At 49.3% G+C, this 141662-nt stretch overlaps 4 protein-coding genes and 1 pseudogene across 8 annotated transcripts in view; 2 read left to right on the top strand and 3 right to left on the bottom strand.

The window, feature by feature from the left end:
* Positions 1–23672: 23672 nt before the first annotated feature.
* PCDH1 (protocadherin 1) lies at positions 23673–51781 on the bottom strand. 5 transcript variants are annotated; one of them, XM_054488484.2, is made up of 6 exons: positions 51244–51438; positions 41625–42487; positions 36276–38471; positions 30285–30504; positions 29268–29306; positions 27366–27491 (listed from the first exon to the last, which is right to left on the bottom strand). In XM_054488484.2, exons 1-5 carry the CDS (start codon positions 51281–51283, stop codon positions 29281–29283), a joined length of 3345 nt encoding a protein of 1114 aa, XP_054344459.1. In that variant the 5' UTR covers positions 51284–51438; the 3' UTR covers positions 27366–27491; positions 29268–29280. The 5 variants fall into 5 exon arrangements, with proteins under 5 accessions (XP_054344458.1, XP_054344456.1, XP_054344457.1 ...); XM_054488483.2 differs by lacking the exons at positions 29268–29306; positions 51244–51438 and adding an exon at positions 51765–51781 and having other exon boundaries at positions 23673–27491; XM_054488481.2 differs by lacking the exon at positions 29268–29306 and having other exon boundaries at positions 23673–27491.
* A 17268-nt stretch (positions 51782–69049) lies between these two features.
* On the bottom strand, positions 69050–69654 carry LOC129037408 (glycine cleavage system H protein, mitochondrial-like; annotated as a pseudogene).
* Positions 69655–97645: 27991 nt separating this feature from the next.
* On the top strand, positions 97646–113973 carry DELE1 (DAP3 binding cell death enhancer 1). The gene is made up of 13 exons (XM_054488357.2): positions 97646–97825; positions 98428–98542; positions 99266–99383; positions 101996–102143; positions 103428–103586; positions 103831–103916; positions 104020–104116; positions 107100–107242; positions 108072–108230; positions 108326–108418; positions 111014–111173; positions 112337–112576; positions 113325–113973. The coding sequence occupies exons 1-12, from the start codon at positions 97795–97797 to the stop codon at positions 112573–112575; spliced, it is 1548 nt and encodes a 515-aa protein (XP_054344332.1). The 5' UTR covers positions 97646–97794; the 3' UTR covers position 112576; positions 113325–113973.
* Positions 113974–116299: 2326 nt separating this feature from the next.
* On the bottom strand, positions 116300–132074 carry PCDH12 (protocadherin 12). Its single transcript, XM_054488358.2, has 4 exons — positions 128844–132074; positions 125369–125466; positions 123295–123446; positions 116300–119670 (listed from the first exon to the last, which is right to left on the bottom strand). Exons 1-4 carry the CDS (start codon positions 131721–131723, stop codon positions 119249–119251), a joined length of 3552 nt encoding a protein of 1183 aa, XP_054344333.1. The 5' UTR covers positions 131724–132074; the 3' UTR covers positions 116300–119248.
* An 8600-nt stretch (positions 132075–140674) lies between these two features.
* The window catches only part of RNF14 (ring finger protein 14), a 24183-nt gene continuing 23195 nt past the window's right edge, over positions 140675–141662 (top strand). Inside the window, exon 1 of the mRNA XM_054488037.2 lies at positions 140675–140769. The gene's annotated coding sequence lies outside the window, so the exon portion shown is untranslated. The remainder of the gene's footprint in view (positions 140770–141662) is intronic.

The raw sequence follows: 141662 nt of genomic DNA on the forward strand, positions 1-141662 counted from the left end.
TGGGGAAGCAAGAAATCATTCTGAGGATAACACGGCCAGTTCTACTCAGTCATCTCCTCCTACCTGGGCTGCTTTTAGCAAAGTACCTCCACCTGAATTCACTCTTGCCTCGTGGCATGTTAAAGGCACCTGCTGGTTGGAGACATTGAGGAAGACAGGACAGGTGGTATTAGCATCTTCATTTTACTGATGAAGAAACCGAGGTCAGAAAGGGAAAGCTACTGTCCCCAGGCCACACAGCATGTAATATATGGAGGTGGAACTGAAGGCAAGCATTTAGACCCCGGATAAAGGCGCCACAGCCTACCCTACTGAGTGTCACTCATCATGGCTACATGTACTGGAGGCCTTGTCACCACTGCTACCACCATGCTGCTCAGCTCCCCCTTTCTTTTGCCAATATCACCACCTCGGGCCCCATCACAGCGGCTGCCGGGCTCACACACACATCCTCTTCCAGGAAGGGCAGCCCAGTCTGGGATTCTCATGTCCCGTGTGGTTTCCAGAAGAAAGAAACTATAGCCCTGAAGGTGAGGCAGTGGCCTAGAGACAGTGGAGCACAGTGACCTGCAGCTAAGAGGCTCTTGGCATTGCTGAGGTCCGGCTGGGACTATGGATGCAATCTGGCCACTACCTCCAAAGGATTTCCAGACCTCTCCCCCTGAACCAAGACAGGGAGATGGATAGGCCATCCTGGGTGGGGACCTCCAGTGGGGCACCCTGCTGCTTCCCTCACACTCATGCTGTGTGTCCAAGACAGAAATGCCACCCTGCTGTCCGACCTCAGTCTGTCTGATGTCTGTTTTCTAGTTCTATTCTCTGCGAAGAGACCAGTCTAGCCACTCCCTGTGTAAAAGCCAGCCACCCTCCTCTTATTGAGGAGGATTCTCTTTCTCCTCTTCTGCAGAGACTGAGGCATGGAGGGCAGTGTCTGGGGTGAAGGGATCATTTAGGAAGAGGTCCTCCAGTGAGGTCTGATCTCTGTCGGCACCCTAGGCTGTGTTCTCAAAAGCAGATCCTTACAACTTTACTTGAAATGGTCCTTACCTCTAAGAGTTGCCTTTAGAGGTGACCTTTGGAAGGAGCCACTGTGGAGTCCTGACTTCTGTGTGACATTCATTAATAAATCACCTTCCCCAGCCACTCCCCAGAGCTTGTCTTCCATGATGGATGCAGAAAAGGGTTCAGTTAGGGAAAGGAAACTAACATGGGCCAAGAGCCTACTGCGTACCAGGCCCATGCTAGAGGCTTGACCTACAAGATGCCATTTGATCCTTGCAACAGCTTTGTGAAGCAGCTCTTACAATCTCCACTGGGCAGTTAAGGAAACAGAAAATCAGAGAGGTTAAGTGACTTAACCAAGGTCACACAGGGAAAAGTTGGCAGAACTGGGATTTGAACCCAAATATAACTGAATGGAAAGTCCATGCTCTTTCTACCCGGGGTGCCTTTCATCACTGGTTCAGCCCTAGGGATGGAGGGCTCCTTCACAGAAAAAAGTTTTCCACTCCAACTTGGCAGTATTTTTCAAAATGAAAAATTCATACATATTTTGAGCCAGCAATCTCTCTTCTAGGAATAAATCCTCAAGAAACACTCATACATGTGCACAGAGTATTAGATGTCCTTGTTTGCAAAGGAAAATATCAGAAACAAACTAAATGTCCATCAGTAAGGGATTGGATAAATAAACTGAATGACTATGTAGCTGTAAGAAAGGAGGAGCGCCGGGTGTGGTGGCTCATGCCTGTAATCCCCACAGTTTGGGAGGCTGAGGCGGGTGGATCACCTGAGGTCAGGAGTTTGGGACCATCCTGGCCAACATGGAGAAACCCCGTCTCTACTAAAAACACAAAATTAGCAGGGCATGGTAGCACATGCCTGTAATCCCAGCTACTCGGGAGGCTGAGCCAGAAGGATCGCTTGAGCCCAGGAGTTCAAGAACAGCCTGGGCAACACAGGGAGACCTCATCTCTACAATTAAAAAAGAAATTGGCCGGGCGTGGTGCCTCATACCTATAATCCCAGCACTCTGGGAGGCCAAGATGGGTGGATCACTTGAGGCCAGTAGTCAAGACGAGCCTGGCCAACACGGCAAAACCCTGTCTCAACTAAAAGTACAAAAATTAGCCAGAGGTGGCCAGGTGTGGTGACTCACGCCTGTAATCCCAGCACTTTGGGAGGCCGAGGCAGGCAGATCACTTGAGGTCAGGAGTTCCAGACCAGCCTGGCCAACATGGTGAAACCCCATCTGTACTAAAAATACAAAAATTAGTAGGGTGTGGTGGCATGCACCTGTAATCCCAGCTACTTGGGAGGTTGAGGCAGAATAATTGCTTGAACCCGGGAGGCGGAGGTTACAGTGAGCCGAGATGGCGCCACTGCATCCAGCCTGGGCGACAGAGCCAGACTCCATCAAAAAAAAAAAAAAAGAAAGAAAGGAAGGAAGGAAGGAAGAAATTAGCAAGCCATGGTGGCAGGCAACTGCAGTCCTAGCTACTCTGGAGGCTGAACTGGGAGAATTGCTTGAGTCCAGAAGTTCGAGGCTTCAGTGAACCATGATCGCACTACTGCACTCCAGCCTGGGTGACAGAGCGAGACCCTGTCTATAGATAGATAGATAGATAGATAGATAGATAGATAGATAGATAAAGATTGGTCTTGGAGCAAGGATTACATGATGAGTTGTTAGTAGGGACATTGGTTGCAACTGGTTGCTGACTGTTCAGATAAACTCCAATGACCTTGTCTTCCTCCCACCCCAAGTAGACCCACACCCTGTGCAGACTGGAAGCTCAGATGGACTACTGTCATTACACAGACAGACAGCCTATGTAGCAGCAAAAAAGCTTTCATGAAACCTCAGATTGGCCCATCTGGAAAATCATCTTTGGCTGTGGGCTCTTTCAGATAAGTTCTGTTATCCCTGCTTCACTATTGAATGTCAGTTCAGTGATCCTAAAGGACAATCCCACCCCCATGCACACCTGCTTTCCCATCAGACTCAGTCCTTATCCCTGTAGTTGTGTCTCTCTCTAGGTTGTCTTTCTCTCCCTCTGTTTCTCCTCTTTTTTTTTTTTTTTTTTTTGAGACGGATTCTCACTCTGTTGCCCAGGCTGGAGTGCTGTGGCGCAATTATTGGCTCACTGCAACCTCCGCCTCCTGGGTTCAAGCAATTCTCCTGCCTTGGCCTCCTGAGTAGCTGGTACTACAGGCATGTGCCACAACACCCGGCTAATTTTTTTTGTATTTTTAAAGTAGAGACGGGGTTTCACCATGTTGGCCAGCCTGGTCTTGAACTCTGACCTCACGTGATCCACCCACCTCGGTCTCCCAAAGTGCTGGGATTACAGGCGTGAGCCATCGCACCCAGCCTCTCTCCCTCTGTTTCTCTAAGTGGACTTAGAGTCTCTTAGATGCAAATGACAGAAATACAACTCAAACTGGCTTAAGCTTTTTTGCTCACGTAACTGAAAAGCACAGGAATAGACTTCAGGTACAGCTGAATCCAGGCGCTCAGACATTGTCACCTGGCATCTGCCTCACTCCAACTTTTGGGTCTCTCTCCATTGTGTTAGCTTTACTCTCTGATAGCCACTTTCCAAGCAGTTTAAGAAGCTCCAGTCTTACACTGACCAGTGTGGCAAACCCAACAGAAAGAACCCACTCATCTTTCAATAGTTCAGCAAAAGAGCCACTGCTAATATTATTGGATTAACTTTTTTTTTCTTTTCTTTTTTGAGAAGGAGTCTTGCTCTGTCGCCCAGGCTGGAGTGCAGTGGCACGATCTCAGCTCACCACAACTTCCGCCTCCTGGGTTCAAGCAATTCTCTTGCCTCAGCCTCCCGAGTAGCTGGGATTACAGGCACCCGCCACCATGCCCAGCTAATTTTTCTATTTTTAGTAGAGATGGGGTTTCACTATATTGGTTAGGCTGGTCTTGAACTCCTGACCTCGTGATCCACCTGCCTCGGCCTCCCAAAGTGCTGGAATTACAGGCGTGAGCCACCGCACCCAGCCAGATTAACTTTTAATGAGTCACCGTGTCCTGAAGATGGAAGACACAGATTGACCAGGTCCAGTTACGTGTCCACCCTGGGATCCTGGGGTAAGATCAGGTTAGGTCACAGAGACAAGGAAGGAAGATGGGAGACTTGACTGTTTGACCATGACACTGACATCGGGGAGTTCTTCACCTTCTAGATCTCAGTTAGGTCTTGTGAAAAACTGGGTGTGGTATCCACATCTGATTCTCTGCTGTTGGGACACTTGCAGCCTAGTTTCTTTTCATAGCCTTAGGCAGATGATCTGAATTAAAGCAGCTTCCAGATCTTTCTGTCACCACCACTCTCACTACTCCCCTATTTCAACTCCCAGTGGAGACTCTGTGGTATAGAGGGGTGAGGGAGGAAGAAAACAGAAAGTAAGAGATGGGATGGGAAAGAAAGAGAAGGGAAAAACAACAGAGACAAAAGCTCTGAAGCAAACCTCCAAGGCTGCACTGGTCCTGGGCCACCTCAGCCCCCACCTCCATCCCACCCACTGGCCCACATCCTCCATCTGTGAGTGGTGCATTGAGGCTTAGCTGTTCCAGACCCCTAGCTGGGCTGGGCTCCAAGCTCTGCTGCTTTGTCAGGGTATCATTATCCCCATTCTGCAGCTCTTGTCACCTGGAGGCTCTTTCTTCTTCTCTGGCCCACATACCAACACACAGGTGCCTCCTGCCTGGCTTTCAGCTCCTCCTACCTGCCACCTTCTTTCAGGGCCCTTTCCATTGCCACATAGTCAGTGGCTCTGCCCCTAAGGGTGCCATCCCAGCCTGGGACCATTTTCCCTCCTCTTCTCTTCCTCACTGAGTTCTCCACCCTTTGTCTAGAGAGAGCCAAAGCCTCTGCTCTAAGGGGTTTCTTTTTTCTCCCTGGGAGGAAAAAAGTGAAAAAGGTATCCAGGGTGCTGGGCAGATCCAGATAACTGATCACTCCATGAGAACCAAGCACTCACCCGTGTCTGGTCTGCAATGCATCCACATTCTTCTCCACAGCTCAGAGTGGAAGCTCCTTTTCTAGTTATCCCACACTGAGGGCTTCTGAAACTCACCACTCTCCCTGAGTCCCTTGTCGATATCTAGTTTTGCAAATTCCACCTGGGTTTCAGGAGATTGCAAAAGCTTTGAGATCTGCCTGCAACTCGCTGTGAAAACCTTGGACAAGTCCCTTCCCTGCGGACTCCTAGGTTGTACTACAGTGAATAGGTTGAATTAGATCAAGGAGGTAAATCCTAGCACACATGCCACCATTTCTCATCCAATGCCCATGGCAGACATTGCTAATCAACTACGGCACTCTCTTTTCAGGATGCATTCCAGGAAGCTGCTACTCATCATTCAACATTAGCTCATGACATGAAACATCTTTGCCACTCCTGGACTAGCTGATCTCTGAAGGCCCTTCTCTCATTGACAGCAAGGATTCTGTGGCCTGGTTGAATCAATATTACTTCTCCCTAGTTCCCACTTTTCCCTCCAGCTCATTCTTTTGATTATCCCCATCCCTCCCTCTCTCTCGTCTTGCCTTGTTTCCAAGTCTCTGCCGCTGAGTCCATGTAAACCCTAGATGATGTCTGGGTCTCCAAGGTTCTGTTTACTGTCACTCAACTTCAGGCTCTTTGAAGGTTACATTTTCCAGGCAGTCACACTTACACATGTTGGGCGGTTCCTTGGCATTGGCTCAGGGGAGGGAGGCAGTGATCGAGACACCAGAGACAGTCAGGGGAGGAGCAGGAGGAATAAGACCAAAGAAATGTTAAAGAAATGTTAAAGAAATGTTAAGAAAGAGATAACAGACAGTGGGGCTAGAGTTAAATTTACGTATCAAGGCCATCCTGGTAAGAACAGGGAGCAGGAGTTTTAATGGAATTTATCCTGGACCCCCAAGGTCACAGTGGGAGGGAGGATCAGGGAGGACCTAAAAGCAAAGGACAAAGGGAGCATATAAATTAGTAGCTCAACTGACAAACATGAAAGAGGTGAAGGGATTCTTTGGTGGGGGAAATTATCAGGAGTTGCCATAATAAGATGGACTTAACCATGCTTCACGAGTATAAAAGCATCCACTAGTTATTGATCAGAAGAGTTTGGTAGAGTCAGGCGGGTGCTGGCTAGCAGCCAATTAGAGGCTTAAAGCAAAGCCCAACCCAGGTTTCAGGACATGTCTTATCTCCTCAGAACTGCCTGGAGCAGTTTTAGAGTTTCAGGAAATGCTACCAACTTTATCAGATGGGCATGTGCACTAGTGGGGCATGCAAAAGGGCCAACCAGCCAAGAGCGGAATGACCACAAGAAAGCCCATGTGGCCGTGCATGGTGGCTCATGCCTGTAATCCTAGCACTTTGGGAGGCTGAGGCAGGAGGATTGCTTGAGTCCAGGAGCTCAGGACCAGCCTGGGCAACATAGCAAGATTCTGTCTTGCTACAAAAATTTTAAAAATTAACTGGGTGTGGTGGCGCATGCCTGTGGTCCCAGCTATTTGGGAGCCTGAGGCAGGAAGATCTCTTGAGCCTGGGGGGGGGTGCGTCAAGGCTACAGTGAATCATGGTGGTGTCACTGCACTCCAGCCTGAGCAACAGAGCAAGACCCTGTCTCAAAAAAACAGGAAGAAAGAAAGGAAGGAAGGAAAGAAAGAAAGAAAAAAGAAAGGAAAGAAAGAAAAATAAGAAGGAGTGAGGGAGGGAGGAAGGGAGGGAGGGAGAAAGGAAGGAAGGAAGGAAGGGAGGGAGGGAGGGAGGGAAAAGAGAAAGCCCTACATGCTATAGGTCTGGGTTCAAATCCTGGCTCATCTACTTACTGAGACTTTGGTCTCAGTTTTCTCCTCTGTAAAGTGAAGACAAGCAGCACCTAACTCATAAGGTTGTTGAGTATTAAATAAGAATGCATGAGGCCGGGCGCAGTGGCTCACGCCTGTAATCCCAGGACTTTGGGAGGCCGAGGCGGGTGGATCACCTGAGGTCGGGAGTTCGAGACCAGCCTGACCAACATGGAGAAACCCCATCTCTACTAAAAATACAAAATTAGCCGGGCGTGGTGGCACACACCTGTAATCCCAGCTACTCGGGAGGCTGAGGCAGGAGAATCACTTGAAAGTGGAGGTTGCAGTGAGCCGAGATTGTGCCATTACACTCCAGCCTGGGTGACAGAGTGAGACTCATCTCAAAAAAAAAAAAAAAAAAAAAAAAAAGAATGCATGTAAAGGGCTTGGCACAGTGTCAGGCTTATGGCTGATAATAAATGGTAGCCGGTAATGTTAGCATTATTATTATCATGGGCAACATGTCTAAGGGGTCCCTTGAGTGACCCCTACTACACTCAACATATATACATATACTTTAATGGTGCGATCCTCCAGGCACACCACCTAATTTGCATATGATAAATTTTGTCTGAACCAAAAAAGGCTGTAATTCAAAATATATGCTCTTGAGTGGGATTGCTCATGTATAAGAAGAGCTGGACAGCTCCTGTGGGCCTAAGAGGAGGAGCTGATTCTTCCCTAGGATGCAAAAGCCAGATGTGGGGGAACAGCAGAAGTGCTGGGCTGACAAAGGCTCAGAAGAGACCCAAAGATGCTGACAAGAGGGGCAGGTTCTGGTCAGTTCTTTGTCTCCTTGACAATGCTGTGGGTGGGGCCCTGTCCAGGCTGCCTGCCCTGCCCAGCACCCCTTCCCTCCTCCCTGAGAAGGAAATGGAAGAAAACGGGACTTCTGCTGTCTGGAAGGCTGCATGGCTGGGGTTGGCAAGGGCCAATCAGGCCTGTAGGCTGGCAGTCAGGATGCCAGTCAGCTGGGGATGAGGAGCTAGGGATGAGGCTGACGGGGCAACTTCCCAGAGGCCCTACAGCTGGCCGCTGCTGCCTTCCTGAGGCTGTGCAGTGGGGTGTGGAAGGAGCCAGGGATCGTCTGACCCCATGTGTCCTGCCCACTGACTCTTCCATGTGGCACAGAAAGAAACCTCAGCTTCCCAGTAGACTTCTATCCCCAGGACATGAGTGGTGCCCACCTGAGCCTGAGACCACAGTTGCTCTTCAGATGTCTCTCAGCAGGGTTCCACATCGTCATGCCCTGGCACAGGCACAGAGGTTAAGGGGAAAAGGCTGTGGAGTCAAGCAGACCTGAGTTCAAGTCTCAGCTTTGTCATTTACTGGTGTGACCTAGGGCCAGCTCTGTGAGCGATCCAGGCCTCAGTTTCCTTACCCAAAAGTTAGGGATGATAAAAGGAAGTTCCTGACAGGACCAAGTGGGAATGATGCATGTGAAGCATTTGGCCCAGGTCTGGCACACAGTAAGTGCTTGAAAAATGTTAGCCATAATTCTTCTAATTAATTATTACTATAGTTCGTGAGGTCCCCAAATGTACTATGATTGAGCAGTTACACAAATTCCAGCCAGGAAGTCCATATGGCCCAGTATGGGAATGACTGTCTCCAAAGTCCAGGGTGATTTGATCCTAGTCTTTCTGTCATCCTGAGGACGTGGCCCAGGTCAGGGCTGGAGTCCCTTCAGACCACTGGAGAGCCTCCCTTTCCATGGAAACCCATGGGGAATCTTAGATTATACAGCTCCTGGATTCCCTTTGCCCTCAGGCCTGGCCAGGGTGTGGAAGGAGGCAACGGGGATGGGGAATACATGCCTCTGAACAGCTGTGCCCGAAGTGGCCCGCTTCCACATCCCTGGGAACAGGACGCCCTCCAAGGGATAGGACCCAAAGCTGCCTGGATTTCCAAAGATTTTGGTCTAGACTCTAGATGGTCAGGGCTGGTGGCTGGGGGAATCAGCCCCCACTTCTCTGAGCCATTGCTGAGAAAGTGGGAGGGAACAATGGCTTATGGTGACAGACAGGAGGCCACGAGGAGACCCCAGACTCTTTTGCTAGGGACCTTAGTTCAAGAGCTCCACCTGGCAGTATTCTCCTCCCCCTGCCTTATTTCTCCTTAGGAACAGACTGTGTTCCTGTGTTTACCTGCGGGGGTGAGCTGGGTCTGGGTATTTCTCTGTATGTGGGCCCTTCCTTGTCCCCCACCCAACGGATGCCTGGGCTGGATTGTATATTTCCGGAGTTGCCTACTTGAATCACAGGCTTTTATTTTTAGAACATTACAAATGCGGGGGCTGGAAGAGAGAACTGAGGGCCCGGAGCTGGGGTGGGGGAAGAAGTTCAGGGTCTGAATATGGTGCATATGGGACAGGAGTGGGGTAGGCACTAATAAGGAATAAGTGAGATGGTGGGAAAAAACGAGGTGAGGAAGTTGGGAGGGGTCCCACTCTCTCAGTGCCCCAGCGCCTGTGCGGGATCAGATTTTCCTCGGGCTGGGGAGGGCCTTTGGAGGGGGACGGGTCAAGGGCCACCTCTCCGGCATGTAGCTGGGTCCCCAGAGAGGCTGAGGAGCCTGGGAAAGAGATGAGAAAATCGCTCCCCTTCCCCCTCCCCCAGGCCTTTGGGACTGGGAGAGAAGCTTCCTGTGCAGACAACTTCTCCATCCCCTGGGCTAGGACATCTTAACCCTTCTAGTGCTGGTATCAGAGAAACAGAGAGCAACACAGATGTGCACATACATTCTTGCAGAATGGCCCAAATGCTACGTCCCACACAGGTGTAGGCCTTGCTCTTGTTCTGCCGTGTTCAACGTGCACCTCCCAGCTCCTGACCCCAAAGCCCCAGATTACCCAAAGCAGCAAGAATTCAGTGGATTCTCCTACCAGAGCACAGACTGAGGAAAATGGAGACCCTTCACCTGGGCATGGGTGGCACAGCATCTCTTCCTTCACTATTGGGTAGTGAGAAGACATCAGACAGAACTTAGAGCTTGTAGAGTTAGGAAGTCCCCATCCTGCCATTAATAGGGAGCTCCAGGCTGACAGGAAAGGAGCCTTAAAGCCAGGAGAGCTGGTTTGCATTTCTGTCTCTGTGTGTGACCTTGAGAAGTTACTTAACTTTCTTGACTTTAGGTGCAGCTTCTGAAAAACACGAGGAAATCAAACCAGAGATGGTCTGGTGCCATAAGAGGCAAAGAAAGGATATCTTTCTTTGGCTTTTCATTCCCTGGAATCCCCTGACCAAGGCAGCCCCAAGTCCCCAAACACCGAATTTCAGGGCTTTCCTCTCCATCTGCTCTATAAAGGCAAGAAGCCATTTGCTTTCTCCACCCCTGAATGACCATGCCAGCATGGTATCTTGCACACAGTTGGCTTCCAATAAGCTTGTGATAAGCAACTAAATAGATACATGACCCACCTTGACTTTGGGATGGGATTCTTTTTTTTCTTTTTCCATTGTCTTCTCAAGAGTACTAGATTAGAAGTTAGAAAGACCCGGCCCAAGGCTGGGTGCTGTGGCTCATGCCTGTAATCCCAGCACTTTGGGAGGCCGAGGCAGGTGGATCATGAGGTCAAGAGATCGAGACGAGCCTGGCCAACATGGTGAAACCCTGTCTCTACCAACAATATAAAAATTAGCTGGGCATGGTGGCGCACACCTGTAGTCCCAGCTACTTAGGAGGCTGAGGCAGGAGAATCGCTTGAACCCGGGAGGCGGAGGTTGCAGTGAGCTGAGATCGCAGCACTGCACTCCAGCCTGGGCGACAGAATGAAACTCCATCTCAAAAAAAAGAAAGAAAGAAAGACCCAGCCTTGGATTCATGCTCTGACTGTTACTTACCACTTGTGAGGCTTGGGACAAGTCACATTGCCTCTCCAAGCCTCAATTTCATTTATCTGTCAAATGGACGTTAGAAAGAAAGCATCTACCTTATGGGCCTGTCATCAGCATAAATCCAAAAAGCCTTTGAAAACTCTAAGGTGATATGCAAAAGCAAGTAGAATTGTTATCGGTAATACTGGTGGTAGTCCTAGACCTAATTTCAGGGGTGGTCTGAAGTGTGGCACTTTTGAGCCTGAGGCAGCAGCTTGACAGATGTATGATCTTGAGCAAGTTTCTAAACCACTCTAAGCCTCAGTTACCTCATCTACAAAATGGGGATTCTAATAGTACCTGATAGTACATATAAATGGTTTGCACCATGCCTGGCGCGGCAAACTCCATAAATAGTGGCTATTGTTATCCTCACCTCCCCCATTAACTCCTCCAGCAGCTTTGCCCCCACCTTCCCGCCTCGAGGTGGTTGTTGCACCTATACCTTTCTTGCACAATGACAGATATTCCCAGCTTTCTACTTTGGCCTAATTTGGATGAAAATGTATCTCCCAGAAGCTGCCTGCCTCCCAACCCTGGAAGGAGACAGACTAGGAGTGAGGGTTGCTCAGGGGAGGCCAGAGGCTGAGGGGCTGTGAATTGACTGTGTGTGTGGTGGGGTACGAGGATCAGAGGCTGACCCAGCACCCCCACCAGCCACCCCAGATCGAGGCTGCTCAGCCTGCCAGGCGGGGCACATTGATGCTGGGAGCTGCTTATCAGGTTAGAGCGGAGCCACTGTCTCTGGCTGTCTCTGCACATTACCCGACCCATCCGTCCTGCTCTCCTGCGCGCCCTGCCTGCCCCCAGCTCTGCCTGCGCTAACTAGTTAATTGGATCTTGGCTAACCTGGTTATGGGCCAAGTCAGCCAACTCTTCTGCCTCCAGAAGCAGGGTGGGGGAGAGGCAGAGCCGCTGTGCATGTTGCATGAGCACGGGTGTCTGTGTGCTGGAGCCTGTCTTTGGGCTGGATCTTGGTCCCTAAGGTGAGCCCAGAGCACCCTGCCCCACTGTGACAGGTGGAAGGCAATGAGTCACACGACCTGATTCCAAAGCCCAGCCTACCACTAACACAGTCTATATGACTGGGGTGGGAAGCTGAGCGTCAGCTTCCTCCTCTGTAAAATGGGGCTTATAAAATGTTACCACCCAGGGTGGTACATTTTATCAAGAGAAATAGAACATTCACTTCAGTGCCTGGCACTTAGTAGGAGCTCTGGGAATTACAACCAATCATCATCATCTTTAGTCACATTGGGTTCCTGCCATCCTCCCCAATCCTGGGGGGTTTGTAGGAAACATCTCAGGGTAGGGGGTAGGAGAAGCTTTCATTCACTGTTCTTTGCAGGTGTTTCCTCTGAGGCTCAACTCCAATCTCCTCAATTGTTCCTTATGCAAATGTTATGCTAATGATCACATCAGCACTCCCCCGAGCCCAGCGCCGGGAAGGTGACGCAGGGCTGACTCCCCGGCTTTCACTTTGGCCAAGTCCCTCGCCTTCCTCCCCAAAAGAGGAGCAAATGCTGGTCCTCTGACAACACCAGTCCTCAGGGCAGAGAGAGAGAGACCTCAATGGAGAGAGAAACAAAGAAAGGCCCCAGTCTTGGTAGGAGACGTGCAGCCTCGTCATCACCATAATCATCAACATCAAAAAGGCCTTTGGAAACTTCAGATTCTTCCCCGCCTTGTGCGGACTACTCTACAATTATAGAGGCCCAGCCCCCAACCCTGAGGAGCTGGAGCTGGAGCTGGGGCTGGAGGTGGGGAGGAGCTGGAGAGGGAGAGGGAGAAAGAGAGCTAGAATTTCTTTTTTCCTTTTCTTTTTTTTTTTTTTTTTCTGAGATGGGGTCTCTCTCTGTCACCCAGGCTGGAGTGCAGTGGTGCGATCTTGGCTCACTGCAACCTGTGCCTCCCGGGTTCAAGTGATTCTCCTGCCTCAGCCTCCCGAGTAGCTGGGACTATAGGTTCCCGCCACCACGCCCAGCTAATTTTTGTATTTTTAGTAGAGATGGGGTTTCGCCATGTTGGCCAGGCTGGTCTCGAACACCTGACCTCAGGTGATCCACCTGCCTCGGCCTTCCAAAGTGCTCGGATTACAGGCATGAGCCACCACACCTGGCCAAGAGCTAGAGTTTCTAACTGGCAAGTAATTTTCCTTAAGGGCAGGGGCCATGCCCAGCATCGCCCCTCCCCAGCGCTCAAGCTCCAGGAGGACGGAGGTCCCCCAATAAAGTGTAGAGATCAAAACTGAGGAAGTGATCCCAGCAGTTCTTGTCCCGCCATGCTTTCACTTTCGTACCAGCTATGTGACTTCATCTCTTTGTCTTGTTTCCCCAACTGTAAGATGGGTATAATAATTCCCACTTTTTAAGGTTTACTATGAGAATTAAATAAGTAAAATCTTGTAGGCCTCCAGGAAAGTCGATCATAACTGGGGATCAGAGTGACAGCAAAGGAAAAGCAAATGCCCATTCCTGTTCTGTGGCCCACGTTAGCTGGGCGGTCAGATATAACCTGTCCCACTTTGCACCTGGCAACTTGATGTGGGATCAGTTTTCTGAACCAAGGCAAACAATAAAATCAAATGGTGTGTGCCCTCCCAACTAGGTGGGTTTGAGATTGGGGTCTCCCCTGAACATTTAACTTGCCCTCTGCGTTAATGTTGGACAAGATTTATAGCTGGACTTTAGTCTTTTGACGCCATCCTCTAAATGGTATAAAAATAGAGATGGAGTTGGGGGAGGTGCCCAAAGACGACACTGTAGGCACAAGTACAGCAGCAGGGCAGGGGTGCTGATGAGGCCAATGTGGAACCAGACTCTTCCCTACAGGGAACCTCCTGCTGACACTGCCAGGTTTGTGTGTGTGTGTGTGTGTGTGTGTGTGTGTTGTGGGGTTTTTTTGTTTTTTTTTTTCTGAAATGCCCAGGCCTGTAGGCAGCTCTCTCCTGATCCCTCCAGTCTCTACAGAGAGGAGCTCCAGCACTGGAAGCCTACTCCAGGGCAGACCCAGCCCTCCAGGCATAGTAGGTGCTCAATAAATACAAATTGGATGGACTAGGGAGATAGCCCCGAGGACACTGCCAAATAAATAACAAATTGTGCAAGCAGCAGGCCGCTGTAATTAGACCAAGGAGGACAGTCAGTTATTAATATCAGACACGTGGCAGGGTTAACAGCCATTGAGGGTGGGTATAATGAAGACAGTCACTTTCTGCACCCTCAGGGACTTCCCTTGTGATGGCCTTCTAAAGAGGGCTGAACAGCACCAAGTGCCCTCGCTGCCTCTGGATCCTGCTGCCCTCCGCGTGCCTTGGTGCCCCACAACTAGGGCCCTAGTCCCTCCCATGTCGCCCTCCCTCCTACAACCCCTCAGCCCCTTATCTGCCCAGCCATTATGATGCCTATCAGTATGAAGCCCAGATGAGAGTTCTTTATACTCAAGCCTTATCTCCCCTGTGGGATTCTAAACTCCCCAAGGGCAGGATTTATACTGTGCCCATTACTGTATCCCCAGTTGTGGGAGCAGGGCTCCTGTCCTGTAAGGTCTGCTTAATAAATGCTTGTTAAAATGGAGAATTCCAGTGGGGAGGGGAGGACAGGGAGCATGAGGGAGAGAGTGGGAAAAAGAAAAGGAGGTTAGCTCAAAGAAGGGAGAGAGAGAGGAGGGAAGGGAGAAGGAGGGAAGAGAAGGAACAAAGAAAGGAAAGAAGGGAGGGAGGAAAGTGGTAAGGGAGAAAGAGAGGAAGGGAAAATAGCAAGGCTATATTATGTGTATTCATGGGATCGGGAACAGAAGCCTCGCTGTCCTCGGTGCTTAGAGTCTATTTGGAAAGATAAGGTGGCAGGTAAAGAGCCCTGCCCCTGCCCTGCTGCCCTGCATCTGCTGGAGCTGGCTGGTGTGTCCCTGGCCCATACCTGCTCTCTGCCCTTCAGCCCAGGCTCCCCTTGGCAACTCGCCTCTGAGGAGGTACTCTTGGGAGCCTTCCAGGGGGTGGGGGCCGGGCAGGAACCCAAGCCAAGCCAGGGAGCATGGCCAGGAAGGAGTCAGCAAAGCAGATGCCGCCCCTCTCCTGCTGTCTTGATTAGAGAAATTGAGATGTTAATAATATTCTGAGATGCAAGGTGCTAATTAAAGTTAATTACTGTTTCCTTGTGAAGTAACCTCTCCTCGTGTTTACCAGGAACAAGGCTGCCAGCCGCTCCCCTGGCTCGTGCCAATCACGATGCCCACTGCTTAGTGTACCCCCGCACTCTCACAGGTGCCCTCAGCTGCCCCAGACCAGCCTGGCCCAGTCCAGGCAGGCACCAGGATCTGAAGTTCCCAAGCTCTGCCTCTTGGCATGGCACCAGACCGGTCCTGCCAGGAAGCATGGGGACACATGGGCATGAGTGACCCCTGGGGCCTGGGAACAGGACTAGTGGCCTCAGCAGCTGGCACCCCTGTCCTGTGCCTCCTCCCCTCCTACAGAGTCTTGGCTTGTCTCTTTCCAGCTCCTTGACCTGAAACAAGTTACTTAACCTCTTAGAACCTCAGTTTTCTCATCTGTAAATGGGGCTAATAGTTCCTACCTTGTACTATTGCTGTGAGAATCAAATGAGACACTGCCTGTAAAATGTTTACCACAACCACATAGCTGGAATTTAATAAACTCTCAATTAAAGATAACTGTGATTATTGTTGTCTTTGTTAATAATCATCCCTCCCAAATCCCTCTCCTGTGTGGTCTGACTGCAGGACCGGGGCTGGGTCACCTGGGTACATACATGTCCTCTGTGGATACGGGGACACCACCCAGCTATGCTGCACACATAATCCCACACCAACCCACACATTTGCGAAGCACACCCCCTACCCACCTTGTGGAGGGCCTCCCCCTTGCTGGCACCCTGACACATCCTCTTCCTACAGCCCCCTCCCTCATGTCAGCCTCACCCAGAGAAGTAGAGAGAAGAGGGGCAGCTGAGGAGTAGAGAGAACCCAGAAGTAGATTTCTGCAAAACCGTGTATATGTGTGTGTGTGTGTGTCTCTACTCTTGTGTTCCAAGCTTTACAGGGCTTTGGGGGAGAGGCCACCCCCTTGGGCCAGGTTACCACGACAACCACTGCAGGTGCACACCTCCAATCTCCTCTGCTCCCTCACCCCCACCCCCACACACATAGCCACTCTACCCAATTCCAGGGAGACACTGCTTCTCAGGGGAATCTCCCCACTCCCCAGCCTCCAGGCTATCTCCCCTGTCCCTTGCCTGCCTTCCCAGGAAGCCCCTGGGCTGAGGAGGAGGCCAAGGAACAAGGTGAGGCCCTGTGAAAAGATTACCCCTCAAATCCAGTTTCCTCTAGGGGCTTAGTGCTAATGAGTTAATATTGCCATCACCTTTGATTTGGGAAGACGGAGGCTTCCCAAGGGGCCTCCCTGGGTAGAGCATGGGTAATCAAAGGGTCAGGAGCCCCTGTGGCTTTGCCTCCTCCTTCCCAGCCAGAGGAGGATCCCTGGCTCTTTCTATAAGGGCGGCCTGGCCAGCCCAGCCTGGGGCATTTCCTGTTTATGGGCTTAGAAGGGCAAGGGGAGGAGAGCTGGGGATGAGAGTGAGTTGTAGGGACATTGGTGGTACCAGCAGGCCCAGGGAAATCCTTATGACTCAGCTGCTCTTGGTGGTCCCCGCACTCTACTCACTGTGGCCCCAGACCTGAATTTCAGGTTTCCCCTTGCCCTTGCCAAGGACACACCCTGTCCTTGACTCCCTATTCCAGGTTTGCCCTCCTCCTACCCAAAGCCCCTGCCTCTGGCACCTCTGGGGACCTGAATCCCTTCCCCTAAAGTCCATGCCTCCTGGTTTTAGCTCCATCTACTTCCATCCCAGGTCTCTCCTCTTCCCCATTGTCCCTCCCAACCCATCCCACCCACTCTCTTCACCATCTAACCCTCTTTCCCTCTTTTCACCACAGTTCTCACCTACAGCCCTACTCATCTGGAGCCTGCCCTCCTTCTCCCTCCCTTATCTTGCTCTGGCTACAGAATCTCCAAGCAGAATTCCTTCCATTCACTCATTCATGCAACAAATATTTTTGGTGGTGGTAAATAAGTTAAACAAGGTTCTGCCCTCCTGCAAACTTTTATTCTAGTGGGAAGAGGCAGAAATTGAAGGCTCAAAAAGATTAAATAATCATAGATTGGAATTCAGTCAAGGAAAGGGACAAGGGGGGCCTGTGACCAAGATTGAAAGGGACACCTTCTATTCCCTTACTTAGATATGTTGTCAGGAAAGGGTCATAGACAGCAGCCCTACAGGAACTACCCTGAGACAGAGGTTTGGCAGAGACAGTCCCCCAGCTCATCTGCAAGCAGGGGGCATGAAAGCCACTAGACTTGGATGCTGTCCCCTTCATTCCCACCTGTTCTGCTGGACACCTTCCTCCTTAGTCAACCATGACAGAGACATAAACTCAGGCGACCTTGACCTCCTCCCTACCACCCCAACCTCTGCCTCTGCTCCCAACCCACCAGCTTGTTTCAGCTATGGGGGTCTCCTGATAAGGCAGAGGGAATGAGGGTTAAGGGTACCAGTCCTTGGGAGTCATGCCTTTTTTTGTCCCTATGGCGGGGGGACACTGAACACAGGGGCAAAAAAAGACATGACTGTGTAAACATACAGCCTGAAAGCCGTAGGAACTACTATAGCTATAAGAAATGAAATATACACGTGCTGGGAAGGTTTTGGAGGGATCTTGGCCAGGAAAGGGTTCACGAGAGCAGCTTTCCTGGGTGTAGCATTTTGAGGGTTGGGGGGTAAGGAGGGCATCGGGCATGTGGAACAGCTCCAAGCCACATGGAGTCACGCGCATATGCACAAACACAGCTCAGGGACTTTGCCCTTCCCAGCGCTGCAGCCCCATGAAATATTTAGGTTTCTGGACGCTGCTCATCCCTTATTGTCCCCCTCAGCAAGTATGCTTCCCCTACATCATTTATGGCTGTCCCCTTTCCTCCCCTCTGAGGCCTGCAGAGAAGGGAAAAACAGACCCTAAGCTGGAAAAGTGTGTCCCTCCAGACCTTGTGGGCAGAGGGCAGGATCCCAGCCTCACCCCCTACACGGGGACATGATAGTGAGTAGCCCTGGGAGCCAGGCAAGGGGGATGATGGGTCCAGGAACTGAGAGGCAATTTGGGCCCCCAAGAATGGAGAAGCAGCGGCAGGAGGAGGGGATTGGAAGATGCAGCTGTCCTGGCTCCAGAAGGACCCCGGAGAAAGGACAAGAGTCTGGAGTGATGATAAAAGCTGCCATTTATTGAGCCCTTACAATATACCATGCTAAGCAACTTACATGCATTCTCACCTTAAATCCACACTGCATTTTTGGAATGTATTATCCTCATCTCATAGTTAGAAAAAGTGATGCACAGAGAGGTTAAGTAACTTGTCTGAGATAGTCAGCCCGCCCAGCTCCAGACCAAACACACACACACACACCCTGACCTGTGTGGGTATGTGGAGGGGAGTTGTGCCAGGCCAGCGTCCACCCTACTCTCTCTTTCTCCCCAAAGACAGGGCTCCTTTCAGTATAATCCCCTCCCCCTGCTCCTCCTCCACTCCCCAGTGGATCGGCCTAGATTAGCAATCCTATATCCTTTATCTGTTCCATACACAAATATTGGTGGCCAGAGGTCAGGAGACTCCCAGGAAGGGGAGAAAGGAAGGTGAGGAGCTAGACAGGGTGAGCAGGAGAGAGCAAGAGCGAGAGCTAGAGCTAGAGACAGAGATACATGGAGACAGACAAGAAGGGGCAGAGTAAAAAGCAAGTGGGCGTGAGGGGGTGCTAGTGGCAGCTGGGAGGCTGTTTAGAGAGACCCATCAGCCTGTATAGTCACAGCCCACCCCATCCACTGGGTGGCGATAGAATGGATGGCAGGTGGTGGAAGGAACACCCACCCCCACCTTCACCCAGCTTTGTCTCCACCCACCCTCCCCCTTCACACTCCTGCTTCTCCTTCCCCTCCCCCACTATCTTCTCCGGAACAATTCTGATTAGACTAAGTGACTAAGAGGTGGTTTCAGCTGGCCCGAACAGCCAATTAGGCCGGGAAGAAGAGAAAGTAGCTTCCCCAAGTCTCCCACCCCTACCCACCCACCCCCATCTGCCTTTTTCACCTAGACCAAGTATTCTTATCCCAAGACTACAGACTGTCAAGAAAGTTCCCTTGATTCTGCCCACTCCTTACTGCCCACTGTGCCCCATTACCTGTGTCCAGACAGCCCCTAATCTACTGCTTAGTCCCCACCCTGAGCTCCTCCATCCTCAGGGCCCGAATCCACTCACGTCTTCCTGGCAGGGTTGTAAGGAAAGGGTAGGGCTCTCCTTGGGAGGTTATCTTTCTAAGTCTCTTTATTTCTCTTTCTCCCTTCTCCCTCTCCCTCTCTCTCTCCTCTTCCTCTGGCACTTATTTCTAACATCCGTGGACCAGGCCTACTGGTTGCCATGGAGACGCACGGTGCAGCTGGATGGTGAGTGTGTGTGAGAGGAGCTGTGTGCGCTCTGCAGCAGGGGCGGGCGGCTGTGTGTGAAATGTATCCATGTTCCAGGAAGCATTCTTTGAGGGGGAATCAGACAGGGATCCAGGCTGCCTCCTTGAAATGAGACCCAGGCCAAGGTGGAAACTCCAAAAGGCCTAAGCCCCTAAACCCCTTGGTCATCTTCATCTGAGAAACATCCACCCCTTGGCCCCTGCAGGTCAGATACTAAATTCTGTTTCATCCAGGATCTGGACTGGCAGATTCTGGAGGGGCCCTAACCTGCCCCTCCTGCCCAAGAGGACTAGGAACCCCAGAACCCACTGGGAAAACAGCGGGCTGAGACCTGTCCTGAAACTGGGAGGGGGGTTGGGGGCAGCTATAGAACAGCTGGAAGATTAAGCTGGACAGATGAGCTGACTGATGAAGCCCACATCTCCCCAATATTACTCCAGGGGATGGGGTTGGAGGGGAAGGGGGTCGGCCCAGCAGGATGGAAACTCCCCTCCATTTCTTTTTTTTTTTTTTTCTTGAGACCGAGATTCAATCTTGTTGCCCAGGCAGGACTGCAATGGTGCGATCTCGGCTCACCGCAATTTCCACCTCCCAGGTTCAAGCGATTCTCCTGCCTCAGCCTCCCTAGTAGCTGGGATTACTGGCATGCGCCACCATGCTCGGCTAATTTTGTTTGTTTGTTTGTTTGTTTGTTTTGAGACGGAGTCTCACTCTATTGCCCAGGCTGGAGTGCAGTGGCGCAATCTCGGCTCACTGCAAGCTCCGCCTTCCGGGTTCACGCCATTCTCCTGCCTCAGCCTCCCGAGTAGCTGGGACCACAGGCGCCCGCCACCAAGCCTGGCTAATTTTTTTGTATTTTTAATAGAGACGGGGTTTCACCATGTTAGCCAGGATGGTCTTGATCTCCTGACCTCGTGATCCGCCCGCATCGGCCTCCCAAAGTGCTGGGATTACAGGCGTGAGCCACCGCACGCGGCTGTATTTTTTTTTTTTAGTAGAGACAAGGTTCTTCCATGTTGATCAGGCTGGTCTCGAACTACCCGCCTCAGCCTCCGAAAGTGCTGAGATTACAGGCGTGAGCCACCACACCCGGCCAACTCCCCTCCATTTCTACTCACTTTGCCCAGAAGTTTAGAAGAAAAGAGACCCAGGTAACTGCCCTGAGGAAGCTTAGCATCTTAGAGTACTGTGGCTATGTTCTTTTCTCCCACCTCAGGGCCTTTGAAGGCAATTTCCCTGCAGTTTCCTTGTATCTGGAATGTTCTTTGCCAAGCTCTAAAACTTCAGGGTTATTTTCTTTTTTTCTCTCTCTTTTTTGAGACAGGGTCTCACCTTGTCGCCCAGGCTGGAGTACACTGGCCAACCTTCAGGTTTCCTCAGGGAAGCTTCCCTGGCTGGGTAAAGCAGCCCCCTCCCCTCCCCCACCTCCAGTTATCCTCCTTTTTGTCCCACTGTTTGTTTCCTTCACAGTGCTTTAACACAATCTATAATTATCTCATTTATTTGTTTATTGTCTGTCTTTTCCTCTAGAATGCAAGTTCCCAGAGAGAGAGAGAGTAGGCATCATGCCTGTCTTTTTCAGCACCATAATGCTAGCACCTGACACAGTGCCTGCCACTTAGTAGGTGTTAGACGTGTGATAAATAAAAAAGTGGACAAATTATCTCATTGAAGCCCCACAATAACCTTTGGTGATGGTAAGCACTATTATCCCCACCTTACAGAGGAAGAAACTGAGGCTTAGCCACCTACCCAAGGTCATGCCACTAGAAATAAGTACAGCCAAATTTCTAACTTAGGTCTCTCTGACTCCAAGTTTGATGGAAAGTGGGGACCATTCTTTTGTTTGTTTTCCGAGATGGAGTCTTGCTCTGTTGTCCAGGCTGGAGTGCAGTGGCGCAATCTCGGCTCACTGCAACCTCTGCCTCCCGGGTTCAAATGATTCTCCTGCCTCGGCCTCCCAAGTAGCTGGGATTACAGGTGCGCACCACCATGCCCAGCTAATTTTGATATTTTTAGTAGAGATGGGGTTTCCCCATGTTGGCCAGGCTGGTTTCGAACTCCTGACCTCGTGATCAGCCCACCTCGGCCTCCCAAAGTGCTGGGATTACAGGTGTGAGCCACCGCGACCAGCCAGGGACCATTCTTAACCAGCCTAAACTGCACCTGTTTCCTCTTCCTGTCTGCCTGTGTATCTCCACTCCCAACCCAGGCATCCCCAGAGAAACCTGGGGCAGGGAAGGGAGGAACACAGAATCTGGAAGAATGTAAATCTGACCTTTTCTTTTACAGGCTTAAAATCTGTAAATGGCTCCTCTCCAACCCCTCAATCCAAGCACTTTAAGTTGACCAGCAGGTCCTTAGTTCTGGCCCCTGCCTTCTTCACCAACTTCTCCTGCCCTCCTGAGCCACCTCACCTCCTCCTCCACCTCCAGACCCTGGCACACACTCCTCCTCAGCCTGCAAGGCTGACCCCTTCCTCAGTAGCCTATCCCTCATTTGCCCTTTGAAACTCAGCTCTGGCACCACCCCTTCCAGGAAGCCTCCAGACTTTGGAGAGGACAGCGCCTTTAGGTCTCCTGCTAGAATTTCCAGCTCAAGGCAGGGCCGAACACAAGATGTGGTCATTGTTTACCTGTCTGCCTTCCCCACAGAGACTGTGTGTCATTCTTGGGGTCCAGTACCCTGTGCCGGTCTGGCACATGGGAGGGGCTCAGGAAATGTTTGTAGAATGAGTTAATCAACCAGTGACAGGATTCTGGTACCCAGTCAGCCACCACATCTCCTCCAACTTCCTTAACTCCAGACATCTTTTCCTGGGCTAGGCCTTAACAGAAGGAACTCCTCACCCTTCACTGTGGGGTCAAGTCAGGGGTGGAGACAATGCGGGCCCCTCCCTCGCTGATTCAGCGCCTCTCCTAAAGAGGTGAGGCCTCAGGTTTAGGAAAGGGTTGCCACAGCCACTGGTAGGGGGAGGGTCTGTGATTCTGTAACTAGAGGATAGGTAGGGGGCTTCGGTTGCAGACTGAGTAGGGAGCTGACCTAACCCGGTAGATTCAAGTACTGCCCGAGAGATCTCTGCCTTTCCGCCCCACACCCCAGTCACCCCGCGGCCAGGCTCTCGGCGCGTCAGATCCCGGCCCTGCGTTCTTCATCTCCTGCCCCGCCCCGCCCCCAACTGCAGATCCAACTCGGGTCTCTCCGAAAGCAGCAAGGAGCCTCAGGATGGGCTCTATGCCCCGCGATGCTCCGCGTCTGGGAACGGATGAAGGGGTGCCAGCAACCCCCGCCGTCCCCGCTGTCGAGCTGGGTTTACACGAGGCTCATCCGGGATTAGTCCCTGCGGTCGGCTAATCCCAGCGGCTGGACCGACCCCGGGGTCCGGAGCGAGGCCCACACAGTACCCGCCTAGGGAGCTAGGACGCGGGCCGAGCGAAAGCGCGCGACGTGGGGCGGGTGTGGGGGTGGGGAGGGGCGGAGGAGGGAGCAGCACCCCGGGAGGCGGGGCCAGGAACCGGCTGATCCGGTCTCTGTTTTCCGACCTCTCCGGAGCCGGTGTTTACCCGGGAGCCGCACGGAGGAGGCCGGGTCCGGTCGAGCCCGGAAGGGGGGAGGGGAGCGCAGTCGGAGACCGAGGCTGAGACCTTTTCGGTTCCTTTCCCCTAAATCGACTTCCAACCCTCGTTCCTGAGCGTGGGAGAACGCGGCAGACAGACAGATGTCTCCCGCCCCTTATCCTATGCAGTTCCGCAATTCACACTCGTTGCCAAAGAGTGGGGAGCGGGAATGGATACACCCGGGAACGACTGCACGTCCTGGGGGCCCCCGGGGAAGAAGGCAGCGCAGCACAAAACCTCCCCTGCGGTCACCTCGCACCCCATCCTGCACCTGAGTTATTGCGGGGAGGGGGTGCCCACAGCAGGTCGGGCCCAGAGGATCCGGCAGGGGTCACTTTGAGGTGTATGGACTAGGAGTCTGTCCTCAGAAGGCGTCAGCTCGACCCCATCCCCGATTAATACCAGTGCGGGTCTCAGTCTCTTGTCCCTCGCGTCCCCCAGCCCTCTCCAAGGTCTCCAGATTTAGCTCCCACTCTCCACGGGACGCAGGCCCGAGGACCCGGAAGAAGCTGAGTGGGGTCCGGTTTTCACACTTTTATTGTAAAGCTCGGGAATAATTACACGGGTCTTTCATTGACAGCTCAGCAAACAAACCGGAAACGAACCGAACTGGAGGGGGTAGGGGCGGTGCCTGCGCATGCTCGCGGCGGGGGTGGGGGTGGGGGGGGTCAGAGAAAGAGAAAGACAGAAAGAGACAGAAATCATTACAAATCAACGGGATTGTGCTCGCAGCGCCAGGGATGGGGTGGGATGGGGTGGGATGGGGTGGGGTGGGGTGGGGTGGGGTGGGGTGGGGTGGGGTGGGGTGGGGCGGGGCGGGGCGGGGGCCCTTCCCGGGAGGAGCGAGGCGGTGGGAAGTGGCACGAACCAAGAGAAACACGACCCCAATGTGGGCACCCGACGCGCCCAAAACCCCCCACCCCGACCCCCACCCCCCTACACACGAGAGAGACACGGCCCCCCTCCCCACTAGATAACCCGAGGAGACACAGTCTCCCCTCCCCATGGGCAGACACACCCGCCCGAAACCCCATGGGCGAGACACAGTCCCCCCTCCCAGAGAAGTCCCCAGTGGAGACGCCCCTTAAGAGACTTTCTCATGGCCAACACAAGCCCTCCCAACACCCGGAGACAGCCCCGACCCAGGGAAGAAATGGCTCCAGAGGCCCTACCCTCGGGAGAGAGAGGTATCCCAGGGCTCCTAGGAGAAAAGACAACTCAGAGATGCCCAGCCTCATCCTAAAGTGCTGCAGGGCAGAGAAACCCCCATAGGAGAGATGGGGGCAGGGCCAGAAACATCCCTTCCCAGACGTGCTTCAGAGATAGCCCCCTTCCCTGGGAAGAGAGATGGCCCGAAACTGACTTGCCTTAAGTACTCCCAGGAACCCTGGGAGGAAAACAGGCTCCCCAGAGAGCCTGGGTAATCGGGGGAGACATGCTCCCGTGGTCCTCAGCAGGAACACATGTCCCCCAGAGACTCCCAAGGGGAGAGATAGGGCCTAGAGAGCCCCCAGAGGTGAGGGATGCCCAGAGAACTTCCTCCCACCCCGGGATGTGAAACATGCTTCAGGGACCCTAGGAGAGAAATACGTCCCCATATACCCTCCCCCTACGGAGAGACATGCCCTGAAGTAGGGGGATGGGGACCGACTAGGTCCCCTCTAGGAAGACACAGACTGGGTCAGGCTGGGTTTGAGGGGGGCTCTCCTCTGGCCAAATGTCGCCTATTGGTACATAAAACTGTAGGCGACACAGGCATTGGGGAGGGGCTTCACAGACCTAGGACCCACAGGGATAGTCCCCAGTGCTGTTGCCAACCCCTGCCCACCTTTGGTTTCATCTCTCCAGTGCCCAGTTGGTGACAGACTCAGTGCCCTAGCCCCAACCAGGGGGCTGGGGGCTCTGTCTTTGCCTGTGGGAAGGGCTTCTCAGCCCTCCCAGCCATCTGGGCCACCCTCTTTCTTCTGGCTTCTCCATTGTGCAAAATGATCCTCTGCTCTTCCGCTCAGTGCTCAGGGGTCTCTAAGACCAGGGCAGGGTACCCAGGCCACTAGGGGCTTCCAGTGGGAGTCCACTGACCCCAGGAATGCCGCCTGTCTGGACCACCTTCTCCACCAAGCAAATGGGCCTCATACAATCTTCTTGCCCGAATCCTGACCTCCAGGACCCAGGACAATCCTTGAGGCCACTGTTCCACCAGCTGGGCACCCAATACTACCAACTCCAAGACTATTGCACCTGCCCCATTTGTGCAGGGGAAAGGGGCTGTCTCTTTAACAAGCCCCCAGCCCATTTCCTGGGCCTCCCCAAGGGAAAGGAGCCTTTGGCCAACCCCTAGACCTGGCTGCTGCCACCCCATCCCATTCTACCCCTTCCCTTCCATAGAAGGGCTTCGTATATGCCGGGGCTACCAGCCTAACAATGCTCTCCTTCCTAGCACCAGCACCCCAAGCCAAGTTGGGGGTAAGGGGCAGAGAAATAGGGTGATTCTTCAGGCCCCTGGCTTTTCCGGGGTGGGGGTGGGGTCTCTGGGGTACAGGAGTCAAGACCCCAGCAGCACAGCTCCCAAAGGCACCAGAAGACCCCGCAGCCTGTACCCACCCCTCGCAATCTTGGACCACCTCCCCAAGCTTAGACTAAGTCAAGCAAGGGCCATACCCTGAGTCTCCAGCCTCCCAGCCTGGGCCCCTAGGGAGCTGGAGAGGTATGGGCCAAGGCAGTGGGGGTTTCTGGAAGGAAGAGGGGCTGAGGCTTTGAGATGGCCACAGTGGGAGACGGGGGCTCTGCAGGACGCCCCTTACACCCTGGCCCCCTGAGGTGAAGAAGAGAACTCCACCTCATCATGGCTGACTGGGCTTCTCTGCCCCCCAACCTCCCTACCCCCTCCCCCATGGGACCCCTGACCCTGGCAAAGGGAAGCCCAACTGGAAGAAGGGGGCCTAGAGCCCAGGGTGCCCTGAGGCAGCCCTCCCACCCCCTGAGATCAAGGCAATGGTGGTTTTACAGGCTGACGGGTCAGTCATGGCAGGGGCTGGGGGTTGAGAGGGCAGGGAGGGGGCAGGATGCAGGCCCCCTATATCGGGAGCAGCACCCAGCCACCCCCTGAACAAACCTTCCTGCTCCCAACTCACCCAACCAGGCCAGAGGCACAGTCATCCCACCCCTGTCCAGCTGCCCCCCACAGCCTCAGGGCCCCTCTGTGATGCTCATCTGGATGTGGGAGGCCAGCCTGAGCGGGGATCCCCCCAGGGCACAGCGCAACAGTTCCAAAAAAATAGAGATTTGTATTTTTAAAAAAAATTAAATAAAAGCCCAGCTCTGCTGATAGGCAAATGTTACCCCCATCCCCACCCCCACCCACCCGTTGTTTCCCTGGCCTGCAGCCCCATCCCACCATGGCCCCAGGGGTATTTACAACATGGAACAATAGAGGCCTGGGTTGGGGGGCACTGCGGCAGGGAGGAGGGGGCACAGGGCAGGTCCCCCCCCAGAGGGGTCCCCCAAGACAACACAACATCAACAAGAAAAGTTGCAAATCAGGCAGAAATGGGGACGTCATTCCAAGGTCCTTATATACAGACACTGCATGACCAGCAGGGAAGGGGGGCCCAGATGGGACTAGGCGTGGGCATGTGGCAGGCAGGTGGGCCAGTCCAGGAGCAGCACGGGAAGACGAGGCCTCCGCTCCACTCCCACCCCCGTCCCTACCCCACCTTTGGTAACAAAAGCCCTTCAGGGAGCCACTGGTGGTCAAGAGTTTCCTCTGGGAGCTCCCAGGGAAAGGGGCTCCCCAGTTCAGCCCTGCTTCAGGGCTAAAATTGGGCGTGCTATCCCCGCCCTGGTCAGCCATGAGGGAAACAATGAGTTAGAAGTATGTTGCCCACCCTTGACTCCACCATCTGCCCAAATTGAGGGGGTGCTCCCTGGAAGTCAAGGGAAGGAGCCCAGTCATTGCAGAGGAGCCCTCCTGGGCATCAGCCGGGGGAAGCCCCATAAAGGGGAAGGGGCCCCTGGGGGCTGGGAGATGGAAATGAGGGGAGAGGGCCTGGACCCTGCATGGGAGAAGGGCCAGCGTGGTCATGAGGTCAGTGATACCCCCACTTGGGGCCCTGGCCAGGAAGTCCACGCTGAAGGGATCGAGAGTGAGGCCCCGGAATGGGCCCATTTGGGAGCTGGCCGGCGGCTGGGGGAGGGGGGCCGGCCGGCCAGGAGGGGGCTCACAGGTAGATCTCGCGCTTGGCCGTCTGGGCAGATGCCGGTGTGGCTGCGGGTGGGAAGTCCGAGGTCTGGGTCAGGGGGATTTCCTCCAAGGTGGCCGAGTCCTTGCAGGAATCATGGCTACTGTGGGAGAAGGCACTGTAGGAGGGCAGGAGGCGCACGGGGGCCGTTTTGGTGTTTCGGTCTTCCGGGGGGCTGGGGCTGCCGGCGCCCGCAGGCTCCTGCCCTCCTCGGTCCTGGTAAGGCACGAAGGTGGAGAGTTTGAGGGCGCTGCTCTTGGTCCGGCGGCTGGGAGATGACTGGCCAGGCATCCAGCATGTGTCAGAGTGGCCAAACTCACTGCACTCCCGGGTACATGTGCCTGTCATGGCGACATCAGGCAAAGGGCGAAGGTCTGTAGGAGGGAGCGGGGAAGGACAATTGTCAGACATACAGCCTCTGCAAAGCTCTGCTTCATGGCCTCCCACTGGCATCTACACCCCACCTCAGGACAGGAGTATGTGCCCCTCCTGACCACTGAACTCACAGGCACACACACCCTCGAATAGACACATGCCCTCCCACCATCGACCTACTGGCCTACTGTACACACGCACACACACACAATCTATCTTTTTTCTTTTTCTTTGTTTTGAGATGGAGTCTTGCTCTTGTCACCCAGGCTGGAGTGCAATGGCGCAATCTCGGCTTACTGCAACCTCCACCTCCTGGGTTCAAGCAATTCTTTTGCCTCAGCCTCCCGAGTAGCTGGGATTACAGGCGCCCACCACCATATCTGGTTAATTTTTGGATTTTTAGTAGAGATGGGGTTTCACCAGGTTGACCAGGCTGGTCTTGAACTCCTGACCTCAGGTGATCCACCCGCCTTGACCTCCCAAAGTGTTGGGATTACAAGCATGAGCCACCGCACCCGGCCTTATCCTTTTTTTTTTCAAGACAGGGTCTCACTCCTGTCACCCAGGCTGGAGTGCAGTGGTGTGATCTTGGCTCACTGCAGCCTCAACTTCCCAGGCTCAGGCGATCCTCCCACCTCAGACTCCCAAGGAGCTGGGACTATAGGTGTGCACTACCATGCCTGGCTAATTTTTTGTATTTTTTTGTAGAGATGGGGTTTAAGCCATGTTGCCCAGGCTGGTCTTGAACTCCTGAGTTCAAGCAATCTGCCTGCCTCAGCCTCCCAGAGTGTTGGAATTATAGGCATGAGCCACCAAGCCCTAAATAGACACATTCCTTCCAGCGTCATCTACCCCACAGTGCTCTTCTTACACACCCACCAAATCTGCCCTCAGACAGGTGCACAAACACACACTCATCTACACACTGCCTCATCTATCTCCAGACAGACTTAAACATGCAAATCTATCCTCAGGTGGGGTTGAGGAAACCCCCATCCTCATTGAATTGATTGACACAATCAATCTCTCTCTCTCTCTCCCTCTCTTACACACACAGATAGGCATGGATACACAAATCTACTACAGTGGGCACCTCTATCCTCAGATGAAATTGGGCACATTGCTTCCTTCAGAACCCCCTCAAGCCTCACATGCTCCCGGTGGTCCTGAACCCACCCTCCTCCTGCAAGACCTTGCTTTAAAGCCAGGGGGAAGGGACGAGCTTCTATGTGGGGTATTCACATAGAGGCACACACTCACATCCACAAGCACGCTCATGCAGCCCCTCCCCACCTCACTCTGGCCCCTAAACCAGCCACCACCCCTGGCCTTGCCCCGGCTCCCTGCCCAGAACACCCACGGGAACAGGAGTTGGCTGCCTGACATCAGCAGTAGACGGTGTAGTTGCTGGGCAGCAGGGGTCTCCATGGGAACGGCTGGGCCATGAGTACTTCCTGTCACAGCTGTCCCTGTCCTGCCCTTGCTCAGGGACAGTACCAGGCAGTGACCCCCCCCACCCCCCAGGGACATGGCTAAGCAACACTGCCTGGGACAGGGGCTCCCCTGGCACCACCCACTCTGGCTTGGCCTCCTGCCAGTGCCAGGTGAGGAGGGGACAGCTCTGTTGTTAACCCTCAAAGTGCCAAGGCTCTACAGCTCAGAGCAGAGTTGGGGGACGCAACGTGGCTCAGAGCAGAGCATGGGCACTGGGTAGGCGAGGCTGGGTGCTGGGCAGAGTCCCACAGACCCCAGACCCCAGAGCAGTTCCCACATACCTGGCACTCTGCCTCAGGGCCTGCTCCGGCCAGCCGGCTCTGCGCGGGCACAAAAAGGACGAGACGGGCATGAGATCGCGCATGGAGGGGCGGGGTGGGGGTGGAGGACACTCTGAGACCTAGGGCCTGGGAGGTTAGACAAGGGCCCTGTGCCTGAGGCAGGGGAGTGAAACCTCCCATCTTTTGTGGAGAGAGGAGGCTTTGAGTTGAGGGAGTGGGTGAGACCCGAGGACAACTCCAACTTAGAGAGTCTTTCCATCTCAGGGGTTAGCTCGTTCACTCTCCCCCTCCACAGGCTGCCATGGATGCCTTCACACATGCACACGCACTACACACACACTGACGGCACACCTCACCATCCATTCCCACGCCGACCTCTGCTCCAGCTCACACCTCCCTTTTGCCATCACCCTCCAAATCCCTCCCAGAGAGGCCTTTCTCTTCACCAGACCTCCTGCCACGCTCTTCCTCAAAGAGGTGCCAAACCTTCTCCCACTCCTCACCCCAGCATATCGTCACTCCATTCTCTGAGCCCCCTGTAGCATCCAGGGCCCAATCTCTATTCTCAAGGCCTTCCCAACCTTAGAGGACCACCAACCTTAGAGGAAACCTTCTCAAGTTTTCCTCACCATTACGTGAGCTTTCTGGCCACCACACTCAGGGTCCCTGTTCCCAGGTGGCCGTGTAAACATGGTGACGAATGCAACAGCTTTGGAGTCAGAGAAACCTGGGTTTGAATCCCTCCTAGGTCTGTCACTTTCTAGATGTATGACTTTAGGCAAGTGACTTAACCTCTCTAAGCCTCAGTTTCCTCCATTGTAAAGTGGGTGCCATAAAGTTCTCAGATCACAGAGTGGTTCTGGGGATTAAATGCGTGTATTCCTGAAAGCCCTCAGCACGGTGATGATGACGGAGCACATAATAACTCAATACATAGATGATTTGTTTAAGGCCTTGTCACCATTCCCAGGCTTCCACTCATTCCTGGGGTGCCCTGACCATGTTGCTGTGCCTCACCATTCTCGGGGTGCTCCATCTCTCCTATGCTGCCGTCAGGGGTGGTGCGCTCATAGTGATCCTCAGGCAGGGCCAGGGGACCGAGTCGAGGCCCTGAGGATGACTTGCTGGACGGCGTCTCAGACTCCTCCAGGCCACTGTCATAGTAACTGTGCTGGGATGGGTCCTGCAGCTCCTGGGCCTGGCTGGTGGCCGAGAAGGTGACGCGGCGGTGAGGTAACTGCAGGGAGACAGATTGTCACTACTGACCAGTCAGCTTGCCCACAGGGCCCACCACCATACCAGGCCCTAGTACAAGCCAAGCACCATCCTACTCAGGCCTCAACAGCAACCAAGAAGAGACCCAGGCCCCAGCACAGCACATTCCTCCCGAAAGCACAGGCCCCAGTGAAAGACAGCTCCTGAGTTCTAGGACCACTCCTAGTACAGCCAAGTCCACATACTGGAAGTCCCAATACAGCACAGGCCCCAGTGTTATTATAGCCCCTATGCTACCCCAGTAACCCTCATCCAGTGCAACCGCTTGTTATAGCACAACCCTTCTAGTTCTAACCCAGCTTCCCAATATTGGCACAGCCTCCCTTTAATCCCAGAATGACCTGTAATACAGTGTAGAGCCCAATACCAGAGTAACATAATACCACCCGACTCCCCTAATTCCAGCTCAGCCTCTAAACACCAGCATAGCCTGCAGTTTCTAGAACAGCTTCCTAAAAGAAGCAGACTCCTAACTCCCAAACAGCTCACCAATACCAGAACAGTTAGTTCCCTCATTTCCAAACAGCACCCTCCAAACTCCAGCTCCTCACCTGTCTCACTGCTCTTGCCACTGCCTCCTTCCAAATGAGGGGACAACCTTTCTTTTCTTATCCTCTGTTCCTCATCCCTGGTTTGTGATGTTGCAGCAGTCTGAAGACTCCCTGCCGTGGCCCCTCCCACTCAGCCCCCCATCCCCACTTCACTCCCCTCCAGAGAGGCCTGGGAGTGGGAAAAAAAGGGAGGAGCCTGATAACAAACCCGGGCACCTGAGGGAAGGGGACAAAGCAGAACAATGGAAACTCCCCAGTCCTCCCGATCAGGAAATAGAATATTCACTGGAGAGGGTAGGGCTCTGCCAGGAGCCTGGACATGGGGGGAGGGCATGGCACCCATTAGGGATTAGGAAAGCTGGTCTCAAAGGGAGACTCCTTCCAGGAAATAGGAAGGAGCTTCTGGGAGGGCTGCTGGCATGAGGAGCCAGACGTGGAGGCTTGGACTGGGGACTGGGGGTCGGGGGAGTGGAACCGTGACAGGCTGTTCCCAGCCAGCAGCCCTGTATGCCTGCCACAGGTTAACGATCAGCCCTGGAACCTGGCAACCTCAACTTGGCACTTGGCACAACCAGCCAGCCACCCAAATACCCACTTGGGACTGCCACAGATTTTCCTGCCAACCAGAAATTAGGAGTTGTGGAGGGCGCAGACCCAGGGCCCCTGGAGGCCAGGGGTGAAAACAGCTAAGCCCAGGGCCCTGCTGATGAGTCTCTAAACTCCTTCCCATCCTCCAAGACTTTGGCAGTGCTTTGCCTTACTCTATAACACTGGATAGGAGGTTATGAAGATGGCCAGGGGAGGTGGCCCTGGCTTTGTAGACTTACCCTCCTAATAGCCCCATTCAAGGCAGCTAGGGTGGAAAAGGCTGTCAGGACAGGAGTTTTGGAGCTGCTGTGAAGGTAGCCCAGAACTGCCTCCCCACTATCCCCATTCCTGAAGATGGCTCCCACCTCATCTTCAGAAATAAGCGACCGTTCTTGGAATCCTTGTATTGATCTAAAACACTGAAGGGTCTGGGTGATGACTGATAAGGTCCCCAAAACTAACATGGATGTTTGGGGCCGGGAGGCTATAAAGGAGTGTAGTCCACCTGGTGTAGGGGTGATCAGGGTCCAGGAGGGGTCTGGGAGGCACAGGGCAACATGGTTGTTGGTGCTTCTCTTTCCAGTTTTCTTTCAAGATACTGGCCAGCAGTCCCACCTCCCTGCAGAACTCACATCTGGTAATTGAAGGCTTTGGTCCTGCCTACTAAGCAAGTCACTTGGTCTCTTTTCCCATGATTCTTTTCTGTAAAATGGAGGGTTGGGTTATACCCAACACTTAATGTTCCCTCTAATTTTATGACTATCAAATTATAAAAGCCCAGATCAAAAAATCTCTCTCAAACTCTTTGAGTCCTGAAGCTCTAGACACTTGCTAATTATTTCCAATTGGCTCTGCCTACTGGCCCTTAAGATACAACATGTCTGAAACCAAATGCTTCTTCAATTAGCTTCTGTATGGGCAATGATCTCATCACTATCGTATCACCCAGACTCAGAAGGCTGATGTCTACCTGGGAATCCTGGTAGCTCTCCCCTCATTCCCCATCCCTACCCCATATCCAATTATCCCTTGAATCCTGTGGGTCCTTTCTCCCTAACCTTGGCCAAATCCATCCATCCATCACCCCCATTGCCACCATCATAGTCCAACTCTTAGAGGTTCAGTCCTGTACCTTCATCTCTATGCCCTTTTAAGCCCAACATATATTCCAGTGCACTTTCTAAAACTCAGTTCATCTAAAACACTCATGAGCTTTCAGGGACTAGTTCCTTCTGAAGAACTTTTGGTAAGGCACCTATGTCCTCTACAACCTACAGTTCTTCCAGTCTCATCCTTCAGCTTTCTCTTATGCCCCTTTTCTTGCCAGAATATTCCTTTTTCTGCCCTTTCCCTGCCTCCAACTTGGTTCACTCCTGCCGCAGGAGTTTGCCCACACGGTGACCCTGTGAGGAGGCAGGGGACCCTCCTGCCCTAATCTTGCTCATCATTGACAAGCTGACTTTCTCCTTCCAGAAGCCCATTTCCATGTCTTGTGCAAGTTTTCCCATACTGTGCTCGTCAAAGGAAGGGAGGGGCAATATGGTGAAATAAATTCAGAAAACTCAAGAGGTAAACAAAATTGGGGCTGGGCATGGCAGCTCACACCTGTCATCCCAGCACTTTGGGAGGCTGAGGTGGGCAGATCGCTTGAGCCCAGGAGTTGAGACCAGCCTGGGCAACATGGCGAAACCCTGTTTCTACAGAAATTACAAAAATTAGCCAGGTGTGGTGGTGCACGCCTGTAGTCCCAGCTACACAGGAGGATCGCTTGAGCCCAGGAGGCAGAGATTGCATGAGCCAAGATTGCGCCACTGCACTCCAGCCTGGGTGACAGAGTAAGACCCTGTCTCAAAAAAAAAAAAAAAAATAAATAAATAAAAAGTTAAACGAAGTCTAGCGTGTTCCCTCTTTTTTGGAGGACTCTGCAGAGCCTTTAATAGGCTAATGTGATCATGAATTTCTTACTACCAAAACTAACTTCACCACAGAACCCCTTTTTTATAGCATAATAGATAACAGGAGATCCGCCTGCTTTGTGTTTGAATTTGGCTGCACCACTAGTTTTCACTTCTGCAAAATTAATATTAAAATGACCCATATCATAAAGAGTTATGAGCACTGATTGCACTAATTCGCACAAAGTGCTTAGCATGGTACCTCACACCTAGTAAGGACTCAAAAAATGGAAGTGAGTGCCGGGCGCGGTGACTCATGCCTGTAATCCCAGCACTTTGGGAGGCCACGGGGGGCAGATCGCCTGAGGTCAGAAGTTCAAGACCAGCCTGACCAACATGGAGAAACCCTGTCTCTACTAAAAATACAAAATTAGCTGGGCGTGGTGGCACATGCCTGTAATCCCAGCTACTCGGGAGGCTGAGGCAGGAGAATTGCTTGAACCCGGGAGGCAGAGGTTGCAGTGAGCCGAGATCGTGCCATTGCACTCCAGCCTGGGCAACAAGAGCGAAACTCCATCTCAAAAAAAAAAAAAAAGGAAGTGAGCAGTAGCAGTAGAAGTAGTTTCATGGAATAAGTTGGGAAAAGCTTTAGTAGGGCACTTCTCATTCGACTCTTAAGACTCTCAATTGCCTCATCGTTCACTTTTCTGTCTTGTACAAGTATGGCCATTTTTTCATCAGGGTCTAGTACCATGCTGAGTACTCAGTGGAAACTTGGCCTATGTGTGTTGATGATGACAACAGGTGGTGTGGTTTGGTTGTATCTGAATGTTGGGAGAAGACATTCAGTGTGGCTCCATGGATGGGTTAGGTTGGATTAGAGCTGAGTAAGAGACAATGCCTCAGATCATGGGAAAGAAAGAGATGAAGACGCTAAAGGAACAGGAGAAAGATGGAAGGAATGCCAGCAAGGACAGAAAAGGAAGAGAAAGAATGGGAGGTCAAGAGTTGCTGGAGGTCACAACATGGTTAGATCTCACTTCCGCAGGCTCCACTCCTCCAAGGACCCCAGGAGTTTTTACTTTGGGGGCCCCCCCAGGGCATTGGGGGAATTTGTGGATGGAATCAGAGGAGAGAGCTGGCACCTTGGTCCTCTTGGGAGTGTCTCAAGCCTCTTTAGTCACCATGGAGATAGGTTGCCTCTGGCCTCGGAGACTCCCCCAGGGCCTGAGGCCCCTCAGCCACGATTTAGCCTTCCTCCAACTCAGGCACAACCAGAGACAGGGCAGACCCAGGAGAGCAAGAAGTGAGAGACGGAGAGAGAGAGAGTGCAAGCAAGCAACCCAGGGTGGCCAGAGCAAGGAGTGGAAAGAGGGGAGGGAGGTAGCATCATAGGCAGAAGGCAGAACTAGGAAGCCTCTGCTCATGAGCAGGGAACCCCCTAAGAGTGGCGGTGCAGGGCAGGTCAATGCAAAGAACTTAGGAATTCCCCATGTCTCCCCCTGGGCCCCGTCCCTGCAGCCCAGGCTGGTGATCATGGTGGGGAGACACAGGGGAGGGCCAGCTAATTGCTGGGTGTTGAGTGTTGTTGGGATGAAGAGGGTGGGGAAGGGACTTGAGGGAAGGACTTGCCCTGGGGGAAGGTGGCTGGTGTAATCAAGAGGTTCTCTGCCTTCACCCAAGGCAGGAAGGAAGGCTGAATGCTACTCCCTATCAGGTGCTCCAGTCTGAGGTCTGTCAGAGGCAACTGTTTGAGCAGATTGGAAAAATCAAGCCTCAGATGGGGCAGGACTTGGGTATAGCCCCACCTGCCCTTTTTGGGTCATTCTTAGGAAGAAAGCCCTACATACATGGGGCAAGGGGACACATTGCCAGACACCTTCATTTGAAGGCTGGTCAGAAGGCCACTTTCCCAGACGTGGATAGGGACATGGGGGTGGATGGCAAGATGGTAGGCTAAGATAGTGTGGGGTACAGTGGGCAGGTCTAGGATGTGGCAAGAGGCAAAGAGAAGGGAAGGGGAAATTGAGGTGGGACCTGAGGACAAAGGGCTGCTTCCAGTCTCTCTCGCTGCTTCTCTCAGTTCCAGAAAATAAGAAACCAAAACTCCAAAAATAGAGAACTTTATTGTCAGGGTCAAGGGCATGTGGGACCCAGCCCCAGAAGCCTAGTGGTGAGGAAGAGGTTAATGCACAATACACACAGAAGGCACAATGGGGAGGTCCCCTCCCCTGGCAGACTCCCCACTCAGTTATCCACAGGACCCCAGGTCTCCCTGTTTCCCTCCTAGAGAAGCACCTAGGGCTGGTCTCACATAGAGACCTAGGTTTGGAGTAGACTTCTTCCCCATTTCCCTCCCGACTTATGCTCACCTGCCCATCACCCCCAACCCACAAGGCCCAGTAGCTGGTCCAGGGTCCAGGGACTTGGCAAATCACAGGTTTCTCCCCAGTGGGGAGAGGGCAGGGAGGAGACCACAGAGCACACCCTCCCTGAATCTTCACTCAGCCTAATCCCTGTGCCTGGGTGAGGCAGCGGTGTTATTACTAAGGCCCCACCTCCCACCGCTGGCTCAGGCTGGCCCCCACACAAGCAGGCACAGTAAACCTGCTCCATCACTCCCACACCTCAGTCCAGATGGCTCCATGGTAGGGGTGGGGTAGGGGCTGGGGTGTGCTGAGCTGAAAGGGCTGGCCTACCTGCTTGCTGGGGTATTTGGGGGGGTTGGTGCGGTAGCTGTAGTCGGAGTACTGCTCAGAGCCCGTGGACGTGGTGTCCCCGGTGCCCACGAATGTGTTTGCAGGTGGCAGGTCCTGTACCACCTGGTGCTTCTTGGAGGCCGAGGGTGACTGGGGCTGCAGCTGGATGGAAGGCAGTGGGGAGTTAGAGCGATAGTGGCGGCCCAGGTCAGGGCTGCCTGGTGGGTAGTTGAGGGGCAGGTGGATGCGGGGACTGTCCCCAGGGGCATCGCTCATCAGGTTGAACTTGAGGGACTTCTGCAGCCCGGCCTCATCCTCGTCCTCCACTGGCTTCACGGGCTTTGGGGACTTGCTCTTCTTGCCCTTGCTTTTGTTTCCCTTGGAGGCCTTGCCACTGGGCTTGGGGGCATACAGGTCCTTGGTCTCCTTCTTACCAGCCTGGTAACCACTTTTGGCCTCCCGCTGTCGGCAGTAGCGCACAAGAACCGCCAGGGCGATGAGCAAGGCCACGGCCACCACACCAGCCACCACACCAAAGAGAATGTTGCCACGCTGCTTAGAGCGCTCATATTCTGGATCCCCAGCAATGTCAATATCCAGCGGCGTGTCCAGGCTGTGGCCCAGGAGGGTCTCCAGCAGCGTGCGGTTGGCCAGAGTCTCATTGACATAAAGATGGACCAAGGCTGTGCCATAGCGTGGGGGCTTGCCGCGGTCACTGACCTTCACCACCAGGCGGTGTAGCCCATGGTGGCGCCGCTCAATCTCCTTCTCCAGGGTGATGGCACCTGAATGTGACCCAATCTGGAAGAGTCCATAAGGGTTGCCACCTGCAATGCTGTAGATCAGCTCAGCATTGACACCAGAGTCAAAGTCCTCGGCTGCCACCTGGCTGACCGTCTCACCAAGACGTGTCTGGGGGGTCAGCAGCCGGTGAGAGGTGTTAGAAGGGGCAGTGATATAGGGTGCATTGTCATTCTCGTCCAGCACATTGATGGTGACACCAACATAAGCTGAGCGAGGTGGGACGCCACCATCCACCGCCTTCAGCTGGAAGGTGTAGGTGCTTTGTTGCTCTCGATCAAAGCTCAGGCTGGATAGGATGGTGCCTGTGCCATTCTGGATAACAAAGTCACCATTGTCCTGCTCCACTGAGAGCTGCACCTGGGCATTCTCCCCCTTGTCTCCATCAATGACAGTCACCATGCCCACTGGACTCAGCGCTGGCATGTTCTCCATCACTGAGAAGTTGTAGCCACTCAGCATAAATTTGGGGTCATTGTCATTGCAGTCCAGCACATTGACAAGGACAGTGGCTGTGCCCTGGAGGCTAGGGCTGCCCCGGTCAGCTGCCACCACCTTCAACTCATAGCTCTCCCGCTGTTCCCGATCCAGGGATGTCTTCACCTGGATCTCTCCAGTCTCGGGTGAGATGGTGAAGAGGCCCTTAGCAGCCGGTTCAGGCTCCAGAGAGTAAACCAGCTCAGCATTAGAGCCAGAGTCAGCATCACTGGCAGTGATCTCAGCAATCACTTCACCAGGCTTGTTGTTTTCCGGGAAGGCGACCTCAGTGACACTCTGAGTGAAGACAGGTGCGTTGTCATTGACGTCCACCACCTGCACCTTGAGGGAGTTGGTGCTGGAGAGTGGGGGGTTGCCAGAGTCCACAGCCACAATCTCAATGGTGTAGTCTTTGACCTTCTCGTAGTCCAGCGGGGTGGTAGTCTGCAGGAAATACTTCTTCTTGCTGTCACTGCCTGTCTCACTGGCCTGGCGCAGCTGGAAGGGCACATCACCTGCCACCACACAGGTGACAGCTGCATTCTCTCCCTCGTCTCGGTCAGACACCTGCACCAGGGCCACAGCTGTCTCCTCTGCCACATCCTCTGAGATGTTAGCCATCCCATCTTGATGAGTCACTAGCCCTATGCCCCGGATCTCAATGGTGGGGGCATTGTCATTCATGTCCTTCACGGTCACAACCACCTGGGCACGGGCACTCTTGGGGTTGGTGCCTCGGTCCTTAGCAAGCACTGAGAAGCGCAGGGTGCTTAGGTCCTCACGGTCCACCGGGCCCTGAACAGTGATAAGTCCAGTGTTCCTGTCCAGTCGAAGAAGACGCCTCACAACTTCGGGAGCCTGGTGGAATGTGTATTCAATCTCTGCATTGGCACCTTGGTCTGAGTCATTGGCCTTCACCTATGGGGCAGGAGAGAAAAACAAGGAGAACAGAGATGGTTTAGATCAGGGATAGCAAATAAAGGGGCACATATGCTGCCAATGTCCTTTCCAACAAGCATGGCAGACACAGCCAATCCAACATCGCTCCCTTTCCAGAAGCCATGTGTGTATTGCCTTTTCCCAATTCGGACACTCTGGCAGGCATTACTAACCTATTTTCCTGAAGAGCTCAGATGCAGCCTGCAAATCCTCAACAGTGCTACAAGCAACTATTGGAGATGGGACAGGGCAGAATTAAACTTCACTTGTCATTGCTGTATGGGTCCACAAAAATACCAGGAGAGGATGAGGATCCAATAGAACTAGGGAAGCCATTTGAACCAATGAACCCTGCCTGAACCCTCCTGAAGAGATGGAGAGGTGCGAGTAGTAGAGGTGGTGTGTGTGCCCATGTGAATGTGCACTACATGCACGCGTGCACATATGTATGTGTATGATTGTGTCAGAATGTGTAATTAAGTGTGATATTTTTGTGTGAGAAGGTATATGTGTTTGTATATGTATGATTGTGTCAGAATGTGTGATTATGTGTGATTTTTGTGTGAGAAGGTATATGTATTTGTGCATATGTGTGCCTGCACACATGAGTAAAGACTCACACGCCCACCTGAAGGCCCCAGGTTGGGGGATTTCTTTTGAAAGAAGTCAGGTAGGGTTGTGGGTCAGAGAAGCCCTCCAGGCCAGGCCCCAGCTACCGCTCTGTCAAACCGGGGAAACCTGTTTCAGCAGCAACTTCTCCTCCTGGCTGGCACTGGCTGGCGAGGCACCAATGCGAGGAATCCGGCCTGAGCCTGCAGCCAGGAGGGAGGGGTTGATGCAGGCCACAGGGCCTGCTGGCAGTGGGCTGGGCTCCCAGCATCAAACAATGAACTGTCTGTCCCTTTGCAGTCAGCGGGCACGCCCTCCCACGCCAACTCCGACGCGCACTCGACTCAACTCTATACAAACATGGTTGGTAATGGGGCAAGAGGACCCAGGTGGGAATGGCCATGGGGTACTACTGGGCAGGGAGAAACATGAGGGCTGGAGTTAGGTCACAGCCAGACAGAATGTGACTGCTGTGGGGAGTGAGGGGAGAATAAGCATAACTTGGCAGAGTCTCTGGGGTAACAAAACAGAAGAGTCCTGGGTTCAAATCCCAGTTATACCACTTCGCAAGTAACTATGTGACCTTGGGCCAATTATTTAACCTCCCTAAGCCTCAGTCTATGAATGTGTGAAATGGGGATAATAATGTAACCTATTTCACAGAACTGTGGTGAGCATCAAATGGGATAATACAGGTAAAAATGCCTGACACTGCCCGAGACAGGGAAAGTGCTCCCTAAATAGCATGTATTTCTTTTTGTCTGTCCAACCGTCTACCCTCCTACCTGCCTGCCTCTGAAAAATCAGTGCTAATGCAGTAGTGGGCACTGCACCTAGTGAGCCCTCAAGCCACTGCCAGTCCTCTCCTCCTTGGGAATGGGAACTCCAGCTATCCCTGCCTGGGCTTTTTCTACAGCGAAGACTCCTGGGCAACGGTTCCCCAGGTACCCTGGTCTCTGCTCACATCTCTGAGTGCCAAACCCTAGCAGTTTCTCCTCCCCTCACCCCAGTCTACCTGTCACCAACTTTATGATGAGGATCCCCAGTCTCCCTTGCCTCTAGATTGGTCTTCCAGCTTCTTATCTGCCTCTTGTCTTACCTCTCTTTGTCTCTGTCTGTGACTCTTGGCTTCTGTCTTCTTTCTATCCTTGCTCATTTCTCAGTTCTGATTCTGCCCCTTTCCCACAGCCTGTTTTCTTCCATCCTCTCTTTTCAGCCCTGCTGACCTCTCTGCTTACTCTCTGCCCTATTCTCCCACTTCACCTCACTGGGAGGTGGTAAAGCTGTTACACACCTAGGCTCTGAAGCCAGACTCTTGGCTGCGGCAAAGGTGGACTCTGAACTCATTAGCTGTAGGATATCAGGCGAGTTTTCTAATATGTTTGGGCTTGGTTTCTCATCTGCAAAATGGGGATAACGCTTACCTTGTACTGTAAGGATTAAATGATATAACACACATCATGTGTTTAGAACGGTGCCTGGCACCTAGTCTATTATTATTTGCTATCCCCGACTGTCTGTCTCCCTTTTCTTTCTCAGTCTCTTTTCCAGGTCCCAGTCCACCAGGCTCTAAAAAAAAAAAAAAAGGCTGAAACTCCCACCCATCTCCCACTTTGGCTTGAGGACCTAGGACTAAGGGTTTTCCAGGATGGGTAACGGTGTCCAGGGCAGGCTGAGCCTCCTCAGCTCCCTCACATCAAAGAAAGAGGCATCTTCAGCCCATGGGGAAGGAGAAAGGAGCTGGGGCTGGCAGGAGGCCAGAGCTGAGATGACAGCGGGAGATACACCTACCTGTCTGCAGAGACGCTTTCTTTGCTCCCTCCCAGGCCCCAGCCCCACCAAGCTGCCCAGCGCCTGGGGCAGTTCCCATGGAGAGGGGTGCTGAGAACTTCAACAGAGGAAATTGACCCCCCACTGAACCCCACTGTGCCAAGCACCCCACATCTATGGGCACCCCATGCCTAGGGGAGGAGGCAGGTGTACAGACACCCCAGTATGTTTTTTCAGAACTCTGAGGGTCCCACCTGGCTAAAATGATCTCATTTGACTTTGTCAGGAAGAGGCAAAAAGAGGCTATATCCTCCAGCTTCAGGAAAACCTCATCTGGCTAAAGGGAAACTGTCCCTGGTTGGGAAGATACTCTCATCTCAGGGGAGATTCTACCTGGATAAACGGTGATTCCTTTGTTCCAACTCAGCTCACCTGGCTGGCAGAGAAGGCTCTACTTGACTAAGGCGGGAGTTTCACTTCTCAGAGGTTTCCCCAGCTTGAGTCTGCCTTAGGGGTCACGGGAAACTTTTCACATGGTATTTCACTGTCAACTAAGTAGCCTGATAGAGGAAAGTAATATCACCTGCTGGGGTGGGGTGGGAAAGACTCCCCTGGCTGAGTTTGGGGAGAAGGGGTCTCACTACAGTATTCTGGCAGTTTTTCCCCTAAGTGAAGGGAACTCTCACCTGGTTGGGTGGGCTCCCATTTCTAGCGGTGGGTCACCCTGACAGTTATACGGAAGGGGCCTCTCACCTGGATGACCGAGTGGCCTATGGGGCTATTCTCAGATAGTTCGGCCTCATAGGAGGGCCGCTCAAACTTGGGGGCGTTGTCATTGGTGTCGAGCACGGTGACACGCAGCAGGGCACTGCTGGCGCGTGGGGGGCTGCCGCCATCCTGCACCTTGATGGTGAGGTCGTAGGAGTCCCAGCGCTCACGGTCCAGGTTGCCCATCACGATGAGCTGTGGTTGCTTCTCCTCCTGGTCCTCTGCCACCTGCAGCCCGAATAGCTCCTGGGCCTCAGGCCCAGCCTGCAGCTCATAGGATGCCACACCGTTGGGACCAGCATCACGGTCTGAAGCCAGCGGGATGGGGAAGAGTGAGCCGATGTTGGTGTTCTCAGGGATGGCCAGAGTGATGACTGGTGAGGCGAAGTTGGGTGTGTTGTCATTGATGTCTTGTACTTCTATCTGGCCCTCTAGCAGCCGGGGGCTGCCATTCTGCACGAGGTCTGTGATAGACACCTCAAACTCCAGGATGCAGGGATCACCAGGGAGCTGGTTCTGGCATTCACGGAGCCCCTCACGGTCGATGGAGGTCTCGGTGGTGAAAATGTCACCTGTCTTGCCATCCACACGAAGGTATGGGGCACCCACCTCTAGCTTGTACAGGTGCCCCACATCTGGAAAACCATAGTCGGCTGCGAGGCTCCCAATGAGGGTGTTGGGTGGCTGTTCCTCCGGCACCTTGTACACTACCCGAGTGGCGTGGCCTGGGGATGGAGCCAGCAGGAGCAGCAGTGCTAGCAGCATGGAGGGCAGCAGTAGCTGTTGCCCCCCAGGGCCTGGGCTATGCCTCAGGGGCCCCATCCTGGCAGGCCCCAGAATCAGGAGGGCTGCAAGGGGAAGAGGCAAAACAGAGGCCATGAGCTGGGAAGAAAAGCCTGGCCCTGAGCTGCCCAGAGCTGGCCCCACACTCACCCTCTCCCACTGACACACAATTCTCCACAAGGGCAGTCAGTCCCAGCACAGAACCCCAATTCCAGAAACTCAGATCCCTGAATCTCATCCACAGCTGGGTGTAGTAGCAGTGTCTGCCCCAGCTGGAGGAGCCAGTAAGAGGTCTGGCATGCCTAGAGCAGCTCCCGCCCATGGAACACCCTCACCCACCTGACGCTCCCTGGGCCCAAGCCCGGCTGCCCGCCCTCTTTCCTTCTTTTCCTCCCCGCTCTCTGCTCTGTGCTTCACCCAACACCTCCTTCTCACGAGCATCCTGCCTTAGTCACCGATGGTAATTACCTTGATACTGAGATAAGGAGAGAGAGCCAGTGGAAGGGTGAGGCCTCGAGCATCCCCAATTGGAGCACCCCTCCCCACACGCATGGTAGGAAAGAGACACAAGTACATCCTTACACGCCCCACACCCTGGGACCTTGACTTGTCACACTGGGCTCCATTAAGGTTGGCTGGAGGGAGAGGGGATGATGTCTCATTTCTCTTTATTCTGAGATGCCAAGTCAGTGCATATGCATGAGGTATGACATCTAAATCCTCTTTTTCTGACAATCACCCACGGTGCCCAGTATTCTCCACCCCCATAAAAGGCCAGCTTCAATTGGGCAAGGCTTGTGAAAATGGTTAGGGTTGAGGAGTAGGTGTTAGCCTTCCCCGACTTTCCCCCAACACATATGCCCCAGAACGTGCACACAGGCCACAGACTGTGCACACATGCCCCAGAGCGTGCACACATGCCCCAAAGCATGCACACAGGAACATGCACAGTTGCTAGGGCTCCTCTCCTCTCCCTCCTGCTGCCATGGGCAGGTGTGTACAAGGGAACACAGGTCAAGATTGGGGTCAGAACTGTGGTCAGGGCTGACTAATCCTGGAATTGGCATTGGGAGCTGCCCTGGCCTGTCCTTAGCAACAGGGAGCCCAGCAGGTCTAACTGGGACAGAGCTGCTGATGATAATGACACCACCAGCCTTTCCCTGGCCACTCCCCCACCCCACACCCTCTGGTCTCTGGATGAACATCTGGCTCTTATTTGACATCTATCTCCATATATCCAGCCTCTACTTCACACTTGCCTCTCCCAACTTCTGCCCTAGGCAACCACAAGCTGCACCCCCATCACAACAATAACCCCCTTCTTCTGCCCATCTGCCCTGGCTTTGAGGTCGTGCATTTGCAGATCCCAGCTAGACCCAGCTACTGTCTCTGTCTTGAATGCCCCCTCCTCTCCAACAAAATCATGGCCAGTCCCTCCTTTATTCAAATCCAAAATCTTTGGATCGGCAGTTTCTTTAGAGGCTTCTGGTTCAGTCTCCTTTCCCCACTTCCTCACTTTTACCTGGAATACCTGCCCCACACCTGGAACACCCACCCCACATCAATCCCACTGAGGGCAGGCTCTGGCCCTCCAGGAAACCTTCACAGTCCTCTCCTGCCCACGGTGACCTCTCCTTCCTCCAACTCACGGCCACTTATTGTCTGCTCCAATCCCAAGGCAATGAATCATGTGGCTGACTGGGACACCGCCCGCCTGTATTGTTCAGCTTCAGTATTGTGCACCTCTTCCTGAGTTCTCTGCCTTTCCAGGCAAACACAAAGTACCATGAAGGAAGGGACAGTACTCTGTATATTCACTCATCCCCTGCCCCCTAACAATGCACCTTTGCACATCTGGGTACACTGTAGGGACTCAGTCATGCATTCAACAAATGTTTATCGGGCATTTACAATATGCCAGGCTCTGTCCTGGGCACTGGGATGCAGAAGTAAACAAGACTGGTCCAATCTGCCATGACAGTGCTTCTAACTCAATGACGATTTGTCCATTTTGTTTGGTTGCTTCTGTATACCATTTGGCGAAAGTAAGGCAGCACGGTGGAGAAGAGTGAGGGCTGTGGCATAAGACAGTCTGAGGCAAACCCAGCTGCTCACTTCCTGGCTGCATGACCTGAAGCAAAGATTTAGTGCCTCAGTTTCCTTGTCTGTAAAATGGGGATAATACTACCTATTTCCTAGGGTATTTGAGATACTGTGGGCTAAATGTGGGTACTCAACAAAGGACTCCTTCAAAGCATTTAGCACAATTGTAGTTGTGTACCTGTTTGGAAAATGTGTTAATTGTCTGTCTTTGCTCCAAGATGGTGAGCAGAAAGCAGGAGAGTTTCTACTTTGTTTGCTGCTACCTCCTCAGGGCTTAGCCCTGGACCTGGCACACAGTGGGCACTCAGCAACTCTTGAATGACTGTTGTTATTTTGGCTCTCTGGGCTTAGCCTTTCCTGGTACTTGCTGTGTGACCACTGCTCTTTTACTTGCTCACTTACCCGATTCCCCTATGCCACTAAGAACTTCCTGGGGTAAAATGTAAGTCTCCTCTGTTTAGGGCACATAGTAGACTCTCAGCAAATGTTCACTGAATGCACAGAGTCCTTAGATAAATCAAACACATCCCCTCCTCTGTATGGCCTTCCCCAAGCACAGGCCCCTCCCTAAAGTGTGTGCGGCATTATCAGATTGGTGTGAATGTTAATCTCTTTAAAGGAAGCAGAAATTTATCTGTACTCCATTTGGATCCACCCCCCACACACTCTCCAGCCACCTCCCCTCCACCTGCATGAACCTGGCACAAGGCTCATCTGACTACTTCAACCCCAACCCAAACACGTCCCCAAAGGACCATCACCAGAGAACCTCATTTTCTTATGGGACTGTATCCTGCTGCCACCCTCGTCTGCATATACAAGGTGGTATCACTGTGCACCCCAATTCTCTACAAAAGTCTTGGCAGGTGAGGCGTTATGTGGGAAGCCCACGGGAATTACCCTAAACCTGACCAAGAGAATAAATAAGGCAGTCACTGTTTGCCTCTGTTCTCTCCAGATCAAGGATATTCAAGATAGTTAATCTTTTGTGGTCACATCCTCCTTCAAGAATTTTATAAAACCATGGTGCAGATTTTTCCAGGAAACATGACTGTTCACAAATTTTAGCTGCTAATTCAGGGGGCCATGATCTGGCAGTCAGGGCGAATGATGTGTGGCCACTCCAAGAGCTACGAATTAAGCCCCTACCTCAGGCTTCCTCCATCTCACAGTCACAACCTGAGGCCCTATAACCTTTCAAACCTCCTAGGCAGAACAGGCATACATGCTTGTGAGACTACCTCTGCCCCCCACACGCTCTTTCTCACCCTGAGGAGTTGCCTTACCTTCAACCAGCAAAAGAACCAGTTAAGGACTGTGGTATCTAACCTTTGAATTGGAAAGAGAAGGAGAACCACAGGATAATATCCAGCTCAAGGAAGGTATGGGATGGCGGGGCCGGGGAAAGGTCCCAGAAAGTAGGAGGAATGTGGGGAAAACAGGGTTGGGGGAGAGTTGCTCACAGTGGGGAAAGGAGTTGAAGAGGGCTTAGGCCCTTCAAGCATCTGGAGAGTTTCTTCAAAATGAAGATTATCTGGCCCCACCCTTAGGAATCTTTATTCAGGGGGTGGGACCTAGAGAAACCCCCAAGCAATTGTGACGCAATGGTCGGACCATCTGGGTACAACTTTGAGATAATTCCAGGGAGTTCAGAAAGAGCCTGAGGTCCTGCAAACTCTTTTTTTTTTTTTTTTTTTTTGGGACGGAGTCTCACTCCGTCGCCAGGCTGGAGTGCAGTCCCCTGCCTCAGCCTCTCAAGTAGCTGGGACTACAGGCGCATGCCATCACGCCCGGCTAAATTTTTTTTTTTTTTGTATTTTAGTAGAGACGGGGTTTCACCATGTTGGCCAGGATGGTCTCGATCTGCTGACCTCACGATCTGTCTGCCTCGGCCTCCCAAACTGCTAGGATTACAGGCTTGAGCCACCGCGCCCAGCCCGGTCCTGCAAACTTTTTTTTTTTTTTTTTTTGAGACGGAGTCTTGCTCTGTTGCCCAGGCTGGAGTGCAGTGGCCCAATCCTGGCTCACTGCAAGCTCCGCCTGCCGGGTTCACGCCATTCTCCTGCCTCAGCCTCCCAAGTAGCTGGGACTACAGGCACCTGCCACCATGCCCGGCTAATTTTTTTTTTTTTTGTATTTTTAGTAGAGACGGGGTTTCACTGTGTTAGCCAAGATGGTCTCGATCTCCTGATCTCGTGATCCTCCTGCGTTGGCCTCCCAAAGTGCTGGGATTACAGGCGTGAGCGACCGCGCCCAGCCCCTGCAAACTCTTATCATCACCTTTGCCATCATAATCACTCATCATCATCATCATCTCAGCAAACACTAAGATTTTACTCAGTACTAAACATTTTACACACATGATCTCTTTCCTCCCAACCCTGTGAAATGGGTAGTATTTATTATTACACTCCTTCCCATACTGCAGATGATCAAATGCGGGCTGAGAAAGAATAAACTGTCTTAAGTCACAGAAGTAGTATGTGGAAGAACCAGGACTTGAGAAATAAGAATGCCTCTTCACATCCCAGAGTCTGGGGGAAAGGAACAGAAATATCTGAGGCTAGAATCTGATGCCTGTTATGTCACACCCGCCTCCCCTCCATTCCTGGACTGCCAACCTTGCCCAGTAAGGAGGGAATAAGAAACATTGGGCCTAAGGGTCAAGGAATGAACCAGCCCAGGCTTCCTAGGATGCTGCTGTTCACCCAGGGGCCCGTAGAGATGCAGGGAGAAAGCCAGGGTGGCCTGGAAGGGCAGGAGCAGCAATAAGGAGGCCTTCCCTCACCCCTGCTCCCACTATCTCTGAACTTTGTCCCCAGCAGTTGGGCACTGGGAGTCATTAGTCCCATACGGCAGTCTTTGATACATGCAGCACCTTATCTGCCCTTCCCCAGGCCCTGGCTGCCTTCCTGGGCAACGGTGCCCTACCTCCCCCCAGTGACATGAGCACCCAGGACCCTGAGAAGCCAGAGCCTGAGGGGGAACAGGCGCAGGGACCCATGTCCCTCAGACAGAGGAGCAGAAGTGCCATCAGCGGTGTAGGAGTAAGGGATAAGGAGGGGACGGAGTCCCAGCAAAGCTGAAGGAAATAGCGTCTGTGTCAACATCTGGGAAGGGATGAGAACAGAGGTGAGGGTTCACCCGGAAACTTCACTTCCAGCCCACCCCGGGGACCAAGGTCCATTTTGCTGAGTGCTGTGGCCAGAGAAAAAACACACAGAGGCAGCCACCACTGTCCCAGTAGCCAGGTCAGCTCTGACTCTCCACCCTCACCCCAGCACTGTTACACAACCGTCACTGCCGCGGGCACAAAACACCAAGGGACAAACGGACTGTCGCGCGGGGAGAGGGGAAGCAAATGGGGTTTCTTGGGGTGGAGCTGAACAGAAGCCTCCCACAGAGAGCAAGTGTGCAGACCTCAGCTCCCCTCTCTCCCACAACCCTCTATTAGCATCTGCAGGGCTTCTGGGCACCTGCATGTCAGATTGTTGGGGTTAGAACCCTCGCTCCACCACTTCCTAGCTGTGTGACATTAACCAAGTGAATTTACTTTTCTGAACCTGTTTCCATACTGTGAAATGGAAATAATGAATCCTGCCTCTTGAAATTATTTGGGAGAATTAAATGAGATCTCATGCCTATAAGGTCTATTACATTACATGTAAAGGACAAATCATTTTTTTTCTAAGTCTTCCAATTGCTGAATAGACCATTTTATTTCCAGCATCAGGCACACAGTGGGTGCCCCTTGGTTCGATGAATAAACAAGCCAATCCTTCGCTGGTTGGTAAGTCCTATGAAGGCAATGATGGTATGTCTCTTACTACCACATCCTCACCACCCACCATGGGCCCTGGCAGATAAAAGGTGCTCAATACATTGTTGAACAGAATCTCTGCACCAACTATCCTTGCTCACGGCAGGGGCAGCCCTCACCTTCTTCTTTCCCCACACCCCTCCCCGAACCCTGATTCCCACTTAGCTCCTCCCCCACCCTCGCGGCCCCCTCCTGGCCCTTCAACCCCCTTCTTCCCAGCAATTAGCTTACTATCGCTTGCCCAGCTCCCCTGCAGAAGTAGCCACAGCAGCAGCCCCTCTGCTAAGAAGATGGCAGACCAGCAAGACACCCACTTCCAGCTGAAGTCCCTTTTGGAATTGGGAATTGGAGGTGGGTAGGAGAAGGGGTAAAAACTAAATGTGGCCAAAACTGAATCCAGACTTGCGTCCCTATCACACTGCCTCTGGCCACCTCTGGGGATCAGTCTGCCTCTCCCCTCGATTTCACCCCATGCCCTAGTCTAGTTGTAATTACAGGTTCCAATTCCCCCAGACCTTAACGTCAATAAAGTAATACCCACCTACTCCCGCGCCCCCCACCCCCCACAAACACAGCTAGACCTCCGGCTTGTCATAAAAACTTTCTGGGCGGCCCCTTCCCTGGCAGCTCCCGAGGGTTGACCCAGAGCAGGTGCTAGAAGGCTCGCGGCGTCTTCCTGCACGAAGTCCTGGACTCTGCCGACCCGAGCAGCCCCAGTCCGCACCGCCTTGGTCAGCGGGCGCTCCCAGCACACACCCAGCGCGCGGAGCGACTCCTCCCAGAGGACGCCGAGTGTGTGTGTGTTGCGGGGATTCGGGGGTGGCAGGGGAGACGGCCGCAGTTTCTTGGGCTCTGGTGGCCCCACCCCCACCCCGGCAGCGCCCAGCCTCCAGGAACCCAAGGCAAGGCTAGGGCGCGGCGTGGTGAGAACGCGCCTCGGCTAGCGGGGGGAGCCCTTGCGCCCCCCGCACCCAGGCCACCGCGGGGAATCCCTCCTCCCCGGCATCTCCGGCCTCGGCCTAGGGTCCCCCGCAAGCCGGAGCCGGCGCGAGCAGCGCAGCGGGGGCCGGGAGGGGGCGGGGAGGGAGCCGGCGCCGGAATCACAAAGCCGCGAACCCGGCTAGGCGGGGACATTCTCATAAAACCGACCCTCTCGTGGCAAGCGGAGGGGGGTTTTTGCCCTACGCTCAATCCTCCAAGGCCTCAGTGCCGCCCCCAGTCTTTCCTGGCAGAAGAAATAGTAGCCGACCACTGTTGGAGAAACTGAGGCCAGAATTCTGACTTACAGAGGATAGCTGGGGGGGAAGGGGTGCGAGACCACCTCGCCTACAAATTCTGCTCCTGTGCCTGCCGCGATCTCCCTTCTGGCTCCAGGGCCTGCCCGAGCACACACTGGCCTACAGCAGGGACCAGGCGGAGGGGGCGCCCAGGTGTGAGACGAACCCAGGTGTGCGGGACCCACCAAGGTGTGTGGGACCCAGGTGTGCTGGAGACCCAGGTGGCTCAGAAAACTCAGCTAAATGGCTGGAAGAGGGTCGCAATCACCGTCCCAGGCTAGCACCCTTTACAAAGGAACCTGGGGCCCGGATCTCCGGGGAGGCGGGATGGCTTGGCCAGCCAGGTCCAGCTTGTTCCCGGAACACCGGCCGGTTCGGCCCGGGAGTGGGGGTTGGGGAGGCGCCGACTGGGAAGCCCGCAGGCCGGCCCAGCCTTCCCGCTGTGCCGATATTTACAATAATAATGTCGCGATTAACGTGGCGGGGCGCTTGGGGCTCGCCGAGCGACCCCGGCGGCTTCTCCTGCCTGAATCTGGACTCCGAGGGAGAGGAACGGAGTGTGTGTGTTTGTGTGTATGCGCTGCAGGGTGTAATGTAATGTGACACTGTTGGTTTAAGGTGTGTGTGACACCCAGTGTTAAGATGGGTGAAGCAGTGGATTCTGTGTTTGTGACCGTGAGGCGCTGCTGTAGGTGCCACTTCCTGTGTTAGAGTGTGTGCCATCACGCGTGTGCTGAGATACTGGGTTGTGTGTTTGTGTGGGTGCAGTAGAGGGGTGCAAGGAGACCTGTGCTGTTTACCTATGTTCTGGCCAAGAAGTGGATAAGATGATATATGCTAGGGTGTGTTCCTTAAAGGAATGTGGGGGGTGGCTAGGTTTTGAGGGTTAATGTACTGAACTGTGGCTGTGACACTCGTACATGAGGGCACGAGATTGTGTTTGTGTGTCCACGTCGCGGGGTGTCACACCCGGTTGTGTTACTGCTCTGTAAAGCCACGGGTTGTGTGTCGGTGCTGCTGATCGTGCAGACACTGAAGCGGATTCTGAGCTGGTGACGGTGCCCCAGTGGGCGCTGGTGTGCGGGAGGTATGTCTGTGTGCACATATGTACGGATGTATGTATGTGTGTATATATGTCCACGGTCTGGCCCTCTGGGTGCCCGCGGGAAGCTGCAAGCGGCTGAGTGAGCCGAGCTAGTTGCCCAACAAGTGTGTACGTATGTGTCGTGGACAAGGGTCCTTGCTTGCTCCGTCCTCCGGGAGACCCCCACCAAACTGGGGGCCGCGCGCTTCCCCAAACCCATCCTCCACGCCGCGCGCTCCTGGAGTCTCCTTATCCCCTTCTCTCCGAGCGCGCCCAGGTTCGGGACGCGGGGACTGGGGTTCTGCTCAGCACCCCCTCCCCTCCCTCGGCTTCTCGCCGCGGACCTGGGAGGCCGGAATCCCTCGGCCGCATCCCCCACTCTGGGCTCCCAGCAGCCCCCACCTCAGCCCCCTCGCGCCGAGCTCGGGCTGGGCCCCCGCGGCCTCGCTCCGCCGAGCGCCCCTCCCTCAGCTCCCGCCGGCCATGACCGCTTCGGGCCCCAAGCCGCTGCTGCCTCCACCGCCGCCGGATCCTTACCCGCCTCCGGGCAGCGCCGGCCGCCCGCCCCGCTGTCCATGAGCCGCCGCCGGCCCCGGCCCCGGCCCGGGCTGCGGCTCCGCACGGCTGGGGCTGGCGCTGCGGTTCGGGCTCCGGCTCCGGCTGGCTCTGGGCGCAGCAGCCCGGCGGCTTTGCGTCCGCGCCGCGCTCCCGCTTCCCGAGTGTGTGAGGCGGCGGCGGCGGCGGCGGCGGCGGCGGCGGCGGAGCCAGCAGAGAGCGGAGCGCACAGCCCGGCCCGCCCCCTCCCTCCCTCCCCCCTCTCTCCCGGCCCGCCCGCCCGCCTCCCCGCCCCCCCTCCGGCCGGGAGGTGGAGCTCGGGACCGCTCCGGTCCGGCTGGGAGGGGACCCCGAGCACCGCTCCCCAAAGCCTGGACCCCTCCCTTTGCCATCTCTTCACTGCCCGAGGCCCAGTACACAGGCCGTCCCCTCCTCTGCGCTTCACCTTACACTTATCGCACCCAAGCCTCCATCTAGGACCGCTCCTGGATTCCCCTCCTTACCCTACTCAAACACCTGTCCCCAGCTCTGTCTGCCCCCTGGGAAGTCGAGGCAAGGGAAGTGTCTCGCACAGCGCCTTCTTCCCTGGGCACCTGCTCCTCCATATCCACCCTCTTCCCGCCCAGATCCCCGATCACCCTGTGTGGCCCTCCCTTCCCGCTGCGCTCGGGGAAAGTCCACCCCTCCCCCTCCGGCCGAAGCCGCAGAGCGGTCAGCCTCGGTGGCCGCAGCAAGCCGTGGGGGTGGGGCTATGGAGGGGACCGTGGGAGGAGGAGGCTAATGGGACCCGGGGGCTCTAGAGTGAGGATAGGGAAGATACACAAGCGTGAAGACGAAGTGCTGCTCCTGAGCTTAGGCTATTCGAGGGTCCCCTGATCACCTGCCCTCTGGGCGGCGTAGTGCTTCGGCCACACGTATTTGCCAGTGACTTAACATTATACAGTCACCGGATCCCTGCCCCGCGAGGCCGCGCAGTGTCACGGCCTGTGTCACACGCCCTCGCAGTGCCACACGCTCCCTATCACACTCACCAAATCACACACGGTGTCACACGCAGTGTCTCACACACTCCAATACTCGGTTTCTCCCATTCAGCTCTGGCTCTCTGGCGCCATCTAGAGGTCTATGAGCAGCTTGGGAACTCCCTCTCCTGCGCTTGCGGTTTGGTAACCCAGGCTGCCAAGTGTCCCAGTTCAACAGGACCTCCTGCCTTCTTCGCCTGCAGGCCCAGGCAGAGTGTTCTAGGTCAAAAGAATGAGGAAGGTTATCCCTAGCCAGGCCTAGTGCTGGGTGAGGAAAGGCTCTCGTTATGGGATGACCAGTTGCTGGGCCTCTTTTTGCCATAGCCTCTGACTCCCCATCTCTGTCCTTCCCCGTTTTCCTGTTCCTACAACTCTTCTGCGCCTTTCCTCTTTCTTCTACTTCCTTCTCTTCTCAGCTCTGGCCTCTCTTGGTGGGATGCTCTTCAGGGTAAAAGTGGAATCTCTGGCTAGCTAAGAGGGCAAGCAAAGTCTGTCCAAGATCTCTCCCAGAGCAGCCCCGCTTAACTGGACTCCTTTTCTGGCCTGGTCCCTGCTCTATCCTTCAGCCTCAGGAGCCCAGGGGCGGGGCTCTAGATGGGAGATGGGGAAATCTGGTGAAAGAGGGGGGTGGGTCTGTCCTGTAAGTAGCTTCTTTCTGTCTCTAGAAAGCTCATACTCTCCATATCATTGAGCACAGCTCTGAGGAGGGAATCGGTGGCCCAGAGAGAAGAAATCTTCCACGGAAGAGCTGCCCGGGTCTCCCTGCCCCCAGCGTGTGCCCGCTGCCCAGTGCAGCAAACCCTCCCCGGTCTGCTTGCTGGGAGCCATTCAAAGGCTCCTCTGTTCTCCTCCGTTGCTCAGGGCGGAGCAGGATCAGCAGCCGCAGAGCTGGGCAGGAAATGCTAATCTCCCAGATGTTCGCCTCCATCCTCCCTGCTCCACCACCATCAAACTCAAATTCTGCACCAAGTGGTAGGAGCAGAACTGGGCCAGAGCAGCAGCACCAGGGTGTGCCTACTCTTCTCCCTGCTCCCCAGCCCCTCCTACCCCGGCTGCCAGGCTGGGCTCTGTGCCCGAGTCAGGGGCAATGTAGATATGAGAACTGGGGCCTTTTTCCCCCAGGAAAGAGGGCAGGTGAGCAAGCAGGGACTGGGAGGATGGTTGGGGAGCAAGGGAGGTGGCATTTGAAGAGGAGAGAAGTCAGACTTTTGGCCCTGTACCAAAGTGGGAGGAGGACCTGCTTGGCAAGTGAAGCATTGGGGGAGGCTCCTGAAACTGATGGTGCCTGAGTTCTAGCTGAGACTGTGGCCAGGGATTGGAACCAGGGTGATGCCGGGTATGGGAATGGTTGGGGAACTTGCTGTGATATCCATGTACCTGGGATGGGCTGTGGCTAAGTGAACTAGGATGCTGTAGGGCCTGGAACTGTAACACCAAGGCTGCTGCCTCTGATCGTACTTGGGACACTGTTGCAGTGCTTTGATACTGGTGTGCCTAGGCTATAGCCAATAAGATTACCTGAGAAACTATCGCCAAGCTGTGTGTATATGGGTGTGTGTGTGCATGTTGAGGGAGGGCTGTAACGCTGATAAGCTGTTGGGCCTGAAGCTATAGATACGAGCTGGCACACTTGAGACTGGCTATAGCTGAAAAGCTATTCCCTGTTAATATGATGTAGATGGGACCGTAGCTGGATCCATTGCCTAGGTCCTAGGAGATGAGAGGCTGTTGTGAGGAGCCTGTACCTGGGAGACAGGCTGTTACCTGGGATAGGAGCAGAGCTACTGTTGTATATAGGACTGTAGCTGAGCTGCTATTGGTCCTGGAGCTGTAGCTGTGATGACAGCATACTGGGGATTGGCTATAGCTAAGATGCTGTTGCTCAGGATTGTGGCTGGGCTGTTACTGTGTGCTGGACTCTAGCTGGGATGCCTGCAGCTATAACTTTAAAGCTTGGGTGTAGCTAGGAGGCCATTTCCTGGTAATTTTGCTGGACTCTATTGTCCAGAGACTCTATTGTCTAGGAGATGACAAGCTGTTCTGGGAGGCAGGATACTACCTGAGATGGAAGCTGATGTACTGTTGGAGCTGATCTACTGTTGTGCCTAGGGTGGTCCCCAAGTGGCTGTTGCTGGATCAGTGACGAGCTGGGTGGGGGAAGCCAAGTGAGTCCTGCCTTGAGGTCTGGGAGATGCCAGGAGCCCTAGGTTGGGTGGGGGCTGCTGCTCTGGGGAGGCCTCAGCAGCTGCTCTGCTGTGGAGCTGGAAAGCCTGTTTTCATTACTGTTTTAACTCTTTTTTTAACCTTGTTTTTCTCTCGGCTGCACTTTCGCTCACTCATTAATTTTGGTATTTTTCTCACGGTGCCTCAGCCCCTGTCATGGCTGCCATGGCAACAGGAGGCAGTGTGCTCAGTGCCAAAATATCTGATCAAAAAATAACCAAAATAAGCAAACACCAAGACGACTGTTCTGGGGACTATGGTTGAGGGAGAGCCAATGGCTCAGATCCAGGAAACCCTAGGCTCCAGGGTACCTGTTTCACTACCCCTCTCCCCCAGGGAAGCTTTGCTGAACGTTCTGATAACCTAGAGGGCCCCTTTCCAAGGACTCTCCCACAGCACAATCTCCCAGGACTCTGAGATTTCCCATAGTTCCTGTCCAAGGTGCAGCTTTGCCTGAGGTGGGAGCATCAGGAGAGGGTGAGGGCTGGGGATCATTTCCCAGGAGCTGGCAGATGAAGCTTCTAAGAAGCTCCCTCCCTGCCCTAGCCACAAGCATCTGCACTCACTCACTCACCCAACCCTCTTCTGGCCCTTCTTGCCTTAGGCTTATCTCCCTTTCTCTGCACCCAACCCCCACTAGGCCACTTTTGTTTTCTCATAGCCCAACATTCTGATGGGATGAACAGAGGGGAGGAAGCTGACAGTCTCCAGCCCCCTACCAACTCCTCAGTGGAGGTGCCAGAGAGGGGTACCATAAAAGTAGCTGACATTCTGAGGCCTCTGCCCACCTCTAGCTCACCTTCCTAGGGGAGATTCCTGAACAACCCTGACCACTCACACTGCACTCCAATTTTCCCTCCCATTTCTTGGGAGCCTTCTAGTTCCCTGGAGACCTCCTCTCAAGTGGGCATGTCCCCAGGAGGGGTAAAAGGATAGAGCCTCACATAAGTTAGAAATGGGCAGAGCTCTTGGTACTACCTGTCTCTTTTCCTTCTTCATCCACCACTTTCCCCTCTGAGGAGGCTTGTCTAGATGTCTGGAGCACTGGGAATTGGGGGAATGAGGAGGAGCCCCTCGACTCTGTCTCAGTCACATCACTTAATCACACCTCTCCTTCTGCCCCACCCCTCTGGCAGTGAAGTCTCACTCCCAACAGATCTCCACCCGCTTCCGGGAATGGCCAGAACTCGCCTCCTGTGTCTCTCTTTCCATTTCTATCTTCCCCTCCCCCCAAGAGCTGTAGTGGCCTTGGCCTCCTGGCAGTGCCTTCCCAGCCTGTTTCCATAGAAACTGGGTAGGCTGTGCAGTGCAAGAAGCGGAGGGGAGACAGGAGCAGGAAGGAGGGACCAAGCCTTAGGGACAGCCCCCGATGAAGGGACCGAGGGAAACAGGGAGCTGCCCCATGCAAACTGAGGGTGGGACCCCGATTTGGGGAACCGGGCAGGATGGAGGGTGGACTGGGAGGAAGAGGTAGCAAAAGCTTGGTAGCTGGCTTTGCTGCCTCTTGAGGAAGGGGCACAGAATCTCCCCTTCCCTGCCACAGGTAGTGGGGGTTCCTCCCTCCCCACCCCCTTAAAATCCTTCTTTACCAGGAACTCCCTGATCCAGATGAATCTCTTCTCCGGGGCCCACTAGTCTCTAAGAAAGGGATCATGGGATTCCTTTCTTCCCCGAAGAGCTCCCCACTCTCCCTGGCCAGAGTCTCCTTGATCGGGAGGCTGGGCAGCCCCTGGGGACCCGGTGGCCGCCGCTGACCCTGTGGCGTGCGGCTCTCAAAGGCCCCATTCATCTCTGGGGGCTGAAGGCGCCATTGTCCCCAGCGGGGGGTGGTGTGGGGAGTGAAGGAGTCTGGACTCAGAAGGAAGGAATGCGTCTGGAGAAGTTGCCCCCGGGGCTCCAGTCTCAAGGTCCCCACCAGATCTCCATCGGGACCCTTTCACGACCCCGAGCCCTTTCCCCAGGAGCTCCCAGCAACCTTCGCGCTTCTCCGGAGGGTGGGGACTGCCGCGGCGCGGGGGCAGCCTCGCCCCACCTCTCTGGTGGACTCCGGAGAACCATTTCTGGGACCGGGAGCTGTCCAGCACCTCGGGTCCTGACGAACCGCTGATTCGCCTAGGTGCCATCGGACAAGCGGGTGCTCAGAGCCAGCCCTGGTGGCTCGGGAGCTTTCCCCCAACCAGGCTAAGACCACTAAACCACGCCTGGCCCGGATGAGCTTGGATGCAGCTCCGGACGTGGGGATCCATCGGTGCTGAGAACTGACCTAGGGAGCACCTTGACCCCTGCCCTATCTGGGCACAATTGAAGGGCCAAGGGCCACCAGACCACTTTCCTGGAACCCTGTCTCAGACTTGGGCAGGAAGAAGAGCCATGAGAGGTCAGGCCTTGCCTCTCCCCGCGTTCCCCATCTTTCTCTGTGCCTCTGTTTCTGTTTTCCTCCGGCTCTCCTCCCTCCTCCTCTCTTTCCTTCCCTGCTGGGTTGGGGGCTGCTGAATTATCATTTCTCAGCTCTGCTAATGTGCTCCCCGCTGCGGGGAGGGATCATAATTCTGGGAGATGATTAAGTTTCAAATTGTTTTTCTTTGTGTTGTTGAAGATGAGGCTTTAATATGGTCCTTCCTCAGCCCGGGAGTCTTCCCCCATTCTTCCTCTCCTAGTACTCTCCTCACTAATAGGCTAGGTTTGGTACCATGACTTTTGTGGTCTTCGCCAAACTTTTATGTGTATGGGGTGGTAAGGGAGAGGAGCATAGACCTACCCTTTACTCAAAGGGGAATTTTTTTTTTTTTGAGACGGAGTCTCACTCTGTCGCCCAGATTAGAGTGCAGTGGCGCCATCTCAGCTCACTGCAACCTCTGCCTCCCGGGTTCAAGTGATTCTCCTGCCTTAGCCTCCCGAGTAGCTGGGATTAGAGCTGCGCGCCTCCACGCCTGGCTATTTTTTAATATTTCACTAGAGACAGGTTTCATCATGTTGGCCAGGCTGGTCTCGAACTCCTGACCTCAAATAATCCGCTCGCTTCAGCATCCCAAAGTGCTGGGATTACAGGCATGAGCCACTGTTCCTGGCTAGGAATACATTTAATATAGTGGTGAGAAACACTGGTTTGGAAGTCGGACAAGTCAACATGTAAATCCTGACTCTGCCACTTACTACTCAGGTGACCTTCGATGAGTTACTTGAACTATGAGCCTCCATTTCTTCATCTATTAAATGGGGATACTGTGAATTACCTCATAGAGTGTTGGTGAGGATTTAAAGTGATAAATCATGTAAAGTGGTTAGCCGGGTGTACAGCTTATGGTAAAACTCAGTGAATGTTAGTAGTTATTACTACACACATACCTTACCCTGTTTGATCCTGCTTCCCATAGCCTCCCTGACTTTGTTCTTCTGTTCAATGTTTATCTAATGCCTACTATTTTCCAAGTACTGTACAATAGAGAGTAAGTTATCCAGGAGTGAGGAAGTTGGCTTTCTTGCCTATTTGTTCCTCAAACACCCCTTCCTTTACCTCCTTCCTTCCTTTCAACTTAAGTTCACTCTCATTTTACCCTCCCACCAGCTTCCAGTTCTTTCTGCATTGTTCCTACTCCATTTTTCCTTCTTTCACTGACATCTTATCACTTCACTTTGATTCTTATCCTCCTAATACACATACATTTTTTCACCTTCTACATTATTCTTCATCCCATTTGGGGCCATCATAGTGAAAAAAAGGGCTGAATTTTCAAACTAGGAAAGAGAATTCTGTCATGCTGTGTGTATGTGTATATGTGTGTGTGTGTGTGTCTGAGGAACACACACATTAATTCACATTCAACAGTAACTCTATAGCTGACTTCTGAACTCCTGCGTTTGAACTGTGTGCTTGTTTGCCTCTCTATCCCCTCTATTTAAGCTCTTAAAATACAAGTCTATTTCTTTGCCTGCCTACCTGTCTGCTCTGTCCTTTCCTCTCTCTCTTTTGGAATTTGTTGTTTTAAACATCTTTATTGAGATATAACTGATATACAAAGAACTACATGTATTTAATATGTATGATTTGATGAATTTGGATGTCTTTGTTATATTCTGAATGGGAATGCTTACTGGTTGTTAGTATGAGAAGCTGATTTATGATAATGTGTTTTTTTGTTTGCTTAACTGGCCTCCTACCTATCACCATACAGGTGATGGGTTCAGGATACACTACACCAAAATGTGGCAACTTGACATTTGAGCAAACAGCAGAAGCAGGAAAATCATTCCCACCTGTCCCTCTCTCTTATTCCCGGAAGTGGGCCAAAAACCTCTGACCGTCTTCCTCCTTTTCTCCTGAGGTAGAACATAAAACCCTAATTCCAGACGTATCCTCCCCATACCCAGAGGAAAGGAGCATCCTTGTCCTCAAGTTACACAGAGTTACTAAGTAGAATTTGAACAAAGAGACCTTGCTAAGTTTTCTCCAGTTTACTACCACTAGACTATACCTCCTTTGTCCAATCATACTTCTGCTTGCCTGTCCACTCTTAATAAGAAATCCCTGTCTGGCCAGGCCCGGTGGCTCACTCCTGTAATCCCAGCACTTTGGGAGGCCAAGGTGGGTGGATCACAAGGTCAGGAGTTCAAGACCAGCCTGACCCACATGGTGAAACCCCATCTCTACTAAAAATACAAAAATTAGCAGGGCGTGGTGGTGCGTGCCTGAAATCCCAGCTACTCAGGAGGCTGAGGCAGGAGAATCGCTTGAACCTGGGAGGCAGAGGTTGCAGTGAGCTGAGATTGTGCCACTGCACTCCAGCCTGGGCAACAGAGCGAGACTCTGTCTCAAAAAAAAAAAAAAAGAAAGAAAAGAAAAAGAAAAGAAATCCCAGTCCATCCATTAGGGGTTTTCCTCATTTTTTTCCTTTTTTTTTTTTTTTTTCTGAGACAGAGTCTTGCTCTGTCGCCCAGGCTGGAGTACAGTGGCACAATCTTGGCTCACTGCAACCTCCACCTCCTGGATTCAAGCGATTCTCCTGCCTCAACATCCCAAGTAGCTGGGATTACAGGCGCACGTCACCACACCTAGCTAATTTTTTGTATTTTTTTGGTAGAGGCAGGGTTTCACCATGTTGGCCAGGCTGGTCTTGAACTCCTGACCTCAGGTGATCCACCCACCTTGGCCTCCCAAAGTGCTGGGATTACAGGTGTGTGAGCCACTGCACCTGGCCCAGCTTTCCTCATTTTAATCTTCATTGTTTGGTTACTGCTGGGAAAGTTCCATCCCAGTAGCACCAGTTTGGTGTCACAGATTAGTGGATATGTGACTGGAAGTGTCCTACATTTCTACATTTCATGGGAAATTGGAGAAACCATTTTCACAAACACCATCCTTTACCACCTGTGGCTCTGAAGGCCTTTGTTTTCTTTAGGCTATCTTTGGGGGTGGTTCTGGATCTTGGGAGGACTGAATCTTTTTGTACCCTCTTTTGAGGACATCTCTTTCATCCATGGTTAAGTCATAAAATACTTATTGGTTTTGGGCCAGGCACGGTAGCTCACGCCTGTAATCTCAGCACTTTGCGGGGCTAAGACAGGTGGATTGCTTGCGGTCAGGATCGAGACCATCCTGGCCAACATGGTGAAACCTCATCTCTCCTAAAAATACAAAAATTAGCCAGGCATGGAAGCGTGCATCTGTAGTACCAGCTACTTGGGAGGCTGCAGCACGAGAATTGCTTGAACCCAGGAGGCAGAGGTTGCCGTGAGCTGAGATGGTGCCACTGCACTCCAGCCTGGGCAACAGAGCAAGACTATGTCTCAGAAAAAAAAAAAAAAAAAAAAGAAAGAAAGAAAGACTTATTGGTTTTGGTTCTGAGTCACTTGATTGCTGTCTTTGATTAAAATAAGAAAAAGGATATTTGAAAGTTTTTAATTTATTTTTTAAGTTTAATTTTTTTTTTTTTTTTTTTTTTTTTGAGACAGAGTCTCGCTCTGTCACCCAGGCTGGAGTAGCTGGGACTACAGGTGCCTGCCACCATGCCAGGCTAATTTTTTGTATTTTCAGTAGAGGCGGGGTTTTACCATGTTAGCCGGGATGTTCTCCATCTCCTGACCTCGTGATCCACCCGCCTCGGCCTCCCAAAGTGCTGGGATTACAGGCGTGATTTAACTTGTTTTTTAAAGAGCTCCGCCGGGCGCAGTGGCTCACGCCTGTAATCCCAACACTTTGAGAGGCTGAGGTGGGCGGATCACGAGGTAAGGAGATCGAGACCATCCTGGCTAACACGCTAAAACCCCATCTCTACTAAAAATACAAAAAATTAGCTGGGCGTGGTGGTGGGTGCCTGTAGTCCCAGCTACTCGGGAGGCTGAGGCAGGAGAATGGCATGAACCCGGGAGGCGGAGCTTGCAGTGAGCCCAGATCGCGCCACTGCACTTCAGCCTGGGCGATAGAGTGAGATTCCGTCTCAAAATAAAAATAAATAAATAAATAGCTCTATGGTGGGAAGTTGGTTTAATTGAAAGTTGATAGGCTGGGCGTGGTGGCTCACACCTGTAATCCCAGTACTTTGGGAGGCTGATGTGGGCGCATAATGAGGTCAGGAGATCAAGACCATCCTGGCTAATACTGTGAAACCCCGTGTCTACTAAAAATACAAAAAAAAAAAAAAAAATTAGCCAGGCATGGTGGTGGCAGGCCCCTGTAGTCCCAGCTACTCGGGAGGCTGAGGCAGGAGAATGGTGTAAACCTGGGAGGTGGAGCTTGCAGTGAGCCGAGATCGCGCCACTGCACTCCAGCCTGGGTGACGGAGCGAGACTCCGTCTCACAAAAAAAAAAAAAAAAAAAGAAAGTTGATATTCAGAATATATATTTCATATATATACATATTATATATATACACATATTATATATTATATATATACACATATTATATATATTATATATATACACACATTATATATATTATATATATATATACACACACATATTTTGAGACAAGTTATCAATCTGTTGCCCAGGTTGCAGTGCAGTGGCGTGATCTTGGCTCACTGCAACCTCCACTTCCCAGGTTCAAGCAATTCTCATACCTCAGCCTCCCGAGTAGCTAGGACTACAGGGGCGCATGACCACGCCTGGCTAATTTTTATATTTTTAATAGAGACGAAGTTTTACCATGTTGGCCAGGCTGGTCTTGAACTCCTGACCTCAAGTGATTCACCCACTTTGGCCTCCCAAAATGCTGGGATTACAGGTGTGAGCCACCATGCCTGGCCCAGAATATATATATATATATATTTGTCGTTGTTGTTGTTGTTTGAGACAGAGTCTTGCTCTGTCACCCATACTGGAGTGCAGTGGCACAATCTTGGCTCACTGAAAGCTCCACCTCCTGGGTTCATGCCAGTGTCCTGCCTCAGCCTCCCGCGTAGCTGGGATTACAAGTGCCTGCCACCACTCACAACTAATTTTTTTTTTTGTATTTTTAGTAGAGATGGGGTTTCACCGTGTTAGCCAGGATAGTCTCGATCTCCTGACCTCGTGATCTACCTGCCTCAGCCTCCCAAAGTGTAGGCATTACAGGTGTGAGCCACTGTGCCTGGCCCAGAATATACATATTTTAAGGCATTTCTTTTCTGTCTATTGAACCCTGCTTTTCTCATGGGAACTTCTCAGTTGACTGACCCTTCGCCCCCTTCCCAAACTCCTTCTGACTATATTTTCTGTCAACTGTCTCCATCTCCCTCTTTCTTGAGCTTCATTGCCTCTTAGGGAAGCTGAAGATCCCCCCAGACTAGCTCCTCTAAGACCTCTTCTTTCCATTTACTTCTGCTTTTCCTTCCTCCTTTTGCTTTGGTCTTCTTTCAGTTCCCTTGAATTCTTGATATGCCACCTTTCTCCCTTCCCTCTCCGGAACCTCAATTACTTGAACTTTAGGTCTCCAGCTCTCAAGATACTCAGAGACTCCTGAAAGTAACCACTTGAGGCTAACAAAGAGAAAGAAAAATACTATTTGGAAACAAAAAATGGATGTCTACTTAGATGGGCTTTGGAGGCCGATAGCCACTAGATGTCTCCTCAGTCACTCACCTAAAATTAGTCCACAGCCTCCATAAGATTAACCTCTGATAATAGACAAATATGCTTCCAAAACTTGCATTCTTTTTCTGTGCCATTGAGTTGTAAATTTTCTACCCTGTCTTCTTTAGAACCTAATAGTTACCTTTTGGAAATACAAACTTCAGGGAGGGAATTGTCATCAGAAAAAAAAAAAAAAAAGGAGCTATTTGAAATCAGGTAAGTAAAAAATCTTAAAAGTCTTTTCTACAAATATTGGTAAAAAAACTTTAGACAACTGAGAAGGTAATCTTAACTTTTTATACCTGCCAAAAACACAATTTAGATCTAGCCATTTATTTTATAAATTAGTGTGTTTTGAATTATTGTACCTGGCACATGGCTAACATGTTAAAAGCTGTAAGATCGGCTGGGCACAGTGGCTCATGCCTGTAATCTCAGCACTTTGGGAGGCCGAGGTGGGCGGATCACAAGGTCAAGAGATTGAGACCATTCTGGCCAACATGGTGAAACCCTGTCTCTACTAAAACTACAAAAATTAGCTGGGTGTGGTGGCATGCGCCTGTAGTCCCAGCTACTCAGGAGGCTGAGGCAGGAGAATCGCTTGAATCAGGGAGGTAGAGGTTGCAGTGAGCCGAGATTGTGCCACTGCACTCCAGCCTGGTGACAGAACGAGACTTCGTCTAAAAAAAAAAAAAAAAAAAAAAAAGCTGTAAGATCTTTGCCATCTGTCCATATGTTTACATATGTATGTGTATTTGTATGTTATGCATAGCTGGTATTTTTCCTACCTCTGGATAGTATTATCACATTTATTTATAAAATTCCTTAAAGGAATTCTATTCAAATTGGTCTGGAAATAAATCAGTGCTTGTATAAAGTATTCCTAAAACTCTCAGAAATGTAGAGTCTAAGCCAGGTGTAGTGGCATGATCCTGCAGTCTCAGCTACTTCAGAAGCTGAGGCAGGAGAATCTCTTGGAGAATTCCTTGAGTCCAATAGTTCAAGACCAGCCTGGGCAACATAGTGGCCTCATCTCTCTCTCTCTCTCTGAAAAACAAAGAAAGAAACAGAAACTAACCCCAAGCTTTTTTGAGTTTAGATGACTTGGGTAAATTTTCTTCCTTCCTTCTTTCCTCTTTTTCTTTCTTTCTTTCTTTATCTTTCTTTCTTTCTTTCTTTCTTTCTTTCTTTCTTTCTTTCTTTCTTTCTTTCTGTCTTTCTTTCTTTTTCTTTCTTTCTTTTTTTTTTTTTTTGACAGAGTTTCACTCTTGCTGCCTGGGCTGGAGTGCAATGGCACTATCTCAGCTCACTGCAAACTCTGCCTCCTGGGTTCAAGGGACTCTCCTGCCTCAGCCTCCCAAGTAGCTGGAATTACAGGTGCCTGCCACCAAGCCCAGCTAGTTTTTTGTGTTTTTAGTAGAGACATGGTTTCACTATGTTGGCCAGGCTGGTCTTGAACTCCTGACCTCGCGATCCGCCCGCCTCAGCCTCCCAAAGTGCTGGGATTACAAGCGTGAGCCACCACGCCTGGCTGACTTGGGTAAATTTTCAAGAAATAAGATTAGTTTTTAAATTGTTCATAAAAGAAAATCAGAAATGTCTTCAGAATTGTTAGCATTAAATATAATGCAGACATACATTTTTTTCCACTTGGGTTTACTAGTCAAACAAGCTTATATTATCCCACTTATATATTTAACTTTTAGTTTCTTTGCTTCTGTGGTATTTTTGATACTTGCCTAATTTGTCAACAAGAAAAATAACTTAAGATGGTGGCTAGCTTTGTTTAATGTCTCATGAAATTTTCATGAGCAATTTAATTCAAGCATAATTGTTAAGAACAAGTGAATTAAATGAGATATAAGTGGGATAAAAGCTTATAAATAATCTTTTCCAACAACAATTATGTTTTATAAAACATTTCCAGTTAAAAATAGTTCCAAAATTTTTTTGGCAACTTCAAGCTTAAAGTTATACTAAATTAAATTGAGTAACAAACATTTATCAAACAAGTCATTTCTGTGTAAGATATAATGCTGAAACATTAATCGCTGAACATGAGTTTATCTACTTTTGCTTCTTATTTCAGAAGAACGAAATATATTTGGGTCTCAGTAAAAATGTCCTGTGCCACATTGAAAAATTTTGTTATGGAGATGCATACATTTCTAGAAATTATGAAATGGTGTTAATCTACAGAATGTTGGTATGTGACAGTTCACAATTGCTTACTTCTTAGTTTTCACTAGAAATTAAGGATACTAAAATTTAAAATTCAAATTAATATATGGAATTAAAACTATTAGAAATTATAAGTGTAACAACTCTGTATGCATGTAATGCAAGGAAAATAAGACACATTTTTGGTAAAGAAAATTATAAGGCATGAGGATGTGTTTTTCTGTTAGGGGAAAAACGAGTAATTAATTCTGTCATAAAGTAGAATGACTGATCTTCCCAGAATGAGAAAGAGAAAAATGTAGGGAAAGAAATGTTGATGGATATATATCATCAACGCCTGACCTTGTGATCTGCCCGCCTCAGCCTCCCAAAGTGCTGGGATTACAGGCGTGAGCCACCGCGCCCAGCTTGATGGATATTTTTAAAAGGTTGTAATGGGTTTGAGGAAGGAAATCTTAGGAAAGGAGTCTTATCTGGTGTGATCAAAGCTATCCGAGACTGGATAGATTTATTCAGAAGACATTTTTTAAATTAGCCTTAGCATTAATAGTACACTGATGCAAAACTAGAATTTGGTCTCCTCTGTCAAAGACAAAGTTTTGGCCGGGCGCAGTGGCTCACGCCTGTAATCCCAGCACTTTGGGAGGCCGAGGCAGGCGGATTACCTGAGGTCAGGAGTTCGAGATCAGCCTGGGCAACACAGTGAAACCCCGTCTCTACTAAAAATACAAAAATTAGCTGGGCGTGGTGACACATGCCTGTAATTCCAGCTACTCGGGAGGCTGAGGCAGGAGAATCCCTTGAACTTGGGAAGCGGAGGATGCGGTGAACTGAGATCGCGCCATTGCACTCCAGCCTGGGCAACAAGAGTAAATCTCCATCTCACCAAAAAATAAAAAATAAAAAATAAAAATAATAAAGACAAAGTTTTTTGATGGGGGGTATATTGGTTTGCTTTTGATAAGAGATTATGAAAAGTTTTTTCTTTACCTTTTAAGTAATTGGCATAGAAAACAAAGGTTTTGTGAGCTATCAAAATAATTTTTGGTGCTTCACATGGTCTCTACTAGGTCTTTGATTACTTAAGAAAATGGAGTTCTCTCTATTAAAAGAACTAAAGATTTGTTTTTAAAACTATGTAACTTTCTGTACTTGCCTTTAAAATATTTTGTTGCTACTTTGATTAAATAGATAACAAATAACCTGATTTAATCAAGAGTTTTACACCTTTTGATATTGTTGACAAACTTCCCCAAATCAAATTCTAAATTAAATCTTTTTGACCTAAATCTAAATTTGGGAGCTTTTAGAGGGCCTCTGGAATATCTCAAAATAATTTATTTTCTCTCCTTATATAAAGAGAGATATTAAACTAATTTGGCTTATTTGTGTTTTTTTGTTTGTTTTTGTTTTGTTTTGTTTTGTTTTGTTTTTTGAGATGGAGTCTCACTCTGTCGCCCAGGCTGGAGTGCAGTGGCGTGATCTGGGCTCACTGCAAGCTCCACTTCCCGGGTTCACACCATTCTCCTGCTTCAGCCTCCCGGGTAGCTGGAACTACAGGTGCCCGCCACCTCGCCCAGCTAATTTTTTGTATTTTTAGTAGAGATGCGGTTTCACCTTGTTTGCCAGGATGGTCTCGATCTTGTGACCTCGTGATCGGCCCACCTCGGCCTCCCGAAGTGTTGGGATTACAGGCGTGAGCCATAATTTGGCTTATTTGACATGTTAAATTTACATGGGAAACATTGTCAACTAAGAAACGATGTTTAATGTTCTTTGAATTATATCTGTATGGGTATATTATTAATGTGTGTTCCAAAAACTGTATAAAATTCTTTAAAATCTGATATGTTCTCATATAATGTTTTTGGTCGTAATTTTAGTTATGTTAAAATGTTTTATCCCACAGGAATAATCAAATTTCTTCATCAGGCCAGGCGCGGTGGCTCATGCCTGTAATCCCAGCACTTTGGGAGGCCGTGACAGGTGGATCACGAGGTCAGGAGATTGAGACCATCCTGGCTAACATGGTGAAACCCTGTCTCCACTAAAAATACAAAAAATTAGCCACATGCGGTGGCGGGCGCCTGTAGTCCCAGCTACTCGGGAGGCTGAGGCAGGAGAATGGCATGAACCTGGGAGGCAGAGCTTGCAGTGAGCGGAGATTGTACCACTACACTCCAGCCTGAGCGACACAGCGAGACTCTGTCTCAAAAAAAAACAAATTTCTTCATCAATTTTGTTATTATTATGATGAACTCTCATATTTTTAACCATGGCCAGTTTTGTTGTTGTTGTTGTTGTTGTTCACAGACAGTTGTTTTACTTTTATTCTTGTCTGAAAGTATTTGCAATCAACTATTGTCCAAAATTGCTTCTTCTTCAAGACATTCATGAAAAAGATTTTGACAAGTACCCTGGGATAGAATGCAGGTTCAGGTTTCTGATAACTTAAAAATCATACCATTGCACTAGGTAAGAATTTCCAAAACTCTAATGAAGAAACTGATAAATTCATGAAACTGTTAAGCAAGATCAAACGGAACAAGATTTGATTACATAGGACTGAATAAACTAATGAGGATGATTTTGGGGGATGACTTTTTGTCTGAAACATTGCTGGTTCTTTAATGTTTTGTTTTCCATATTTAAGAAAACTTTTTTTTTCCACTTTTAAGCTATCTATAGCTTACAGCCACTTGGTAAAGTATACTTTTATAAACAGAATTGAAGTCATCACTTTTTCTCCTTACCTGATTCCTCCAGAATTCAGAAACTATTAGTATCCTTTCCTGATTCCTCCAGAATTCAGAAACTATTAGTGAGTATCCTTATTTTTATGGCAATATAGTTATTTGCATAAGTTCAAAAAGAATCTGTTCCCCTTGTAGCAGAACACATTGCAAATATTGGCTATATTACCAAAGCTTTGACTGGAATGCCTATTTTCAGATATAACCAGAATACTTTAAAGAACTAAGGCTGACTTTATTGATCTAGTAAAGCCTCAGGAAAAACTGGCTTGGTAGTCTGCATACATGGTTCCCTTACATGGTTCCCCTATATGGTTGCCTTACAGGTAAGTAAGTAATGCCACTTTTTGACAGGCCCAGGAAACTCAGGGTATTTTGGGGACTTCAAGAAGAGAGGAATTCAGCCAGGCGCACACACCTGTAATCCTAGGACTTTGGGAGGCCAAGGGGGGCAGATCACCTGAGGTCAGGAGTTCGAGACCAGCCTGGCAAATATGGTGAAACTCCATCTCTACTAAAAATACAAAAATTAGCCAGGCATGGTGGCGGCCACCTGTAATCCCAGCTACTGGGGAGGCTGAGGCAGCAGAATTGCTTGAACCCGGGAGGCAGAGGTTGCAGTGAGCTGAGATTGTGCCATCGTGCCATTGCACTTCAGCCTGGGCAACAAAAGCAAGACTCCCTCTCAAAAAAAAAAAAAAAAAAAAAAAAAAGAGAGGAATTCACCCAAATCTATAGGTATTATAGGCAAAGTATAATGAGAAATCCTTGGTTTGGCTTCCTAGACTTGAGTGAGGTTTTAAAAGTCCAGTTTGAGATTCCTTGTGAAAAATTACAGCAAAGCAAACTTAAATGAGCCTATATGGCAATCACTGTTTTGCTGCACTTATGCAAATAATCAGGTTAAGTTTAATGAGATTGGGCCTATTTTGCAAACAAATTCATCTTATTTTGATCATCTTTGGTAGAAACAGAGGTGACTGTAGGTTTAAAAATTACAGTTCAGAAGAAAACTAAAGTGTATCTATTATTGAATTCTAGTCCTGTTCATGTTTTTAAGGTTTTGTTTTGTTGTTGTTGTTGTTGTTTTTAATGAAGAAGTCTTTTATTATTTTGCTGCAAAGCTATTGCTTCACTGTATAAAAATAGCACCAGCAAATGCAGTGTATTGCAAACTTAAGATAGTGGTGTTCCTCATCTGACACTGTACAAGCAGCAAAAACCTCTTCACTTCCAGTTATTTTCAATGGAAAGATCATTAAGTATTTCATCCCAAATCCAGGTATGGATACATGCAAGTTACAATATTATATAAGGCTTAAGAATAACAATGTTATCTTTGAATTGTGTAATTTTTATAACTAGTTTTTACCATGGATAATTTCATGAATTCTGAACACTAGAGCCTAGTCTAAAAATCATAGGATATTGTGAAAAAGACGCATATTATATTTATCTATAATCATTAGAAAGTTAAAGGGCATTTTCTTTCATTAGCAGTGTTAACAGTAGTTTTTTTTTTCCCCATCGGTAGTGCTAAAAGTTGCTATTCTAAGTCTATCCACCACTAATTTAAGACAACTCTGCTGGGTTGCATTATTTCATACTAGTTTATTTAGGAGTTCCATTTTCACTCCTCAATAGATTTTATGTATTTCTCATATGCTTCTTCACTCATAAGTTCATCTAGTTCTGAAGGGTTACTCAGTGTCATCTTGATCTGCCAACCATCTTCATAACAAGATTTGTTTACAAGTCCTGGATTTTCTGCAAGAGCTTCATTAATTTCAGTTACTTCTCCTGATAAAGGAGAATAGAGTTCACTAGCAGCTTTCACACTTTCCAAAGCACCAAACTCATCTTGTGTGTTCAATTTTGTCCCAACTTCAGGCAGACTACAGTAAACAACATCTCCCAACGCTTCCTGTGCAAAATTGCTGATTCCCACTGTTTCAATGCCATTTTCTGTTGTTACCCACTCATGTTTCTCTGTGAATTTACGCACCGAGAGCAGAGCGGGTCCAGTGCGCAGCGTACAGACGGCGCCCACCCCCAGCTGCCAGGGCCTCGGCAGGCAGGGCGCGGCGGGTGACGGGACCGCGCGCAGGGTGCAGAGCAGGGCCCGTAAGCTCTGCACCACTCACAGCGCCATGTTCGCTGTTGTTGTTGTTTTCTGAGACGGAGTCTTGCTCTGTCGCCCAGGCTGGAGTGCAGTGGCACGATCTCAGCTCACTGCAAGTTCCACCTCCTGGGTTCACGCCATTCTTCTGCCTCAGCCTCCCGAGTAGCTGAGACTACAGGTGCCCGCCACCATGCCTGGCTAATTTTTTGTATTTTTTAGTAGAGACGGGGTTTCACCGTGTTAGCCAGGATGGTCTTGATCTCCTGACCTCGTGATCCAGCCGCCTCCGCCTTCCAAAGTGCTGGGATTAGAAGGGTGAGCGACCGCGCACGGACTTGAGGTTTTGTTATCTACCTATAATCTGGACTGGATCTTAAATTCTAGTTTCCTCCAATATCTGGTTATCACTCTCCAAACAATTTCCAATTTTTCTCCCACCTTATGACTGAGAATCACTAAAAATTAAAACTGCCCTTTTCCCAAAGCCCTGCAAGCTAAAGCTGGACAACTTCATATAGACTTTAGAGAAATCACAACAGCCATATATGAACAATTTTTGTACCTGTTGCTCTATGTGCTGCACAGAAATTTCCCCAGAACACCTCATGCAAACTGCAAACCAGGAAAATCTATCAGCTTGTCACTGTGTGTCCTCATTCCACCATCTCAAGATGCTTTGAGCTCAAATCTAGAAATTTTTTTGACTGGCTGTCTTCCGGACTCAAAAACTGAGTTTATGGATTGCTCTAATTGTTAATGTTTGTTTTTCTATTGTTTGTCTGGAAATGCCTCTTATTAAATGCCTGATTGATTACACTACATAGAGGCCTAACTTTGGTAGAAGCCCGACTGCAATACCACCTAACAACTGGAATAAGATACAACTGTTAACTATTTAACTGGACTGAGTTATTCCTGGAACTGAGAGATGGTTCAATGGGTTATACAATAATCTTCCAACTCAGTTTTTGGGCTGTGAAGCCTCTTGGGAAAGTTTCAGACAGGAGAATGATGGGGTTCAGGATACCGTACTCCAAAATATGGCAACTTGGCATTTGAAAAAACAGCAGAAGCAGGAGAACCACTCTCACCTTTCCCTCTCCCTTCTTCCCTGAAGCAGGCCATAAAACCTGGGAAGGTTGGCCAGGCGCAGTGGCTCATGCCTGTAATCCCAGCACTTTGGGAGGCTGAGGCTGGCGGATCATCTGCAGTCAGGAGTTCAAGACCAGCTTGGCCAACATGGTGAAACCCTGTCTCTACTAAAAATACAAAAAAAAAAAATTAGCCTGGCATGGTGGCGGGCACCTGTAATCCCAACTACTTGGGAGGCTGAGGCAGGAGAATTACTTGAACCCAAGAGGCAGAGGTTGCAGTGAGCCAAGATCGCACCACTGCCCTCCAGCCTGGGCGACAGAGTGCAACTTTATCTCAAAAAAAAAGAAAAGAAAAAAACCTGGCAAGGTCACTCTCTGACCTTCTCCCTCCTTTCTTTCCTGAAGTAGGTCATGAAATCCTCATTCCAGAGATACCCTCCCTATACTGAAGAAAAGGGACTTCCTTGTTCTTGAAGACAGAAGAATCTGAACAGGACTTGCTAAGTCCCCCACCCCCAGTTTATTACCATTAGACACACCCCTTTTGTCCTATCATACTTCTGCGTGAGTGACCACTTCTACTCTTCCTCAAACCTAAGCCTAAATAAATACACAAGTTTTCCTGTTTTGGGGGGATCTTCATTTCCTTATGAAGGCTCCTGTGTCATGTAAACCTTATATTAAATACATTTGCATACTTTTCTCTTCTTAATCTGTTTTTTATTATTGGAATCTTGGCCATGAACCTAGAAGTGGATGAGAAAAGAAATCTTTTCTCTCCAACACAACACTGACTTTTTTTTTCTTTGTTTCTCCAAGGAGTCATTTCACAACTATTTGAGGGCCTAGTTCAGTGTAGGAAAACAGAAACTACTCTAGGTATTTTGAACTGAGGAGAACTTAGTGTAGAGAATTAGTGCTTACACAATCATTGAAAGGAGTTGTGGAATGGACTTCCCAAAACTGCAACAGGAAAGCGAATATGTTTGCCATGATTAGTAAGATGGGGAATCAAAAGGCCACCACTCTAACTGTTGAGTTAAAGAACACAGTCAGAGATCTGCCATCCAGGAACTAGAAAGCAGAGATCAGGATGCTGAATGGCTGTTGCAGGAGAACCCCATGTCTCCAGGATCCTGCTTGCCAACAGAAAGCCCAGAATAGCAGAAAGAAGTCATCTTCCTCCTTTCTGTCTTCCAGTCATACAAGTGTGCCTAATTGTAAGGGAGTCATGGAAATGTATTCTAGCTTCCCAGTCCCTGTAACACATTAGAAGAAAACAAGAATAGAGGATGCATGCCAATTGACCATATTCAATACAAACCTGCCCTTTAGGAGTCCACAGACTAGAGAGAGAACACCACAATAAATGCAGGTTGAAAGGATGAGCCAGGAAGTATCTGTTTCAGACCGAGTTTAAGTGGCACGAGTCTGGGACTATTTTTTTTTTTTCCTTTTTGAGATGGAGTTTTGCTCTCGTTGCCCAGGCTGGAGTGCAATGGCGCGATCTCGGCTCACTGCAAACTCTTCCTCCCAGGTTCAAGTGATTCTCCTTCCTCAGCCTCCCGAGTAGCTGGGATTACAGGCATGCGCCACCACATCAGCCAATTTTGTATTTTTAGTAGAGACGGGGTTTCTCCATGTTGGTCAGCCTGGTCTCGAACTTCCAACCTCAGGTGATCTGTCGGCCTCAGCCTCCCAAAGTGCTGGGATTACAGGCATGAGCCACTGCATCTGCCCCATAGTAGTCTTAAAATGATTCCAGACCTAATCTGAAGCCATGGAGGTCAGACTCAGAATCATTAAAGGGACAAAGCTGAAGTCAGTGCAACACGGAAGAGAGGGGAACAGAAGACACCATGACCCGATGTCAAAAGCTTGGAGCTCTCACTTCCTGCAAGTGGCTGTACACAAGGCCGCGAGTGCAGCCCCAAGTAAATAGGGCCCACCTTCAGTGGCAGCTTCTCTCTCACACTGGCTGGTTATGGTTTATGTGGCCCTTTGTGGCTTATTTGTCACCTGCCTCAAGACCATCATCATTCAGAAATGAGCCCGCAGGATCACCACTGGGAGAAGAGAAATACAGAGGGAAAGGATTCAAAGTGGTCCCATCTTCCAAGCAGGAGGGCCAGGGACCCAGGAGTATTTTGCTGTAGAAGACCAAGGATCAGGTGCCTTCCAGCTGCCTGTATTTGCTTCCTCCTGCAATTCCAGATGTTTTGGCACCTCTCTTCTGTGACTCCAGCAATCAGGAGCCAGGTCCTGGTCGTTCTAAGACAAGGGAATAGTGGCAGCTTCTAAGATTGCAAATAAATCCCAAGTCCATTAAAGGGCACCACTTTATAGCTGTTGAGTGAGTATGAGGTGGTCTGGTATCTCCTCGGGGCTTACATAGAAGGCAGCCTATCATGCTGGTTAAAAGCTTGGCCTCAGAGTCCTTTCCTGGCTCAGTTGCTTCCTAGTTATGTGATGTTGGGCAAATTACTTATTCTCAAAATGGAAATAGTAGTACATTTTTCTCTCGGGATGGTTGTGAGGATTAATTAATTATATGTAACTATATATAAAGTGCTTAGCCCAGTGCCTGGTATATAGTAAGCTTTCTATAAATGGTAGCTGATAGTATTTTTGTTATTATTATCAATACCATATGTTCTCGGCAACAAACATCTCCCATCTTAATTACCAGAAAACATCTGGAATAGAAGGTTCCTCACACAAAGCTTGGTCTAGAACTATGACCTCTTAGTCACATTCTGGAAAACTGCAGAGCCAGACCATGCCAGGATGCCCCTCGGGCCTGTTTCCTCCAGCTGAGAAGTTTCTGTGTGCTTCAATCCTAATGCTGTCCCTGTGTAGTTCTACTGGGCATCTTTTTTTTTTTTTGAGATGGAGTCTCATTGTGTTGCCCAGGCTGGAGTGCAGTGGCATGATGTTGGCTCACTGCAACCTCCACCTCCTGGGTTCAAGTGATTCTTGTGCCTCAGCCTCCCAAGTAGCTGGGACGACAGGTGCATGCCACCATGCCTGGCTAATTTTTGTATTTTTAGTAGAGGCGGTTTTGCCATGTTGACCAGGCTGGTCTCGAACTCCTGACCTCAAGTGATCCGCCCGCCTCAGCCTTCCAAAGTGCTGGGATTACAGGCTTGAGCCACCACCCCCGACCTCTGCTGGGCATCTTAACATGCCCCAGGAGAGTTACATGGTGGCACCCTGGCAGGTGAGAAAGGAAGATACTGGTGATAGTCAGAGGCTCAAGATCAGAAGGATTTGGAACCATCTGTTCTGACATTTTCTGTCTGTTTTCCTTCTTCTCTAATGTCCTTTCCCCAAACCATTCAACTTCATTTTTTTAAATAAATAAATGTTTTTTTTTTGAGATGGAGTTTCGCTCTTGTTGCCCAGGCTGGAGTGCAATGGTGTGATCTCGGCTCACCGCAACCTAGGACTCCCAGGTTCAAGCGATTCTCCTGCCTCAGCCTCCCTAGTAGCTGGGATTACAGGCATGTGCCACCATGCCCGGCTAATTTTGTGTTTTTAGTAGAGATGGGGTTTCTCCATGTTGGTCAGGCTGGTCTTGAACTCCTGACCTCAGGTGATCCACCTGCCTCAGCCTCCCAAAGTACTGGGATTACAGGCGTGAGCCACCGCGCCCAGCCATTTAAGTTTTATTGAACGTCAATTCTGTGCCAGGCATTGTGCTAGCACTGGGGGTATAGTGAAGAACAGAGAGAAAGGCAACTCCTAACCAACTGGAGTTCTCTTTCTAATGGGGCCACAAACCATATAAATGTGACCACATAAATAATCATTTAATTACAGGTTTAATTAGTGCATGGAAGGAAAATGACAGAGAGTAAGGAGCATGGATAATGGGGGAACTTACCATCCCTCAATAGTAAGGGGTCAGGGGTGAGCAGGGGAGGTTGGGTCAGACCTGAAGAATGAGTAAGAGTCAGCTAGTCAAGGAGAAAGAATTTTCTGGGTAGAAGTGGGCTTCTGCCAAAATGTTGGATGAAAACTTTATGGTGTGTTGCCGTGACTGGAGGTCTTAATTCTTAGCTGAGTACTCCCAAAATGATAAATATTTAATGGTGGAATCTTTGAGAGGCTTGTGGCCAGCAGATAGGATCAGGAGGCTTTCTCATTAGCCTTCAAACCAAGCCATACGGCTAGGAGGCCTGGCTCTGGGTATGTAGTGTGTGTGTGTGAGCATGAGCGTGTAGGAGTGTGACTGCATGTTTGTGACTGTGAACGTCAATGCGGGTGTATATGGATAGATGCAGAGCTATAACAGAGAATTTTGGCATCTGGGCCAAGCAACAGAAATATATCTTGAAAGTCAGGCATACATCAGTTCAGGAGGGAGTTGGAGGGGAGCAGAGAAGAAAGACTGCTCTCCCACATGCACACAGGAGCCTCCTACAAGTGGTTTCCCTGTTCATGACCTTAGACATTCCAGGTCAGCCATCTCTGCCAAGAGTCAGGGGCAAGCTAGCCAGCACTTCTAGAGAAGGACTGGTGCTGAAGGTGGGGGGAGGAGAAGGCTTTAAAATGTGCACAATCTTTGAGAAAATAATTCTTTAAAATGTTGGCACCCTCCACATTTTTGTTCCTGGGCCCCTGATGAGTGTGCCTTTAAGACTCTGAATGTATATATGCATATATGTGTGTATGTGTGTGTTGACTGTGCTTATGTGTATATGAATAGGTGTTGGGGACTACCATGTAAATTGTGATAACTAAGAGCCCCTGTGAGTCTGGAGCCAGCAGATGTGTTCCTGCACTCCTCCCCTCCCACTTTATGTGCTCTGACACTCCCACTATGCTTATCTCTGTAGCTCTCATGAGAAGCAGAGGCTGGGATTATCTGCCTGCCAGGGCTGAGTCCCTTCACATTAACAACAGACTGAAGATGTACTGACTGCAACAAGACAAACAGAAATAATATGGTCACATTCACTTCCATTTCATAAAGCAAGTGGAACCTGGGCTCACTGCAATGAATGAGCTTCAATAATTCATCCCAGCTGCTGGTGTGGTATTGACATAAAGTTAATTTAACACTGGGGGAGCCAGGAGAAGTAGGGAGCAGTTAGCCTTCACTTACAACATGGTCACTCTGCTAGCACTCTGGTGCTATGCTGGAAAGCAGAACCCCAGAGGAGAAAAAGACCTGGGGAGGTCAATTGCACCCTTCCCTCCTTGCAGCCAGTTGACTTTCTGAAGTTGTTAGGATGGTATTTTCTTCTTGATGATACTCTTGACCTTTTGCGTCAGGAATAGAGACTTCCCACCCCTGTCTTCAGATCTGAACTTCTTAACAAAGAGATGTTTCTCAGGTCAGTCAGACTCAGGTCAGTCTCTCCAGGGAATCAAAACCACTGTCACTTTCTATGGGGTATGACAGTTGGATAAACAAGGTTGAGGGTTTTTGTTTGTTTTGAGACAAGGTCTCCCTGTGTCACCCAGGCTGGAGTGCAGTGGCATGATCTCGTCTGACTGCAGCCTCCACCTCCCTGGCTCAAGCGACCCTGCCACCTCAGCCTCCAGAGTAGCTGGGACTACAGGCCTGTGCCATCACACCCCGCTAATTGTTTCTGTTTTGTTTTCCTAAAGAAGGAGTTTCACCACATTGCCCAGGCTGTCTCAGACTCCTGAGCTCAACCAATCACCTGCCTTGGCCTCCCAAAGTGCTGGGATTACAGGCATAAGCCACCATGCACAGCAATGTTGAGGTTTTTGCTAGAGAAAAAGGGAACCTATGGTTCATGTCTTAAATGATATTCAACAATCCATTTGATTTTTTTCTTTCTCAAAAATAAGTCACTCATTTAACATCCAAAACATGTTTGAGTTCCTATCTTTCTTCATTTATTCAACAAATACTTAGGCCAGGCACGGTGGCTCATGCCTGTAATCCCAGCACTTTGGGAGGTGGAGGTGGGCGGATAACCTGAGGTCAGGAGTTCAAGACCAGCCTGGCCAACATGGCGAAACCCCATCTCTACTAAAAAATACAAAAATTAGCTAGGCATGGTGGTGGGTGCTTGTAATCTCAGCTGCTCGAGAGGCTGAAGCAAGGAGAATTGCTTGAACCCAGGAGGCAGAAGTTGCAGTAAGCCGAGATGGTGCCACTGCACTCCAGCCTGGGTGACAGAGCGAGACTCCATCTCAAAAACAAAAAACAAAAAACAAAAAACACCCAAATACTTAGTAAGCACCTCCTGGTACTAGGTGAACCAGACAGATTGGATCCTTGCCTTCATGAAGTTGACAGTACAGCAGGAAAGATAGGCATTAAATAAATAAATGCATGAATGAGTATATAATTGCAAATTGTTGCTAAGGCTGTTTATTTATATTTATTCATTAATTTAGCCTTCAATGCAACGAGAGAGAATAACATTAAGGAATAGCTTTGGAATGGGAAGACCTCTCTGAACCCTGAAGGATGAGAAGTCTGGAAAAGAGAATGGGAAGAGTAGACCAGAAGGAGGAAAAGCCACATATTTAAGGTTTTGCTTCTTGCTGCAAGCAGGTGAATAAAATTTACTGGGGCCTAGTGGGAGAAAAGGAATCAGGAAAGAAAGACCTAAGTTCAAATTTGCTTTTGCCACATTACAGTTGTGTGGCCTTGGGCAAGTTACTTCTTTCAATTCTGTTACCTCATCTATAAGATAGAAATGATCATATTTTCCACTTTGTAGGATTGTTGTGAAAAATTAAGTAAAATAATGTTCTAAAGTGCTTACCAGTGCTTGGCATATGGTAAGTGTCAATAAATTACTATTACTGCTATTATGATTATCCTTAAATGTTCCAAGTTCTTTATTACCCCCAGGCTTTGGCACAGTTTGTTTCCTTTGCCTGGATCACACACTGTTCCTTTTACTCACTCATGCGCATCTTTCAAGTAACAGCTGAAATGTATTTCCCTGGAAGGACTTTCCTGACCCCTAGATTAGCGGCTCTCAAACTGTAGTGCAAGTAAGAATCACGGCCAGGTGCAGTGGCTCATGCTGGTAATCCCATCACTTTGGGAGGCCAAGGTGGGTGGATCCCTAGAACCTGGGAGTTCGAGACCAGCCTGGGCAACATGGCAAAACTCTGTCTCTACAGAAAAATACAAAAAACTAGCTGGGTGTGGTAGCATGCTCATGTAGTCCCGACTACTCAGGAGGCACTTTTTGTCAAAGTGCCATTGTAATGTAAGATGATAACATTAGGGGAAATGGAAACCAAATAAAAGATGTGCAGGAACTCTCTGTACTATCTTTGTACCTTTTCTGTAAATCTAAAATTATTCCAAAATAAAAAGTTCATTTAAAAAGGCAGATTCCTATGCAGAAATCAAAACCACAATGCAATATCACCACACACTATCCCCCCCTAAAAAAAGAGAAAGAAGCTGGGCACTGTGGCTCACACCTGTAATCCTAGCACTTTGGGAGGCCGAGGCAGGTGGATCGCCTGAGGTCAGGAGTTCAAGACCAGCCTGGCCAACATGGTGAAACCCCCGTCTCTACCAAAATACAAAAATTAGCCAGGCATGATGGCGGGTGCCTGTAATCCCAGCTACTCGGGAGGCTGAGACGGGAGAATCACTTGAACCCAGGAGACCGTGGTTGTAGTGAGCCAAGATCACGCCACTGTACTCCAGCCTGGGTGGCTGAGTGAGACTCCATCTCAAAAAAAAAAAAAAAAGAAAGAAAAAAAGTGAGGATGTGGAAAACTGAAGCTTTTGTGGGAGGATAAAATGGTACAGCTGCTATGGAAAATAGTACGGTGGTTCCTCAAAAAGTTAAAAATTGAATTACCATATGATCCAGTAATTTTACCTCTGGATATACATTCAAAATAATTGAAAGCAGGGCCTTGAGGAGATATTTGTATGCCCATGTTTATAACAGCATTATTCAACAATAGCCAAACTGGAAGCAACTCAAATGTTCATTGATAGCTGAATAGGTAAACAAAATGTGGTATATCCATACAATGGAATATTATTCAACCCTAAAAACAAAGGAAATTTGTAGGGACCAGCCTCACAGGGTTGGTGCGTCTCTCCCCGTGTGCAGCGACTAGAGAGTGTAGAAATAAAGACACAAGACAAAGAGATAAAAGAAAAGACAGCTGGGCCTGGGGAACCACTACCACCGATGCGCGGAGACCGGTAGTGGCCCCGAATGTCTGGCTGTGCTGTTATTTATTGGATACAAGGCAGAAGGGGCAGGGTAAAGAATGTGAGTCATCTCCAACGATAGGTAAGGTCACGTGGGTCACGTGTCCACTGGACAGGGGGCCCTTCCCTGCCTGGCAGCCGAGGTAGAGAGGGAGAGGAGACAGAGAGAAAGACAACTTACACCATTACTTCTGCATATCAGGGACTATTAGTACTTTCACTAATTCACTACTGCTATCTAGAAGGCAGAGCCAGGTGTACAGGATGGAGCATGAAGGCGGACTAGGAGCGTGACCACTGAAGCACAGCATCACAGGGAGATGGTTAGGCCTCCGGATAACTGCGGGTGAGCCTGACAAATGTCAGGCCCTCCACAAGAGGTGGAGGAGCAGAGTCTTCTCTAAACTCCCCCAGGGAAAAGGAGACTCCCTTTCCCGGTCTGCTAAGTAGCAGGTGTTGTTCCTTGACAATTTTCGCTGCTGCTAGACCACGGTCCGCCTGGCAACGGGAATCTTCCCGGACGCTGGTGTCACCGCTAGACCAAGGAGCCCTTCTGTTGGCCCTGTCTGGGCATAACAGAAGGCTCGCACTCTTGTCTTCTGGTCACTTCTCACTATGTCTCCTCAGCTCCTATCTTTGTATGGCCTGGCTTTTCCTAGGTTATGATTATAGAGTGAGGATTATTATAATATTGGAATAAAGAGTAATTGCTACCAACTAATGATTAATGATATTCATATATAATCATATCTAAGATCTATATCTGGTATAACTATTCTTGTTTTACATTTTATTATACTGGAACAGCTCGTGTCCTCTGTCTCTTGCCTCGGCACCTGGGTGGCTTGCTGTCCACAGAAATTCAAACACATGCTACAACATGGATGAAACTTGAGGACATTAGTGAAATAAGCCAGTCACAAAAAGACAACTACTATATGATTCCACTTATATGAAGTACCTAGAGTAGTCCGACTCATAGAGACAGAAAGTAGAATGGTGGTTATCAGGTTCCAGGGGTAGGAGGAAAAGGGGGGTTGTTTAATGGGTATAGTTTCAGTTTTGCAAGATGAAAATGTTCTGGGTATTGACTGCATAAAAATGTGAATGTACTTAACTGTACATTTAGAAATGGTTAAAGTGGTAAAATTTATGTTGTGTGTATTTTACTCACAATCAAAACTTTTTTTTTTTAAAAAAGCAGATTCCTTGGCTTTACCTTCAGAGGTTTTGACTCAATGCAGAAATGGAAAAGCTGATCCTCAAATTCATATAGAATTGCAGTGGACCCCAAATAGCCAAAGCAATCTTGAAAAAGAAGAACAAAGCTGGAAGACTTACACTTCCTGATTTCAAAACGTATTACAAAGCTACAGTAATCAAAATAGTGTGGTAGTAGCATAAAGGATAGAGAGATATATATCAATGGAATAGAATTGAGAGTCCAAAAATATACTAATACAGCTATGGGGTCAATTAATTTTTGACAAGGGTGCCAAGAGCATTCAATGGGCAAGAATAGTGTCTTCAACAAATAGTGCTGGGACAACTGGATATCCACATACAAAAAAGGAAGAAGAAGGAGAAGGAGAAGAAGAAGAAGAAGGAAGAGGAGGAGGAGAAGGAAAAAGAAGGAGGAAGAAGAAGGAAGAAGAAGGAGAAAGAAAGAAGAACAAAGAAGAAAGTTGGACCCCTTACCTCATACCATATACAAATATTAACTCACTAAGGAGCTTCTGGATAGCTGAACACATGAAGATACTTGGAGGGAAGGTGGCATGCCTAGAGATGTATGAAAGCTCTATGCCCCTTCCCACATGGCTTGACCTATCCATCTCTCCATCTGGCTGTTCATCTTTAAAATACCCCTTATGATAAATGGGTAAATGCTACACGTTCACTTGGCATCCTAGGTCAGGCATTTGGTCTCCACCAGAGCCCAGGAACAAGCCCAGGAGCTGTATTTTTTTTATTTTTTCAAAGTGTGAATGAGTTATTTGTGTAAAAAGGCATAGCTGCAATACAAAACTCTAGGAGTCTACATCATGTTTCCTCTATCAGGGATTCCCAGATGGTTCGCCAGCATTCCTATCTGCAATAGATGTTTGGAGCACTGTTGAATCTGCTGGGTCATAAGGCCCAAGCAGGAAAGCAGCTTATATCATACCTGCAATAGCTTCAGAAACTTTTCTTGCTCTGGTCCTGTATTAGCTTTCTATTGCTATGTAACAAATTACCACAAACTTAGTGGCCTAAAACAAAAACAAAAAAACAAACAAAAATTTTGAACTCATTATGTATCAAATACCTAAATGTAAGAGCAAAAAGTGTAAAACCTTTAGGAGAAAACATAAGGATAAATATTCATGACTTTGGATTTGGCAATGGTTTCTGTCTTTTTTTTTTTTTTTGAGAGATGTCTTGCTTTCATTCCCCAGGCTTGAGTGCAATGGCTCAATCTCGGCTCACTGCAACATCTGCCTCCTGGGTTCAAACAATTCTCCTGCCTCTGCCTCCCAAGTAGTTGGGAACAAGGCACCGGCCATCACGCCCGGCTAATTTTTATATTTTTTAGTGGAGACGGGGTTCCACCATTTTGGCCAGGCTGGTCTCGAACTCCTGACCTTAGGTGATCCGCCCACCTCAGCCTCCCAAAGTGCTGGGATTACAGGCGTGAGCCACCATGCCCGGCCTGGCAATGGTTTCTTAAACATGATATCAAAACCACATGCAACAAAAAGTAGGTATGGATGCACTGGACTTCAGCAAAATTAAAAACTTTCATGCATCAGAGAACATCTTCAAGAAAGTGAAAAGACACTTTTCATTTCATTTGTCAGTTTGCAAATCACATATCCTATAACCTTCTAGTATCCAGAATATATAAAGGACTCTTATAATTTGATAACAAAAAGACAATCCGTTTTTTTTTTTTTTTTGAGACAAGGTCTCACTCTGTCACCCAGGCTACAGTACAGTGGAAAGATCACAGCTCATTGCAGCCTCAACCTTCCTGGGGCTCAAGTGATCCTCCCACCTGAGCCTCCTGAGTAGCTGGGACTACAGGTGCCACCATGCCAGGCTAATTTTTTTGTATTTTTTCGTAGAGATGGGGTTTTGCCATATTGCCCCAGCTGGTCTCAAACTCTTGGGCTCAAGTGATCCACACTCTTTGGCCTCCCAAAGTGCTGGGATTACAGGTGTGAGCATCCTGCCTGGCCTAGATAACTCAATTTTTTAAATGAGCAAAGGACTTGAATAGACATTTCTCTAAAGAAGACATATAAATGGCCAAAAAGTACATGAAAAGATGCTCAACATCATTAGTCATTAGGGAAATGCAAATCAAAACTACAATGAGATACCACTTTAAACCCACTGTGATGGCTATAATTAAGGAAAAGAACACGTATTGGCAAGAATGTGGGGACACTGAAACCCTTGGGCCTTCCTGATGGGAACATAAAATGGTACAGCCACTGTGGAAAACAGTTGGTGGTTCCTTAAAATGTTAGACATAGAATTGCCTTATGACCCAGCAATTTCATTCGTAGGGGTATACCCAAGAGACTTGAAAGTAGGCACTCAAATACTTGTATATAAATGTTCACAGTAGCAATATTCACAATAGCCAAAAGATGGAAACAACCCAAATATCCATCAATGGATGAATGGATAAACAAAATGTGGTATATCCACACAATAGAATATTAGTTAGCAATAAAAATAAATGAAGTACTGATGTATGCTACAACATGGATGAACCTTGAAAACATTGTTAAGTGAAGGAAGCTAGATGCAAAAGATCATGTAGTGTATGATTTCATTTCTATGAAATATCCAGAAAAGGTCAATTCATACAGATAGAAAGAAGGTTAGTGGTTACCAGGGGATGGGGCGAAGGGAGAATGGGAGTGACTGCTTAATGAGTCAGGAGTTTCTTTGGGAGATGATCAAATGTTTTGGAACTAGATAGAGATGATGATTGTACAACATTGTGAATGTACTAAATGCCACTGAAGTGTATACTTTTAATGGCTAATTTTTTGTTATGTAGATTTTACCTAAATTTTTTTAAAAAGCAAGTTCCTTAGGCCCCACATTCAGAGCTTTGGATTCAGTATATCTGGCATGATGCCCAGGACCTGAATTTTCAACAAGTACCTCAGATACCACTGATGCAAGTGGTCCAGGGACCATATTTTGAGAAACATTGTTAAACAGTGTTAAGCTTCGAACTGATTCTCTTCCATAGATCTCTGAGCCTTTTACTTTTTGTAACATATATCATCATTGTAATGGCTTATCCTGCACCTTGTTTCTCATAGACTGTAAACTCCATGAGGGCAGGGCCCATATCTTCCTTCTTCATCATCATAATGCTAGCATTTGGAAAAAGCACCTTGAGGCTGGGCATGGTGGCTCATGCCTGTAATCTCAGCACTTTGGGAGGCTGAGGCCTGGGCAACGTGTCAAAAACCCATCTCTACAAAAAAATAAAAAATTAGCTGGGTGTGGTGGTGCATGTGCCTGTAGTCCCCACTACCTGGGAGGCTGATGCAGGAGGATAGATTGAGTCTGGGAGGTTGAGGCTGCAGTGAGCTGGGATTGTGCCACTGCACTCCAGCCTGGATGAGAGTGAGACTCTGTCTCAAAAAATAAAATAAAATAAAGAGAAGAAAAGAAAAAGCACCTTGACCTTACATGTGCCCAGTAGATACAGGGTGAATTTTTTTTTTTTTTTTTTTGAGATAGAATCTCGCTCTGTCACCTAGGATGGAGTGCAGTGGTGTGATCTCGGCTCACTACAACCTCGCCTCCAGGTTTAAGCGATTCTCCTAACTCAGCCTCCAGAGCAGCTGGGATTACAGGCGCGCTTCACCACACCTAGCTAATTTCTTATATTTTTTGGTAGAGGCGGGATTTCACCATGTTGGCCAGGCTGGTCTTGAACTCCTGACCTTAGGTGATGCACCAGCCTCGGCCTCCCAAAGTGCTGGGATTACAGGCATGAGCCACCACGCCCGGCCTGATATAGAGTGAACTGAATGACTGAACTGGATTAACTAGAAGGGATCAGAGTAGAAGGGAAAAATCTTAAGGAGCCTCTAGCCCAAGAATCCACAGTGTAAGTAATGGGACCAGCGTTTAACCCCCATTATCCCCATGGCTTCCATTGCACAACAAAATGTATCAGCCCACAGTGTGGAAATCAGGAAACTATGGTAGGGAAAGGAGGCCTTCCCCACAGCCCCAGACTGGGCTCCCCTTGGGGAGGCACCTCTAGGAGCTCATGGCCAAGACTGAGCAGAGTAGTCTTGGCTCTGAGACCCTGGAGCATGGCATCCAGAGGTGCACAGCTCTGTTGGCATGGCCTGGCTGGAAGACTCTGGCCAGGTTTTCCTGGTCTCCCTGGCTGATCCCAGTGCCTTTTGGCTTGGTGACTGCTCTCACTCTTGGCTGCTTCCATGGTGCCTTAGGGCACACAGTCAGCAGAATAGCTTCCCTCAGCATCGCTGAGCTGGGTCTGGGCCATCCCACTGTCGCCTATGCTGACTTCTGAGGCCTCATCAATACTGCAGGAAGCATGAGGCACCCAAGAGGATGTAGGTGGGACATCCAGGGGATGGAGCCTCCTACCTGGGCCTCTCATATGGAGCCAGCACAAATATAATTATATCGTCACTGCTCTTACCTCTTCTCATCCAGGGGCAGGCTTCCTCTAGTCAAGCAATTTTCCTTTTCTCCTCTCTGTCTTCTCTGAAGGGAAGGGTGAAATTTTTCAAGTCTTCACTAAGTTTGTGACCATCAATTAACCCTAAATCAATCAATAATCACCACCCCTATACACACACACACTTATATACACAAATATAGGAAGTCAGCCAGGCACAGCGGCTCACGCCTATAATCCCAGCACTTTGGAAGGCCGAGGCGAGTGGATCACCTGAGGTCAGGAGTTCGAGACCAGCCTGGCCAACATGGTGAAACCCGTCTCTACTAAAAGTGAAAAAAAAAAAAATTAGCTGGGCATGGTGGCACATGCCTGTAATCCCAGCTGCTCAGGAAGCTGAGGGAGGATAAGCGTTTGGACCCAGGAGGCAGAGGTTGCAGTGAGCTGAGATCACACCACTGCACTCCAGCCTGGGCGAAAGAGCAAGACTCCTTCTCAAAAAAACCATATATATGTGTGTGTGTGTTTGTGTGTGTGTATATATATGTGTGTGTATATATGTATATATATGTGTGTGTGTATATATGTATGTATATATATGTGTGTGTATATATATGTATATATATATTTGAAGTCAATGTCTTTCATAGAAAAAAGTAGGACCTTTTTAAAATCTTATCATTGGCTAATTATGTGGCCTTCTTCAAGGCCTCAAATCCTTCCCTCAACATGAACAGTTACTGCCAGCCAGGGGCAGAGGCATGTGCCTATAGTCCCAGCTACTGCAAAGGCTGAGGAGGGAGAATCTCTTGAGCCCAGGAGTTCGAGTCTGCAGTAAGCTATCATCATGCCACTGCTCTCCAGCCTGGGCAACAAACTGAGACCCCCATCTGTAAAATAATTAAATAATTTTAAAAATAAAAAATAATAAATGAAAAAAGTTGTTTCCATTGAGTACCTACAATGCACCAGGCAGTTAAGCTTAGAGCCTTACAAATGCATCACCTCATTCAGTTCCCACACAACCCTATAAGGTAAGTAACATTTTCTTTTTTCTTTTCTTTTTTTTTTGAGACAGAGTTTCACTTTTGTCGCCCAGCATGGAGTGCAATGGTGGATCTTGGCTCACTGCAACCTCCGCCTCCCGGGTTCAAGCTATTCTGCCACAGCCTCCCAAGTAGCTGGGATTATAGACGTGCGCCACCATGCCCGGCAAATTTTTGTATTTTTAGTTGAGATGGGGTTTCGCTATATTGGCCAGGCTGGTCTTGAACTCCTAACCTCAGATGATCCACCCGCCTTGGCCGCCCAAAGTGCTGGGATTACAGGTGTGAGCCACCACACCTGGCCAGGTAAGTAACATCTTAAAAAGGTAATTGTGAAATATAACATATATACAGAAGATGTCTAAAACATGTATATGAATCTATATTAATATATATCTATTACATATATATCTGTAACAACATTCCCTTTCTTTCTTTATAGTTTTGTTACCCATATATGCATTTCTAAATGATATAATTTAGTCTTGCCTATTTTTGAAATATAAGTGAATGGGATCATACTGTACATATCCTTTCGAGTTTTTTTTTTTAAACTTACTCTTATCTTCGTGTAAGGCTAGAAAATGTAGACCCCGACTGGACAGCCACATCCCAGCTGAATTCTAATACCATGGAAGAAGGAGAAAATGGATGTTGGTGGATAATTGGCCATTTTGCTACAATGTATTACCCACCCACCTCCCATTATTTCTGGAGTTTTTCTTTCCTGCGTACTTTGATTAATAATTTCCCCTTCTTTCCTATCTCACAGCAACCTCAATGATAAATCATGGAACCAATGAGTAGGCTTTAGTTCAAGAAGGCAATAATTTCATTCTAGGTGGTTTTGGGCAATGTGAGCAGAAATGCCCTTCTACACCATCAAATTTCTCTCTCTCTTTTTTTTTTTTTTTTTTTGAGATGGCGTCTCACTCTGTTATCCAGGCTGCAGTGCAGTGGCACAATGTTGGTGCACTGCAACCTCCATCTCCCAGGTTCAAGTAATTCTCCTGCCTCAGCCTCCCAAGTAGCTGGGATTACAGGTGTGCACCATCACACTGGGCTAATTTTTTTTATTTTTAGTGGAGGCGGGGTTTTACCATGTTGGCCACGCTGGCCTCAAACTCCTGAGCTCAAGTGATCTGCCCACCTCAACCTCCCAAAGCGCTGGGATTACAGGTGTGAGCCACCGCGCCCAGCCTCAAATTTTCTTGAATAAACATATTTTGAGGGCTTACTTCCCATAAGATACTAAGCACATGCAAAGGCATCCTGACTGCTTACCATGCATGGAAATTCCAATAAAAGGCCATGCACAGTTGAAGGGTTAAGGGTATGTGCACCCACAGGGTAAGCTTAGAACCAATTTATAGAGTCTTAGATGTCCAGCCATATCCTGTCCTGCAAGGACAGTCCCATGTAGTACATGCAGAGAAGGGTGGACTGGATGTGAGATACATAGGGGGTTGTGGGCATAGGAGAGGTGGTGGGATAGGGTGAGGATCAGAAAGACCTAGGAGGTGCTTCCTAGCTCTGCCCTAGTTGGGCAAATCTCTTGATTACTCTCAGCCTCAGTTTCCTCATTGGTAAAATATACCTATATCTGAGAAAGAGATAGTTATTATCCTCATTTTACAGATGACAAATACCAGAAGTTAGGTTGCTCAAGAATTCATTAGAGAAAGCGGAGTCAGGATTCAAGCGCAGGCAGTCTGACACCAGAGCTGGAGTTCTTCATTGCTAAGAATCACTAGTGGGATGGGGGTGTGCAGAATGAGTGGGGGGAGGAGGATATACTTTTAACACACTTAATACAACCGCTGTTAAATGTTTCCTGATTTCCAAGTTGTTAAAAAGAGAGTAAGTGTGTTTTAGCATGAAGGAAACACGGTGCTGTGGGTTGGCAGGAAGGATGAGGAACAGAGACTCAATGATCCCCGACTCTCTTATGCTGTTTCTTTCTTGGGTTTACAGCCTTGGGCAGGCCCCAAGTAGAACAGCCACGTAAACGCATGCCTAGAGCGCTTGCCTTCAAGACGAGGGCATGAGCGCAGGATGCCACTAAATTTCTCTCCCCCGGCAGCCAAGGTTTTTGGGATTGGGGGGTGGGGTGCAATGGTTGCCACAGTTATTGTTCCTCCAGAGCCTCGGAGCAAGATTTCCCCCCAAAGCCATATTAAATAAATAAAAGGAAATTCAGCAGATGGGAACATGAATCAATGAAAACTCCCATATGAGTGCAAAGATTTATGTCAAAAAACAAAACATCAACATCTGGGAGCTGCCGCGTCTCCTCTTGGCTGCTCGTTTGGAATGGATTCTCAGTGTCGCTTTCCGCCTCTTTCCAGCCCTGGGAGAGGACAGCAAGAAATAAAGAATGATGCCCATTAAAAATAGTCATTTTTAATCAGAAATGAACGCTGCTTTCCCCCTCAAGGCTGGAGGGAACGTGATGCAGGCACTGGAGCTGCGGGCTCGACCCCGGGATCGTGGGGAGAGAGAGCCCCCTGCCGGGCGCGGAGTTGCCCTCCCTCCCAGGCCCCGGGCCGCCGTCTGGGGTCGGTTCCCTCCAGATTTCACCGCCGCGGCAGCAGCAGGAGCGCGCACACGCCCGCGCCCACTGCACTGCGGCGGTGCTCGGCAGCTCAGCCGCGGGGCCATCACGTGGGTGCGGCCTGGCCCCGGGCGATTCTGGGGCCGTCTCCGCGGGCAGTCGAGCCTGCCGCCGGGGCGCTCCTCTGGTCAGGGCGAACCTGCACCTGCCTTCCCCAATCCGGGGGAAGGGAGGAGGCGAAAGAGGAACCTAGGCCTTGAGGAATGTGTACTGCGGCTCCAAGTCCGCACTTAGCTCTTAAGCTGGGCCACGCGGGGCCTAAAGGGGCAGGCGTTGGATCCTGATATCTGGGTCCAAATCAACTCTGCCACCGTCAACTATGTGACCTTGAAGAAATTTACCTCCCTGAGCCAGCATTTCATCATCTGTAAAATGGGAATAATAGCACCAGTCTCCCAGGGAGGCTGTGAAAAGTAAATGAGAAACCATGCGAAATACTTTACACAGTGCACATATACGTACAATTTAATAAATGTTAGCTATTAAAATCAGGGATAAAGATTCAAATTCTCATCATAGCCTACACGGCTCTTACAACCCGTGCTCCTAGCTCTGCAGCCTTGGAGAGGTCACTGACCCCTTCCATCACTGGGTTCCAGCAGCATTAACCTTGACTTCCACTGAGCAGCCTAGTTCCTATCTGCCTCAGTACTTTGCATCTGCTGTTCCCTCTGCCTGGATGGCTCTTTTCCAACTTGTGCTTCAACCCAGCCTGCCTTTTCTTTGGGCCTCAATTTACTTTGTCACATTGTCCAGGAAACTCTTCCCGATTCATTTCCGCCCAAAATATAGTTCCTCTGCTCTATGCTCTCATAGCAGCCCAGCTTCTCCTTCCTAGCAACCTTCCTAATTGAAATGTATCATCAGTTTTGTCATGTTTCCCGTCCATCACCCCCTGGACAATTCACTCCATGAGGCCAGGAGCCCAGCCTATCTCATTTGGTGCTGTATCCTCAGTCCCCGGGATGTGACTGGCCTAGGCTCTCCATTTGTGGTAAATGACCCAGAGGGGATGGTGGGACTCAGGCCAGAGGGAATCCTGGGTCTTCTACATTGTTTCACCAGTTCCTTCCAACAGTAAACATTCATTTATTAAGCTCTTCTATATGCTACGTACTGTGTTGGGCACCAGAGACACAGACTCGTACAATTCAATCTCTGACTTAATGGAGCTTGTAGTTCAAAGGCAGAGATGGATATGTGAACAGAGGACAACACAGATGGGGTGGAGACAGCAATGGGGGTGGTCGTTCCTACAAGGACAGGGCCCTTGGCTCCAAGTGGCATAGATGGACTAAGCTAAGTGCTTTACCTGCATTATCTAACTAAAACTTACAACTATTAGAGAGGCCTGTTATCATCCCCATTATACAGATGAGACAAAAAGAATTTAAACAACTTGCGTAGTGTCAAAAAAAGAGTAAAAGCAGAAGCGAGATTCGAACAGGCGCATACACATTCTGATTCAGAGCCAGAGCTCTGAACTACTTGGTCACACTGCCTGGAGAAAACAGCTGTGAGATTACCTACCTCCGACCCTCATGACTCCAGTTCTGTGCCGGGTAAAGTGCGGCCCTGCCCCTCCTGGGTTCCTGCCAATAGGACTGCCACCACCCAAGAGCAGAGAGGAGATAGGGAGAGCAGGGCTGAGGGGCGGGGAACGCATCCAGCCTGTTCCACACATGGCACTTAATGAGGAATGTTCACAAGGGCGGCAAAGGAGGCCTGCAACAGCTCAGCTAAAAACAGGAGATCTCTGACTTCCGTGCTGCCAAATCCCCAGTGCTTGAGGAAGGCCCCAGCCTAAACCCAGCTCAACGCCCTGAGGGTGTTGCTCTCACCTTTCTCACCAGCTTCCAAACTTCACAGATCCTGCTACACCTCCCTTCACCACCTGGGGCTTTTTTAAAGGTTGAATTCACATCCTCCGTTTGCTCGTTTGCTCTCATAATGGCAGTTCTGCCTGCCCTCCTAGAACCCAAGAGTCAGCCAGCACAGGGTTTGGAGGCTTCTGGGGGAGCTGTTCCTCAGGGCCTTCTCTGCTGAGGCCTGGCTGAGGTCAGGTACGGGGTTCCTTTGAGGATTCGATGGGACCACCTGCCTTTTCAAGTCTTCTCACCCTCCAGCTATCAGAAAGCTGCATCCTCCACTAGCATCTGGGGAATTCTGACAGGTGGATCTGAGGTCACAGCATGACATCTAATGGATAAATCTAGCAGGTGGTGGAGGACTGAACTGGAACTCAGGAAAGAGGACAAAGGTAAGGCTAATGATAGTCACCATTTTGAGTTCTTTCTGTGTGCCAGGCACTGTGCTAACTAAGCACTTTACATGTGCTCCATTTCACAGATGAGGAAGTGAAGCTCAAAAAATTCAAATAACTTCCCAAAGTGCACACAACTGAGAAAGTGGTGGAGGATTCAAACCCTGATTATTAGGACTCCAGAACCCAAGCTCTTAACCACTGTATTTTCATTTAAGAGTCAACAGGACAGAGGGAGTTTAAGAGCAATAAGGAAAGAATGCACATCTGGACAATGCTGGTACTGGGGGTCAGCAGGAGGAAGAAGCACTGCTAGAGAGATGTAGAGACCAGGGAAGCTGAAGGGGAGACAGATTTAAGGGTCTGATGCAAAAGAAGGTGATTTTGACAGGACCCAGTGACTAACTGGGTATGGGAGTGTCTGACACCTTTGGGGTATCTGGGCAGATCATGAGAAATCCAGACAGAAAGCCAGAGAGAAAGGGCTCACTTTGTTGCCTCCTGAGTCCATAATTCTGGTCTTTCCTGGGTCCCAGCTGTCTCTTGCCCTTGGGGTTCATTAAATGTCCTGTCCACTCTTCCATACCCTGATAAAACTTTTTCAAAAGCTAGCTTCAATGAGTTTCTAATATTTGAAGTAAGAGTCAAAACTAGTGTGGGGTCATGAGAAAACCTGAACCAGAGGAAAAAAAGAAAACAGAAAACTAGTATGGCGAAGGGCAGAGAAGGAAGACTTGAGCCAACAATGAGTTCAAGATTCCTTTCCTGGGTGGCTTGGGGAAACTACACAGTAGCAGAAAAATGGAAGTGGATGATGAGGTTTTGTGTGTAAGATTTAAGGAGAGGATGGTCAACTGAGTCAAGTGCTCTGGGTCAAGGTGTCTGAGCAAAGGTCCACTGGTGGTTAATGAGGTGGTCTTTGATGACCCTAGTGATCCCTGTGTTAGAAGAAAAGGGATGGAAGCTGGGAGACAAGGCCGAAAAGTGAAGGAGTCATGCAGAAATGGAAGGTAGCATGTGTGTTACTTAATTAAGAAATCTGGCAGTAGGGAGAAAGAAACAGAATGGTAGCTGAAAAGTGCAGGAGGATCAAGTAAAGGATTTTTTCCCCCAAGATTGGAAAGGCCTGTGTATATTTCACAGACGGAAAGAAAAAAGGTAGGAGAAAGATGTATGCTTTGGCATGAGGGTCAGGATAATTATAGAGACAAGGTTCTAAAAGGGACAGGAAGGGAATGGGACTGAGAACAAACAGTTTAGCCTTAGAACAAAGGGAAGAGACAGACCTCTCCAACTGAGACTGTGTTCTTGTCATTTCCGCCAAATCATAAACACGCCTTACATTTATTTGCTTAGTGTGCAGCTAACATCTAGGTGTACTCACAGCTGCTCTTAAGTTAGATTCTTCTTTGTCATCATCAAATACAGCTACCATTTATAGACCATGTGCCCAGCAGTTTAACTGTGTCATCTCATAAGAAGAATACAATTATCATTCCCATCATACAGATGAAGAAACTGAGAGAAAAGATATTATAATGAACTTGACCGAGATAACCCAGCTGCTAAGGGAGACAGTTGTGTTGGATGCTAGACAATTCAATTCTAGAACCCCTGCTCTCATGTGCTGCTTTCTGACACTTCACAGAGTTGAAAATAATTGCCTCTAGAGAGTAGGATTAGAGGGTAGAGAGCGTGTGGCAGAGGTCTGCTGTCTTTTGATATAAGCCTTTAGTATTATTTGACTTTTACTAGAGTAGGAGCTTTTCGACGACCATTATTTATCTGAGGGGTCAAATCCTCTAAGCTTGGCTTGCTCTATGCTCCCTGCCAGTGGGCTCTTCCTTAATATACGTCACACTTAAGTATAAATTGACCCCTGGCCGGATGTGGTGGCTCACACGTGTAATCCCAGAACTTTGGGAAGCCGAGGCGGGCGGATCATCTAAGGTCGGGAGTTCGAGACCAGCCTGACTAACATGGTGAAACCCTGTCTATACTAAAAATACAAAAATTAGCTGGGTGTGGTGGCGCATGCCTGTAATCCCAGCTACCTGGGAGGCTGAGGCAAGAGAATCGCTAGAACCTGGGAGGCGGAGGTTGCTGTGAGCCGAGATCGTGCCACTGCACTCCAGCCTAGGCAACAAGAGCAAAACTCCAACTCAAAAAATAAAATAAAATAAAATAAAATAAATTGACCCCTGACCAACCCCATGTCCAGATCCCTACCAGGTAGGTTTTCTATGATATGTTCTTTAAAAAGCAATTAAAACAAAAATATTTGTATAAAGGCATTTGCACTATTTTATAAGAAAAATCCCAGCCAGGTGCAGTAGCTCACACCCATAATCTCAGCACTTTGGTCAGACCTCCTCTCCTGAGGTCAGGAGTTCGAGAACAGCCTGGCCAACATGGCAAAACTCCGTATCTACTAAAAATACAAAAATTAGCTGGGTGTGTGATCCCAACTACTCAGGAGGCTGAGGCAGGAGAATTGCTTGAACCTAGGAAGCAGAGGTTGCCATGAGCCGAGATCGCACCACTGCACTCCAGCCTGGGTGACAGAGCAAGACTCCATCTCAAAAAATAAAAAATAAATAAAAACAAAATCCCCACTAATAAAAAGCAAAAGCAAGAAGAGCTAGTACTAGTATTGGTGCTGAGGTGATGACTCAGCTTTCTCAGTGCTGAAGGTGAGGTCACTGGCCTAGAAGGGACAGGGTGAAAATAAGGGCTTGACCCCCACTAATACAGCAGCCAATAGCCTTTCTTGGATCCCTTTGGCCTGGTCACTCCCCTGTCAAACCCCTTCCTAGATGTCCCATGCCTTCAGGACAGAGTCCAAACGTTTTACGGGCTTCCAAGGCGTTATGACCTTGTGCTATTTACCTCTCCAGACTAAAGGCCTATCACCACCCCATCGCCATGACTCTATGCCTCCCTCCCAGCTCCAGCTACAGTGATCTTAAATTGTGCTTTCTTTGCCTTTCTGGAACTTTGTATCAGCTGTGTCCCCTGCTTGAACTGGGTTTCTTTTCCTCTTCTTCACCTGGTTAGTTTCCAGGCCTCATCATTCAGGTTAATTTAGCATCACTGCTTCCAGGAAGTCTTCCTGACTTCCACGCCTAGGTTACGGGCCTTCCCTGGGTGTTCCCATAGCACTCTGTACTTTCTTCACCACAGCACTTGCTTGTCTCCAAAGTCTACTTCCCGGTATTTGTGACCTTGTGTTTTCCCCTCCCACACTGATTCTGGGCTGACCCTGTGAGTTGCTTTAACCAACAGAGTGCAGAAGCGATGCTATGCCAGTTCCTGCCAGCTTCCACTTGTGTACTTTTGGAAGCTCTGAGCCACTGTGTAAGAAGTTCAGCGACACAACTAGAGAGGTCATGTGGAGCAGAGGGGACCTGAGACTACATGGAGAAAGAGGCCCAGCCTTTCCAATGCCCTACTTGAGTCTTCATATGACTGCCATCTGACTACAACCTCACGAGAGACCCCAAGTGAGACCAGCAGAATTGCCCAGCTGAGTCCAGTCAATTTGCAGAACTGTGAGAGATAATGATTGTTTTAGGCCGCTGAATTTTGGGGTGTTTGTTATGCTGCAATAAGTACAAAAACACCACTCTGTATTTTAATTGCTTACTGACTTTGTTTGCACTCCTAGGCTATTTTCTGTAAGGGCAAGGACCACATCCATGTTTTTTTTTTTTTTTAATTTTTCTTCAAGACAGAGTCTTGCTCTGTTGCCCAGGCTGGAGTACAATGGTGTGATCTTGGCTTACTGCAACCTCCACCTCCTGGGTTCAAGCGATTCTCCTGCCTCAGCCTCCCAAATGGCTGGGATTACAGATGCGCACCACCACACCTGGCTAATTTTTGTATTTTTTTTAGTAGAGATGGAGTTTCGCCATGTTGGCCAGGCTGGTCTTGAACTCCTGGCCTCATGAACCATCCACCTCGGCCTCCCAAAGAGCTGGGATTACAGGCGTGAGGCACTGCGCCTGGCCCACATCCATGTTTTAAAATTGTTTTATACTTAGCATATCCTTTAGCACTAAATAAGCTATCATATATTTGATTAATGCAAATTAAGAATGCCTACAAAAATGAAGGCAACAAGTATCTAGAATACTCACTGTAGTGAGAGTACACAAAGTACACAATGGCATGTATAGTCATCATAAAAGGTGATTAACTGGACAACAGGCAACAGGTTCCCAATGTCAGTTTACCTTTGTGGAGGGATTGAGTCAACTTGAGGGACTGTGTAGAGTGACTGAGCCACAATCCAAAACCATTTTGGGGTCTGGCAGTTGAGGCAGCTGCCATCCAACCAACAGCGCTCCCGTGAGCTGCACTGAACAGGTGATCTGCTGTGGGCTCCAGCCACCCTCGCCATCTACCCTCACGCAAGTGGTCTGCTGATGTTTCCATTTATGGGGACAAGAGATGCCATAATGCCATTCTATACATGGGGACAGAGGTCCTAGTCTCTCCTTCAAAACTTTTCAACTAGCTTCAAACAGGGAGGGCCTTCAATGAATGTTTGTGTGTGCAATGAATACATTTCCACTCAAATCAGTAAATCCCCTGGCTGGGGTCTGATACCCTTGGCTGTAATAATCATTAGTACAAGATGTTCTGTCAACAGGGATTGTTTGGACATATTCTTTGGGCTGACAATTTACGTCAAGCCCTATGTGGGACACGGAATAGGAAAATGCTATTCCTGTCCTGAAAGGAGAGAACTGGGAAGGCTAGAGTTACACAAATGAGATAAATACCAAGACAGAATTACTGCTAAATTGTGTAGTAAGAAATTAAGTGCTATAGGAATTGGGAAAAGTAGGGAGTAGGGAGGGCTCAAACAGTTGAGGAGTCTACACTGAAGAGCTGGGATTGGGCTGAGCCTTGAGAAATGACACAAACTGGATAGTCTGAAAGGAAGGAGGGTACAAAAGACGCAGGAGGAAGAACACAGCCGAACCAGCATACTTGTTTGTTACTTTATTTTGGGGACAGCAACACAAGGAATGTGAAAGGTTGCCGTCCCAAATCCCGAAGCAAGGCTATTTCTGAATAGTTGTCCAACATTCAAACTTCTGGGCCTTTATTTATTGTTTCCTCCGCTTGCAATGCCTTTCTTCCTTCTCCACCCGGCAAGCTCTTATTCATATTTAAAGGCCCCACTTAAATGCAACTACTTTTCTGAAGCCTTCGAAGGGATCCCACAACCCATTGCATTTGCTTGTATGGGAACCTAATCTATTACACTTGCCTACTTACCTCGCCGACTACTATAATTAATAGCAACACACTTACTGGGCTTTTACTATGTGCCACGAACTATGCTAAACATTTTTATTTATTTATTTTTTATTTTTTGAAGGGTATTCCCGAAACACCAAGTTAAACATTTTTAACATATTATTTTATTTAAACCTCACAACAATTGCATGAGGTATTTTCCCTATTTTACGGATGAAGCTCTTGAGACTTAGTGTGGTTAAGGAAACTGCACAAGATAACATACCTACGAAGTAAGCAAGCTGTGATTCCAACCTAGATTTGTGGGACTCCAAAGCCCACTACTAATCCACTGGACCGTGTTCCTGGAGGCCACAAATGCTCTTTCCTCATCTGTCTTCTCAGATCCTAGGACGGGCTGATATATAGCTCAAAAGTTCTTTAACGGCCAGGTGCGGTGGCTCAAGCCTGTAATCCCAGCACTTTGGGAGGCCAAGGCAGGAGGATCACCTGAGGTCCAGGAGTTCGAGACCAGCCTGGCCAACATGGTGAAACCCCGTCTCTACTAAAAATACAAAAATTAGCAGAATGTGGTAGCAGGCGCCTGTAATCTCAGCTACTTGGGAGGCTGAGGCAAGAGAATCGCTTGAACCTGGGAGGTGGAGGTTGCAGTGAGCCGAGATCACACCATTGCACTCCAGCCTGGGCGACGGAGAATCTGTCTCAAAAGAAAAAAAAAGTTGTTTAACGTATTAATACAACTTTCAAGCCACATGCCTCGGTCTAGAAGTAGGTGCCCCCAGTACACTTTTACCCCAGGTAGCAACTTCCACCCACCTTAAAGTCACATACCTGGAGGAAGGGGATAGGGAGGAAATCTAAACATCTTACACTTGAATATGAGCTCCATTATTTCACGGATTCAAGTGTGGTGAAAGGAACTATTTTTTTTTTCCTTTTTTTTGAGATGGAGTCTCACTCTGTAGCCCAGGTGTGATCTCGGCTCACTGCAACCTCCGTCTCCCGTGTTCAAGCAATTCTCCTGCCTCAGCCTCCAGAGTAGCTGGGATTACAGGGGCCCACCACCACGCGCAACTGATTTTTGTATTTTTAGTAGAGACGCGGTTTCACCATGTTGGCCAGGCTGGTCTCGAACTCCTGACCTCAGGTGATCCGCCCGCCTCGGCCTCCCAAAGTGCTGGGATTACAGGCGTGAGCCACCGTGCCCAGCCGGAACTATTCTTTTCCACAAAAGAACAAACACATACATAACTTTTGCCACGTCTGAAGACGAGGGTTCTAATAGGGCGCGGGTGGTGTCTCAGGTATTTTGAAAGGAGCTACCCAAGAATCTCGGCCTGTCAGGCCAGTCATTCCATTTGACCCTATCTGGCGCGTATTGGGGCCCGACAAGGTAAGGGGTTGGCATGAAGCTGCACAGTGAGATAAAGCTGGGCCAGAGCTAGAACCCAGAATCAAAGCCTTGCCCTGTGCGGTTTCTCATCGCCTACGCAGTCGGGCCCTGGCCTGACATCTCCAGGCAGGTGGCCTTGGACGGAAGCCCGGCCTACTGGCTTCATTTGTGGGACCCTGGGGGTCCTCTCCTCCGCCCACGGAGCCTGGTTACTCCCACCTCCTCAAGCCTAGGGCCTGGGGAAGCCTTTCCTCGTTCGCGGCCTCACGGCCTGCAAGGTCCTCTTGCTTCCCTGAAGCCGCTCCAGCCCCGCTTCTCAAAGGTCCCGCTTCCGAGCGGCTCGCTTCGCCACCTGCGGTCCCCTGCCTCGACTTGGGAACGCCAAGGACATCCCCCACGGAAGCCTGGGCCCACATCCCCATGCCCTTGCCGCACGTCACCTCCCCGCTGGCCCCCGAATACGCCTCCGCCCTGCACTTCCTCTCTGCAGCACCGTCTTTCCGGCCGGGCTCCCTTCTAATTGGCCGGCTCAGAGCTTCCTCGGGGAGTCGGCCACTCGGGGTATCGCGTTGGCCTCTCTAGCCGCTGTCCCCAGGTTTGGCCTCGCGCTTTCTGCTGCGAGCTCTCTGTGGTGCTGGCAGCGACATGTGGCGCCTCCCGGGACTCCTGGGCCGAGGTAAGGGACGTCCAAGCAACCAGCGTCACTCTGGGCCGCAAAGACCGAACTGGAGTGGGGGCGGGCCCGAGGAAACAGCAGAAGCGATCGTGGGCAGGGTTAGAGCTAAGGAAGGCGGGGCCTGAAAGAGGGCGGGGAAGTCAGGGGCTATTGGAGTTTGAGATGTGGGTGGGCCTAGCTAGAAGAGGGTGGAGTCCAAGGAGTTGGTGGGACTGTGGGGAGGGGGAGGAGTCCAATGGCAGGAGATGGTGGACTGAATGAATGAAAGAGGATTAGGGGCCAATGGAGTAGGCATAGCCAGTGAAGAGAGGAGAGGTTTAGAGTCAAAGAGCCCCAAACATTAGTGAGAGTATATGTATGAACGTTTGGTCATCTTAGAACAGTGGTTGGCATCCACAGGAGAGCGGCAGAATCACATGGGCGCTTTTAAAAAACGTGGATGCTCTACCCTGAGAAATCTTAGTTTATTGGTTCTGGAGTACTACCCTAGAATCTGTAGGAGATAAAAGATTACCATGTGTATCTATGTTTAAGAACCTCTGCTGAGGCAGATGACAGTGATTCCTGGGTTGTTGAGGTGCCTGAGTTTTGGTTCCGTACAGCTCTTCCCCGTACACTGGGACCTAGCCTCTGGAGGGTGACTCCTAAGTCCACCAGCCCAGATGGGCCTCAGACTACCTCCTCCACTTTGCTGGTTCCTGTGCCTCACCTTGACAGGTAAGATACTGCCATTTTACCACTCATTTTCTCCCCTGGTCGCCCTTTTATTTTTTTTAATTTTTTGTTTTTTGTTTTTTGAGACAGAGTCTCATTCTGTCGCCCAGGCTGGAGTGCAGTGGCTCAATCTCGGCTCACTGCAACCTCCGCCTCCCAGGTTCAAGCAATTCTCTGCCTCAGCCTCCTGAGTAGCTGGGATTACAGGCACCCGTCACACCACACCCTGCTAATTTTTATTTTATTTTATTTTATTTTTTTTGAGACAGAGTCTCGCTCCGTCGCCCAGGCTGGAGTGCAGTGGCGCAATCTTGGCTCACTGAAACCTCCGCCTCCTGGGTTCAAGTGATTCTCCTGCCTCAACCTCCCAAGTAGCTGGGATTTCAGACATGTACCATCACTCCTGGCTAATTTTTTTTGTATTTTTAGTAGAGACGGGGTTTCACCATGTTAGCTAGGATGGTCTTGATCTCCTGATCTTGTGATCCACCTGCCTCAGCCTCCCAAAGTGCTGGGATTACAGTGTGAGCCACTGTGCCCAGCCAATTTTTATATTTTTAGTAGAGATGGGGTTTCACCATCTTGACCAGGCTGGTCTTGAACTCCTGACCTCGTGATCCACCCACCTCAGCCTCCCAAATTGCTGGGATTATAGGTGTGAGCCACCGCACCCAGTCCCTGGTCTCCCTTTGCCCCTACTTGAAAGCCTCTTATTTCATCATCTAGGTCGGGTCCCCATGGCCCAGGCACAAGCGGGGGTCCAAGATCCCATGGATGGAAGGATGCCTTCCAATGGATGTCTTCCCGTGTCTCCCCGAACACCCTATGGGATGCCATATCTTGGGTAAGGCTTCCCCAGCCTGGTCCTTGACCTTCAGTGTAGATGAGAATGATCCTGCATGGGTATACAGCCTAACCTGGAACAAGGGCTAGGGAATCCCTGTGTCCATTTAACAAGTAACCCATGGTATTGGAGCATATTCAAGGAGATATTGCCACTTTCCCCACCCCCGCCATGTATGTTTTCCTCATTTCATTCAGTAAACATTTATGTAACACGTTCTCTGGGCCAGGCATTTTTGCTAGTCACTACGGACATAGCAGAAAACAAGATAGATATATTCTTGCCTTCATGGATCTTACAATAAATAATAATACATTGCATCATTTTTTAATTATTTATTTTTTTATTTTTAAATTATTATTATTTTTTTCTGAGACAGAGTCTTGCTCTGTTGCCCAGGCTGAAGTGCAGTGGCATGATCTCGGCTCACTGCAACCTCCGTCTCCCGGGTTCAAGCAATTCTCCTGCCTCAGCCTCCCAAGTAGCTGGGATTACAGGCACGTGCCACCACACCTGGCTAATTTTTGTGTTTTTAGTAGAGACGGGGTTTCACCATTTTTGCCAGGATGGTCTTGAACTCCTGACCTGGTGATCCACCCACCCCGGCCTCCCAAAGTGCTGGGATTACAGGTGTGAGCCACCGCGCCCGGCCTCATAGCATAATTTATTAATGTAAAGTATTATACATGCATTATCTTGCGTAATCCTTACAAAAATCTTAAAAGGGAAATATCACCTTCATTTTACAGATGAGGAATCTCAGGCTCTGAAATATTAGGTAACATGCGTAGGGTCTCATACCTGTTAAGTGGAGGAGCCAGATTTAACTCTGGAGTTCATGTTCTACTGCTTGGTTGCTGCATCAAATACAGAGCCTAGCCCATAATAGTTGCTCAATAAATATTTGTTGAACCTGATCTATAAGGTCAGATTCTTACTAGTGAACACTAGGTCTCATAGGGCAGAGTCTTCGCTTTTCAGGCAACGTTCCAGGTAGAAGTTCTGCTTATAAGATCTTCTGAATGAAGTTGACACACACATCACTCTCGTGTTTGTCACAGCTCATCCCTGCAGCTTTCATGCTGTGTACTTTGGACAAATGACTTGACCTCTGTGACCCTTGGCTTTCTCATCGTAAATTGGTGTCATCAGCAGAGCTGAGCCTGGGATGTCTCCATGACAGGGTTACCCCTCTATAGGGAGCTGTGGACTAAGGCCATATCATACCCTGAAGAGAGGAGCATTTTCCCATGTTGCCAAAGAAGATCTGAGCCCTAGGGCTGTCCCATAGTGAGAAGTAGGAAGTGGGCCTGGATTCCAGAAGTCCCAATGCCATCCCTGTGCTCTGTCACTACTGCTTATGTGAAAGGGTCTGCACGCAAGCTGTCCTCAGTACCATAGATACTTGTCTCTGTTCTTCACAATGCTGGTACCTTTTCTTCTGGCCTTAGCCCACACGTCACCCCCACAGACAGGCTTTCCCTGACTCCTTGTCTTGTCAGGAACCCTCTTATGCTCTGTGTAGCTCTCTGATTAGTTTCCTTCTTGGCATTTAACATCACTAGTAATTATTGTATTTCTCTCTGTAGTTGTGTTTTGTCTTTCTAAACACAAGATATAAACTTCGTGAGGGCAGAAATTATGTCTGTCTTACTTGCTATTGTATGCAGTGCCTGGAGCAACAAGTAAGTATCTGGGTCAACCTGTGTGTTTTTTTTAGGCTGGAGCGCAGTGGTGTGATCCTAGCTCACTGCAACCTCTGCCTCCCAGGTTCAAGCAATTTTCATGCCTCAGCATCCTGAGTAGTTGGGATTACAGGTGTGCCCCACCATGCCTGGCTAATTCTTGTATTTTTAGTGGAATGGAGTTTCTTCATGTTGGCCAGTCTTGAACTCCTGGCCTCAAGTGATCCGCCTGCCTCAGCCTCCCAAGTGCTGGGAGCCACTGCACCCGACCCTGGGTCAGCCTTCATAAGCATAACATAAGGAGAGACAGGAGACAGGGAAAACCAAGCAGTCTCTGGAATAAGAGCTAGCTCAGGTCTTCTGCAGACCTGTCAGAGAAGAAACACCTTTACAAAGCTTAAACCTGGAGATGTGTGTGCTGGGGTGACTTCATTGGGGGAATGGGAGTTGGTGGAAGGAGGGGTTGTGCAAGACTGGAAAGAGAGCCTAATGGGGAACTCTGACCTGTTGCTATATTTGCAACTAGGTGCCAACCTACCCCATTATCTTTTTGCCTGCTTATTCTTCACTTATTTAGTCACTTGATCAAGCATTTATTCAGTTTGTACTTATTAGGTCCCTACTATATATTAGCACTGTGCTATACTTGGGTACCAGAGATACATTGGTGAGTAAAACATACATGGTCCCTGCCCATGTTGTGCTTATAGACTAACAGGAGAGACAGACCTTAGATAAATAACTGTAGAGATGATTGTTTAAATGCCAGTGTGGTCAGGGCTCCAGAGAAGTTAGGGTGTTGTGAAAGTTTGTAGTCGGGGAGCTGCCCCACCTGGATTTCCTGAGGAAGTGATGTTTGAGTGTAAGGCTGGGTCTGATGGAGTTGACTGGTGAAGGACCGTGTCCTTAACGTGCTGTTCTTCCCAGGGCACTCTGGCCGTGCTGGCCCTGCAGCTGGCAAGGCAGATCCACTTCCAGGCATCCCTGCCAGCAGGACCTCGGCGGGTAGAACACTGCTCCTGGCACAGTCCCCTGGACCGTTTCCTCTCATCTCCGTTGTGGCACCCATGCTCCTGTGAGTTCTCAGTCCTGGGGACAGGAGGGCTGGGCTGGGCGTTTCTCTGGGCCAGGAAGCGTCTCTGGACACACCTCAGGAAAAGAGCCATCAGCAGCTCCTTGCCTTTCCTATCTGAAGTCAGAGGAAGAGGAATGTGGGGAAGTTCTATCCACCCAGGGCGTGGGCCACACCTGCCCCTCAGTGTCTTTCCATTTCCTCCCATCACCTCCAACCAAGAGAGGCCCACAGGGTCCAGACTGCTTTAGATTCTGGGTGTGGCTTCCTGGCCCACATTCAACCAGTTAAATTATTCTCTGGTCAGTCACTCAGTCATTCATCAATAAATGAATCTTTATTGAGCACCTATTATGTGCCATGGTGCAGAAGCAACGTAGCCTAGTAGTTGAGGCTCTGGAGTCAGATTGTAGAGGTTCAAGTCCCAAAATTGCTGCATACTAGTCTTATGTCCCTGAACAAGTTACTTTTAACTTCCTTCTGCCTTGGTTTCTTCATCTATAAATTGGGGTAGTAATAAAACCCACCCCATAGGTTTCTTGGGAGGACTAAATGAGTTAATACATGTCAAGGACTTAGGGCAATGCCTGACACATAGTAAGTGTGTAGTAATTATTAGTTTAAGCATTAGTTCTTGTCCTTATTATGATGATAATCATTAGCAATACTGCTATCAAAGAAAGTGCTAGGTACTGGGGCTATAACCGTGAGTAAGGTAGATGCCTCCCTGCCACTGAAGAATTTAGGCAGAGGAGTGATTGATGCTTAGGGTGGGAGATCAGCACGAATATAGGCTCCTCTAGACTCCTCTGGAGGGAAGCCAAGGAAACAGGGGAGGAGGAGTGTGAAGGAAGTGTCACGGGAGTTTCAAAATTCTTCCTATGGCCTCTAAAACCTCAGGGAGGACTCAGTCAAGCCTGAGCAGCCTGCACTGATCCTCTTCTGACCTGATCACTCTTTTTTTTCTCTTTTGAGACAGAGTCTTGCTCTGTCACCCAGGCTGGAGTACAGTGGTGTGATCTTGGCTCACTGCAACCTCCGCCTCCTGGGTTCAAGCAATTTTCCTGCCTCAGCCTCCTGAGTAGCTGGGATTACAGGCGTGTGCCACTGCACCCCGCTAATTTTTTGTATTTTTAGTACAGATGGGGTTTCGCCATGTTGGCCAGGCTGGTCTTGAACTCCTGACCTCAGGTGATCCACCTGCCTCGGCCTCCCAAGCTGCTGTGATTATAGGCGTGAGCCATCGCGCCTGGCCCAGACCTGACTACTCTTGCTGGCTCTTTCCAGCACTGCGACAACACATCCTCCCCAGCCCTGATGGCCCAGCTCCCAGGCACACTGGCCTCAGGGAACCCAGGCTTGGCCAGGAAGAAGCCTCAGCTCAGCCCCGGAACTTCTCACACAACTCTTTGAGAGGAGCTCGTCCTCAGGACCCCTCTGAGGAAGGTATGTCCCTGCCTCATGGAATCAGTAGAAGGCAGGGGGCGGTGGCGAGCTGGGCAGATGAACATTGTTTGCTGCGAAGGGAATTGGCACTCCTGTGAGGTCCCATGCCTTGTGAGGTGATTCAGGGTTATTTTGATTCCTGGCAAGGGTGCTGGCTGGAAAGCCTGGGTAGACTGGGAGAGTCGGAGAAAAGAAGTACAACTTTCTCCTTTGCCCTGGCCGGGTGTCGGCCTTTCCCTTGCAGGTCCCGGTGATTTTGGCTTCCTGCATGCCAGTAGTAGCATCGAGTCCGAGGCAAAACCAGCCCAGCCTCAGCCCACTGGTGAAAAGGTATTATCCAGATTTGGCCACCTGGATCCCCATAACATTATCTTGGGCAGGTGGCAATCCCGGTAAACCATCCCTTGGTGAGTCTTTTATATTTCTTTCCCAGGAACAAGATAAATCAAAAACTCTTTCCCTTGAGGAGGCTGTGACTTCCATTCAGCAGCTCTTCCAGCTCAGTGTTTCCATCGCTTTCAACTTCCTGGGTAACCAAATGGACCCTGCCCCAAGGCAAGAGGGTGGGAAAATGGAAAGGGTATGGGGCAGGTCAGATATAGTCAGGATAGGGAGTGGCTTAAACGAGAGATTTTATTTTCTCCCAGGTAGGTAGACCAAATCTGGCATGGCAGGGACCCATTCTTATGCAAAGGTGTCCTGCCATTTTTAAAACTGGCTCCCATCTTGAGGCGCAGTTTGGCAATTCCAGCTCCTGCCCTCCTGTCCATATTCTGCCAGCTGGACGGGGCAAGGTAGGAAAGCTAAAGGATCACTCCTTCCCTTTAATCTAGATGTTGCACAAATCCTTGTCCAGAATATAGGCACATGGCCACACCTTGCCACAGAGGAGACTAGTTACTGTGTGTGAAGGAAAAAATAAATCTTGGAGGGCACGTAGCATTCTCTGCCACACTTAGGAAAGAACAGGCTCCTGGGGTTTGGAGCAGATCCTCAATGTGTGAACAGGAACCTCTTAACCCTCATGTGGGGAGTCCAAATACCCTTCCACCATTTGTCCTGTTCTTTGCAGTAACTTGGCTCATTTTAGGCCTTCTAATGCGGAGATTTAGACTCCCCACAGCATCTATCGGGGTCTAGTGGGCAGATAGGCAAGAGGCTGGGATTCATTCACAACAAATTTATTGAGCATTTACCTTTTGCCAGTTCCTATTTTAGGTACTGGGGATACAGTGATTTACAAGACAAAGTCGTTATTCTCAGGGAGCAGAAAAACAATAATTGAGAAACAAAAAGAGAATTTCAGATGTTGATAGATGTTATGAAGAAAATAAAGGAACGTGTTAGTGACTTGAGCAAGGAGCAGTTTTTGATTTAGAAGTCCTCACTGAGCAGAAGACCTTTGATCTAAGACCTGTCACAAAGACAGCCACTTTTGTTTCAATCTGGAGAAAGAGCTTTCCAAGTGGCGGGAAGAGTAAGCGCAAAAGTCCTGAGGCAGGATTGGATTTTGATTGCTAAAGGAACAAAAGAAAGGTGAGTGTGGCTGGAGCTTAGAGATCTTGGGAAGGGCGGAAGGAGATAAAGCCAGAAAAGCAGGCAGGGGTCAGATCAGGTGAGGTCTTCTGAGCCACAGTAAAGAGTGTGGATTTTCTAAGTGAGACAGGAAGTCTTTGGAGGGCTTTAAGCAGGAGCAGGAAAGGGGGCAGTCACGTGATCTGATGTACTTTTCCAAAGATCTCTCTGGCTGCCATGTAGACAGACATGGATTGTAGGATTGCCAGAGGGGAAAAAGGAGATGAGGTAGGCGCTGTTGGTGACGGCTGAACAAAACATGTCAGTGGCATGGTCTAGATGAGAGAAAGAAGAGAGCAAGAAGAGTAGATGGATCTGGGTATATTAATGAGCCAGGTGGGAAGCAGGAGGATGGTGGCATCCTTTGCACTCTTGAGTCTTCTCCCCAAGGGCAGAGGGCTCTGTCAACCCTGGACAGTGAGTTTTCAGGCAGCAGGGAGGCAACTTTATTTAATTCACTGCTGGCTGAATGGAACCTGGTTTCTCCCTCATTAGCTTTATGTGATTTTGATGGGCAAAGAGTCTCTTCTCAGAATTTTCTTGCCCATCCCTTCATTCATATATTCATTTATTCAGCAAGCGCTTGGCACGGTGGCAGAACGCAAAAGGAGCATAAGCCATAATCATGTTTTGCATTTGTATGGCGCCTTCACCCTAGGCAAAGTTATTTCTTCTACATTCTTTTTCTGCTTCTGCCTCCAGGATTTTACAGTCTAATTGAGGAGACAGGACTTGTACTTTTGAAACAGTTTAGTTTGTAGAAAAAGGCTTGGTATATTAAGTAAGTGCCAAAAAAGTGTTTAAAGCCTGAGTGTGGTCTGAAGGTTCTAGAGCAGACACAGGATGGGAGCTTTGATGGTGGAGGCGGAAAGAGAGATCCCAGGCAGGAGAGACAGTTGAAGCAAAGGCTTTGAGTTGAGAATTGGCCGTGCCCTGATCCTTTCCTGTTTCCTTTTTGTTTGGGCAATGAAAAGAGCATGGGCTTTGGAGTTGGACGTGCCTGCATTCAGGTCTTGACACTGCTGTATTACTGCTCCCAATTTCTTCATGAAACAAGATTAACAGTATCACTTGTATCAGTTAGGGTTTGTTGGTTATGAGCAACCTAAACCCACTCTGGCTAACTTAAACACAAAAGGAATCTATTGGGATCTATTGACCTGCCAAGCCTCAGAAAGGACAGGAATCAGGGAAGCTCCAGAGACCTAAGAGGCAGCAGCTGATAGACAGTATCTTTAGAGTTCTGCTGTCAGAATAAACCTACAAGGGCTGTTTTCTCTCCTTGCCCCAACCAGATCAAGGTTCAGATTCCTGAGAAAGAACCTCCGTGGTTAGGAAGAACACAAGCACATTGACTGACAGCACTAGGGGAGGGGTTGTTCCCAATGGGAAATATAGATGCTATTACCAAGAGAAGGAGGAATGGTTTATAGTAGGGCAGAACCCACTGCTATCTATGGCAAACCAGTGAAATATTCAGAAGATAGAAATAATATGCAAAGGCCAGGCACAGTGGCTCATGCCTGTAATCCCGACACTTTGGGAGGCCGAGGCAGGTGGATCACCTGAGGTCAAGAGTTTGAGACGAGCCTGGCCAACATGGTGAAACCCCATCTCTACTAAAAATCCAAAAGTTAGCCAGGCATGGGGTCAGACATCTGTAAACCCAGCTACTTGGGAGGCTGAGGCAGGAGAATCGTTTGAACTCAGGAGGTGGAGGTTGTAGTGAGCTGAGATTATGCCACTGCATTCCAGCCTGGGCAACAGAGCAAGACTCTGTCTCAAAAAAAAAAAAAAATATATATATATATATATGTAAAGTGTCTGGCACAAAAAAAGAAAGGGAGGAGGATCAGATGAGGAGTCTGTAGGTACCTGGCTGAGGGTGTGGGGAAGTTCACTGAGGAAGCTGTGTTTGTGCCCTGTGCCTTCTTACAGGAACAGAGAACATGAAGAGTGGCAACCACATGGCAGCCTTTTCTTACTTCCAGAAAGCTGCAGCCCGTGGCTACAGCAAAGCGCAGTACAATGCGGGCTTGTGTCATGAGCATGGCAGAGGCACCCCCAGGGACATTAGCAAGGTATTCCCCTGCCCCCAAGCCCGCCCCCTGTGCTGGGCTGCTGAGATTGATGTCTAGAAATGAGCAGTGGGCAGGGATGGGGGAAAGTTTGGCTTCTTTTCTCCACTTGGTTCTAGCCCAGCTGCGAAGGAAAAATAAGAAAGAAGCTCCTAACTTCCAGGAATTTAGACTCAAAATTCAGGGAGGGCAGGGATTTTGCCTTTCTTCTTTGCAACTATATCCTCAGCCTAGAATAGCATCTTGATGAATGGATTAATTAATTTTTAAAAAGTGGGATAAGAACACAAAGAGGTTATATATAGGAATATATTTTTTAGAGTTGTATGTGAAGGCAAAAAAACCTGAAAGTTTCTTCAATAGAAAACTGGTTAATTACATCTATTTGGGCCTTAATATGATGTGCTAGATATGTATGTCAGGGAAAGACATTCATGGTGTACTATTAAAGTTAAAAAAATAGGTTATAAAGTAGTATAGTGTGACCTAAGTTTCTCTCTCTCTTTGCCCCCTCCACACACGTATGTGTGTGCAAATGCATAGATGTCTAAAATGTATGTGTGTGAGTATGTCTGACACATATATGTGAGAAGATATTTGCAAGGCTGTATGCTAAAATTTTAAGCAAGAATGATCTTTAGGAGGCTGAATTTCTTGGGATTTTATGTTTCTATTTTTGGTTTATATTTTTAAATTTTGGCTTATCTGAATTTTCTGACTAGTCTATAATTATTATGTATTATTTAATTAAAATAATTTTTAAAAATTTCACTGAGTGCAAAAGATGCTTACAGAGTTGCCAGCCGACTGGGTGTTTCTCCCTTTGCCCCAGGCGGTCCTTTATTATCAGTTGGCTGCCAGCCAGGGCCACAGCCTGGCTCAGTACCGCTATGCCAGGTGCCTACTACGAGACCCAGCCTCTTCGTGGAACCCTGAGCGGCAGAGGGCAGTGTCCTTGCTGAAGCAGGCTGCAGACTCAGGCTTGAGAGAGGTAAGTGCCATTGGCAGGGTCTTTTCAAGGTCTCTGAGGCCTGTGGAGCCTGAAAGTGACCAAGATGCCTTTTTTTCCTTCCTCCTTGACCACAGGCCCAAGCTTTCCTCGGGGTGCTTTTCACCAAGGAGCCCTACCTGGATGAGCAGAGAGCTGTGAAATATCTTTGGCTTGCAGCCAGCAATGGGGTATGCGATCTCCAGTGGACAAGCATGTTGGGGATGAAGCCTGATAAGAGAAGGGATTTTGGAACTGGTACTGAGTTCTTCTGTGCTTAGGAGATTGTTTGATAGGAGCCTTGGCCTGGCTTCAAGCCTTAGCGCTCACTGACTTACTGTGTGACCGTTGGGCAGTTGCAGTAGTACGCCAGAGCTGGCTTGCACCAGGCTGTGAGAGCTGTTGGCAGCTTAAAATCTGCAATGGTGGGAATATTTGCACCACAGAAATTGCTAAATGCCACAAAACAGGGCTTTTTCCCTCCTCCAGAGCCAGCTGTTCAACATTTACCAGCACACTACTGGGCCTGGTCACTTCTTGATTCAAACCTGTTTCCTCGTCTTTAAAATCAGCATAATAATGCTTGCCTTACCTGTCCAGTACTTCACAGGGTAGTTGTGAGGATCAAAATCTAACTGAGATAACTAACAGGTGTGACAGTGCTGTAAAACCTGTACACATGAAAAACGCATCATTACAAGTGATGGTAACCCAGGGAAATCAGAAGACGCATCAAGTGGAGACAGTAAACAGGGAACACTGCTCAGTTTGGGGTGGGTGGGGATGTCTGGTTGTCTGTGAACTGGGGTCATTGGCATTCAGACAATTCACATGTGTTCCATGAAGCATTAGTTCTCTGGAATGCTTGTAAGTCATAAGAGAAAAAAAATGATTAGATGGGTTTGGGAAATACTGAGTTAAACAGTTAACACAGGAAGTCTCAAAGCTTTATGTCACTGTAGATCACTGAAAAGGCCATCTGTAATTTGCTGTATTCCTCAAGTGTATTTGACCAGTATATCTTTTGAGTTGCATCTTGAAGGACCAGGAGTCTTGGATTAAATCAAGCAATATATGCGTGAACTGTAATCTCCCTACATAGGGGACTGCTGCTTCCTTTGTTTTCTGGCCAACACACTGATAGCATCATTGAACTCCTGGGCATCAGAATGCTTTTCCTTGTCTACTCTGTGTTGCCCAAAGTATCTATAGTAGCTGTCAAAAGGGGACCAATGTCACCAACAAGTGTCCACTGCTGTACCTGCCTTGCCTTGAAAGAGCCCCACAGAGCCTTCCAAAGTTGGGCAGGTCTGCACATCCATGTGCAGGGCAAGACTGTGGGCATGCTGGCCTGCTTTAATCAGACCAGCGTGCTAGCAGGAGAAATGCACAAAAGGATATCTGTCACCTGCTATGTGACGCTGTATTGGGACTCAGACCCCACACTCTTCCACCCCACAGGGAATTGTGTCTTTCTGGGTTTGTACTGAGCAGTGTTGCAGCGGTGGTGTTTTGGCCTTACGTGTGTCCACTGCTGTGTTGTAACCTAGTCTGTAGGCATGAGTCTGCCATATTTATTGGAGAGACTTTGGCCTGTGTGTTATAGAAGCAGGGGGAGAATGTGTAGACAACTCTTCCCAGAAATTTGACTGTGGAGGGTAGAAGAGAAATGGGACCATGGTTGGGAGTCAATAGTGTTTTGTTTTGTTTTTTTAATTGGGAGAGTGAATATGATTCGTATAGTGAATGTAAGCACTTTTCGTATAGTGTATTTAATCCTTGCAACAACCTAATAAGGTAGGTACTATTAGTATCCCACTTTATAGGTAAGAAAACTGAGGCACCACGAGGTAGAGTCACGTGCCTGAGTTAACACAGCTGGTAAGTGGTAGAGCCGTGATGGGAGCGCAGACAGTCTGGCTATGCAGCCGGACATCCAGCCTCTACCTGATCCTGTTCCTCCCAGGAGCATAGTTCTCAGTGAGAGGAGAGAGAATCGAGGATCCAGAGCTGGGGCAAAGAGCATAGCCTTTTTTTTTTGAGACGGAGTCTCGCACTGTCGCCCTGGCTGGAGTGCAGTGGCGTGATCTCAGCGCACTGCAACCTCCGCCTCCCGGGTTCACACGATTCTCCTGCCTCAGCCTCCTGAGTAGTTAGGATTACAGGTGCACACCACCACACCCACCTAATTTTTTTTTGTATTTTTAGAGACGGGGTTTCACTATGTTGGGCAGACTGGTCTCCAACTCCTGACCTCGTGATCTGCCCACCTTGGCCTCCCAAAGTGCTGGGATTACAGGTGTGAGCCACCGCGCCCAGGCCAAGCATAGCTTTTTAAAGGAGAAGAGTTTCCTTTTCTGTCAGCCCTCCCAGGCAGAGATTCAGGAAGGCACAGGGCCTTTGGGAAGACAACCCTCCACCCTCGCCTCCTTGCTGTTTCAGGGCAACGTAGGAGCCCAACTCCCAGGTTTCCTATAACTGGGCTGAGTATTTCCTGTAGCCTTCCTTGTGCATGCTTTCAGCCAGCCTATGCAAGAGAAGCCTCCACACTGCCCTGGCTGGAATCTCCCCAGGTGGAGGGATCCCCCTCTCCTTTGTGTTGGGTGAGCTCTGAGCCTCTGGCATTTCGTAGTTGAGATCCCTTGCTATGGGGTGGGCCAGGACTGGGCCTTGACCCTGTGTGGATGAAGTCCCAGCATGCCTGACTTCACCTTCTTCCTCCCTTAGCATTTCAGTTCCTCATTCCTGCATGTGTGTATCTGTTTGTCTGTCCATTTTCTCCTTAGGACTCACAGAGCAGGTACCACCTTGGAATTTGCTATGAGAAAGGCCTTGGTGTGCAGAGGAATCTGGGAGAGGCCTTGAGATGTTACCAGCAGTCAGCCGCTCTGGGAAGTGAGGCCGCCCAGGAGAGGCTGCGAGCCCTCTTTTCCATGGAGGCTGCAGGTACAGACCCAAGTCCAAGCCAACAGGTTCATTCCCTGAGCTCAGTACTCTGTGACAGATAAGTAGGTAGCAGTAGTCTCTGGTCTCCTAGTCATTTCCAACCCCAGTGGTGGCTAAGAATGCAGATTTTGGGACGGGTGTGGTGGCTCACGCCTGTAATCCCAGCACTTCGGGAGGCCGAGACTGGCGGATCACGAGGTCAGGAGATCGAGACCCTCCTGGCTAACACGGTGAAACCCCATCTCTATTAAAAATACAAAAAAAAAAATTAGTTGGGTGTGGTGCGGACCCTGTGGTCCCAGCTACTTGGGAGGCTGAGGGAGGAGAATGGCGTGAACCTGGGAGGCAGAGCTTGCAGTGAGCCAAGATCGCGCCACTGCACTCCAGCCTGGGTGACAGTGCAAGACTCTATCTCAAAAAAAAAAAAAAAAAAATGCAGCTTTTGGAGTCAGACAAACCTGAGTTTTTTTTTTGTTTTTTTTTTTTTTGAGATGGTGTTTCACTCTCGTTGCCCGGGCTGGAGTGCAATAGCGCGATCTTGGCTCACTGCAACCTCTGCCTCCAGGGTTCAAGCGATTCTTCTGCCTCAGCCTCTCAAGTAGCTGGGATTACAGGCACCCACCACGATACCTGGCTAATTTTTTGTATTTTTAGTAGAGTCTGGGTTTCGCCATGTTGGCCAGGCTGGTTTCGAACTCCTGACCTCAGGTGATCCACCCGTCTCGGCCTCCCAAAGTGCTGGGATTACAGGTGTGAGCCACCGCACCCAGTCAAACCTGAGTTTTAACCCCCACTGTCACTGAACTTGGACTCCATGGCTTTGTGCCTCAGTTTCTTCACCTCTAAAAATGAAGGTAATGGTAGCACCTCATTAAGTTGTCATAAGGATGAAATGAGATGACACTAAGGGACTTAGCACAGCCTGACAGCACAGTAGGTATTGAACAAATGGTAGCTGCTCTGATGATTTTCTAGGAGAGACAATATCCCAAGGTTGCCTGAATTACCCTTCTAGGGCTCTGAGAGCCCTGCTCACTCATGAGTCACTGGAGTTGGGAGTTAACAATGCCTGGGGAACCAAGCCCTTGAAGAAGTGCTGGCTCCAAAGTAGGAGTCCAAGAATATACAGCATGAGTAAGAGTTGCTCTCACCTCTTCTTGTAGCCCCGGGGCCCAGCGACCTGACAGTTACAGGACTGAAGTCTTTCTCCAGCCCATCCCTCTGCAGCTTGAACACCCTGCTAGCAGGAACCTCACGCCTACCACACGCCTCGAGCACAGGGAACCTTGGCCTCCTCTGCAGAAGTGGGCATCTCGGAGCCAGCCTGGAAGCCTCCAGCAGGGCTATTCCCCCACACCCCCACCCACTGGAAAGGAGTGTTGTAAGACTAGGTTTTGGCTAAGGTGAGATAAAACATAGTCACTGGTGCCTCTTAGGGGCCAGAGGGGGCAGGAGGTTGGATAACAAAAATAGAGCATCAGCAACCCTTTCCAGGTAGAAATTCCAGCGTGAATTCAGGTTCCCAAGCAATTTCACGTACATGGCTAGTAAGTGACTGATCTTTCCCCCCACTTGGTAGCCTCACAGATGAGTCTTAGATGCATTCACAGTCATTTCTGGTCTGTGCACCAAAGGATGCATTCAGTGACCTATGAAAAACCCTACTGAAGGGTCCAGAGACCCTGGTGCTCACCTTAGCCTTTGTCTTTGAGCAAATAACTTACCTTCTTCCTTCCTATGCCTCGGTTTTCTCACACTTAAATCTGTACTCCTGTTTGCCAATGTCTGATGTGTGTATCCCTGGTTCACAAGAAGATTTTAGGTGGTATTCAAATTAATATTTTCTATTTCAGTAGTTATGTATTTAATGTATAATATAAAAATATGACTAGCATATTGACCTGTAGTTTGACAGATGTTCTGTCTAGGATAAAGCTAACTGTAAAAAAATAGTGAATCAGTTTAAAGAAAAGCATAACATAAAAAAGTGGGCACAGATCCAGAGAGGTAGCAAAAATCACAGGGGTGGTTCCATGAATGGCTGACACTTAGGAAACTGAATTAGGCCATCCTCGAAACTAGCTCCACCATTCACCTCTGTTCATCCCCCATGGGCTCATAATCGTTTTCATTTCACCTTTGATTTGGAAGGAAGAAGTTTCTTGCCCAAATGCCTGGATGTGTCTACTTGACTTTCAGAACTTCTCACCTCAGCTCTAAAGATGGAGCCTGTGGGTTCTCAGAGAGATATCACAACTTGAGTCCCAAAGAAGAGGCCAGTTACCCACCCACCTTCCCCCAAACCCTAAGCACCTGCGCCAGTACAGTCAAGAAGAGGAAAGTGTGTGAAGACTCAGGTCTGGCTCTGCCACTTGCCTGGCCATGTCACCTTGAAGCAGTGACCTGACTCCCTATATTGTTTCCTCAGTTGTAGACCAAAGGCAATGGTGTCTGCCCTCCTACCTTATAAGACAAATGCAAGGGCATTTCACCACAGAGAGGACCTTTGTGCTCACTTTGGCCCAGGAGGCAGTGATGCTCATGGTTGCATGACTTTATGAGTCGCTGGGCCAGAATGAGGATCTGGGCTTCCTGACTCCTGGCCCAGAGTTCTTGTCCATCAGTTCCCACTGCAATTTTATGTGAAAGCATTATGACTGTCCTACCCATGGGAGAGTAAATGTAGATTGAACGCTAGGAGTCTTAAAGCGTAGATTTAAGTGTAGATTTTGAGGTCCCCCTTTGGGAAACGTGCCAGAAATGTCTAGGTGTTTAATAAAACAGATACTGGATTATCTCATCACTCTTGCCCTTGAGTATGTTGGGAAGAGCCAGGGAGACGGGCAGGGGGAGCCGAAAGCTGAGGCTCTGTCCTCATCTCTAAACTCTAAACTCTCCATTAACCAATTTAAAGGACCTTAAAAGCTTCTCCAAGAGAGAGACTTAGGAAAAAAAAAAGATTTCTGAGTCAATGCTAATGAGTCCAATTACTGAATTTGTGAATAGCTATTCCCTGGCTTCTGGATGTTAGCCCAAGTTGAATAGCATAGATGTGGTTGAGGGTGGGGGCTGGGAGGGATAGAGGGCCCACCACCCACAATCCCATGACTGTGTGAGTGGAGACCAAACAGCTCGGCCAATTCAAAGGCAAGAAGATTTGAGGGGGTAAAGTTGTCCACGTTTCTCCCTCTCTGCTTCCCACCCCACCTCTCTCAACTTCTAAATGGTCCTGCCACACTTTGCTAGCACCTCCCTTTCACCTGGGGAGCCCAAGCATCCTCTAGCTCCAGCTCCTCGCCTGCTCCCTGCCTCCTTTTTAGGGCTGCCCTGCACACTGGCTCACCACTTTTGGACCCTGCACATGGCCACCTTCCATAGATGGCACTCCTTGGGAGCAGGGTCCTTGTTCTTTGTATTCCAATGTCCCCAGCACTGAGTGCAAGGCCCCGTGCAGGGTAGGAAACCTGAGGTTTCAAGCTCAGGGTTTTAAGCTGTGCAGTGCACTAAGCTCTCTGCCAAAAAACAAACAAAAAAAGGTTTCTGTGGTTAAATAAGTTTGGGAAACGCTGCACCAGACGTCCCCTTTTTATAGATTCACAATACACATCAGCATATTTGAGGTTCCAAGAAGTTCTCCAGTAAAGAACTTGGTTAACCCAATGTTTTCCCTCACTGAGTTGAGCCCAGAGCCCGTTTCCCTACAGATTGCTTTTGAGCCTTCCTGGGGCACCCTCTGCGTGAAATGTCACTGTGTGCCCTCCCTGTGGAGCCCCACTCCCCAGCCTCCTCCCGTCTGTGGTCATTTTGGATTTTCTGACTACTTCCTTCTAGCCATAGCTGGGGCCGAGGGCTGGTTCACAGTCTGGCCACTGGGCATCCTGTGGTGAAGGCCAGATGCAGCCCTCCCTGAGTGGCTCTCCCTCCCACTCAGTCACTACTGAGCTAAATACTGATTGAATCTGGGGTGCCAAAGGTTGGGGGTAGGATATTTTTAAGCTCTCCAATTTAAAAAGGAAGGGCCTCTCATGTGGAAAGGGAAAGATGGCAGAGTCATGAGAAAGGTGTTGTCAAGGGACCAAAAATCCTTGGCTGTTCAGTCACTGCGGTCTTGATCCAGCCCCAGGGGGATGGGCTTCATTGGCAGAGCTGGGGACTGCTGTGCTTTTGCCATTAAAATTCTGTTATTAATGACTCATCATCAGTGCCCCAGAGGAAGTGTGAGAGGACGAGAGGGAGGTGCCTCCCATCAGCAGGGCCAGCCTGGGTCAGGATGCTGGGTTAAAGCCCGGCGCCCTCACCAATGAGACCTCTGTGGGAAGCTCTACTGCCTCAGTTTCCCTATCCAGAGATGCTGTTTTCAGGGAGTCCTGACACTATGATGGGAACAAGGCTATTTGGTTCACTATATCATTAGTGCTAATATAGTGTGGGGCACTCAGATGTTCAGTAAATATACATTCAACAAATAAGTGAGTGATTATACTCAACTCCACCCACTCAATGCCCAGCACCAAGCCTACCCAGCACATAGTAGGTACTTTAAGTGATTTGAATGAATAATTTTAAATAACTTGAATGAATAATTCTGTATTGCCCCCACTTGCCGCCTATACACACACACACACACACACACACACACACACACACACACACACACACACACACACACACACACACACAGTTTCCTGTGCTACTTCTGGCACTTAGTAATTGTTCAATAAACACAAAATGTTTCTTGCATGAGTGTTTCTGATCATGTCCTACTCCTCCCACATTGTACCCAAAATTTAGTAGGAGCTAGAAAATGCTTATCTATTTTCTAGGTACACACTATGTGCCAGGCCAAGCCTCTCCCTCCTCCTGTCCTCTCTTTTTTGGGATTTGGTTCTCTCCAGAGTTTCAAAGGTAGTGGTTGCCACTCACTCTTATTTCAGCCAGAGAAGAGGCAGGGTCAATGAACTACCAAACTGAAGTTGGGTGACAGACAAGGCAGCTGCCTGTCAATCTCTGAGCTGCCCCCAGACTCTGAGTGAGCACTGCATTGCACTCCTGGTGCTGGAGAACGGCTGACTATTGATTTAAAAAATGTCCCTCTATGCTTTCCAAATTAAGACGACATGTAACAGTGCTTGCTGGCTCGCCTGCTCCCTCAGTCTCCCAGGAGACAGAGCCCATCTTGGTGGAAACTGTTTTGAGTATGTCCAAAGTCTCAGCTTTGACATCTTGGCTGATGTCAAGAAGTTTCTGTAACCTTCCTGTTCAACACACCCAGTTCTGTCACCATAGATAGATACGGTCTCACTCTGAGCTTGTTATTGGGAAAGGTGCTGGTATCAGCTCATCAGGAGGGGATACATGGTGCGGGAGAGAACACTGTCCCTCACGTACATACACCCCCATTCTGATCAAAGTTCAGAACAGGAGCAGCTCTACCCATGAGTTCTCCAGGTTCTGCAGGGAAGGCAGGGCTGAGGGCTGACCTAGAGGATTGTAGTGCTTCGTAATCTTAATTGGGCCCGAAATCTCTTCGAGAATCTGATCTAAGCACCTACTTCTTTCCATAGAAAAAATGCATATCCTCCCAATTTTGCATGCAGTTCAGCAGGTTCATAGATCCTGAAGTCCAACCAAGGACGTCAGATTAAGAATCCTTGATGTATTAAAAAGACCACCATACTAAATCCCAGATCCAAATCCTGATTTGAGCAAGCACTCAGTTAAGTGTCTTAATTTGGAAAGCTGTCCCCCACAAACCTGCCAGGTGGCCTTGGGCAAGTCATCTGCCATTTCTTTCTATATTCTTGGCTATAAAATGAAGAGTTGAAATAGATAAAGTTCAGACTCCTTATGACAATTGCCCATGTCTGTGGATGTTTAGATAGTATCTTAAAGCAATGCTGCGTAACCTTTTAAAGGTCAAGGTTTCCTCTGAGAATCTGATGAGAATTTTGTATCTTCTGCCTAAAAAAAAGCCTAGACACAAAGTTTTGCCTAGTATTCAGGGGGCCCAAGGAGTACAGATTTAGGGCTTTTGAACTAGAATGATGCAATGGTCCCATGTGTCTAGTGATCCAGTTGCCAGCTATAGTTCCAGCTTCCTCAGGTCACCTCCCCCTGTCCACTCTCTTCTCTCTACCCTCCCAGCATCTGCTCTGCACTGAAAATCTGCTGGTAACTGGGAGGTCACCATGGTCTACTCCAGTACTGTGGTTCTCAGACTTTGCTTTTACATAACAGAATCTTTCTTTCTAATGAAGTCCTACCTGGAGCTCCAATATGGATAAAAGGGGCCTCTGAAGCATTCATTGACACATTTATTCATTCATACATCCATTCAACAGGTATTCATCAAGTGTTGCTTTGTGGCAGGCACCTGGCTGGTCAGGCTGGAGGCCCTGCCTGCCTGCTTGGTTTCCCCCAGCTTCTCTCACTGGCCCACAGAACCCAACAGTTCTGTGATCCAGCTGAAAATCACAGATTCTGTAAGTAGATCACTCTGGCCTAGAGTGAGGTGAGGAGAAACTCTGCCCCTGAAACTCATAACTTTGGGGAGCCTCATTTTCTTCATCTGTAAAATAGAATAATGATACCACACTGTATTCCAAGTATGTATGATGCCCATTATCCCTAGTTGGGAGTGTGATTGGCCCATTTCTGTGAACAGTGAACATGAGCACTGAGCTCCAAGAAAGGACAAAAAGAGGAGCAGATAGAGGAACTTTTGCCTGCAGTGTCCAGGAGAGACCCACACTATTTAGCAGCTAGCTGATTGGCTGCTCGGAAATTTCCAAGGAAATTATAAAGCTGAACCTTGGGAAAATATCTGCTATTTCTTCCCTCCCCCATCCCCTGGAAGGCTGGCTGCTGTCAGTGCCGATTTCATAGACCCAGTTCACACAGTGTCCTCTGGGATTCACAAGCCTGAACCTGCAATGACAGAGGAAGGTTTACCCACAAATGGGGTTGGGAAAGATGACATCCGCACTTGAAGAGCTACTTGTTGGGAAAGAACAGGGGCCTGCATCAGTTCAGATCCAAGTTCCTTTCGCCTTGTGCTTGGGAATGTAGAGAGGTGCGGGCCTGCATGGCTTTGGAAATGTTTCTTTCGACAGTGTTTCCCGAGGGAGCTCGGGCAAGTTCACTGCTGCCAACAGCTCACCTCCAGGGCCTTTCCTTCTCCTCTCCTTGGTTGGCAAGCTGGTGTCAAGGTTGAAGGCATGGGTTTTGGTGTTGGGCCAGCCTGGGTCCAAATCCTGGCTCTGGCTCTACTCCCTGCTTGATCTTGGGAAAGCCACTTGACCTCTCCAAGCCCCATATCCATGTCTGTGAAATGGGGTTAATAATACCTCCCTCCCAGGATTGTTGGAAAATCTAATTAAATCCTACTGTAAAGCCTGGTGCCTGGCTCATGTAAATGCTTTATAAATAGTTGTGCTTTCTTAGCTCTAATTTTGCAGCTGAGAAGCAGATTAGTTGGTAACAGTGACAGGGGAACAGGGTTAAGAGCACACATGTCTGCTATTTGTGTACCTGTTACTGTGTACCAAGGTGCCCCACTCCTGTCCAGGCCCAGTGTGACAGTCTTGCCAGGGATTGGATGACAAATAACCCTCACTCTATTATTCTTCCCTTCTCCCTCTTGACAGGTGCAAACAGGAGAATGAATCACTGCTTTTCCTTTATTGGTAGGTCAGACAGCATTTCCTGGCACCCCAGGGTACAGCCCCCGACTCCTGCTACCCAAGAAGGCCATCCTTTCCTGCTTGTGATACTCCATGGCATCTGTTCTGCCAGAGGACTGACCCTTTGTGCTCCACATATGTTTTGCCAGGAAACACTTATCTCAGCCACAAACCGTCCCTGTCCTCCAAAAGACTCAGAGCTGCTTACAGGGGGCTGCTTTGATCAGTTAGCTGTTAGTCCTGGGGCTCCTGCCTCCTCTGTGGGGGTAGCATCAGTCACCCTAAAGTTCTCAGGCCGCCACTAGCTAGTGAGTTACAAGATTTTAGAAACCAGCTCATGTCCACAGATCCTCAGGCCCCTGGTTCTTGGATCCAGAGGCGTCCGAGGTATGTTCACAGGCACCTGCTGCTGCTGCTGCCTCTGCTCCTGCCCTCAGTCCCCGTCTTTCCACCTGGGTCCCCTTGCACTTTCATGCCTGAGGCCGCACTGGTGGCCAAGTCTAGACTGAGGGTCCTCCCGCAGACTGAGAGCCGCCGCAGCGCCTCGGAGGCGGCCTCCACAGGCATGCTGGAGCGCTGTTCCAGCAGCATCTCCAGCAGTGAGCTCATCTCCGAGACAAAGGTGCTGGCCAGCCTCGTGCCTGTTGGGCTCAGCTCCGGTGCCTCTGCCTTGCCGAACGTCTGGAAGGTCCTCGGCTCCTCTGTGGCTGCAGCATCCGGGGAGATCACATTGTCACGGTAGTTGGTGGTGAGGGGCAAAGACAGTCTCGCCATCCAGGCCGGGTCAGGGGCACTCAGCCGATCCAGGGCCAGACCTGTGGGGGAAGGAGGGGACACAGTGAGGGCCAGGCTCTGGGAAGGGCCAGGCGGGTGAGGGTGGGGCAATGGGCAGGGCAAGGGCAGTGGACAAAGGAGGGAAGGGAAATGGCGGGGGACAGACAGAGTGGCCAGACAGGGACAGGAAGGAAGAGGCCCTGACAGGGAAGCTCCCTGGGTAGGAAAGCAGTCGACTGACACACCCGGGCGAACCAAGTGGGGAAGCAGCAGGAGGAGGAGAAGGCCTAGAAGTAGAAATTTGCCTTTTTCTGAAGAATTTCCCAATCTGGGCGTGTGTTTCCAGTCTCAGTGTCTTTTATATTTCATCCAGGATTTTTACTCCTCAGGGCGCCTTCTCCCCTCGGGGCTCCACTAGCTGAGGATGGAGGGAAAATCCCCTTTCTTAGCCAAGGCTGGAGTTCCTGACTTGGCGCTGCTTTTTGTTCCCATCCGTAATAACAGGGACCACATATTAGGTACTTATGGGATGAGCAATTTACATAATTATTTCATTTAACTTCCACACAAACCTTTGAGGTCAAGAGTATTATCCCCATTTGATGGATGAGGAAACTGAAGCTGAAAGAAGTTAAGTCACACATCTGCTAGGCAACCAAACCTCAATTCAATGCCAGGTCTGATGACTTTGAAGCCTCCCTATGATGGCACCACCCTACCCTCTCTCTGAAGAGCTGGCCCTTCCTCCCCCTGGATACTACAGGTGCCCAGCTGGGGCCTCTGGAATTCCCAGGCTACCTAAGGTCTGCAGTGTTACCACCTGGCCCCAGATCCTCAAATCCTCCTCAACATCATCTCTTAAGCTGCTGGAACCCTGGCCTAGAGTCAGGCTGGGGAGGGGCTGCCTGTCCAAGGGCTGTCCCAGGAGAGGGACTGGGGTAGTGGCAGTGGCAAGTCAGCCTGGTGGCTGGGGATTCAAAAAACTGGCCCCTACATTTGCAATGCCACAGTCACACTTCTTTTCCCATCCCTTTATCAGAAAATCCTGTCTCAAGAAACCAGTCCCAGGCCTGATGGTAGAGACCAAGCCAGAGGAAAGAAATTATAAGTCTTGTAGTTAAGAAACAGTGTCTTAAAAAAATTAAAAAAAAAAAAAAAGCACAACATCTACTTAACATTTATCTAATGTTTGCCTAAGGTGAGTTACTTTAAAATCTGCGCACAGAATAAAAGACTGGAAGGAGATATGTCAAAATGTTAACTGAAATTACCTCTGGGCAGAAGCAATCCATTCTCTTTTTGTTTATCTATGTTTTTCTATATTAACCAAATACTACTTATGTAATTTGAAAAAGTTATTCCAAAGTACGTGTAGTCATTTATTGAACTGATAAATGAATCTCTGTCCTGCATTCTGGACTGTGCAGGTTGTGAGACAGTGTTGGGCTCCTGCCCTACTGGATCCTTGGGTTTAACCCCATGCCTGGGACTTAGTGAATGTTTGTTGAATGATTGAATGAACATAAATATTAACCTTCAACATTTGGGAAATGCAAACCTTAGTTTCTTGAGACTCTGAGGCTATAAGGTTGGATGGAACTCTTGGTGTTATAGAATCAGACCTTTCCTTTTACACGGGTCAGAGAACTTCAGAAGGAGTGAAGCTTGGAATGAGAAAATCACTGGGGCATATGAGAACAGCTGAAAAGTGATGCTGAATTCACCCAGTATCACCCACCAGTTCTAGCTGCAGGTGGGCACTGGGCCAACCCGGGTTTGATTTCCCAGCTTTGCCGCTTAGGGGCAGTGTGTGTGACCTTGGGAAAATGGCTTAACCTCTCTAAGCTCCCGTTTCCTCTTAGGAAGTGGTGAGACAGTAGTACTTATCTTGTGGAGTTGTTGTGACGTTCAGTGAGTTCATGCAACCAGTAAAACATTATCATGGTCACATTCTCAAGTGGGGCAATCTGAATCTGATGCAGCAAATCTGAAGCAATCTGAAGCAGATCTGAAGCAGCAAGATCCCAGTCTCCCCATGGCAGTCCAGCCTGTGAGCAGCAAAGGCTTTTCTGCCCCTCCTCTTTCCTTACCCCCAGCTCCTTACAGTGCCCCTGTGTTCAGTACCCTTTGTGCTGTGGACAAGCAGGACCGTGTGGGAACTGACCCCACAGGTTCCAGCCAGAGCTGACCAATAGACATAGAATCCAAAGCTATATCCCCCAACCATACATAGCTATTGAGCGCTTGAAATATGGCCAGTATGGCAGAACAGAATATTTTATTTTATATAATTTTAATTCACTTAAATTTAAATAGCCACATGTGGCTAGTGACTACCTCATTGAACAACACAGCTCTAAAATTTAGAGCCACACTGCCTGTGTTAATAACCATCCACGAGCTGCACAACCTTGGGCAAATTATCAAACACCCCTGACCCTCACATTTTTCCTTTATGAAATGGAGATAATGAATAGCCCCTATCTCATAAGATTTCCTCATGAGGTACTTAGAACAGGGCCTAGCACATAGAAAGTGCCCAATAAGCGTCAGCAATATTTTTTTAACCAAGGAAAGAGAAGTCCCTGCCGTACCTTCAGTGTGTCTGCAGCCAGATGGAGCACATGAGAAACAGTGTTAACTACATAGATAGAAAACCACAGCACAGGGATGGTCCGCCGTGGGGTGTGTTACCAAAGGAGGCTGACCATTGTCCACAGCAGGCGCGGGGGGCGCTAGCAGATTCTTGAATTCAAGTTCACATTATGTATTTATTGTCAAAGCTAATTATTTCTCTGCAAAAAAATCTTTCTGTTTTCATTGCAATTGTTAGCATATTAAAGAGTTGACCTGGTTCCCAGGGTGAAAGGGTATTGAAACATACCAAACGCAAATGAGTGGTAAGAAGTCCATAGAGGACAGGCTGGCTCAGGGTTTGGCACCCCTTCGATCACTGGTGAGCTGGGTGACTGGGAAGGCTACTTGATTTTTTTGAGCCTCGGTTTGCTCATCTGTAAATTCGAGGTAATAATTATCTACTTGAGGGGATTGGTTGGAGGCTTAAATGAGATCATGTACATAAGATGCTTCCCCAGTGCCTGGCATGTTCACTATTCGTACAATGATTTTTAAAATGAATAATCAACGTAGGCCAGGTGCCTACTTTGGCTTTGATTACAGGTGGCTCATGCCTCTAATGCCAGCACTTTGGGAGGCTGAGGTGGGTGGATTGCTTGAGCCCAGGAGTTGGAGACCAGCCTGGGCAACAGGTGAATCCCCATCCCTACAAAAAAATAAATAAATAAAAAATTAGCGAGATGTGGTAGTGGTGCTCACCTGTAGTCCCAGCTACTTGGGGGGCTAAGGTGGGAGGATCACCTGAGCCCAGGAGGTCAATGCTGCAGTGAGCTGTGATCACGCTGTGATCATGCCACTGTACTCCAGCCTGGGTGACAGAGCAAGACCCTGTCTAAAAAAAAAAAAAAAATCAAAGTAGAACCCGGTCTTTAAAATACTTTCTGAGGCTGCAAGGGTGCAAGGGAAGTTAAATGTTGCTGATGTTCCTCCACGGAAACAGAATGGCTTTTCCCTGCAGTGGATTGGAGCAGAACTCTGAAGCCTGGACACCATGGGGCAGAAGTAAGGTGACTCTAGGGGGTCCCTACCTGTGCTGGGGTCCAGCAGACTTGACAGCTCTTCTTCTAGCAGTTGCTTCACAGAGAGGTCCTCTTCAGGATCCAAAGGCCCTTCCTCTTGTTCTGGGTCTGTCTGGCCTCCAGCCCTTGCACTTGGGCCATCTGTGTCTGGGATTGCACTCCTGCAAAAGAAACCAACCAGTCCATGGGTAGGGACATTCCCGTATAGATTCATTCATTCATGCCCATTCATGTTTGCATTCATTTACCCGTATAGGGAACTGGATACACAGCCTGGCCTCTAGAGTCAGACCAACCTGGATCATGTGATTCCCGCCCTCCTCTTACTCTGTTTCCTCATTTGTAAAATGGGAGTAATAAATAACACCCACCTCACGGGGTGTTGTGAGGGTAAAATGAGATGTTGTAGGTAAAGGGGCCTACCACAGAGCCTGGCACATTGTAAGCACTCAGCAGACAGAAGTGAAGATGAGTTCATTGATATCATTCTCATTGCCCCTCCCATGCCTAGGCGTTGCCTGGCACACAGGAGGAGTTTAGTAAACCTCAGTGGAGCCAGTGCAGCCGTCCATCCATCCGTAGGAGAAGAGCTCCAGCAAGGCTGGGATTTTTGCCTGTCTCATTCCCTGCTTCCTCACTGATGTTCAGAACAGGGTGTGGCACACAGTGGGTGCTGAATCAATACTTAATGAGTGACTGAACATTCCTTCCTCCCTACTTTAGGCCAAATCCTAGGCCAGAAGAGCAGACCTATGGAGGGTGCAGCTGGAGTGAGGCAGCCTAAAGCTGCTCAGAATCTGCTACCTGCACCCCAGTCTCCTGCTGTCTCCATCCTGGTCCCTCTCTCCCATAGACACTTGGGGACAGGCCTGGACCCTCATCCCAGCAGGTGGGAAGGCTCCCTGAGGGGTTTTAAGGCATAGGAGTCCTTCTGTTTGTTTGGTTTTTTCCCCTGTAGCCATTTCTGCTGCCGTGAAGAAATGAGCAGGGAGATGGCAAGTGTGTGGGTGATAATGACAACTAATGTTTTTGAGCAGTGAGTCTGAGTCAGGCCTCATGCGATGCAAGGTCCATGCACCGTCTCCTTCAAACCTTCCACACCTGTAAGGGGCTCTCTTTAATCACCCCATTGTACAAATGAGAAAACCAAGACTTGTGAAGATTTTGCAGGTTTCCCAAGGTCCCCATAGATTAAGAGATAAAGCAAGAATTCAAATCCAGGCCAGTGTGACTCTGGAGTGTGTGGACTCACCCCTGCAGTACACTACCTCTCAGCATCCTTGTAAAAAGAAGCTGTAAGTTGTCAGGGCAAGAGCACTGATGCAGGAGTCAGGAACTCTGAGAACTGGTCCCAGCCTTGCCACTCACTTGTTACATGACCTTTAGCAAAATTGCTTCAAGGGGAAAGGAGGTAGCATTGTGCATCCACCTACTATGTGTCAGTTGCTGGGCTATGGGCTTAGAATACAATTGATCATGAAATCCTCACCCCATTACCACAAGGGAAATGGGATGGCTTCTGTTTTACGGATGGGGAAACCAAGGTCCTGAGAGGTTATCTCACTTGCTCAAGTTTACATAGCTGGTTTGAATCAAACTACTCAGAGCCTCAGTTTCTCCATCCATAACAAGAAGTTGGATTTGATGTTCTCTTAAGGTCTCTTCAATTCTAGGATTGCCCAAAGGGACACGCCCACACAGCCATGTCTTTAGTGGGGAGCCTTCATATTATGTTTATGGGTCAAGGGAAAGAGAGGTGACAGTTACAGATATAAAGGCAATTTACAGCACCTCTGTAATCGGGACAAATACAGTCTCAGGGATGAAGTCATTTCCTTGGTGACTACTGTATTGATAGTATTTATCAATACAGCTAGTTAGTCCTACAGGACTTCTAGGTCCTGTAAATACTATCAATACAGTTACCCCACAACCAAGCCTCCCAGGGTGGGAGGATGGATGCTGTCTGCTGCACCCTCCCAGGGGACCAGTGTCTGGCATATGCTCACCCTTCCTCACTCACAGAGGCTGCAGAGATGAGGGGCAGCCAGTAGGGGCCTTGTGGGGGCTACGTGCTGCTTACCTGCTGCCTCCTGGCTTGGCCAAGTACTTATTTCCTCGGTGGTTTGGTTTGGGCTGGAATTGGCCCTGATGCAGCAAGGACAGCAGCTGGGAGATTTGCTACAAGACAGGAAAAATCTGTTGACTCCACACAATTCCGACTCAGCACACTTCCTCGCCGGATGTTTCCCTCAATGCCGGTGCTTTCTTTTTATAGTCTTTCCTCTGGCTTCAGATGTTTGTGTGATCAGATGGGGGATGGTGCCCAGTGACAGAGACAGGGACCTGGGCGGGCAGGTCCCCTGCTCTGTCGTGTCACCCCAGGACCTGAGTGTCTGAAGGAGAGCAAGAGGACCCTCTGGGGGTCCTCATACTCATTCCTCTGAGTGTCCTGCGCCTGGTGGACTCTGAGAGATAGGGGTGAAAAAGGCATTTCCTGACCATCAATTTGTTGTTACTTTGATAAAGATTATCTTGAAGAGTTATGTTCCCCTTTAGCAGTATTTGGACATTCGGCCAATTTTTGTTGACCAGATGTAAGACTATGTTGTAGAGAAGGCAAAATGGTGTCATTGAATTACTCATTTATTCATCTTTTCATTCATTCAACAAGTACTTAATAAGTGCCAGGCAGGTTGGTTGCTATGGGAGTAATAAGGAGAAGGAGACCCAGCTGCTGCCCTCAGCATGGTCACATCTGTCAGGATGTGAAGGTTGCAGGCAGCCCCACAGGGAGGCTGGCTGGAGATCAGGGCAGCGAAGAGTGTTTACCACAGGGGTTGCCTCTAGGCGTAGGGCAAGAGTGGGGGCTCTGTGGGAGCAGAGGGCCCCTAGCCCAACTTGGAGCAGGGAGGAAGCAGGGGGGTGGTACTGGATTAAGTTAATTCATTCATTTCAACAGATGTTACTGAGTTCATACCACATGCCAGGCACCTCTGCTGAGACCCAAAGGCTCCATAGGAGTTTGGCAAGTGGGAAGAGAATAAAGATCTGGGTAAGGGGTGGGGAGGTTTTCAGGCAGAAGCACTGCACGCTGAAAGGCTGGAAGAGAAGGTAGAGTTTCACAAAGACTGGAGAATGGAGTAGGGGATGGGTGAGATATCAGGGCCAGACCCTACAGGCCACTGGGAGGGAGAGGCAACAGATCAAGTCCTGGGAGGCAGAGTTCTAGTTCAAGGCCATTTGTAGCTTATTGTATAGCATTAGACAGGTTTTTAGACCTCCTCAGACCTCAGTTTCCTCATCTCTAATAGGGGGCTAGAAATACCCACACAACCTACTTCTCAGTGTTGTCAGGATTAAATGGTTTGAAAAAGTTAAAAATCCTCTGCAAAAGCAAGGAGTTTGGACTGTTATTCCTAGAAACACTGCTTCCACCTCCTGGATCCAACCCCATTCCTCCCTTAGGAGGTCCACCATGCCCCTCCGTGCAGCTTGAGGTAGGAAGTGTCAACCTCAGAGGAGAGTTGGAAGAGGAGATGGCCAGGACTGGAGTTTCACTGTGACTTGGGAGACTCAGGGTCTTATTGCCTGCCTCAGGGAAGATCCCACCTCCCAGCCCAGGCCCAGAAGCCCTCCTAAGATACCTGCCACCCTTTGCTCAAGTGACAGCTGCCATTTCATGACATGACTCTCTACATGCCAAGCCCTATGCTGAGCACTGTCATTCAGGGTCACTTCACATTTACAGCACAGACTCAAATCAGTCAGACTCAGGTTTAAATCCTAAATGTGTCCCTGCCCCAGTTCCCATCAGTGTGGCCTTGAGGAATTAAGCATTCTGAGAAAATTACTCAGTTTCCTCAACAGTAAAAAAAGTGCATATTAATGAGACCCAGGTCATATGGTGGGTTACGAGGTTTAAATGAGCTTATTAATAAATCCCATGATAAACAATGATTGTCCAGTGGTATATAATCTCATTTAATTCTTACAACAGCCTAAACGAAGAGATACCATTATGGCCATTTTGCAGAGGTGGAATTGGAGGCTCACAGGGGCTACACAGAAATTAGTGGGAAGGCTAGAATTTACACTCAGATCTGACTCTATGTGCTGCTGGAAAGATATGAGCATTGGGCAAGTTGCCTCTTACCCTCAAGTTGATCCCAAATGGGCACCTTTCTTTCTGTCACCTCAGCGGGGTCACCCGCAGGGCCTATTCTCTGTTGTCCTGTCTACCAGCAGCCAGCACAGTGTTCAGCACAGAGTTTATCCAAAAAGCACCTGATAAATGGATGGATGAATGGAAGGATAAATGAATGGTTGGCTCCGGCAACCTCTGGGTCTGCACCGATCCCAGGGCAAGATTCCTAAGAGAACAGCTGGGCCATCTCCAGGTGGCTTCCTGAGGAGGGAATAAGGGAAGGAAACTGTGTTTTGCTTCACAGGAAACCTGAGCTGATGGCCTGGCCAAACAGAAGTGTGCCTTGGGCGGGCAGCCTGGCACAGTGAAAATATCTGAGGTTCACAGAAGCAGATATGGGTGTGAGATCAAGCATCATCCCTGGAAAGGTTTCCCCACTTGTGTCTAGAAAATCCCAGGTCCTTAGACATTTTGTTACTCATCATCCCATTTAGCCCTCACACTCTAAGGAGGCAGACACAGGGTAAGTTTGGTCTCATAATCCCCATTTTATAGATGAGGAAAATGAGGCTCAGATGTTGAAGGACATGTACAAGGTTGCCCAGCTGCTAAGTGGCTGTGTTGAAATCTGAACTCCAGTCTGCCTAACTGCAAAGTTCTAAGGTTATTTCCACTGCCCCATCCTGCAGGCCCAGCCAGAAAGCTCTGGGGTCTCAGACAAATTATTTGCAGCACCTGGGTTTGGGTGCAATGCTGCCTATGCTGGCCTTCTTCATAGGGAGGTTGCCCAGATGAGATGAAGGCAGGCAAAGAGTGGAGATGGAGAAGTGCTTTGAGGAAGTAATAGTGATAAGTTGCTGAGTACTGACTACATGTCAGATGGACACTGTTCTACAGGCATTAAGAGCATTCACTCATTTTATTTTCAAGCAAACCTAGAAGATGGGTGCTGTTAACATAGGCATCTTCAACAGAGACATTAACTTCCCCTGTGGTTCAGAGCTAGGAAGAAGTGGAGCCAGGACTTGAACCCAGGCAACCTTGCTCAAAGCTTATACTCTTAATCACTACCTTTGCTGTGTGTCTACTTGTGAGGCACCATAAATGCCTTATAGGAATTAATTGATCAAATCCTCTGGACAACTCTACAAGGTAGACACTCTTACTATCATTTCTAATTTACAGATAAGACAACTAAGGCCCAGAGACAGTAAGGAATTTGCCTAGGATCACACAGCTGAGTTCAGCCGATCACAAAGCTGTGCCCTGAACCATTGCTACCCAAAGCATCAGAAAGTGCCAGGTGAGCCTAAGGAAGAAACATGAGGACTGTGCAGGTTATAGGGGTGTCTGATTCTGTTTTTGGTGGCCCAGGAGTGACCAGAGAAAGAGCTGCCCATGCCCCAGGTACCTGAACAGGAGGAGAATCCACAGTGAGCTCCTCCACGGGGTTCCGCTCGGCGAAGGCAGCCACAGACAGCCGGACCAGGCTCCGCAGGATCTGACGGGGCCCTGATTCTTTCTCAGGGGACACTTTGCCATTGAGATGTCGCTGCCGTCTCAGGGTTGCAGAGGAAGCTGGTGGGCTCTGTGGGGCCTCCTCACTGCCCTGGTCTCCAGCCAGCCTCCCTGTGGGGCTGCCTGCAACCTTCAGAGGCCTGGAACGTGGCTGGCCTGTGGCAGGCTGGGGCTCGGGAAGGTTCAGGTTCTCCCGGGAGGCGTTCCTCTGCCTGGGATGGTTGAAAAGGAGGTTGACCGTGTCTTGCAGCACCTCTCGGCTCTCTGTCGGTGCTCCCTGGTTGCCTTGATTACGCAGTGTCCTGTACAGGGTCGGGGTGAGGTGGAAGGGGGCCTGTAGGCAGGGGTCCCAGCCTGCTTCCATCATCGCCTCCTTGTCCACGTCTTTGTGGGACTGCCCGACTTCACAAGGCTCACCTGCCTGACCCCTGAGCACAGGCACGAGGTGGATGTCCGCCTTCTGAATGTGTTTCTGGGGCCTCTTGGGCTGCTGGCGGTAGGTGGACTCGGCCTCCCGACAGTTGTAGGCCCTGTTGTCCTTCTTCTCTGTCCGGCAGATGGACATGAACAAAGCCAGAATCAACCCGAAGATGCCCAGCAGTACAGCCAGGCAGATCACCGTCAGCATCGACATGCTCAAGGCCCCAGGCTTGCGGGCTGAGTCCCTCAGGTGGTCCACACTGGTGACAAACATGACCCTCAACAGGGCTCGGGTCTGTAAGGGGGGGCTTCCCTGGTCCTCTACTACTATCTCCAGCTCCCACTCACTCCCAATGAGGCTGCTGGCATTGGTGACGTTGACGGACAGCTGCCCCTCATGGGGGTTGAGGATGAAGAGGTGGGCTTCATTTCCACTGCGGATGCTGTAGAGGGGTTCTCCATTTGCCCCCGAGTCTGCATCTCTTGCCACGATGGTTGTCAAAAGGAATGGCCGGGAGCTGTGAGGGGCCAGTGGAGGTGTGTCAGTGCCTGCTGGACCCAAGCCATTGGGAGTCTCGATGGGCACCAGCAAGTGGCCTGTGGAGGCATTCACAAGCACGGAGAGGCTGGCTTTTCCATCGCTGAGCACAGGCTGGACCACCTCTGGGGCATTATCATTGGCATCCAAGAGGCTGACCCACACAGAGACACTGGATGCAAGCATGGGTTGCCCGCTGTCCTCTGCGATCACCTGGAACTCAAAGCCGGCCATCTCTTCATAGTTCAGTGACCTCTGAGCAGTGACCTCTCCTGTGTTGGAGTCAATAGCTACTAAGTGAGCAACTGGGGAGTCCTGGATGCGGTATGAGACTTTTCCATTAATGCCCAAGTCTGCATCATGAGCCTTGATGGTAATGAGGTGAAGAGAGGGTAAGTTGTTTTCCCGCGTGGAGACTTCATACCTGCTTTTCTCAAACACAGGTGCATTGTCGTTGATGTCACTGATCTGAATGCTGAGCTGTTTCTTGGCTGATAAGGGCTGGAGTCCTTGGTCTTGGGCTAACAGAGTGAGGGTATATTTGGGCCACTGCTCTCTGTCCAGTGTGGCATTGGTTAGCAACATGTATGTGTTGCCATTAGTTCTTTTCAGCCTGAAGTGGCCCAGCTCTTGGCTCAGCCAACAGTGGACCAAACCATTGTTTCCTGAATCCAAGTCGTCTGCCATGACAAGAGCAATAAAACTGTCCTTGGGAAGAGCTTCTGACACCAGTGATGGCTGGGAGGCCCATGTGACATGGATGCTTGGGATGTTGTCATTGACATCCAGAACCTTGATGAGAACTTTGCAATGGGCTGGGATAGGATTGGGACCCAGGTCCCTTGCCTGGACATCCACCTCGTAGGCAGGGTTCTTTTCATAGTCTAGAGGTCGACGCAGAATGACCTGGCCTGTCTTGGCATCAATACTGAAGGTGTCCAGCACCTCTGGAGGCATGTGCTTACTGAGGAAGAACTCCACCTCCCCATTGGGGCCTTGGTCAGGGTCTGTGGCGGTCAGTTTTATGAGAAGCATACCAGGGGCAGCATCTTCTTGGATTTCTAGTGCCAGTGAACTCTCAGCAAACACAGGGCTATTGTCATTGGAGTCCAAGACGCTGACCTTGACCAAGCTGGTGCCTGACTTGGGGGGGTTCCCATTGTCATAGGCAGTTAACACCAGATCAAAAGATGAATGGATTTCCCTGTCCAGCTCCTTCACCACTATGAGTTCTGCGTGTTTGGTCTCATCAGGGCCCACAATGACATCCAAGGCAAAGTGCTCACTGGGAGACAGAGTGTAGGTGTGCAGGGTGTTAGGGCCTGTGTCTGGGTCAAGAGCTCTGTCCAGGGGGATCCGGGTGCGCAGAGAGGCGCTCTCAGAGATTTCCAGCTCCTGCTCGCCTTTGGGAAACCGTGGCTGGTGGTCATTGATGTCCAGCACTTGGATCTCCACGTGGATCAGAGCCAAATCCCCTGTGGCAAGCACATCAAAGGAAACCAGGCAGGGATCCCACTGTCGGCATAGCTGCTCTCGATCCAGCCGCCTGCCTGTGCTGAGCAAGCCTTCCTCAGAGTCCACCTGAATGGGGAGCGCCTGAGGCAGCTGTAACACCTGGAAGGCAGCCCCAGCTTGCCTCCGCCTCTCCTCCCGGCCCAGTTCCTGGGACAGCTTCCCGATCACTGTGCCAGATGGCACTTCCTCTGACACTTGGTATTTCACCGTGAGAGTGGTCACCTCCTGACAATCCCCTAAAAGAAATAAGTAGCCACCTGGCCCCAAAAGCCCCAGCAGAAGTTGCAGAAGTTGCATCATGCTTACCGCCAAGTGGGCTAGATTCAGAAACCGCTAGAGTTCTTTCAAGGCTGGACAAGTCCTCCAGTGTTTCCTGGATGCCTTGATCAGCCCCGTCCTCCTTCCCCCAGACCTGCTGGCACAACCTTGTCCCATAGTTAGATGATGATGGAACAAGCAGGACCCCAAGGCAAGGCCATCTTCATTGGAAGCGATCTGAGATGTCCAAACGCCAATCAAGAATTGCCAGGGGAGACCCCCTACTGGGGAACTAGTTGGTCCACTTCAGCAGATGATGGACAAGAGCTGGTTTAAGAGGGACCTGACCCAGTTGAGCAGGATGTGGGACTCTGACTTCCAAACAGTTGCTAGGCTGGGGAAACAGAGAAGCAGCTTTTTCCTATGGAAACCCCACCTACAGGAAAAGGGAGGGCTGTGAGTTTCAATGCCAATTAGAGAAAGAGCATTTCCTGTGAAGCTAAGTGGTCTGCCGCTGAGGAGGATGAGGCCGGGGCTCCGGGGACAGGCCAGATGGGAAGCTGCTGTCCACGCACCAAGGCGGCTGCTGAGGGAAAGGGAGCCTCTGCATCACCAAGTGAGCAGAAAACTTGAGCCTCCACCTGCTTGCACGTGGACTGATGCCCCTCCCGGGCAAGTCATGTTTCCTGTTTCTCTCCCCTTCCCCAACTCCCTTTGTTCCTATCTTTTCCCCCATTGTTCCCCTCTCATTCCTGTCTTTTTCCCAGTCTTGTTTACCTCTCTGTCTTGACTCTGCCCTGATCACCCATTTTTGTCTCACTGGAAAGCAGCTGAGATTAACAGAGCAGCCATCAGAGCTAAACTGCCTGAGTTCAAATTCTGACTTTGCAACTTACCAGCTGTGTCATCTGGGACAAGTCACTTAACTTCTCTGGGCCTCCATTACCTCATCTGTAGAGTGGGGATGGGAGTAAGAATAGTAGCCCTTTCAGCAGGAAACTGTGAGGATTAAATGAAATGATGTATGAAGGGCTTTGGCCTGGGCCTGGCCCCGAGTCACAGGCAGTGACGTTATTGCAAGGGGTGACTGTTGTAATCTGCACAACTTGTCACACCCTATGGCTACCTCTGGATCTTGGGTTGGCCCTGGGGCAGTCCCTGCCCACACTGGACCTATGAGGGTGCCTATGGTCTTGATTCCAGAAGCTGCAAGAACCTGTGCAACTTGACTGTGTGGCTCTCCTCCCGCTTCCCTTCTGCCCCCCTCCAGCCTTGAAGTCCATTGTTCTCTGCATCTGGTCCAGCCTGAGTCTCTGTCTGGGGAACCCCCAGCCTCCCACTCCTCTTGGAAGCTTTTATACATTTCCCTCTCCCACACCTTCCCCTCCCTTTCATCTATGTCTTTCCCCCTTCCTCCAATTCTTCTCTCCCCAGTTCTGTTTATAAGAGTCCCGTGAAGCACAACTCCTTTGCTGCCCCCAACTCTCCTTTTAGATGTTTTAAGGGATGCCCTCCCTCCCACTCACCTCCTCATAAGGTGAAATTCAGGAAGGAAGGAGGTGAATGTGCAGTTTGCTTGGGTGAGCTTTGAGGTGGCCTTATTTCTTCTCATTGTGCCCTTCAATTTGCTGCCCCCAACATTCTCCCAGCCTTATACCCACTTCAAGGTTGATCCCTGAGGCTCATGAAGCATTTGAGGTGATGAGAATGAAGACCAGCTTCCCTAGATGGGTGTTTGCTACTAAGCCCTTGGGGCCAGAGATGCCGTGTTTGGACCCAAGTGGCACTAGTCAGGGCTTATTGGCATGGAGGCCTGTGGTCATCAGGACTGGGGTGGCTAAGGGACAGTCACCTGCACTCCTTCCCTTTCTCTCTGGCTTTTCTTTCCTTTAACTCCATATCCCACTCCTGAGGTTTCCCAACTATTTCACTGAAACCCATTAAACCATAGCAAGGGGCCTGAATCCAGGGCCACCTCCTACAGCATGGCCCTGGAGACAGACAGGCCACTCACAAGCTCTGAGACACTGCACAAGGGACTTAACCTCTCCCAGCCTCTGTTTCCTTCTCTGAGGGCTGTCATCGATCTCACAAGGTGGGGTAAGGACTCAGCACAGGGCCTGGCTCAGAGAAAGCACTCAGCACATAGGGACTATGATTTTGCTATTTATTATCTTCCAAGTTTTATGCCTCATATGCAAATGGCAAAGATGGCCTTGCATTTGTCCCTTGACTTTTTTCTTTGCCTCTTTGGCAGGAATCCCATTTCTCAGATCTCCCTAAGCTTGGTGTGGGCAAGGTGCTGCCTAAGCTACTAGGAGCCCCTGGGAGCTCAGGGACACAAGGGTGCCCATTGCCGCCTGCTGGCAGCCCACATAACAGCCTCACTGCCCACCCCGCAATCATCCCCCTGTGTATCTGACAGTGAACAAGGCAAGGGGCTGACAGTCGCAGGTAGGGGCAGGGAAAATGAAAGGCGAGAGGCCAGTAGAATGGCTCTGGAATCAGGCCTGGGGGTCCGGGAGGCTCCTCATGGAGGGCACACGCTGAATCCTGACGGACCTGGAGGAGTGAGCCCGAGGAAGTTGAATAGGCAGGAGAGAGGCAAAGCTGGTGGCAGGGGCAAAATGGGCAAAGGCCCCAAGGTGGGCAGGCTGGCTCCTGGCTGTGCTGCAAGGTCAGTGCAGTAGCGTAGGGAGGAAGGTTGGGCGGGGGACATAAGCAGGGGTCCTCAGATGATGCAGTGGCCTGGGTTCCCATGGCTAAGAATTTAGACCTTGTCCTGAAGGTCATGGAGTGCTTCTGAAAAGCTCAACGCAGGATAATGAGAACAGCGACCACATGCCAGGCCTTGTCCTAAGTGCTTTACCTACATCCTCTCATGACACACTCACAGCCATGCCATCACATTGAAGATGCTGAGCACAGAGCGTTAGGTAACTTGCCCAAGATCACACAGATGTGCCCTCCAGAAAGGCCTTTTGGCTGCACCCTGGAAAATGGCTTGGAAGGGAACAGAGAAGAGACAGGGAGCCTAGCTGAGAGTAATGCAGGGGAGCTTTGATGCAGAAAACTCGTTTCCAGAGCGCCATCTGGTGGCCAAAGGGAGAGAAAACGGCACAGAGGCATGGACGGGGACAGCCACGAAGACAGGAAGTGGGTGCCAGGGGTTCATAAATATCCACAGCTCCAGCCCCGTGCTACACAGAAGAATACAACAGGAGAAGCTACTCACTGATGACAATAGTATCTCTTAATGGAAAACCTAACGTGGACCAAGGCCACAGAAGGAGTTATGGAATTCATGATAATTTTACTTGTGTTAACATTTATATTCTTCAGAGGACATGGTTTTATCTATATGTATTTTACATGCAGTTATATATCTGTTGTGTGTGTGTGTGTGTGTGTTTTGACTGGGAATGTGAATGCAAAAAAATGATGCATAGGTCACAAGAAAGTTTGAATTTAGATTTCATAGGTGGTTTTTATTGTTTGTTTTATTCACACTGGGGGCATGAAGCTAAGATTACCCTTTGAGATTTCAAAGCTGGCAAACAAGGCCCCAGACTTTTTTAAGGTGATCACCTCTGGAAATGAGGTCCCCATTTAGCAATTTTCTCTCCGCCTTCTGGCTGCAGGGGTCAGCTGATCTTTAGCAGTCAAATGCCAAGGGGTGAATGGAGCTGTCACTAGAGTTCATCTGGAAAGGCGACATTTTCCTGAGTTTTGAAAATAGGTTTGAAGGAGTGGAGGTACTCTGAAATAGGTTTGAAACAATTGAGGACAGCCTCCCTTAAGTCCAAAATATTTTTTTAAAAAGGGCAGGATTAGGGTTTGTGCTTGAAGGCCTCACTAACCACCAGCCTTGGGATTGTTCACACTTGGGTTCTTAACCACAAGGGAGGGCTGAGGGGTGAAGTGGGAAGGGTGGGGGGGGGGTCAGAGAATCTTCTTAAAACACCTGGAGTCCTAAGGAACCTTGAGGGGTCAGACCGGTAAGGTGTGACTCTGACCCTTGGAGGACTCCCAGGCCAGCTGAATGAAGGCTGAGATCACACCTCACCCCCACGAATGTCCCGCTGGGCTGGCTGCCCACTTCCAGGGCTCAGGTCTTCCAGGCTGGCTCCTCGTGAATCTCCCCTGTGGTTGCCACAGCATCACCACCAAGACAGCTTTGGGGAAGCCAAGAAGTATCCTCTGGCTTATCCCAGGTAGGAAGGTGGTTGGACCATCCAAGCTCAGCATCTTTTTTCAGGAAGATCTTGTTGAAGTTAGATTCCTAGTCAGACCAGGAATCTTGACTGGGAGACTCAGGTAGATGTTCTGGGTTATCTGCTCCTAGCAGGGCACTTTGTGGACTTTGTTGAGACAGATGACAGGTGCTGTCTCCCACACAATGGCACCTCTTTCTGGGGTCAGTGCAGAAAAAAGAATGCACTTTGCAGGGAGAAATTTGCCAAGAAATAGGACTTTTCAAGAAATGAAAAAGCTTTATGTCTTGGTTAAGAGCAGCAGTTCTCAAAAGGGCCCAGATATCAAAGTCACTTGGAAAGCTTTACAAAATACCAGGGACAGGGCAAGAAAATTCACACTTTTCCCTTTCCCAGAATACTGCCAAAGAATAGTCTGTAATTGCCAGCTCAGTTCCGCACCCTTCATTTGGGACAGGGTTGGGGAATTTGATTGGACCTTTTTGCTGAAAAGAGAGGCTAAGTTGATTTACGTGATAAAAATAAATAGACAGGAGGAGGGGGATTTCTGCAATCTGAGAAAATTGTGGAGAGCAGTACAGCAGACAACAGCAGAGGCTGTGAAGGAGGTAGAATGAAGATGAAAAGGACTTTTGAATTCATTATTGCAAATTATAGACCTCCCTCATGATTTTCAAGAAAAATACAAGAAAAGATTTATATGTTCTTTTCCAAATTTATTTTGTGCATTAGTAACCATAACATGGACCCAAAACTGGACCACTTGAGTTCTGGGTTGATAAGAGTTACACACACATGTCTTTCTCCCCAACCCTTGAGAGGAAGGGCACTACTTCTGGTGTATAGATTTCAATTTTGATATATTCTGGGTGATTCCAACATACATCCTTATCTCCACCCCAACTTCAACGAGAACCACTCATTAGAAATTCTCAGAATCACCATCCCCCCTTGCAAAGGCCAAACTCTATAGCGATCAGGCCTTCCTTAACCCAGCGTCCTCATGGTCCCCACCTCTCCCTGACATGTGTGTCACTATTCATTAGAATTCCATACTCACCTCGTTCTCTCTCCATATTTCTGCAGACTCCTCTATCTGCCTCTCTGGCTCCTTCTTTGGTTTTCCTTCCTTCTAACTCCCAGGTGCAGGCATGTCCCCTAGAAGCTATCTTCTGTCCTCTCCTCTACGTAGGGTTATTGGTCCAGAAAGGGGTTGCCAGATTTAGTAAATAAAAATACAGAGTGCCCAGTTAAATTAGAATTTCAGATAAACAATGAATAATTTTTAGTATAAATATTTTAATCTGACAACTCTGCCCAGAAATAATGTATGCTTTCAACACGTTCCTTTTTTTTTTTTTTTTTTAAAGAATTTTGGTTTGCACAGTGAATTTGAAAACCTATTAGTAAACAGAAAAAAAATCAAACATATTGACTGGGAGCATCATCTGTGCATGAATATTCAGAAGCGAACTCTGTTGATTGGCCTTGTTATGTATTCAGCATTTCTGGGTGACTCCAAGATCGAACTGTTTTACACGAAAGAACCACCCTGGAGGAAGCCTAGTTTACACTCATTTATTAAATCATTCGGTCATCCAGTCACTCATTTATTTGGTGGAATTCAGCATGTTCCTCTCTATTTACAAGGTCATTTTTTTGGCAAGGGAAGTAGCTCAAGTTGACCCACATTTTCCCTTCCTCTAAACCATTGGCTTGGTTTTTTTTGTTCATATAGAATCTAATCGGCCTAATTCTCTCCTTGCTTCAGAAAGGCTCCTGCAGGAAGGAAAATGAGTCTTCCCATCATTACATAAATTCTCATGGGGCTTCCCTTTATAAGTTTATGACAGCCAGGAGTTGAGCCTGGAGCTCTGAGAGAAACAGCCACACACTGATTTATGATGGCAGCTGCTGCTAAATCTCACCCCTCTTTCCTCCTTACAGAGCCATGTTACCTTGGGGTTACAAAACTCTTTTCACTGTTATTCAGGGGAATAATAGTAAAATGCCAGGTTGCGAGTATAAACATGATCATTCTGTGCCTATTATTGTAAATCAAATTTTACCTTGCATCAAAAGCACAGAAAACATTTTATACTATCAGCCACCTCAAGCCCTTGTAGCAGTCTGTCTTTATATAACCCTGGGCTGACCTGACCTCAGTTATTGTTTAGGTTACACTGGACAGGGAAGCTGGTCACACATGTAATCTGGCTATTTCTCCTTACAGACCCAGCTGACCACTTTCCTTGAGCCAAGTATTGACTTGGTCTAAGCATAGCAATGGAGTTAATGATGTGGGCCCAGGGCACCAATTGCCTGGGTTCAGGGATTGGCTCTGTAATTTACCATCTGTGTGACAATGGCAAGTCAATTAACTTATCTATGATCAGTTTCCTTAGCTTTAAAATAGGAATGATGATGATGATGACGGTGCTATGTTATAGGGTTGATGTCGGGTTTAGCTTAGTTAACATACAGCACTCAGAGTGGAGCCTGGGACATAAGCAGCACTTTAAGCGTTATTTATAATTGTGCTTCTAGTGTAGGCACTTCCAATTTTTTAGGATGAAGCCTCTTTTTTTTTATTTTGTTTTATTTTTTGAGACAGAGTCTCATTCTGTCGCCCAGGCTGGAGTGCAATGGTGCGATCTGGGCTCACTGCAACCTCTGCCTCTTGGGTTCAAGTGATTCTCCTGTATCTGCCTCCCGAGTAGCTGGGATTACAGGTGCCCGCCACCAAGCCCAGCTTTTTTTTTTTTTTTTTTTTTTTTTTTTTTTGTATTTTTAGTAGAGGCAGGGTTTCACCACATTGGCCAGGCTGGTCTCAAACTCCTGATCTCAGGTGATCCACCTGCCTCAGCCTCCCAAAGTGCTGGGATAACAGGCATGGGCCACCACGCCTGGCCCGAAACCTCTATTTGTTTTTTTAAAACAATGTTTCAGATGCCAACATGATAATAGACTTTTAAGATCTACATGATGAGCAAATACACAATGACAAGAGACCGGCAAGAATTCAGGGACACTTCTGTACTGGGGTAGGGCTCATTACGGTTCAGTTTTATCCAAGAGTTGGGCAGGGTTTTCCTGTCCACACTGCTGCCCCTCTATGTTCAAGGGCTTGTTGCAGGAGTGCTTGTGAGTGGCGGCCATGGAAAAAGAGGCAGTCCCCCCTGGGATGGTGGATGAGTTCAGCAAAGTTTCTGGACAGTCACCAGATGCCAGTGATAGATGGGAACAAATGCAGGCACCGTCAGGTCTGCTAACCCCTATAGAAACAAGCCATAGTTTGTGACTCACTTCTACTCTCCACTCCATGGCCTGGGTCCCAACCTCTGGTCTAGGCTGTACACTGTAACCTCTCCTCTCCCTAGGCTCCGTCATCATCCGGTGTCCCTGGGGACAGGGGGTGGGAGTTGGGTCTCTTTCTCTGTCTGTGTTCTCATTCTCACCTATCCTTAAATCATAAACTCGAATCCTAACTTCCCCACGGCTTTCCTGTTTCGTTCTTAAGGCCAGAACTATTTTACTCTTTGTGAATTTGTTACAAAAAACCCTTATTCTCTTACAGGCTCCTGGAGAGAGTCAGACTGATGAGGAATTGGCTCTAACCCTGGCTCCACCACTGTGTGATACTGGCCAAACCTTAGTGCCTCCATCATCTTTAGCAAACTAGCACAGGAACAGAATACCACATATTCTCACTTGTAAGTGGAAGCTAAATGATGAGAACACATGGTCACAAAGTGGGGAACAACAGACACTGGGGCCTACTACAGAGTAGAGGATGAGAGGATGAGAGGAAGGAGAGGATCCGGAAGAATAATAAAGTACTAGACTTAATATTTTGTCACTGGGTGATGAAATAATCTGTACAACAAACCCCCGTGACACGAGTTTACCTACATAACAAACCTGCACATGTACCCGTGAACTTAAAAGTTTAAAAAAAAAAAAAAGTGGCCCAGGCGCGGTGGCTCACATCTGTAGTCGTAGCACTTTGGGAGGCCGAAGCGGGTGGATCACTTGAGCCCAGGAGTTCAAGACCAGCCTGGGCAACATGGTGAAACCCCATCTCTACTAAAAATACAAAAATTAGCCAGGTGTGATGGTGTGCACCTGGAATTCCAGCTACTCGGGAGGCTGAGGCACGAGAATCACTTGAACCCTCTACCGGGAGGCAGAGGTTGCAGTGAGCTGAGATTGCGCCACTGCACTCTAGCCTGGGTGAGAGAGTGAGACTCGGTCTCAAAAACAAAACAAAACTCCAAAGTATAATACATCTGACTTCAATTTTATGACATTGTTGTCTTTTATTACATCTTTTTATACTAAAAATAAATAAATAAAAATGTCATAAATAGTAATTGTGTAAATATAAAAGGCCTTATTAAAAAACAAATCTTAGTGCCTCAGTTTTCTCTTCTGTCAAGTGGGCACATAAAATTACCTAAGTCATAGGGTCCTGGGCATTTAAGTGAGAGAACGTACGTGAAATATTTAGCACAGTGGAGGGCTAGGCACACGGGGAGAGTGCAGTTTAAAAGACTAACCAGGCACAAGAGACCAAAGACACAAAAGTCTGTTATTTTCCTAGAGTCAAAAACAAAACTTATTAGAAGACTCTCTACCCAATCTTGTCCTCAAAATTGACTCTAAATCTTTAGTTCACTTTAAACATTCAGTAAATTTATTAACACTGCTTTGAAATTCTCTTTCTATTCTCTCTATCCTGTGACCTCTGACATGATGTCACAATTCACCTTCTGCTCTGACTTTGTGAGAATTTCCCAAGCTAGTTGGTGCATGGGCTTCCTCACTTTTTGCATCGAAGAGGTCTCTGGTCTCCCCTCTCTGAGCACTCTGAGGTAGGGTTGCTGTGCGTTTTGCTCTTGGTCTAATTCCTTTGGCTAAACATGAATAATGATATTAATGAACGGCTTTGGAGATTCTTCTTCCTTCCTTTGCATTTTTCTGAGATATGTTTCTGGTTTTGGTATCTATTAGAAGGGTATTTTGGTTTCTGTTTTGTGACAATCAAGATTTATAGTACAGAAAATTAGAAGTGATTATTTCTATTTCAAGGTACTTTCTGTGGCAGCCAGGTAATCCCTTGGGTGCCCTGATTTACTCAGTTGGTTTTTTTCTCTCTCCTGGGTATAAGACCAACTACGTAATTTACAAAGCCCAGGGCAAAATAAAAATGCAGCATCTCATTCAAAAATTATCAAGAACTTCAAGAGGGTGACAGCACAGCATCAAATCAAGAGCAGGGCACTTCTTTTTTATTTTAATTTTTCCATAAGTTATTGGGGTACAGGTGGTATTTGGTTACATGAGTAAGTTCTTTAATGGTGATTTGTTAGATTTTGGTGCACTCATCACTCGAGTAGTATACACTGCACCCTATTTGTAGTCTTTTATCCTTCGTCCCCCTCTCATCCTTCCTCCTGAGTCCCCAAAGTCCATTGTATCATTCTTAAAGCAGGGCACTTCTAAATCTGGGGCCCTTCTAAGTGCAGGGCCCTATGTGACTGCACGGGTTGCTGGCCCATGAATCTAATCCTGCCTGGGAGGCAATGGTGGTAAGAGCTTTAGAATCCTATAGGCTTGGGTTAGAGTCCTAGCTCTGCAAGTTACTCTTTTGGAGGAAGAAATATATGAAAAAGCGGACGCGGGAGCTTATTAGACTATGAGGAGCACATTAGTTCGATGAGTCCCAGGAGAAGGAGCCAACATTTCTGTATTCCACTTAAGTGCT

The sequence above is a fragment of the Pongo pygmaeus genome, chromosome 4, assembly GCF_028885625.2.
Source record: "Pongo pygmaeus isolate AG05252 chromosome 4, NHGRI_mPonPyg2-v2.0_pri, whole genome shotgun sequence".
NCBI lineage: Eukaryota > Metazoa > Chordata > Mammalia > Primates > Hominidae > Pongo > Pongo pygmaeus.

What these genes read in the sequence shown, in the direction of transcription:
- DELE1 (XM_054488357.2), top strand. Translation starts at nt 97,795, where the DNA reads ATGTGGCGCCTCCCGGGACTCCTGGGCCGAG. An exon ending in CCTGTGCCTCACCTTGACAG is followed by an intron (nt 98,543 to 99,265) that starts GTAAGATACTGC and finishes TTCATCATCTAG; the next exon opens with GTCGGGTCCCCATGGCCCAG. An exon ending in CATCGCTTTCAACTTCCTGG is followed by an intron (nt 104,117 to 107,099) that starts GTAACCAAATGG and finishes GCCTTCTTACAG; the next exon opens with GAACAGAGAACATGAAGAGT.
- PCDH12 (XM_054488358.2), bottom strand. Translation starts at nt 131,723, where the DNA reads ATGATGCAACTTCTGCAACTTCTGCTGGGGCTTTTGGGGCCAGGTGGC. An exon ending in TGGATTCTCCTCCTGTTCAG is followed by an intron (nt 125,467 to 128,843) that starts GTACCTGGGGCA and finishes CCTGTCTTGTAG; the next exon opens with CAAATCTCCCAGCTGCTGTC. An exon ending in GCCAAGCCAGGAGGCAGCAG is followed by an intron (nt 123,447 to 125,368) that starts GTAAGCAGCACG and finishes TTTCTTTTGCAG; the next exon opens with GAGTGCAATCCCAGACACAG.
- PCDH1 (XM_054488481.2), bottom strand. Translation starts at nt 51,283, where the DNA reads ATGGACAGCGGGGCGGGCGGCCGGCGCTGCCCGGAGGCGG. An exon ending in CCAAATACCCCAGCAAGCAG is followed by an intron (nt 30,505 to 36,275) that starts GTAGGCCAGCCC and finishes GTCTCCCTGCAG; the next exon opens with TTACCTCACCGCCGCGTCAC. An exon ending in GATGGAGCACCCCGAGAATG is followed by an intron (nt 27,492 to 30,284) that starts GTGAGGCACAGC and finishes TCCCTCCTACAG; the next exon opens with ACCTTCGCCCTTTGCCTGAT.